The following is a 144179-nucleotide window of genomic DNA, read 5'->3' on the forward strand; positions in this document are numbered from 1 at the left end:
TAGATTTTCCAAGAGACTAACTTGCTTGTTAACTCCTTTTTTATTTTTATTTTTTCAACTTTTATTTTAGGTATGGGGCACATGTACAGGTTTGTTACATGGGTAAATTGCACGTCACTGGGGTTTCGTGTACAAATGGTTTAGTTACCCAGCTGGTGAGCACAGTACCTGATAGGTAGGTTTTCAACCCTTACCCTCCTCTTTCATTGGCCCCTCAAGTGAGTCCCTATGTCTACTGTTCTCATCTCTGTGTCTCTGCATACTCAGTATTTAGCTCCCATTTATAAGTGAGAACATGTGGTATTTGGTTTTCTGTTTCTATGTTAATTTGCTTAGGATGATGGCCTTCAGCTGCATCCATGTTGCTTCAAAGGACAAGATTTCCCTTTTCATGGCTGTGTAATATTCCATGGTGTGTATGTACCACATTTTCTTTATCCAGTCTACCATTGATGGGTGTCTGGGTTGATTCCATGTCTTTTCTATTGTGAATGGTGCTACAGTGAACATACATGTACATGTGTCTTTTTGGTAGAATGATTTATATTCCTCTGGTTACTCTGCTTTTAATGGCAGAATATGAATGTGTAACTGTGTATGAATGTATGTGTATATGTGTATGCAAATTTCCTTGTTGCTTGTTCTCTCATTACTAAACAACAGCTGAGAATCTGAGAATCCTGTGGAGTAAGCTCAGTGAGTTTTTCTGGCTTTTCCTAGATTGTTCTTCCACAACACTGTTATGCATCTCCACATTTTCCTTTTCATTTGACGATGATTTGCCATAAAGATAGTTTTTATTTATTTATTTATTTATTAGCCATTTGTGAGGATTCTTACAGAAAAAAAAGTGGGCACACAAAAATGAAGCCTCCACCTTGAGATGAGCAAAGAGTTTATTGGTGTATATGGGTTTCAATTTGGTGCCTCAGGTACAAAACATAAGATGTTCACATTGTGATTTGATCACTAAGAGTCGAAACTGAGAATACATTTAGTCTATGGATGATAAATGTGTAAATACCAATCATGTGTTAATCGGTGTTTCTCAAATTCTAGCTCAAGGATTTCCTGCATCATAATTGATTGAGATCTTTTTAGTATTAATACAACTTCTTTGGTCCCACTTAAGACATCCTTCCTCAGAGCTTCTAAGGGCACAGTCCAGGAGCCTTCATTAAAAAAAAAAAAAAATCTTAAAACACTTTCTGCCTACACCTAAGTTTGAGACTGTAATAATGGATTTAGTAGAAAAAATGGAAAACTAAATACATAAGATCATTGAGTTCACTCGGCCTGATGTTCAATTGCTCATTAGGCAAGAAAGTTGGCTTTTAAAATGTAATGAAAGACAATGGGTTTCTGGTATGGAATGGCTGAACAGATAAATTAGGTCCCGGCATGTACTGAGCTCTGTGCTTTTGGGTTTTGACTTCCTTCTCCAGCAACAATAACTTTCCAACTACAGTGAGGCTGAGTAAAAAACACAATCACTGATTGATGGTCAGACTCCTATGGTGTTTTGAACCTTTAAAGAAACTAAGGCTGGTGGCTGATTTGTGGTTGAAAGGGGCTAAATGTTCTCTCCTGGAGTTCAGGGAACCAGCTGGGCTTCCTGCGCTGGCAAAGGAGAGAAAACCTTGAGGCAGAGCAGCTTCAATTTGCATGAGATGTACTAAGCAATCCTCCAATTAGCTGGCTCTTGCCTCTCTTGATGGCTACCTTGGGGAGGAGATGGGGGTTGTGAACTTTGAAGTGGATTATTAATTATTCATGCCTCCTTTGCCTTGATGGAGGTAACCTGCATCTCAGGAGCCAGGTCCAGCATTCATTATCTTCCTGTCTGTGTTTGCAATAAAATAACACTGAATATTAATCCTTTCACCTTTATTCTTAACTCCCTCTTCCCCCTTCTCCAGTCTCTGGACAGATTATGCAGAATCATGCCTCTCCTTTAATTCTTCTCATTCCTGGTCCTCCTACATCATTCATTGTTTATTCAATTATTTGGAGGCCTGTTAAACTGAGAATTAAGTTCAAGGGCTAGTTGCTTTCCTGAAAGCTCCCCAGAATGCAATGTTTTCCTACTCAAGTTTTCAGTTTATTTATTTTTTAGCTTGTTTGTGATCATCATGTCATGATTAGTGACTTGTCACCTGCTTTTTATTTCTGTATTCTAAAATTTTAGGAGTTTCATGCTTTTTCTTTTTCTTAGAGTACTCTAGAGACTTTACTGTCAGGTTTAATCAGGGTTTTCTAGTAAAAAGCTGAAGACTTGTTTTCTTGTCAAGTGTGGGTGTTTGTGTGTGTGAGTGCAAACCTATGTCTGACTGTGCATTACTTTTCTTTCAGGGAGCCAATACATAAATCAGTACTTCTGAAAATTTAAGTTAATTCAATGAGAGGTCACTAAGTTAAGTGTTTATAACAAAGAATAATCTCATGATATATCAAGAAAGGGATTAATTCTGAGGTGGGTTAAAATTAGCTTGCAGAAGACTTGGTATAAAGATTTGTTTTTAACTGAAAAGGTAAAACATAAAGAATATTATCATGACATGATAATAGTTAATTGACCAAATGTAGTGATAGTCACTGAGTTAATGCAAGAAATGTATATGGGTAGTCTTGGGGATTCTCATCATTACCTTCTTGACTTGGTTCCAGCTTTTGTTTTTCTTTCTTCTTCATATTCTCTCTCTTTATCTTACTTTCTCTTTCTTTTTTTTTTTTTTTTCTTTTTTATTAACTGAAACACATAGTTTACACTTGGGTTCACACTTTTAATCATACAGTCTATAGGTTTGACATATGTATAATGTTATGTACTCACCACTATAGTATCATACAAGATGATTTCAATGCCCTGAAAATTCTGTGTGCTCTGTTTATTCATCCCTTCCTATCTCTGCCCTAGAACTTCTGGAAATCACTAATCTTTTTACAATCTCTAAAGTTTTGCTTTTTCTAGAATATCAAATAGTTGGAAACATACACTATGTAGACTTTTTAGACTGGCTTATATCACTTAGCAATATGTACTTGAGATTCCTCTGTATTTTGTTATGGCTGAGCTCATTTCTTTTTGTCACTGATTTATATACAGTTGTACGTAAGTGCTGCAGTTTATTTATCCATTACCTATTGAAGGACATCTTGGTTGCTTTCAGATTTTCACAATTTTGAAGAAAGCTTCTAGAAACATCCATTTGTAACTTTTTGTGCAGGCATAAATTTTAAGCTTAATACCAAGGAGTGTGATTACTGAGCTTACATAAGACTATGTTTAATTTTGTAAAAAGTTGTCACACTCTCTTGTAAAGTGGCTACACCATTTTGCACTCCCAGCAACAATGAATAAGAGTTTCTGTTGTTTCATATACTCTCTAGTATTTGGTGTTGTCATTTTTGAATTTTAGACATTCTAATAAGTGTGTAGTGGTACCTCATTGTGTTAATTTGCAATTTCCTAGTGGTATGATGTTGTGAATCTTGTCATGTGATTATTTGCCATCTGTTTATTTTCTTTGATAAAGTCTCTAATCAGATAGTCTGCTCAACATTAATTATGATATTTTCATACTGCCGAGTTTTAAGGGCTCTCTGTATATTTTGGATACGTGTCTTTATCAGATGTGTTTTTAGCAAATATTTTCTCCCAGTCTCTGGCTTTCATTTTCATTCTTTTAACATTGGGTTTTACAAAGGGTTTTGCTTTTAATGAAGTCCTATTTATGATTTTTAAAAAATGAATCATGTGTTGTACCTTTTTTTTTATATATCTTTCTTTCTCCTTTTTTCCTCTCTTCTTCAGAACTCAGAATGAAGTCCTGTGTGAATCATGACTTTGCAACTTTCTATTCACATGATTTTGGACAAATTTTATTTTTTTTACTCTAAATTTTAGGTTCCAAGTTCCTTGTTTATTTAAGGGGAAATGATAATGTTGCTTACTCCCTGAGTTTGCTGAAAATGTTATGTAAGATTATTGTTATGGACTGAATGTTTGTGTCTCCCCCAAATTTGTTTGTTAAAACCGTAACCCCCATTGTAATGAATATATATGTGTGTGTGTGTGCGCGCGTGTGCGCGTGTGTGTGTGTTACTGGATCCTAAATCAAATGTAGGTTTAACAGTGATTTAAACTGACTGTTTGCACCTAATTCAAATTGGGAGGGTGAATTTTTTTTTTTTTCATTTTGATGAATGAACTTTGGTGCATTAGTCTACTGAACTTGGATAGGTACTCAAAAAATGAGTCCAAGGTCATGTTTTAACCCTAGAATTGATTTGGCCAAGAGAACAATTTCATGTTAGAGAGCCTTGTTGAGGCAGTGGTTTTCAAACTGTGTTCTGTGGAGCCTGAGGGATTTCAAAACCCTCTAGCTATGAGAAGAGAGCAGTGCTGCTGAGACTTTGAAGACCCCTCCCACCTCCCACTGATTTCACCAGAACAGCTTTGCTTGTGTTAATAAGTTCTCATGTAATATTATGCATGAAGGAATGGTTTTGCTGCTAAGAAAATGTTTGGTTTTCATCAAAATTATAAACTGGAGTTCAAGATTCTAAATGAGTTTACTGGTACTCTGTATTAGAAAATGGCTCATATATTTCAAGTCATTTTTTCCTGGGAAGAATTACATTAAATGCATTAGTGGTTCTTGTATGTTTAGAAGGCCACTGGATCTGTTTTACTAAGTATGGTGGTTGATCAGTGAACTGTTTTTATTTTAATATCTTCTGTTCTTAAAACTGCCTATGACAGAGCCACTATGTCTTGTCATGGATTCAACTCAAGTTGAAATACACTGAGGTTCACAGTCTAATATGTTTTCTCTCCCGCTTGATTTATAAACTTAGCCTTTATATTTTGAGAGCCAGAGATGTTGATACAGACTTGAGACATAAATGATGAGGTTGTTTATTATTCTCTTTCTTCTCCAAAGAGACAGATCAAGCAAGGGTTAGAAGAACTGTATGAATACAAATATAAAAGAAAAAACCTCAGTGGAAATGAACTCACATCTTCAAATTTTCAATTCACTAATTTCGACTTATTCATCCTTTGGAATATCTTGTGCATCTGGTCTTTTCTATTCCCAAAGCTTCATTCTTGTTTCAAATATTTTTCAACTCATTCCATTTTTCCTGCCTTCACTTCCTCTCACTTTTAATTTATTCTACATGTGACCTTTAAAACTAACTTTCTAAAATGCCAATTACATACTATTGTTCCCATGATAAAACATCTCAAATGACTACTTATGACATCAAGACTAAATCCTTGCTCAACAGCATGGTATTCAAGTTATCAGTAATTTTTATTTAGTATTTAAAAGGATCCAAATTTTACCTTTTGGTATATAGCAATCTAATCTTTTTCCCATCCAGATTAGTTTATTCTCTCTCATCTAGTTACGCAATACCCATTCCTTGTTCCAAAAGTTTGCCTATGTTTTCTCCCTTACCATCTCTTCTGGTTGTCCAAATAAGTATATAATTCCCCTTTCAAAATTCAGTTTGATTCTTCACTCCCTCTGTAACCATTTTTGGATCATGATATATTTTTTCTATTTGAGTTTTCTAAACATATTGTCTGAGACATTTATTTCTATTAGTTAATGTTTTCTTTTTACTGATTATATTATATTTCAAAGTAGGTTGTCCTCTATCGAAAAACAAAAAAGTAACCAGGTCTCATCACACTAACACAACCACTGACAACAGTAATAACAACTATGATTTTTATGAGTATATATTCTGAGTCAGGCAATGTGATAAGCGCTTTGTTTCTATCATTTCTTTTAATCTTCAAAATCACTGCAAGCTAGCCTTTATTATTCTATTTGACACATGAGAATATAAAGGCTTTTAGATGTTGGATAGCTTTTTCTAGGATGCTACAGTAATATTTGGCATAGCCAGGATTAAAACATAATTCTGTTTGACAAAAGAAAAGAAAAAAGAAAAGAATAAAACGCCTCTTCAATTCATAAATTGTACAATATTGCTTTGGTATTCACTTCAGCACCCAAGACAGCTCCACCAAAAAGGGAAATCCCCAAACTGAGTTTTTGAAACCCTGCCTTAAAGAGAGAAATATGGGTCACAATAAGGCATCAGAGTAAAATATCTCCAGGATTCTTTAAAACTGAATTCCAGTTAGACAGGAAACTGACATCGCAGTCAAGTAAAAATCCTTCCTAGCGTCAGTTATGCTGTTACAGAATTGTCCTGCATCAGTGTTAAAAAGCATTGTGAGTAGGGATAGATGAGGGTAGGTGCTTGGAGAAGCCTGTGTAGAGGATAGGATTTAGATTTTTCCTATCTCAGTCAGAAGAAGGATGCTAAATATTATCTAATGCTTCTCCTAGCTTAAGTACTAAGGAGGCCAGAAGTAACAATATTTTTGTGGAATAAATAGCAGAATGATTTTGGGGTCCCTCCTTCATTCCTCTGTGAATAAACACTTGCAGAGATAACACACCACTCACTACACAGTCACTGTAAACTTTTCCAAGGGAAGAGTAAGCCCTTTGTAAGCTCCTTGATCTGCAAAGATGTTTTCCTTTGATGTTTGGAACACCGAAGAACTATTTGATGGTGATTTATTTGCTGATTTTTTATTTTGATTATTTTCTCTAGTCTCTCCTTTTTTGATTATTATCAGCTTCTTTTTTGTTTTTTTACCTACAGTGCTTTTGGCCATTATAAATACATATCACAAATATCCAATAATTACAGAAAAAACATAAGAGTTTCACTAGTGATCATAAATATGAGCAAAGGCATTTTGAAAGCTCTAGGTTTGTCTTCCTACTTATAGCTCCTTCCCTTTTCTCTAAGCCCTTAATTTAAATCAATGAGTAAGTGCAGCTGCGCTTTGTACTGGAGTTCCTTAATATTCTGCTAGACAGTTGTGCTATCTCTCTGAGTCAGACATTTTCTGGTTATAATCTACTTGTATCAGATTGTTGACTAAGAAAATAAGAGCTTAGAGAGATATTGAACAATTCAAAACAAAGAAACAAGGAAGCCTAGAAAAACTTGAGTTGATTCTTAAAAAAAAAAAAAAAAAAAAGAAAAGGAATAAAATAAATGATTTCCTTCAAGAATGTGATTCATTTAATATTTAGAACAGATCATTAATTGAGAGGTGTAATATCCATTGAATATTTTTTAACTAAAATTTAAAAGAAATCTGTTTCTAAAATTTACTGTAAATTAAACTGTGTGTGTGACCTATAACTTCCACAGCTTTCCTTTTACATAGGCCAAATGAGAAGTTTAGGCTACCAATTGAGAAGGTAAATAAATTAGTTGTAAAAATTTAGAGATAAGAAAGTTATCTGGGTAGTCTTGGGCAACAAATCTGAAACAGAATTTCGTGGGAATTAGAATTATTCAAATAATATGCCTTTTACATTTTTATACTGTTTAATTAATTGCTGCAAAATTCTTATGGAGAAGAAACAAATCATTTTGAATTTAATTAGGCTTCAAATCATAGAAATGACATTGACAGCCTTGGAGGACACAGCAGGATTTTTCCATGCTTATTAATTAGATAATTTTAGCGAAGCATGCTAAAGATGAACAGTGTTATATAAACAGTAGCCTTATTATCCGGGGGCATTAAACATGACTTCATGTACACATATAGAAGGGATAAATCTTTTTAATGAGCTGAATTTCCCCACTTTATATGTACCTTGTTTTTGAAAACCTTGTTGAATTTTGAGTTGTAATTGTTTAAAGAACTCTACAAATATGAATGCTATTAGATTATTATACTCTAGAACAGTGGCCCCCAACATTTTTGGCACCAGGGACTGGTTTTGTGGAAGACAGTTTTTCCATAGATTGTGAGGGTGGGCTGTGGGGTGGGGGCAGGGAATGGTTTCAGGATGAAAATATTTCATCTCAGATCATCAGGCATTAGATTCTCATAAGTAGCACACAACCTGATCCCTCGCATGTGCAGTTCACAATAGGGTTCACCAAACTGGTACAGTCTGTGGCCCAGGGATTGAAGACTTCTGGTAGAAGATGTATGCATTATTTGAAATAAAATATATGGCAATATTTTGATAATTTTTATTTATAATTTTAGAATTATCTTCACTTTTTATTTTATCACACATTTTAATGATCTCTACTCTACCTCAATATATTTCCCTTATTTTGAAAACTAAAGTAGTACAAAGGAGAGTAATAGCAACTTAATTATCTACTTTGGTAAGAAACAGTCAGATACCTAACTGTGGTGAGATAATTTTATATTACTTTGAATGAAGGGGTTTAAACTTTTCTCTGTGTGAGCAACATACAAAATGGGAAGTATGTTTGCTATGTAAGTGTATATAACTAGAAGCTTGGAAGTATTTGCATATTAGAAATGTAAAATTTCTTACTTCTTTCATTTTAAACATTTTTAATTTAAAAATTTTATAGTAATTGTTAGGGAAATTTTCTGTTGACATAAAATAAACCTTCAGTTTGATAATGAGCTTTACTTTTAATGAGATATACTCTATATTATTTATTATAATTGTTTTATGATGCATTAACTTACTGAAAGACACCTGTATTAATAACATTTAATTCTAATAATACATTTCTCTCTAATTAACCAAATAATTTACTTCATTGAAAAAAATAAAATCCATACATGTAGAAAGTTGAAAAGAGAAACATTTATTAAATAGTGTATGTAGTCCATTCTTATAATTGTCTATTTATTCATTCAGCATTTATTGATTACCTGTTTCTTACTAATTTGAAGAAGGGGGTTTATTATAAAAGTTTGAATCTTAATTGGTGACATTTATTTCTGTCCCTAAATTCACTTTCTTAATTGGGTTAGGTAATTATTTAGCAGAATAATTCTGCCCAATCTTTTTTATAAAAATTACTCTAATAAACTGAATTTTATCTTTATTCTACTTATTCTTGCTTCGTACCCAATCATTTGTTTGAATAATCACACATAAAAAGAGATCAAAACCAAAACCGTATTTTTCTCAAATGATGAGGTCTCTCATGGTCAGTTTTATTGTTATTGTGACAAGATTATAGTACTTAGTTATTCAATCAAACACTACTCTAAGCATCGTTTTGACAATATTTTGTAGATATAATTAGCATCTAGAATAAGTTGACTTGATGTAAAGGAGATCATTCTGAATAAAACCGATGCAAACAGTTGAAAGATCTTAAGAAGGAATCTAAGGTTTTTCTGAGGAAGAAGACATTCTGACTGGGGACTGCTGGTGCGTTTCCGGCTGGTCTTCCTGATGGTCTGCTCCACAGAATCCTACACACAATCATAGGATGATTTTGGACTTGCCTAGCTAGTCTCTACGACTACAATCACAATTCCATATAACAAATCAATCCATTGCCCTTCTTCATCTATATAGAGATTGATCTATTTTTATCTGTTTATCTATCTTCCATCTATTTATCTATCATCAATCAATCAATCATCTGTCTATCATCTATCTATCTATCACCAATCTATCATCTATCTATTTATTATCTATCTATCTATCACCAATCTATCATGTATCTATCATCAATTTGTCAATCTATCAATCAATCAATCTATCTATCTATCTATGGAGTGTTATTTCCTACATTTTTTGTTGTTTCTCTGATGTTATACTACTCCATTTTAAGTATCACCAAAATATTCATAAATGATACATAAAGCCTCATAACTTTCTTGTGAAGGAGTGTGTATTATCTATACATTTATGATGCTTTCACATGGTGAGGTCTTGCTATCCATGGAAAGACTGCCCCTCCCAGGGCTAGGCAATTCCTAGAGATATGAAAGGGCTCACATGCAAGAGTGTCTTTTATTTAATCCAGAGAGTATACCCCAACCCCTACCTCTGTCAGGCTCTCACACTCAGAGCCACTATTTCCCTGTCCAAGTCACCCAAGGTCTAGTATCATAGTCTATCTGTGCTGCTACAACAAAACCTGAGACTGGGAAATGTACAAATTATTTTATTTCCTTTTACAAAACATTTAAAAATAGAGATGGGGTCCCAAGCGATTTTCCTGCCTCAGACTCCCAAAGTTCTGGGATTACAGATGTGAGCCACTATGCCTGGCTGAGACTGGGTAATTTATAAAGGACAGAAATTTATTTCTCAAAATTCTGGAGGCTGGGAAGTCCAAGATCAAAGTGCCAGCAGGTTCAGTTGCCTGGGGAGTTTCTAGTCTCGACTTTCATGATGCTTCAAGATTGATTATTTCTCCAGAAGAGACAAATTTTGTGTTCTCACATGGTGAAAGCTTGAAGAGCAAAAGAGACGAACTCCAGCCCTCATGCACTTGTATAAGCACACCTGTATTCACAAAGGTTTCACCCTAATGACCTAGTCACCTCGTAAAGGCTCTACCTCTTAGTACTATCACCTTGGCAACATCTGAGTTTTTAGAGGGAATACATTCAAGCCATAGCAGCCAGGTATCATATAACTGGGGACAGCCCCTGTGCCACAGAGTCTGCTAAAATTATTCAAACCAGTCAAACCAGCCAATCCTAAACCTGCTTACCCTGCCTCACACTATTTTTCCTCAAAGACCGCAATAAAGGCTCTTGCCCACTTTTTTTTCCCTCAGCTTTCTCTATCTCCTGACACTGATGCTTCTCTATGTGAACCCCCATGGTATGGTGTGCCCCCTCTACTTGGGACTTGTGAATTTTTGAATATAACCAACTATCCAACTATTTTATTTTATTTTTTTTTTGAGACGGAGTCTAGCTCTGTTGCCCAGGCTGAAGTGCAGTGGCGCGATCTCGGCTCACTGCAAGCTCCGCCTCCCGGGTTCCCGCCATTCTCCTGCCTCAGCCTCCCCGGTCGCTGGGACTACAGGCGCCCGCCACCTCGTGGCTTTTTTTTTTTTTTTTTTTTTTTTTTTTTTTTTTTTGAGGCAAGGTGTTACTCTGTCACCCAGGCTGGAGCAGTGGTGTAATCATGGCTTACTGCAACCTCCGCCTCCTGGGCTCAAGCAATCCTCTCACCTCAGCCTCCCGAGTATTTGGGACAACAGCCACGCACCACCGTGCCTGGCTAATTTTTGTATTTTTTATAGATATGTGCTTTCACCATGTCACCCAGGCTGGTCTGGACTCCTGAGCTCAAGCAATCCTCCCGCTCTGGCCTCCCGAAGTGTTGCAGTTACAGGCATGGGCCACTGCACCTGGTCCCAACTATCTTTTCAACAGCAATTATTCCTATCTAAATAATAATGTCACTCACATGTTAAAACAGAGGAAAACATTCTGTTTAATTTAAAGATACACTACAGAAAGGTTTTGTAATATTTTAGTGCTATAGATTGTGAATTTATTTTGCTTTAAGAATGTTTAAATGGTTTGTCATACATTTATATACCCAAGTTCAGTATTCTTTTATTTGTTTTAAATCCAATGCATGCCTTTCTAGTTATTTTTTAAACTCCCAGTGTTAACCTTATAGTAATAAAAAAAGACTGTGAAATATATTTCTTAGTTCTTAATTACCGCTTAGCTGACTTTATATTTGGGGTCTATTTCTAGATTGTCAAATAGAACAACGTGTGAAAAATTCTCTAGAACTTTTTTCTTTTTGATAGTATTTAAGCAATCTTCACTGGAACAGAGTCCTCTCATCTTCACAAACAATGTATATTTTTCTCAAAATGCACATCCACATACATTAGGCATAACTGAATTTATGTTGCTGCATTGGATGCTAGACAAAGATATGAAATCCTGTTTTACTTACCTGGTAGGTATTTATATATAGCCTAAACTGCAAAAAAGGACTTTATCTATGTATATACTACCAACCTGAGCGTCTGAAAATTGGGATCAGTAATTATTCTTATTTTTAATGTTGTTTGCATGTTTGTTTGTATATGCTAATTCTAGCTTGACTGCTGTCTTAGTCCACTCATTGTTGCTGTAACAGAATACCTGAGACTGGGTCATTTATAATGAACAGAAATTTATTAGCTAACAGTTTAGGAGGCTGGAAAGTCCAAGATTGAGAGGCCAGCAACTTGCAAGTGCCTTCTTGCAGTATCAGCTAATGGTAGAGGGCAGAAGGGCAAGAGAGGGTGAGAGAGAGAGAGACAAAAGGGGGCTAAACTCATTCATTTATAAGGTACTCATTCCCGTGATATAGACCCACTCCCATGTAACAACATTCATTCACTCATAGGGACAGAACCCTCATGGTCTAATCTCCTCTCAGTAAGCTCCACCTCCCAAGGCTGTTGCATTGGAGATACACGTTTCTAATAATTCTAGAGGACACACTCAAACCACAGCATTCATCTCCTGGCTCTCCAAATTTATATTCTTCTCCCATTCAAACTACATTCATTCCATTCCAATATCCCCAAAGTCTTAACTTGTCTATATATCATGTGGCTGGGACTCAAGGTATGCTTCATCCTATGGCAAATTACTCTCTAGCCATGAGCCTTTGAAATCAAACAAGTCATTAACTTTCGAAATAGGAGAATAGGACAGACACAGCATAGATATTTCCATTCCAAAAGGAAGAAATGGGCACAAAAAAGAGGGGTAGCTGCTCCCACGTAAGTCCAAAACCCAACAGAGCAAACAAAATCAAATCTTAAAGCTGGAGAATAATCTTTTTTGACCCCTTCTTTTGCCTTCTGAGTACACCAGAGGTGGGGGTTGGACCCTCAAAGCCACAGGCAGCCTGACCCCTATGTTTGTGTGTTCATGGGCTGTTGAGCCCTCATGTGCTGGCAGCACTCCTAAGCTGGGGCTCCATGCTGGCAGCTCTGAGGTCTTGGGGATGGCCCCACTCCTGTGGCTCCACTAAGAATTGAACTCTGGTGGCTCCACCTCTGTAGCAGGTTTCTACCTGGGTCCCTGGGATGTTCACAACATCCTTTGAAATTGAGGTGGAGGCCACGATGGCCTCACAGCTTGTGCACTCTGTGAGTCTGTGGAGTCAGCACCATTGCTTTGTGTGACAGTGTTTGTTCAATTATCTTTTTAATGTTGTAATATCTTTCCTTTTGAAATTAGCAGAAAATTGAAAGTGCTACAAAGATGGAAATATTAAGCATATTAAAAGTGAAACTTTTAATCCATTTGAATATTCATTATATTTAATTCAATTGTAAATGAAAATAAAAAGCTAAACTATATAATCCTAAAAAAACTATAATTGAATATAGCATTTGAAAAGTGAAGCACAGTGATGAATTTATAGAAGTTATTAAACTGTGGTTTGAGTAATAATTAATAATGTTATTGCTAAAAATTTTGAATGCTTCTTTGCCCAAGCATAGAGCTAAGGGTTATAAATAGATTATATAATTTGATTCGCACAACAACCACATGAAATGATTTGAGATTTTACTCTACTTGGTAACTAACAGGTTATCGTGATACAGAGTCAGGGTTACAAGCAGAAGTTATAAGACTCTTGGGTCAGAGACAAAGAACTACATATTCTAGAAAGAGCAGAAGCCAGGGCATCAGCATTTGAGCCAGTTGCCAAAGCCTAAATTCCCCCAGGGCAATGCAGTGAGGGCCAGGCAACTCCTGGGCTGAGGAAGGAGAAGAATGCTAAGTTTAGGTAGTCCAGTGTTTTAAAGGACAATGTATAAAAGGAAACCTGTCAAATTTTTGCTCTGGAGGGAGACATTAATACTATTATTCTGGACAGCAAAAGGCAATGTTTCTACTCTACACTGTCTCTGTTTTGCGTAGCAAACAATCTTGAAAGGATGGTCTAAAATAATACATTGTCAGGACTCTTACTCATGTTATAATATGTGCAGAAATACAAAGGACCCATGAGAAATTTTCTTCCAATGATATATGTTCTACTATTTCCAGTTAAAACATTGGGACACTGAAACTTTGAGAGCTTAGATTACTTAATTATGGTCACAGATATTTGTATCAAAACTTTATTGTAGGAATCTAAAAGCAAAGGAAAGTTCATGGTTTCACATAGGATTATGTGACTATGGACTAGTCAGAAAAATGAATCAGCCTCACAATTCCAGACTCAATCCATGCTTAATCCAAGGCTTTGCTATGTTTTCAGTCATAGTGCCTTCTTGCCAGTATTGTAACATATTTCTTCCTTGCACTCAAGGTCATGGTAGTTAAGCTAAGATGCTAACTTTCTAAAATACTTAAAATTTATTTGTGTGGTCTGTAGCAAATAGAAATCCATGTTGTTAACCTTTTAAATAATTCTAAAGGTTGGATAACATAAAGAAAAATAGTAGCAACAACATCAACCAGCCTGCATAGTTTCAATAGTTTTCTGAAAACGAAATCTTCACTTGATACATACAAGCTTCTCGTTTCTGCTTTTGGAAATTCAGCTATCAAGTATTGATACAGTTTGGCTTTGTGTTCCCACCCAAATCTCATCTTGAATTCTAATCCCCACATGTCAGAGGAGGGACCTGATGACAGGTGACTGGATCGTAAGAAGGCTTCTCCCATGCTGTTCTCCTGATAGTGAGTTCTCAGGAGAGTTAGTTAATGGTTTTAAATGGGTTTGGCAGTTCTCCGTTGGCTATCTCTCTCCTGCTGCCTAGTGAAGAAGGTGCCTGCTTCCCCTTCACCTTCTACCATGATTGTAAGTTTCCTGAGGACTCCTCAGCCATAAAAAACTGTGAGTTAAACGTCTTTTATTTATACATTACCCAGTCTCACATAGTATTTTTATAGCAGTGTGTGAAAACAGATGAATATAAGTTATTGTTTCAAAAATGCCCTGTGTATTAACTAACAGACTTTCTCTATGTAAGCATCAGTGTGGGGCTATTCAGGAAGATCATCAATACCTCACTTCCTATTAGTTGGGAAAACTACAGTGGGAATGTACCTTTGTGCTTGACTTGTGGTGGCAGAAGAGAAGGGGTTATCCTTAGGAATAGAACACAGAGTCCACAGTCCCTGAGTGGGACCGTGTGAGTAAAGTAGAGTAAGTGGATGTGTAAACAGAGCAAAGGAAGAAAACTTCCTTTCTTTACTGCTTTATCTATGCTGCTTACATAAATCATGCTTGGGATTTAATTTTTGCTCTAAAATACATGTTAAGGATACTTACTGTAATATTTTAAGAATACTGAAGAAACGTAGCCCTTTCAAGTGAAAAATAGCCATTAATTCTACGTAAATGTTACTTTGAATAATCTCAAGTTGGGTTCAAGGGCTATATACTGTTTTGTAGAATTGGTTTGTGGGTTTAGTTTCTGTTCAGTGGCACATTTTCCCCCTTTCAAGATTCTATCCTGATTCTCTGGTGAGACAACAGGTTATGTAACCTATTCTTGTGAAATGGTACTGGATTACAGAGTAACTTCCAAGATGTGTATGTGATCTGGGGGAAATTTTTCACCTGCACTAATTATCTAGGTATGTTCATCTATTTGATTCCTGTAAATAATTTATAACTGGTATAATGTACTATAACTGCAATAAACATGTACATACATGAAGAGAAAGTGCCTTATTGTTTTCACTCAAACACAAATAGAACCATCTACCAACAAGAACTCTCCATCAGTTCCCCACGAACCTAAACAGCACACTGCTCCCTTCTATATTGGGTATATGTAAACTGGATTTAATTCTGCATTAAGTTATATACTGTTTTGGGTATTTACTGAACACAATTAAGCAGTTGTGTCTTTGGAATTGTAAATGATATTTCTATGGCACAGAATAAAATATCAGCAAACAATTCAGTCATCTGATCAGCTGCCCATCAATCGTGAAAGCTCTGTACCAAATCAGACTTATTCTTAAATCCTATTCATTTCTTACCTGTATCAAGATCCTGAATAAAATTTTCTCCAATTTCTATAATGTAGTTCAGAGAAGTGCTTCTATTTTCAGATAATGTAAAATTCAGCAACTGAGTTACAGTACACTGTACCTCAGTTGTACACTCTTTATAAGAATAAAATAGATGAGCATACACTAGATACAACCCTAACTCATAAGTCTATAACTATATAAATCACATACAATTTTGGTAACTTCATGGAAGTATAGGAGAACTAATACTATGAGGCCCAGGTCCTTTTTACTTCATAAAATATCTCTATATGTAGTATTTAAAAGAAGGAAGATATAAAATGTTTGGATATTTCATACTGAGAATCAGTGATGATTGTTATCCACTTTCAATTTCCAAGGGAGAAGGACATTATCTTGAGAGCATTGGCAGACTTCAGCTGTGAAGAAACAGCCTCCTGAGGCTTGGAAATGATACTGGGGAAGGTACAGGACCAAATCATACAGGAGACTTTGAGGGAAAGAACCAGTAAAAAAATGTTACATAATTAGAGTTGGTGAATGAAGCAGAGTTGGAGTTTGACATAGACAGAATATGAGGAGAAAATAGCAGCCTTTAAAATCATAGACATAGATGGTAATACTCACGCTGACACGTGGCAGAGGACGGCTAAGCAAATCCTGGCGCTCATTCTGAAAAACATGTATGCATATGTTAAATGGCAATGAAAGGAGCCCCCTCTGTTGTTCACCCCAGCTGCAGTGGTTTGTCGTTTTCAATAAAAACTTAATGCCTCTCCCTGAGAATGAATGCGTGTCCTGGTTTTAAAGGGATAATGTACTGGGCTTATTTCCAGTGTCTGACAGATCAGCAAATACACGTAGGCACAACTGCCTATTTGCTATTTACTACTACGGTAAATGGCAAGCCATAAAATGCGATCTGTTTAAATTGCATTTTGCAAACAATCCTTTCTTCATGCCATACACTCTGTGAAACATTATTATTATTATTTATGAGGCACAGTTCAGGGTGTCTGGTGCTAGGAGAATTGTGGATTTCTTTTACATTTAATTTTGCAGAAGAAAGGGACCCAGAGATTATCTTGTTGGAGGCTTTCATTTTGTGGTAGAACAAAACTGAAAGGTAGTAACTTAACCATGATCATACAGATAATTAGAGATAAATGCCAACAACAAAAAAGTTCTGGCATATTTTATTTTAAATTGGACAAAATATCCATATTCCTTTATTAGGTTGGTGCAAAAATAATTGCAGTTTTTGCCATTGCTCTTAACAGCAAAAACCGTAATTACTTTTGCACCATCCCAAAACTTAAAGCAATTGTTGGTAAAAGAAAGTAAAATCCCCAGAAAGAGTGATTGATACTCTGAATGAGCATTTTGAATGTGTCATTCAGAGAAGGAAACACACATACATATGTAATATTCATTTCTATATTTGGATAACCTGCATAAAAAGCTTGAGTGAAAAGCCGAATTTATGTGTTATATATATATTGTTTATATATTAGGCATTATATGCATGTGTATAGGTGCATGTGTTTCTCTCACTGGTTATCACTGTTTTGGTATTTCAAATTGGAGAACCTTATCAATTATAAACAGGTTTTCAGGTTCATCGAGTGAAATGACTATAGAGATATAAAGAAATAGGAGACATAATCTCACATCTCTTATTAGTGGGGGAGAATGAGGACTCTCCAAGGACCATGAACGTAAGTGAGATGTATCTTTGCTCTGGGAGTTAAATGGTAAAATACAAATATAATGGACCAAGCGAAGATTTGTGAAATTTCTTCCAAGAGGCAATGTATTTCTTAGCCTTATAATAAGCCAGAATATAATCCTATTTTAATATATTTCAGGTCAGTTGATGGCTTTGTATCTTCACTTGGGTGTTTGCCAGGCATTTCAAACTAAAATTAAATTATTGGTTTGTTCGTCCAAACCAGAACCTCCTTCTCTCATTCTCCCACCTTTCTGTAAAGAGCTCTGCTGGCATCCAGGCTAAGAAACCAAATTCTAGGTGTTATTTTAAATTTATTCCTGTCCATATCCTCTATCTCAAAGCCATCAGTCCATACCCTTTCTCCAAAACCTGTCCCAAACCATCTGCTTCTCTCCATTTCTACTATTGCTACTCTAGCCCCTTCTGGCCTTGATAAATGCAAAAACCTCCTGACTGCATTCTACTTGAATCTGTCTGCTTGTAATTTTTTTTTTTTTTTTTTTTTTTTTTTTTTTTTTTTTTGAGAGAGAGAGTCTTGCTCTGCCGCTCAGTGGCATGATCTCAGCTCACTGCAACCTCCACCTCCCAGGTTCAAGTGATTCTCCTGGCTCAGCCTCCTGAGTAGCTGGGACCACAGGCACACATCACCAGGCCTGGCTAATTTTTGTATAGTTAGTACAGACAGGGTTTCACCATATTTGTCAGGCTGGTCTCTAACTCCTGACCTCAGGTGATCTACCTGCCTTGGTCTCCTAGATTTCTGGGATTACAGGTGTGAGTCACTGCACCTGGCCCCTCCTTGTAAGTTAAACCTTTCCATAATTAATTGTCTATGCACCAACAAAAGTGATCCTTCAAAATACAAATATGATCACATTATTCCCTTGATGAAAAATAACACATAGCTTCTCATTGAATTTCGCATAAAACACACAAATGATTATTTTTTTCTGCCTTGTGAAACCCTGCAAGATCTGGTTCTACCTATTTCTTTGAACTCAATAGCAACTTTCTCCTCACCCTCTAAGCACTCATTTAATGATATCCTTTTTGTTCCTAAAACAAATCAACCCCTTTCCCCACTGTAGGGCCTTTCTGTGAGCTATTCCCATCCTGGACTTTCTCAGTCTTTGTATGGATGGCTTCTAATGGTCATTTAGCTTAAATATCACTCTTCAGTCAAGTCTTCCCTGACCCCACATTCTGAAGTAGCCACGCAGTCCTTTCACTCCTGGGGTCTGTTTCTTTCCCCACGACATCACAGGGGAAGAGCAAAGTTTCGCACTAGAGCCTACTAATTTCTTGTTTCATTTTTTTCTCTTTCCCTCAGCGGAGGAGGAAACAAGAAAAAATATTAGTTAGTGAAAAGTGCTCTGGGTAAAATTAAAACAAGAGGAACAAGACATGATCAAATAATTACAAAAGCAAACCCAGGACATGTACAATACAAATGCCAGTAAGTATTATGACAGGAAACCATAGAATGAGGTGGTGTATGCACATTCTCACCAGTGCTCCTACCTGTCACCAATGGAACTACCTATACCTTTCGTTGATATTGACCCAAGTGGGTTAGGGGACTGTAGATAGCCAGGAAAGCCCAATACCGGTTTTTCACATAAATGTATAAGGTGTATTTGTATTTTTATTAGGTTAGTGCTTTGAGAAAGCAAGGGACAGGAAACTCATTACCGATTCACTTGAGTTGTGAATTACAGCAAGCCTAAATGGCTGGGATTTAGAGCCTGGATGCTATTGGCACACAATGTACTAGATTGCCCCAATGTCTCGACTTGAGACTACTCCCTGGTTTCATTAGTTTTTAAATAATTACTTTAGGAAATTGTAATAAGTCTGTTCAAAAATCCCTTGGTAAGTAATATGATTCATGGGACGAGAAGTAGGTTGGGCATCAGAAAGAAAGGAAGAAAACCTGAGACATGGATTGAGCATATGCCATGGGCTAGATTGTTAGGTACTATTACTTGTTTTAGGATCCCAAACTACACTGTGGATTTCCTTTTATACTTATTGCCATTAATTTATGTAGTTATTTGATTAATGTTTGATTCACCAATTAGATAATCAGTAAAATGAAAGTCGAATTTTTCTTTCTTTAACTTACTACAAGGCACTAGGTCTGACATATAGAAAATGCTTGAATGAAACTGTTGAATGCAAAATATGAACATATATCATTTCATGGAATCATCTCAATAATTTCTTCAGGAGGCAGTATTTCACAGATAATATCACCACTCAGAAGTAAAAAAATAACATTTTGTTGCATAACACTTAGAAAAGTCTCTTGGACAACAAAACCTACAAAACTTTAGCTACATAGATCTATTCAATACCTGAATAGTAGTCTATTACATAAAAATATTACCATTAGCCAATAATGTTTTTCTACCAAAAATGTAGTTTCCATGTTGCCACCATTGTAAATAATTCTCTGATAAATACACGTGTATTTTTTGTGTGATTTAAAAGTCTTCTCACCTTTTAGACCATTTGTGATTTCTAATTTGTTGTGTTTTTCTCCTTTCTTCTTGAGTAGGCAGCTAGTGGTTTGTCTATGTTTTTGTTTGACTGTTTTCAAGAAACCAATTTCGGGGTAAATATATTGGCTATACTGTTTGTTGTTTTCTAATTCATTTATTTCTATGCAAGTTTTTAAAAATTATTCTCTTCTCTTTTGGCTAGATTCCTGATTTTGTATTATTTTTATGATCTCTTACATTAAATGTTTGATTTATTATTTCTTCCTTAAATATAAAAGTATTTATAGCTATAAATTTGCCTGTAAATATAGCCAAGGTCACATTTTAAATTTTCCTAAGTCATGTTCTAAATTTTGGGTTTTGGTTTATACTTTGATTCTTTTATATTTTGATAAAGTTTTACTTGAGTTAAAACATATTCAGAAATATTATGACCGTACAGCTAGACGAATTTTTCCAAACTGAAAACATCTAATGCCTTTTCTCCTAGATGCTGTTTTCAAAGTTTGTTGCTGTATAGTCATAGAGTACAGTTTATATGTTTTCTACTGGGAGAAGGAGAGGAAAACATGCTTTTTGTAGTCAGCGTCAGCTCACTCTCAGGAACAAAAGAGAAAATCTGAGTTAAGCATGCCCTTTCCATTTTTCAAAAACTCATTGACCAAATATGTCACTAGGTTTGCCCTGGGAAGGAGTGGCCCAATAGAGAAAGCCAAGGAGGGTTATGCCAATTAAGTGCTCACTATGAAAAAGGAAGGACCATGAATGGGAAAGGTGGCCCATCAGGAATGTTTCTTTATTCTTGTTTACTTGTATTCATCATCTTTAATGTAGGACTAAATAACTAAATAATTTATCTTTATGTTACTACTTTATTAATTCAGCAGCTCTGGGAAGAAACAAGGGAACCTGGACAATAAAATTGTTTTATAACAAATTTCATGTCTAGTTTCTTCTCCATGTTTGTGGAAGCCACTGACTCAAGGGTATGTTTTCTGCTTTACTCAGCCTCTGATGAAGAGAACTGGCATGACCAGGTTTGAGTTCTTTCCTGTGTTATTATCTGCCATATCAGGAAGCCCTTGTCATACATTGGTCCTATAGGTACGGCTACTATGTTTGGCCAAAGACATCCAAATTTATGACATAAAGATCATACTTGCTCCTAAGTTCCAACATTTTACATTATTTTTATATTGATTTGTTTATTTTAATTGGGCTCTGATGGAGTGGGGACACAGAGATATTTGCATTCAAATACTGTTTGACCTGGATATTCTCTTTTTTTCTTTAAAAACGTTCTGAACCCTTGTTCATTTATATAGTCTGAAATTATGAAATTATAAGCATAAATGCATTTGCAATGACCTGAGTTCTCTGATTAAAACATAGCAATAATGATTTTTTCTAAATTATTTGGAGACCCATATCTGACTAGAGTACTTGGCTTTGTCTCCATGTTCTAATTTTTATATATAGCTTTATTATAATTTATTATAAATTTTCTACTTATAATTTTTCTCCTAACATATTCTAGGTCATCTGTGTTTTTATTGGACTTTTATACTTCAAAGTAAAAGGTAACAATCATTATCATTTAGATGTCTCACTTTTTTACTAAATCTTAAAAATCATTCAACTGGCCCATGAAATTTATAGGTATGGAAGCTCATCAGAAACAATACTGAGGAGCCAGTATTTTCCTGGATAACATTTATTTCCTTCCCTCTCTAAGCCATTCAACTCTGTCATGTTTAAATGTTTCTTTCCTTAGAAAAAATAAAAATAAGTTAAAGAAAATACATGTTTAACTATTGTCAGGCTTTGCTTTCTCCTAGATGTATATTAAAATGGAGGAAATGTTTTTTTTAAAAACAATTTTTTAGTTTTTAAGCATGAAGCATTGATGGAGAAAAGTGGTCAGTTACATAGAGTTGAGGACATTCTATAGTTTCATTTTGTGGCTGGGTGACGCATACGTCTAATTCTCTGAACTTTAAAATGTGTCTCCATGTGTAGGTTTGTAATTTTACTGATCTTTATGAATGATTTTGAGGGCAGTTATGGCTTTTAGAGTTAACTGCATCAATACTATGTAGTCTCGAATTTGGAAGTCCCAAACCTAATTATTTAAAGATATACACTACAGCTGATAAAACTATTTTTACCAACCAAAGTCTATTCTGTTTAATAATGTGGCACTAACTCATGCATTCTTCAAAGGTGTCACATTCTGCCTTTATCTTTGACACTTATCTCTCAACATGTTTATATTTAAAATTAAGATAATGGAAATAAATGTTATAGTTCGTATTTGTCTTTTCTCACAACTCAAAACAGTGAATCGGTTTCTGTAGGGAGAAATGGAAAACCTTTGGAGCTTCTGTTATGATCTAACCCAAACAACCTACTCTTCGCATTTGTAGTGAGATATGATTGAAATGTGATTCATATGATTTCATCGAATGCCTACTATTTGCAATTATCAAAGTCAAAAACCATAGATCCCTTTTTAAAGGTGCCGAGTCTACTGTTGAGGTTTCATGTTATATTTTGTACTGTAGTTATCTGTCTAAAAACCATACAATTATTTTGAGAAATTGGTATGCTATTCTAGGACATGGAATGATTACTACCAACTTGGGAATAAAAAATATTTTCACAGAGGAGGTGGCCTTTGTTTGCAGGCTGGAAATCTCCACTTGGGGAATTCATGAGAAATATAAAGTTTAAAACATAAAATGGTGGTGAAAAACCTGCAGACTTATAGAAAGGATTCAACAGAGGAAAGAAAAATTCAGATGCAAGCCAATAGAATTTTGGAAGAGAAAGGGTTGGAATAAGAAAGAAGTTAAAGTTTTAGACACGAAGAAAGGAAAAATATATGCTGTTTATCTCTATTGGGAGAAGGAAAATTATATAGATACACATGGAGTGCCATTTTAAGGTAGAGATGACTGAAGACAGTAGATGCATATTTGCTACAACACTGTAATGTGATTGATAAAAAGCTAATATAAATATGAAGTCTGTAAATTCTTGTTTAATGGCAAAGAATATAGCTATGCACAGTTAATGTGTGGAATGAAGAGTGTAAGACCATTTTACCATTTTTGACAATCTTTTTTACACTCTCATAGATTCCCAAAACTCTCAAATCTCAGTATACATGCCTGCTTGTCTGCCCATTAGTGATTATCAGATAAACGTTCCGAGTGGTTCAGTGAGCCAATTTATCAGGAACATCCACCAGTAGGTTCAAGTTGTAGGCTTGCCTGGGGTTTGTTCCTGCAGCAGAAGAAAGGGAACAACACTTATTAACACCTTAACACCCTCACAAGTGCAAGACATTGGCTTATGTATGTCATTTATATCACTTCATTGCATATTACACATATACATATTATGGCCTCCATTCTATGATTAAGGAAATGCAGGCACACATTTTAAGAACGTCTTCTTGGTACAATATAGTAAGTTATGTTTTGCCGAGCTGCGGGACCAAAGACCTAAGTGAGGATGGATAGAGGTAGAATCAGTAAGACTGGCTGTAAAATTGTCCCCACTAATACTTGGCTGCCTTAGATGTGAATGAAAAATGTGAACAATGTAGACTACCTGAGCTTTGTATATCATGAAGCAATATGAATAAGCAATATGGACATTCCATGAGTACGATGACTCTGAGTCCAGTAACTGACCAAAATCACGTAAAAAGGCAAGTGAATTTTGAAAGGAGTCACATGTTGTAGAGATAAAGAGAGGCTGCAGGACTAGAGTTAACAAAGAGGGAGAAGAATATGTACAACCCAATGAATTAGTAGAAAAGTGAAAAGATAAAAAGCATGGCCTAAGTAGTGAAACTTATATTTTATATCTTGGAAGTAGAGATCTTAAGATATGGCCAGTGAAGTGTAATGAACTTATGGTTGCTGGAGTTCAGAAAGTTAAGGATCTGTAAGGTTGGCACTTTAATGATCACTGATATGAAGTTGCCATCACTGATCATAGAGAAACTGGTGGGATGGAAGCTTATGCATACATGGGTAAATTACCGGAGTCTAGAAGACCAAGGAGAGGGGGATTTAAAAGCCAGTGAAAACTAGCCACGTATTGTCTTGGTATGATTCCAAATCTTAAAACCGCCTATGGGCTAATGATCAGATTTTGGGTAGTGGTGCTTTAGCTGGATTTTGGCTCCTACAGATGAGCACCTTTGTACATGGCACAAATTGCACAATCAAACCCAGTGCGCCTATACTAATTGGTGGTATGAAATTTAAATGAGAAAACACATTGAGAAATGATAAAACATCAATGGTCAGCCAAGACTTGGCAAATATACTACCGCACCCCACAAATTCTCACAATAATGATATCAGATCATGGATATCCACAATCTGGAATATATATCCTCTCACCCTTAGAGATATTATAATCATCCTAAGGCCATAACCACCAGAACAGTGATGTGAATTAAATAGACTGATACATTCTGCTTACTGAGGGTGTCTGAATGCAAGTAATAGCTTTTTATCGCACTGGGTTCTATTGCACCCTGTATTCCAAATGTGAAAGCCAGTTTGCACTTATGAACAGAGGGAGGTTAGAGCCGTGTTTGAAAGAGAGGCAAAAGCATGGATCCTGACAGTCACAATGAAAGCACTAGCCAAAGGAAAGACTTGAGTAGGGCAAAGAAGGATGGACTGGGGTTTCTAGGAATGAGATTTCAGTAACAAATCATAGTGATGTAGTGATATGAGCTAAAAGGGTTTCTTTTCATGAACTCACTGAATGAAGCAGGAGGATGATGAGTAAGACTATCTACCCATTAGTGGTGGGTTTCAGAAGGCAGAAGGTAGAAAATGGTAGTTTACTGGAACAACTGGCTCTACAAATTCAAATAGAATACAATTATTTCCCTTTCCCGGGGACTTCATGTGCTGCTGCTGATGCGGTTGGATACATTGAACAGAAAGAGCTAGTGGTGGCATAGTCTGGTGCGTCTCTGGCCCCAGAAGTTGGTCACGGCATTGAAATAATGGACTGTGGGGTGAGAAGGTTAGAAAATATATATTTGCATGGTCTTTAAAGTATCCAGACTCAGTTTCTTTTACAGTGTTTAGAAGCTAATGATACATGCTTTTTATTTTGTTTATACAAGGAAGGTCATGAAAAAGAACTGGCAACTTTGTTAGTACATTTCTGTAAAACCCATGGAAATACCTGCTACTGCATCCCAAGTTTCCTGGGAGAACTAAACCTTACCAGTCTCTGCATTCCCAGCATGTAGCACAGTGCCTGGCACATAATACATTTTAAAATACATTTTGTTGAAAGAATGAATAAATTGGGTCGGAACTCAGTCTTATGGAGTTGAAGCTATCCTTTATTTTCAAATTCTTTTATATCAGAAGTTCCTACTGAATTTTAGGGGTAGAACATAAATGCCACTTTGTACACAGGTCAGCCACAGACACTAACATCTTCTTACTCTGTTATTTTAACTGAATTCTGAGGCAATGGACATGGTCCACTTGATTAACTGATTGACAAGTAATCTGCAAATGGTTGACTGGATTGGTTTGACCACATGGGAGCTGCTCTGAGTCATTCTACCTCATCCTTTCTGCAGACTCTCAAGATAATGAGCCTCTCAGAGTTGCATTCATTCTAAAATAGATGGCTAGAAAAGGGAAATTAAAATTATTTATAAGAAAGCCGGGGAGGACAAAAAAACATACTACAATTCTTGACTGCAATGATAGGGGACTCATTTAGAAAATCAAGTGCACTAATCAATTTATAGTTTCCCTGGTAGAAAAGAACCAAGCTATCTTATGCATGGGCTAAGCATTTTTCTGTAATTTAAAAAAATTGTGAGCAGATGAGAAATGAGTGCATGAGTAACACATTATGAGGACTGAGCATGCATGTTTATGTTTCATTGTTTTAACCTAATCTAATACAACACACACTAAAGTCCCTCATACACACATTTAATGGCATGCATAATCATGATTGTGCTGCATAACAATTAGGCATTAGTGATAAGCAGTTCCCATAAATTACTGTAATTAGTATTACTCTTATACCACCACAGCAATTTTTTTAGGTTTTCTCTTCTAATTTTGTTAATTCTTTAGTATCAATCATCAACACAAATGTCAGCAGTTTCCCTAATGCCATGTGTGACTTAATTATCATTATTCTTTGCCCAGAGTAAGGTCTCAATCAATGTTTGTTGGACTGAATTGAATAAAATCATCACATAGCAGCTAACATTTGCTATGCTGCAAGGCAGACAAGTTGGATTTGCTCTTCAGAGTTTGGGGCTTCTATCTACATTTCCCAGGGCTAATGCAATTTTTCCTATCTCATATACCTTTACTCTCCTTACTTCTCCCTTGACAGAACCATGAGTTTCAGGTCTTGATGAAACATGGGTCAGGAAATGCTTGGCTGGAGCAGAAAGTAGTGACTATTGATCATTTCCCAGCTGTGTAGCTCACAAATTGGGGAGCTAGATCAGAGACTGAGCAATACAAAAAGGAAAGAGAACAATGAAAATGTATCCTTGGTACCAAGCATCTTGCTATGTTCGGCTGAGAAATAAGCTAAGAGATTACTTTAGTTCACCAGACTATTGGTTCAAGGTTAACAGAGAGCTGAGAAAAAAGTTTGCAATTTCGATACCCTGCAACACCATCAGAAACAGCTATCAGAGACTCCTAATTCAGGGTAAGGACAATTTATCTGCTGGAGTAGCCTTGGCTTTGAATAACTGGAGTGAAGAGAACGCTCTTGATTTTTAAAATATTTCCTCTTGTTCCATCCGGAGGAGGCAGAGCTTTATTTATTTATTTTTCCATCTTAAAAACAGGTTTTATTGCATTTGTTCCACAGTCAGTATTTCACATTATTTCATGGTGCAGAGCCCCTAGGTGGGGGACCCTGTGCAGTACTTGGCGGGGTGTGTGACCGGGGGAGATGGAGCAGTACAGCTGGTCAGACCCGGAAGGTGAGAAGGAGGGCTGGGGCTCCTTAAAACCTCCTGAGGGGCCGGATGGGGTGGCTCACCCCTGTAATCCCAGCACTTTAAGAGGCTGAGGCAGGTGGATCACCTGAGGCCAGGAGTTGGAGACCAGCCTGGCCAACATGGCGAAACCCCATCTCTACTAAAAATACAAAAATAAGCCGGATATGGTGGCATGCTACTTGGGAGGCTGAGGCAGAAGAATCACTTGAGCCTGTGAGGTGGAGGTGCAGTGAGCTGAGATTGCGCCGCTGCACTCCAGACTGGGTGACAGAATGAGAACCTTCTCCCCACCCCTCCACCCCCACTGTGGCCCTTAGTAGGTTTTTTTTTTTTTTTTTTTTTTTTTTTTTTTTTTTTTTTTTTGCTTTTTAAAAATTTAATTTGAGAAAAATAACTTAAAAATTCAAATAACTAACAGAAAACATTCGTGTAAATAAGTTTCAACCAACTCTTGAAAATGAGATCAAGTACTTTCTTGGATGGTTTAGGAGAATGGACTAAAAGGAAATGTGCAAAGTTATCAGAAGTGCAGGCTGGGCAAAAGTTAATGTTCCCTCTACCCTACGTGGCCTGGCATCTGGGTTCCCTGGTCTCTTTAGAGTAGCCACATATACTGATAGTACTCGACTATGTTTCTTGGTGGAACAAAAGAAACACAAGCCAGTGAAGCACTGGGTGGCTGCATTAGTTTTCTATTGATGCTGTAACACATTACTGGCTTAAAACAATACAAATGTATTATTTTACAGTTCAGTAGATTAGAAGTCAAGAGTGTGCTCATATAGCAAAGAAAACCAAGGTATTGGCAGGGCTTCATTCTTTCCTGTAGGCTGTAGAGGTAAATCTGTTTCCAGCTTCTAGAGGTTGCCCACATTTCTGGCTTGTGGCTTGTTTCCTCCATCTTCGAAGCCAGCATGAAAGCATCTTCAAATCTCTCTTCATCTCTCTTTAACTTATAAGGACCTTTGTGATTACCTTTGGACTATCCAGATAATTCAAGATAATTTCCCCATCTAAAAGTCTTTAATCACATCTGCAAAGTTCCTTTAGCCATTTAAGGTAACATATTTTTTGGATCCGAGGATTAGGATTTGGACATTTTGAAGGGGCCGGGTATTATTCTGGTGACCACAGTAATGGATAGTGCACCTGACCAATGAATACTAAACTCCTTAATAAGATTCCATGATTTAAAAACCTGTGGCAAAGCATTCTTTCCTCTTCTCTGGAGCTACCTCCTGCTTCCCTAGCCTCTTTATGATTCACATTAGGGTTCATGTTCTCATGGGAATTCTTTCCCTGCATTTTGTCTAATACAGAAAGAGATTCATGGTCATTGAGTTCCTTGGAGCCACCATCTTTGCCAGGTTCACACTCCATAGATTAGACATCCTGACCAATTCTTTTGGTGAGTCTCCCTGGCAATTTAGGCTTAGGAAACATAAAAATAATAACAAAAGTAAACATTTCTCTAGAGATTAGTATGTATTCAAAACTGTTTAAAATGCTTTATACAGACTAAGTCACTTAATCTTCACACACTCCTATGAGAAAAGTGCTATTATCACCATTTTGCAGATGTAAAAACTGAGGCCCAGAAAGCTTGTATAAATTACCATGTCCATACCTAGTAAATGACAGAGGCAGTATTCAAACCCAGGCTGTCTGACTCTGGAGTCAGTGCTTTAAATCACTACACTATACATGCCTCTCACAGCACAAAACTAAAGCTTACTTTAAAAACACGAACAATGCTATACTAAACCAAAATTAATTCTGGAGAGATGGAAAGTGGGAGGGGGAATGAGAGGAAGGTTTGCATAAAGAGTGAGCATGCATGCACACACACAGTAAGGAAAGAGAGAGGGGGAGGGGGCCAGGAGAGGGAGGGAGGGAGGGAAAGAGAGAGAGAGAAAGAGAGAGAGAGAGAGAAATGCATTATTTATACTCCCAGTGTTTGAAAGCTTATAAGATTGGGAGACAGTCTTATGGCCATCTCTGCCTGTTAGACCCCCAGATTATTTCCAAATGGAGGTTTGCTCATGTGAAGACCACCTCGCCATGGCCCCCACCTCCAGTGTCTCTCATAACTCAGTATTTCTCTCAGATTTATTTCTCCCTAAAGACTTTATGACAAAGAATAAGTCCTAAATAATCCAGCTTCTCTCTTGTTAAGATAATTAATACGTAATTAAAATGCATGCCATGAGCCCATAAAAGGTAAGACTTGGGACTTACTCCAGTCAGAAGACTCAGTAGGATAAAAAAAAAAAAAAAGGTTGTTTGTTTCTTGGTCCTACACAATTGTGTTCTCAAATCTTACTTCATAATTTGCAAAGATTTTATAAAGCTCTCCGATTTTACTTTTGTGTAAAAGTAATATTAATTTAAAAAAGACATGTAAAAAATTTATAACTGTGATAAAAGTCTCCATATATTTCTTACTAATACCGTGTATATATTGAAATGTTAATTTATTGATGTTATTTACGGTATGATTTAACACCCTTTGGGATAAATACTGACCTTGAACTTCTTCTCATTTTCTCTTTTCCTCTAAGCATAGTAATTTATAACATATGCTTGTTAAATTGCACTAAACTATTTAGGGTTCAACTGTACAGTGGATAAAGCTATTGCTTAAAAAAATTTTAATGTTAAAAATATTTTAACATTTCTTTGTGATGTTTACCCTTAATGGCCTTTCTTATATGTCTTTCATATTATGAAGTGACAATTTAGGTTGACAACTAAACAGGCACCAAGATTGATAATCATTATAATGTTTATGACTTGATTTTATCAGTTTCCTTATGGAAGAAAAGGTCTGAATAATTTGACAATATGGCTAACATTCCCTGCATGTTCTAATAGGTACAGAAGGGAATGGGAAGGGAAGAGAGAAAAGCTACTTTTGAGGTTCGCTAACAGAAATGGCAAACACTTGTTTTTGTTCTTACGAAGTGTCAGGATTAATGCTAAATGCTTTGTATGTATTTATTATTTAATTTCATCCTTGCAACAGTCCAATGAGATCAGTATTCTTACTTTGTCTAGTTTGCAAATAAACAAATTGATGATTTTTCTGAAAGTCAAAAGATATCAATCAGATCAGATGATTAAATCTAACGTACATCTTAAAAATAAGTTTCTAGCTTTGCAATAATTTTAGACTGACAGAGAAGTGCAAAGATTCTAGAGGAACTGCCTTTTTTTCCTTGCACAAATGTGCCATCTAGGCTAGCAGCAACTCTGTTCACAAGCTGGTGAGTGTATGAAAGCAATTTTCTTGACTAGAGAAATGGATTTATTTAATATATATTATAAGATTCAAGAAATATGTTTTCTAGCATTAGGACTATTGGCTTCCCATCAGAAATCCTACAGAGATATTTAAGGTATGAGAACACCGAGATGATTGTTGGAAGATCTGGTGCCTATATGGTACCAGCACTTTCACTCATGGGCCATTGGACTCCCAACTTATATGAATTACTCCTTCTTCTGTAATTAAGAGCTTAAAGATCAAGGTGCCAATCATCTTTCTAGGCCAAAAATTTTGTGATTTTTGTTTCTTCTTGTTGAGACATAAATAGATCTCTAATGGAGAGGTGCTATCTTCCTTTGAGGCTACTTTGAAATGCTGTGGTATCTGTAAGTGTTATTTATGACCCTGCTCAGGCTGTTAGAGTTATCAACTTTTTAAGTAAAAGATATTCCATAGAAATAACATTAATCATTGGTTTATAGTGACTAGATAGCAGAAATTCAATAATCAATGAATTTTAATCCTGAAATATTAATTCTTATCACTCACTCAGTAGTTAAAATATTTAACAGCCTCAAATTAGTTGTGCATTAAAGCTGCTCTTTAACACAATGGCTATTTCTGAAAATACTTGGATGTGGGAAGTAATTGTGTTTCTATTGAAGCTATTAGAATGAATCACAATTGGATTTCACATAAAAAATTTTAATGCACAGATATTTCACATATGTTTATAGTTAAGCGTTCTTCAAATAAAGCTGCTTCGTCCTTAAGGGATTTTAGTCAGGCTTACCTCCAGTTAGATCAGATATTCTTGCTTTTTCTTTTTGTTTTCTTTTTAAATGTCTTACTTAAATTGTTTGTAGGCAATGTGATAACACCTATAGTTCTTATTATGTTCAGGCTGAAAAAGAAGGATAGACTTCCTCATCCAAAATTTGGTCTGGATGTCAAGACTGATACCATATGCACAGCAAAAGAATATGAAAGATTTATTACTCACATACAGAGGCTTTCTGGGGAGAGCAGGGCAGGCCCCCAAGTTGTCCAAAATGTCTTGGGAAATAAGGAAAAGGGAATGGTTTGGGGTTTTTATGGTGATTACATAGGTTGGACCAGGTGATGGCTCCTGCAGGTGGTTTCTTCCTAACAGAGTCAAAGGAAGCACCTGGGTTTTGTTATCAGCATGACTGTATATGGCCCAGAAGGGGAAGGGAAAAGGGAAGGGTTAAAAGCTATCAGCTGTCAAGCATTTTACAAAATAGAGTCAGAGTCTTTATTACAATCATTCACATTAGAATATAACTTTACAATACACTTTTCTAACTGTCATGCAAATAAGGAGCAAATTTCACCTGCTTTTTGTGTATGTGTGTGTGTGTGTGTGTGTGTGTGTGTGTGTACCCACCCCTACCATATTATAAAGATATGGTGACAAAAGCAAGACTTGGAATAAAATTTAAAGTCTGTTGATTACTTGCTGTATCAGTCAATATTCAGTATTTAGGGCAGGAAATAGAATCCACTGTAGGTATTTAAAGCAGACGGTAGGGTAATACAGTGGATTAGATACTTACCTGATTATAAGAAGGGCTGAAAAAACAGCTTCTAGTGACTCCAAGAGTGAGACATAGAACAACTCTCCTAGGGAAGAGTTACTTCTGAGGTTTCCCCATAGATATGCTGGAAGCAAGCATCTCTTCCAGCACCACTGCTGTAACTGCCTCCCAACATCCAAGAGATTGGGCAATGACCTGGAATTGCTACTATAGAAAACCCTCAGATTTTCAAGGTGCTTGCTTGCCAGCAACAAAAGCCATGAGCCACAAGAAGGCAGCCTTGGCCTCATTTCCACTGTCCCAATCTTGCATTGGTATATGTAATGGGTAGAAGTGAATTCACATTTAGAGCTCTAGCTTGAAGGAGGTCTGAGAAATGTTAGTTTAAACATGACAAAGTCAAATGAGGATTGACTGAAACAATCTAGAGTCTTGTGTACATTTTCCTTGTGATCTGGGACAAGTATTTTAACCTTAATTTTCTCTTCTGCAAAAGAGATCTAATACTTAGATCGAAGGGCCATTCAAGCACTAGAGGTCATGTAATTCAGAAGGAAACAAACAAACAAAAATGTTTTCCTTTACCTTCTTCAGTTCAGTGGTTGGGGCTCTACAAATTAGACTGTCAAAAGACAGATTACATAGGAGAAAAGATTTATTAGTATATATGTATATAGAGGTCTTTGTAGAAAAGTATAGATCCCCCCAAAATTGATAGGCCTGAGGCCTTATATACCTTTGTGAAAAAAACTAAGAATGATAAATTATGAAGATATGATAAGACAAGGAAAAAGGGGTTTGGGTTTGGGGTGACAAATTGTAGGAAAGTAACAAGAAAATACACTGGAACTTATATATATAATGAAAATTATGTCGTAAAAGATAAAGGTTAATTTTAGGAAGATTTGTTTGCATACCCATCTAGGGGTTGACTCTCCATATCTTCATGGCCATAAAACTACCCTAGGAGAGGAGTTTTATGGCAGTCCTCATTTCTCAGAAGTTTCTGCTCTTAGTTGGATAAGGGAACCTCTGACAAGTCTTTCTCTATCTGTTGATTCTCATTTACGTGCAGCTCAAAATAAATCTTGTCAAAGTGGCATATTTTGAGGTGGCATATTCTGATCCCCTTAAAATTAAAGAATCTGGTGCATGGTAGTTGCCTAATAACCATATCTATTATTATGGCTTTTTGGTGCTATTTTGGAATTTCAAAAATCATTACACTGAATGTCTTAATGAACAGTTGCTTTATTGTAAAGTATGTAATCAAGGAATTTTCACTTCAAGTTAGTGTGGGAAATTATATAGTTCAAAACTGATTTCAGAAACAAATAATCATAACTGACATTGAAATTTATAAATATTGGGACACAAACTCATACCTATCTCCATTTTTGTATTTATGGATTCATTAATTCAACTAATGCAGATTATTTTTACAACCTTTTGTGCTGGGCACTATACTGATTGCTGGATACATAGAAGAAAAATAAACAGATTAATCCTTCCCACCAGCTTTAGAGTGGAGTGGATAAAAATGCGTTCAATAAATAATCAAAATTAAAATGACACTGCCATAAAGGAAAACTACAGGTCGCTGAGAAAAAATATAATAAGAAAAACTAGAGTTGCCAGATTTAGCAAATAAAAACACACGATGCCCGTATAAACTTGAATTTAAGATAAATACAAAATAATCTTTGTTGTTTTTGATAATCCCTTTTCACATGTATAATTTGCAAATATTTTCTTCCATTTTTTTTAGGTTGTCTCTTTAATTTCTTGATTGTTTGCTATGCAGGAACGTTTTGGCTTCATGTAATTCCATTTGTCAATGCACGTTTGGTTTTCTGTGCTTTTGAGGTCTTATTCAAAAAACGTTTTTCCTGATCAAAGTCCTGAAAAATGTTCCCAATGTTTGTTCTAGTAGTTTCATAGTTTTGGGTCTCACATTTTAGCCTTTAACCAATTTTGTTTTGATTTTTCTTACATGATGAGAAATAGGGGTCTAGTTTCATTCTTTATATGAGTATCTATGTTTTTTCAGCACTATTATTTGATGAGACTGTCCTTTCCCCAGTGTATGTTCTTGGTCCCTTTGTTAAAAAGAAGTTGGCTGTAAATACATGTCTTTATTTCTGAGTTATTTGTTCCATTGGTCTATGTGTCTGTTTTTACACCAGTATCATGGTATTTTGGCTACTAGAGCTTTGAGGTATAAACTGAAGTCAGGTAATGTGATACCTCCAGCTTTGTTATTTTTGCTCAGTATTGTTATGAGGAACTCAGAAAGTTCAATGGCAAAAACCCAAATAGTTCAATTTAAAAGTGGGCAAAAAATCTGAATAAACATTTCTCAAAAGAAGACATACAAATGGCCAAAAAGTATACGAAAAAAATGCTCAACACTACTAATCAGAGGAATGCAAATCAAAACCACAATGATGTATCATTTAACCCTAGTTAAAATGACTACTATCAAAAAGATAGAAAATAAATTCTGGTGAGGATGCAGAGAATGGAGAATGCTCATACACTGTTGATGTGAATATAAATTGACACAGTCGCTATAGAAAATAGTATTAAGATTCCTCAAAAATCAAAAAACACAAATACTGTATGATTCAGCAATCCCACTCTGGGTACATATTCAAGAGAAGCAAATCAGTTTATTGAAGAGCTATTGGCACTCTCATGCTTATTGCAGCACTATTTGTAAGAGCTAAGATATGGAATCAACCAGGTGTCTACAAATAAACAGATAAAGAAAATGTGTTAAGTATACACGATGGGAAATTATTCCAAAATAAAAAGTAAGATCTTGTCTTTCATAGCAACATGGATGGAACTGAAGTACATTACATTAAGTAAAATAAGCCAGGCACAGAAAGACAAATATTTCATATTCTCACTCATATATGGAAGGTAAAAAACAAAACAAAACAAAACAACAACAACAACAAAAAGCGATTTCTTGAAGGTAGTGAATAGACTGGTGACTATCGGAGGCTAAGGGGGTTGGTGAAAGTGGTGAGAGGATAAAGAGGGGTAGATTAATGGGTAAAAATTACTGTCAGATAGAATGAATACGATCTAGTGTACAGTAGCACAAAATGACATCTATAGTTAACAATAATTTGTTGTATGTTTTAAAATAGTTAGAAGATTTGGAATGTTCCCAACACAAAGAAATGATAAATGTTTGAGGTGATGTATATTGCAATTACCTAGATTTGATCATTACACATTGTATGTTTGTATTATAAAAAATCACATGTGCCCCATAAATATGTATGACTATGACATATCCATAAAAATAATAATAAATTTTTTAAAAGTATTTGTAGTTTGTCTAAAGTTCAAATTTAATTAGGTGCTCTGTTTTTTACCCAAGAATTCTAAGGGAAAACCTTAGATGGTGGTGTGGTACAAGAAAGGCCTCTTTAAGGGGATAAATAAGCAGAGAACCAAAGAATAAGGACTTAGTAATTATTGGTCAGTTGAAGAGTGGTGGGAAAAGGTTTGCAAAAGAAGAAATAGCCTGTGTAAAACTCCTTAAGGTAAGAAAGAGCTTGCCACATTTAAGACATGGAAAGAATGTGAGTGGCTAAATTGAGTAAGGAATATTATAGCCTGGAATGGGATCAGAGAGGTATAGATAGGGTCAGAACAAGAAGAGAGTATGCTCTCTTAAAGCAGTGGTTTAATTTTTTTTTTTTTTTTTTTGGTATAAAGTCTTTTAAAAATCATTTTAAGCAGAAGCTCATAGCATATAACATATACAATTGAAGCAACTCAGCTTAAAGAGTGAAGTTGAGGGGTATTTTCAGGGTTCATGCTTCTCTACTTGTGTTATAGTTTTACTCCATGCAGTAGCAGCCCCTCCTGGTACTAAATCACGTAAGGTATCAAACCATGGTGTCCTTTGCAATTGCTATCCAGAGAGCAGAAAAAAATTATCCAAGTTTTAATGTTCATTTTATAAGCATCAGTTCTAAAAATTCGATAGTTAGAAATGGGAAGCTTCTGAATTCACCTTTACAATTAATGTAACTTGAACTACTGAAAATCACCCCAGTACTTTGCTTTCAGATATTAACATAATTGGAGTGTATAGAAGTCAGTTTAACATTTTAAAATTAGCATCTCCCAGTCATCTCTGATAGGAAATTGTTGATCACTAAAATATTTCTAGTACCTGAATTTCAAAGAAAGTCTACTTGACCTTCCCCAGCTCAGGGCACGTCGTCTCCTTGGAGAAACAAAGCTAGCATTTAATGAACTGTATTATGTCCAGGCACTGTGCTGCATGCTTTACACAGACAATATTCAATTTTTCTTTACAGAAATGAGGAAAACAGTAGGCTCAGAGAGGCATGGTAATTTGTTTAAGGTTACCAGCTAATAGGGCCCAGGAACAGAATTGGAGTCTATAACTGTTTGACTACAAAGCATAAGTTACAGTTGAGGGAGTACTGGTCTGAAGTATACCAGTACCATTTAGGAAGATGAGTCTCCAGAATGATTTTTGACTTTGTTACACACACACACACACACACACACACTTCAGTTTTCTTACTCTATTGCCAGACTTGCAACAGAATCAACATTTAGGTTTTAAGACAGATGGTCAATTTAGTCTGTAATATTTTTAATTTTCTATACTCCTCTGGGGTGTCAGTCATCTGTCTTCTCATAGGAGAACTTTGTCTTTCACTTCAGAATCTACTGGATTTCCTATGGTGATGTTATAAACAATATCAGTAATTCACAACTGCAAAGCACTTCAGAACACATCGTTACTTTTGGTTAGACTTAGAACATCTGAAAGCGCATGCAGAGAATTTTAAATGCTACATATCATTTTTAAACAATGAATATTTATTATTACTATTTTGTTTAGGAAGAGAAAAAAAAACAGAGAAAGTGTCACAGAGTGGAAAAGGAAAAAATTATGTATGTCAAAGGGAAAATAGAGCATGCCCTCCTACTTCTTCTGACTTCTGGCTATTAAAATCTTAATAAATTGAGAAAGGAACTCACTGAATAAAGTAGCAGATAGTGTTATATTTCTAATAAACGCATGGCATGGTTAAAAACACAGTTTCCCTGTGGATGATTTTCATGAGATGGAAATACACTGCCAACAGCATTTACCCAAGGAAATTTATCACCACATTTCAAATGCAGAGTGCTATAATTTGAGTGTGTTTCTCAAATTTCATATGTTGAAAACTTAATTCCCAAATTCATATGTTGATGGCATTTGGAGGTGGGGCTTCTAGGAAGTAATTAAGATGACCTAATCCCAGCTACTCAAGAGGCTGAGGTGGCAGAATTGCTTGAGCCTAGGAGTTCAAGGCCAGCCTTGGCAACGTATTAAGACTCCATCTTTAAAAAAAAAAAAAAGATTAGATAACATCATCAGCATAGGGCCCCTGTGATGGGACTGATGGTTTTATAAGAAGAGGAGGAGAGATCTGAGCTGGAACACTCTTCTCTCTCACCATGTGATGTCCTCCCCTATGTTATCATGCAGCATGAAGGTCCTCATAAGATGCCAGCACCATGTTCTTGTACTTGCCAGCCTCCAGAATTATGAGCTAAATAAATTCCTTTTCTTTATAAATTGCCCAGTCTGTGATACTCCGTTATAGCAACAGAAGATGGACTAAGACATAGAGGAAAGTCAAGAAGGGTGAGTCTACCCAAGAATGGTAAAGGGGTTTCCCCCCAGGTGTCAGTTTTGACAAATTGGTGATTGTGAAGTATCCCATTTGGAATGACTTTGAAGCCAAATCTCAGCTAAATAGATTGCATCAATGACCTACAAGCAATGTCTATCACGGCTAAATGACGGGTTATTTCTTGTGAAATGTAAATGCCAACTAGAAACTGAGTACTCTAAGAGACTGGATAGATTTATGCCAACTTAAAGGCACACACACATACATACACACATATACAGATATAAATGTTGAACACACACAATGTTTAACAAATTATTTTTAATTTTTTTCTTTTTACAAAGTAGCCAGTGAGTTTGGTGATTTACTTTTCTCTTTAATATAGAAGTAGAAACAAATTCTGTTCACTTTAGGACTCTAAATAATTGATTTAGCTCATGAAAATATTATAATATTTGATAAATAAAATATATAAACTAACAAATATGAATAAATGGATAAGTAGACAGTGTCCTCATTCAACACAGTGTTGGGGCAAGGCAAACTGGAAACTTGATTATGCAGTTGGGACAAAGCTGGAAACACATGAATTAGCTGGAGAAAATAAAGGACTGAAAAAGGCTGGAATGATAAAGGGGAACTCACAATAGAAAGTGATTTTGTAAACTGTGAGGAGAAAAGAAGCATGTGCTAATATTTGGAGCTATTTGGAACTATGGCAAGAAAAATTGGCTTAGCTAGAAACAGCCAATCATTTAACCCTCAGAATGGTGTTACGTCTGAAAAGTTAAATCATGGTAGCTAATGTTTATTACATACTCATATGCCAAGTGCTTTACAAGTATTATCTCTTTTATCTCAGATATAAAAACAACAGAGTCCCTAGGAGGTAGTTACTGTATTAACATGATAAAATCAGGGCTTAGAATGACCAAATGGATGTTTCAGACTCCCATTGTATCCAAGCAATCTAGATTAAGCTCACATACTTTCTTAATCACTGCTTATATTATTTTTCCAAAATCATGAATAAGATATATGCTATTTTTTCTCATTAAAAATAAGAATCTCTGAATATAAATCCAATGTAAAAAATTTTTAAAATTAAATAAATGAGTGTGGTAGGCTGAACAATGCCCCTCCTCTCTTCTCCCTCCACAAAGATATTTATATCCCAATTCCTGCAGCCTGTGATTATTACTTTACATGGCTAATAATGGCTTTGCAGATGTGATTAAATTTGTGATTTTGAGATAAGGAGATTATCGTGGATTATCCCAGATGGGTCCTAAATGCAATTACAAGTATCCTTATGAGAGGCGGATGGAGGAAGACTTGACACAGACAAAAGAGAAGAAGAGGAAGATTAAAGTGACGTAACCACAAGCTAAGGAATGCTGGCAGCCATCAGATTCTGGCTGAAGCAAGGAATGAATTGTCCATTAGAGCCTCTGGAGGGAGTGAAGTCCTGACAACACCTTGATTCAGGTCCTACCAAAGTGATTTTGGACTTCTGGTCTGCAGAATTGTGAAATGATAAATTTCTCTTATTTTAAACTAGTAAATTTATGGTAAGTTGTTGTAACAGTCACAGCAAACAAATACAATGAGTTTAGAAACAAAGTTGAATTTTTTTTTATTCTGGAAACTCTCCCTAGAACTTACCTTCCCTTACCACATACATGCCAGAACCTCAGATTTCACTTTTTTGTGACATTCACCATATTAGCTTTTAGCTATCTTATTTATCTCTGTATCCCAAGATGTCCAGTAAAACAACTGGCATATAGTAGGAGCTCAATAAATACTTCTTAAATGATCAAATAGAGTTCAAGGCACATGGTCAACAATGTGGTTGGATTGTGACTTTTGTAACTCCTGGTAGGGTAAAGTCCTCCAGAGAAGCTCATAGGTTGAAAACAGGGCATAGCAGTTATCACTGAGTACCCCACATGTGAGGATTAGTGGAAACAAAATGAATTGCTTAGTCATTTTGGAAGACAAATTGCCTGTAAAATTACACAGATGTATGACTTTTGACTGAGCAGATCCCTTTTTTGGGAATGACCAACATATAAGATTATACAGGCAGAGGTATTTATTACAGTGTTGATCATGGTATAATATCCTGAAAAAAGTGAGTATCTAACATTAAGGAAACTATCAAAGCAATCATGGTATGTCCACATCATGAAATATTATGCAACCACTAAAAAATTAGGTAGAGCTATAACAATTGACTTGGAGGAATGTCTATGAGATACTAACTAAGAAGAGAGAGATTAAAGTATTGTAAGATTTACTTTTTTAAGCAAACATTATCTGTCTATATGATGTATTACAACATGTATAGTATCACATATGCAAAATATTACATATGACTACGTAAGCTTATCTACACACATGACTATGAATATTGATAATGATAGTTTTTATATTGATACACACATAATACTAGATGAATTGTTAATAAAGGCATGTTATAGGTATGGTGATATGGTTGGGAGGGGGAAGTGAAAGTAAAAAAAAAGCAAAACAAAATGAAAGATCACCCAAGATAAGGCAAATATGCTATAAACCATTAATGCATTTATGTAAATTTGTATTTACATGTAGATATACTTGCAGATACTTTAAAATGATAAATGCAAAAAATACTGTATAGAAGCAAAACATTGTCTAAGGAATGGCTTCCAAGCAGGAAAGTGTAACTTAATGGATTGACAGTGAAAGGGGAATTTGTTGGAAAAAATTAATATGTGTTATGTTTCCAATATGTCTGTAGTAATGTTGAAGTTTTGAAATACATTAGTTATAGAACAGGAAGAAAGGGTCAGCTGTGTGGTGAATCTAGACCTTAGCCAAATCAGTAAGAGTGCTGGGTTGCTTGGGTGTGGGGGTGGGTGCCAGGTAGAATATTTGAGGAGAAACAGTAAATGCGCACACTGCTCCCAACCATGTGACCCAGGACTACAGCCACTAGCTCTTAATTCATCCCCCACCAAGTATGAGGAAACTAAGCCTCTATCCACACCAACCCATAGAATCAAATCTCCGAAACTAGGCTTGAACACAACTGTCTAACAAATGACCTAGATTGGTTTCCCCTAATGTATATTTGGTAGTACTCTGATCTTTACTTTCATAAGATTTGTCATATTTCACATTTATTTATGGAGTAGTAATTGATGTCTGTACTCCCTCCCTCCAAGCCCACCTTTCTAAGGGAAGACATTTAGACTCTTGTTGTATCCCCAGGACAGCACTGTGTCTGGCACTTAGTGAAACTTCAGAAATATTTGTTGAAAGTTTATAAACATGTCTTCTCTACTGGAAAATATGTAATGTAATGATTCTTACTTTTTCTGTTGTTGTTTTTGGGCCCATTCAGAATTTTGACAAAAGCTATGAAATGTCTTCCCAGAATTTTGTCACATTTTCTGGAGATTTAATTATTCCCTAAAGCCCATTTATGTAGGGTTAACCATTTCCAAAAGATGTTAATTCCCCATTTAAACAACAGATGTTAACTTTTATTGAATACTTATTATTTGTCAGACTTTCCATGGTTTTACATGTAAAATTTCAATTAATACTTAGAGCTCTAGGAGGTAAGTCCTAATTTTATTTTTTAAACAGATGAAGAACAATTTTGAGAGAGATTAAGTTTCTTACCCAAGCTTTCAGTCCTAATTGGCAGCAAAGTTGGGTCTCAGACAGAGGTCTTTTATTAGTCCAGCATGAGTTTGCACCCCAACCACTAAAAACCATCTGTCTGTTCTATGTCCCCACCTCATCATGAGCAATAAAGTTATCCAGTGAAGATGCTTAATCTCCCCTAGTAAGAGTCTGAAATGATGATGTTAACTTGAGCTCCTGACTTGATGTTAGCAAAGTTTCCTTGATCAAACAGGACAGGCTGTTTCCCCAGCAACACTCTAGATGCTTAGAGAGCCTACATTCCTGCTGCACTTGTTTAGCAACTGGCAGAGCTGTGACTCCAAATTATCTCATGCATGTTTCAAACCACTTAAATTGTCATTGTAGGATTTTGCTTATTAGCAAAATACCATCCTCTGAATACTGATTATGTAAAATAGTACAATTGTCTGGCGATAGGAAAGCAATAACTTCTTGAATATAGTCCAGCAGAATGACTGCTCCTTTTTAGTGAAATGTAAGGAAGATGCTTGTGTAATATTCTTTATGTAATTGGATGCAGGGTCCATTCATATTTTACCACATGTTGATAGAAAATAAATTGGCATCATTGCATATCTAACTGTCTGTTGTCACAGTTCAGACTAAAGAGAGTGAAACATGACTTGGACATATTTTGCATTCTCTTCCCTTTCTTCTTTGGTGGTGACAACATTTCCATCAGAGATTGAGTTAACCCAAGAACACTAAATGCAGTCATAGCATGGAATTTAGCTCTTAGCTTGCTAGCCCTGAGGGAAAGCGTTCCTGGTGAAATGGGGGGCCATTAGCACGCTGGTGATTGATTAGCTAAGTTATCCACTTTTAAGCTTCATCATTTTCACATTTAAGGTAATTTTGGTCAGTAAGAGTAAATTATACTCATTATATTCAAATGCAACTACATGTTTAGAAAGCATGTGTTTAGAAAACAAATAGGACACAAACTCAATGCTAATGCCTCTTTAGGGGCGTGTGCACACCTCTAGGGACTATTTCTATTTCCTTACTCTTAATAATTATCATAATGTCATGCCTCCCTCTATGAAATCAGTAGATGCTTATTTGTGTCACTCTCCCCATGGGCATGTGACAAAACGTATCCGCTGAGGTGAAACTCCTGCCACCCTGTTTTGCTTTTATTTTCCTTGTTTTCTGCAGCAGAAACTGCATTAATCAGATTAACTTGGTCTGAAAACATACAGAAATCCTACGTGATGCTCCTGGAAAAGACTGTTTAATCCCCAAGAGATGACAAAACTAGGAAATAACTTCATTTACCATACCTTCAGAATGATCACTGACAATGATCATGAATTAGGGATCTGTAAAAACTTGGCCAAAGAGAACTTGCTCATGGTAAATTGAAAATGGTTGCAAATGCTTTATTGTTCTGCGCATTGCGAGATGGAGTCTAATTGGGTTTTCCTAGCTACCTACTTGACCAGTTCAGAGGAAGTGGCATTCTGAGGCTTCCCAGGCAAGGTCATAAGAAGTCTTGCAGCTGCTCTTCAAGTCTCGTTATGCACCCTTTCTGGAATCCTTGAGATGCCATGTAAAATGTCTGACTACTCTGGCATGATGTGTAGGGACTCCATGATATTCTAGAGAGCCCAGCCTTATAGATATTGCTTCCAATTCCCTGTGAGAGTGTATTTGGATTGGTTGGTTTGCAAATGAAAGGTTCTCTCACAGGGAATAGCTTATTATGTCTTGGAATTAGATCAGTGGCAGGGAAGTGTCTCCTAAGGACCCAGATGCCAGAGCATGAAGACTACAGAGAGTAAGATAATATAGTTAATACCACCTGAAATGTAAGTGAAGCCCTCTTAGGCCCTCAAAACCAGCCCATCTGCCAACGGAACACTATTGTGGAGACTCTATCAATGCCATGCAGAACTGAAGAACTGAAACTGAATCCTGCTCAAATTCCTGACCCACAGATTTGTATGTTATAATAAATGAGTCAGTGTCAGCCACTGAGTTTGGCATAAATTGTTATGCGATAATCATTCATTTAGACATTGCACTCCACCTTTGAGTCCTTTTACTTTCTGTTCCACATGTCAAAAATCCATTGACATGAGTATTTATTTTTGACCAATGCAAAAACTCAGCCAAAATTTAATTAAAGGTGATTTCTTGGGATCTTTTGGCAGAATTATACTTGGATAATACAATTAATCAGTTTACTTTAACAATTCTGATACATAGGAAAATCATATATAAACTATAAAATAATACAAGTGAGTAAATGGAATGACTCCTGGGTTTCACTACTATAAAATTACATTTTCAAACTTGAAGAAGCAGTGGAACTCACAAATTCTTTCCAAACTTACTCTGCCAAAGGATAGTTGGTGGGGCTTTCAGTTGATATAAACATACATGGACCACGAGGAAAATGGTAATGTTGGAAATGCTACACAGACAGAGGAGGAAGAAAACTAATGCTATCTCTCTTTCTATAAAATTTGGTTTCAGAGGGTCCCAGGTTTTTCCCAAACAGTCATTCCACTACTGCCTTAATTAGTGTCTGTTTTTCTCTGTCCTGTGGTTGCCTCCATCTGGAGTTTAGTATGTATTCATCTCTTTTCTATTCCAGGAGGGATACATAATGAAAAGCTCCATATTAGTCATCAGCTGTCAACACTGATGAATTTCAATTACCATCCTCCGGTAGCAGTTCACACTAGAGAAGGAAATCAGGATGGCACACTGGGATAACACACTCATGACAGATCTATTTTAATTGCCTTCCTTATCCACATTTAACCTCTATCATTTTGACGAGAGAAAGAAACTCACAGAGGAGGTAACTTTTCCTGCTAGTGATCAAGGGGAGGAGGGTGGGCAAATAGCCTGCTTGGAAGAGACTGTGCAACATCTATCAATATATGGACTGGCATTGATTGCTGGGGTCACTTTCCTTCTCCTATGAGGCCTGCCATAGTAACTTTCTGCTATCAAAATACTTGGCATTTAATCAACCGCCTGGATGGATGTTCCTGCTGATCACCCATAAATTATTTATCAATTAAAGAGAGTTGGTACAATTCCTTTGTTGTTTGCTTCATTTTCTGAGAGATGAATTTTCAAGGACCCCAAGCAGAAGTTTCCCTTACTGGATTCTCCTTCCTTCTAGCAACACTGCTCATTTAGCCTTTGCAGCACAACCTGATGGTTGCATCAGAGGATATCTGCAGTGATCAGTCACATAGAGTTGTACTATTTTGCTTTTGCTTCTTTCTTTTTCTTTTTTTTTCTAGTTTCTTTTTTTTTTAATTTTTTTTTTATTATACTTTAAGTTCTAGGGTACATGTGCATAACGTGCAGGTTTGTTACATATGTATACTTGTGCCATGTTGGTGTGCTGCACCCATCATCTCGTCAGCACCCATCAATTCATCATTTATATCAGGTATAACTCCCAATGCAATCCCTCCCCCCTCCCCCCTCCCCATGATAGGCCCCGGTGTGTGATGTTCCCCTTCCCGAGTCCAAGTGATCTCATTGTTCAATTCCCACCTATGAGTGAGAACATGCAGTGTTTGGTTTTCTGTATCCCGAGAGATCAAAGTGTTTTTCTTGAAATAAAGAGATTCTTTTTGATGTTGTTAATAAGACATATTAGAAAAGCACTTGGGACCTTTGGTTTTTCATTTACTCATTTCTCAGTGCATTTACACTGTGGGTTCTGTTTCTTGAGTATTCTGATTTCTGTTATAATCCATTCAAAATTAGCTCTAGGTATCTTTCTATGACAATAATTAGCTAATATTTATTGGCCCTGACTGTGTTTCAAATGGCAATATTGACCATATAACATGTTATTTATTTTAATCTTCAAAGAACCCCTGTGAGGGAGATAATATTATTATTTATATTTTACAGATGACATAGAAGCTTGGGGGTTTTAAGTAACTTGCTCAGGGTTATACAACTAGAAAGTAGTGCCCAGAATTCATGCTCAGGGAGTCTGACTCCAGAATCTCCATTTGCAACTTCTGTGCTGCACTATTCATTGGCAGTCCACATCTGTGTTGTTTCATTTACCATTTTAGTCATTTTTTTTTTACAGCCCCACTGTAGAATAACATCCTCCTGGGGACCTACACATTCATTAATGCTTCAAAAACTAGAAAAAGAGGACAATGTGGTTTCATCCTTCTTGGGAAGAGACAAAAAGGGGTAACTAATTTTCCCTAAGAATTAAGAGCCAGGAACAAGGACAGTAGTCAGATTTGAGAAAATTACTCAAAGAGTTGACTAATGCATTGCTAACTTTATGAAAGAGTAAAGTTGTAATGGAGCCAGATGGACCAAATGGGACAGAATCACTGGACATCTGTGACTCCTCTGTAGTCTTCTCCAGGTGTGGAACCATAGCAGAACCTGGATACTTTCTCTTTTATATCCTCTTTTCTCCTCATTTAGTTCATATTTAATCTGAATCTAGAGGACTATAAGAGCTGATTCACATAAATGTGTAATAAGAGAACACATATCACCCCTTAATTCTAATTTTTAAAATAATGGAGAAAAACCTGTCAGTCAACAATATTGACTGATTACCTACAATGTATGTAATTTTAAAAAGTGCAAAATAATGTGAAAAATACTGTAGCCCTTCTGAAATATCAGGATATCAAATAGACGGTCCTTTTACTAGGTGGAAGGACTGAGAAACAGAATAAAGTGTTAGCAAATTTCCAGTTTTGAGGAGGCAGTTAAGGCAGAAGAAAGAACTTATAATGCTGTGAATACCAGGCCAAGAATGGCCCAGGAGGAGGCAAATTACAATCAGTTATTAATCATAGCGGAATTGAGAGGGGTTAAGGAGGTAATTAAAACCTTCCTCTACCTAGAAATTACAACCTTTAAGTTGAAAGAATAGCCTTGGTGGAATTTAATAAAACTCTTCCTAATTATTTAAAGGATAAACTCTGGTGTTTGATAGAGTGTTCCTTTTTAAATAAAACCAAATCAAAACTACCCAGGGGTATGTAAATTAACTGTGCTCATTTATAAACTATAAAGTGCTATATATCTAAGACACTGCATAAGACAAGCTGAAGACAAATCTATGAATGTATTCAGACTTGGAGTGCCAGGATTCCTTGTACTTGTTTAGAAAGTATCCCAAATGAGATGTAATACAGTTCAGGAAATCTCAAGTCTCCTTTAGTTTTGTTTGGTATAACGGAGGAGCCTGTGTAACGCAGGAATTGCTGTAGAATGATTAATACAGAAGCACAGATTTTAGTTATAAATATAATAATTATCTCTGCTCCTGGGAGTATGACACATTTATCATGTAGCTATTCGGTAACTGAGAGTTAGGGCTTGGGGAGGGGACTCACATTTATTGAATACGTGTTATCTATTAGGGAATGTCTGGGCTGTGCATATTACTTTATTGAACTCTCAAAGAGATTCTGCTAATAGGCACCATTAGTACTGTTATGCATATAGGGAAACTTCAGCTTAGTAAGTGAAAGTAAAATGGCCAAATATCATAAGGCTGTAACTCCAGAAGCTGAGTTTATAGCTAAGGTCACAGGTCTTTAAACTATACTTTCCGCTACTATATCATGCTATCTTCTAGAGTATTATGGGTTCTTCCTGTATATTATAGAAATTTAATAAATGTTTGCTGTGTGAACTCTGAAAAAATCAATCCATCTACCTGTACTTAGTGGACTTGAACTTGAGTAGAAGTTCAATTTGGACTTGAGAAGAAGTAAAAGTAAAATAAAATGCAGTTAAAGACTATACTTGACTATTATGAAAATGATAGACATAAATACATATAGGCAGTAACATTTATAGAAACTGAATGAAGAATGCTACTATTGAAACCGAGTATTTATTAAAGGACAGTTAAAGGAGAAGAGAACAGTTTGCATTATAAAATATGCAATTTTGAATTAAAATGTTTACTCCAAAACTTTTTGGTAATCCCTTCAGAATAACATATCACCATTTTTCAATATTATATACGGGAAGGTGCCTAAAAGCCTATTTATCCTACAATAATTTTACTGCAGCCTTGGAGCACATTTTTCTTTCAGTAATGAGGCAAACGAACCAAATTTTCAGGTGAGTTTTTTTTCATAGACTGCACAGGCCACCACAAGCTTTTCCCAGTAAAAATGTCCTCTGGGGAAATGTTTCATCTAGGTCCTCAAGAAAAGTTTAGAACTGGTACCATGTCCTCGGGAATAAATATCTCATTGAAGCAAGGTATGCTTGACCTTGAGAAGCAGCTGTAGAGTCTGCACACTGAGCCATGTGACTTCCCATAGGCCACAATCAATCTATTGCTGACTGTGGTGTTGACTCTGTATCATTTTGAGTCTGGAGAAAAAAAAAAAGACAGAAATAGCTTTTGACTTACTTGATTTGGTTAGAAGGGCCCCTGAAGACCAGTTTGGATGACAGAGGAGTCAACCTGCAGCCTCTCTGTTTGAGATGATTTAATTAAGGTGCTTCAGTTGACATCTATATAACGTAATGTGAATTATGTCAAATTGCAGGGAAGCATGGTACATTCAAATTTTGCCCCTTATTCCTTATTACCACATGAAAAAGTTTTATTTATCTCATTTTAGATTCCTCCCAGATCATTTTCCACGTTATTTTTCTTTCTTACTTGTCCCTTCAAGGTTTTTCTTTTCTTTTCTTTTTTTTCTGGTGTATTTTCTGATTGCAGATATTGAAGCAGCTAAAATAAATCAAAATTATAGCATAGAAATTATACAATATTTGGTTAATTAATATGTGTAAGATGCTTACAAAGACTTTATATGTATATTATTTCATTTAATCTTGTAAAAATCTTATGAGTTAGTTACTCTACCATTCACATTATACAGATGAGGACATTGAGTTTTAGAAGCTTGTGAACATTTTTTCAAGGTTATGGACATGATATAAAGGTGGATTCAAGCTTCAGACTGAGACTGGTATTGTTTCAAAATCCGTACGTATCCTAAGACTCTGTGCTATCACCCTTCAGCTTAATTTGAGAAAGCTGTAATCTCAGATGCATTGTCTCTTTTATCATGTTTCATCCACACGAGTTCACTCGCTTAACACTCATTTATCACTAGGATGCTATGTGCCTGTTACCAGAGAGAGACTAATACAAGACATACCGTCTCTCTCCCCAAATTTATTTTCAAAAGCTAAAATTTCTTGTGAAATATCAATTCTGATCATCATTAGTATCGATTTATTCAACTTTGTATTATTTCATTTACTGATTTCAGCCAAGTCAATATTCCTCACCTTCTGGTAATACTTAATCCAAAGCATAAAGATTTTTGCTTGTGTCCTCTTAGGTCAGAATTTCACAACAGACTACTCAGTTTCCTTACATCCTTTTTGCCTTCATCTTGATCTCTTCTGTGATGCCTCTCACTTTACTTTTTTGCCTTGATTTTTTTTTTTTTTTTGGACTGATGCTCAGAAAATACATCTACCCTCAGAAGGTAACACTGTAATTAAATGATTTTTTTTTCTCTTGTTTGTCCTTCATACAGAGATGCCCAACAAGAATAACAAACCAATTAATGGTTCATAAGCTGGTCTTTAAGTTCAAATGAAACATTTCCATATATAGAGGAATTTTTAGATTCATTCTCTTTTTGATTCAACATCAAAAACTCAGCTTTTTTTTGAATACCACATCTCTTCTCTATTAGAGTAGTTACACTGATGTGCAAAATAGCTAGATTTGTATATTTCTATTATGTCACAGTGTTATAAGTTCTTTATGGGCAGAAACACTGTCTAATTAATCACAGTCCTCACATCATCTATGTCTAGCACAGGGCCAGTGAGAAGACATTCAATAAAGATGGTTGGTCCAAATTCTTCTCTTAATAATATGTATATTCACCTATGCATTGAAAACGTATTGGCAAGCTGAATCAGACAAGGTCCCTGCCCTCATGGGGTTTATAGTCTTCAAATTGTTTCAGACAGGGTAGAGAGAAGGAAATGGAAAAGTAATAAAGGAGAAATTCATATTGTAAGAGTAACTATAGTATGTGAAATGTTTGCTATTTCATTTAATCTTTTATCTATATCCCATAACAAAGGAAGTAAATTAAACTTTCCTTAACATTTGTGTTACTTGATAATATGAAAATAAGCATGAGTCATTAGCCTTTCTGCAGCATGATAATTTGCTGCTTGGTACTTCTGGAAATTCCTTTCATTTAGCAAAGATAGGAGTTAGATTTGCTTTTGCTATTGCATTTGAGCTCACCATTGCCTGTAATAAGCATATTATTTTCTTTCTTAATATTCTTCCCATTCTTTGGGCATTCATTGGTGATAACTCATTACTCTGTTACATGTAATTTTAAAAGTATATATTAATAACCAAATATTTATGAAATGTGTTTTTCCCCTCCAAATTTTAATATGGGGTCACCTGGGAGAAATAAGTAGGCCTTATATAGCTACTAAGATGAGAGTTTGTTTATTTCTTAGGCCACTTTTTTGATTTGGAAGATTATTTCTATTATTTTCCTTCTCTCTAACTTGTATATCATAGAAGTACCAGTTGACAGAGACTGATTTAGGAAGAAAACTGCCCCTTGAAAGCTACATATTCAGTTGCTCTAAAGGATGAAATAGCTTTTTACCTCTTGCCTGAAGTCAAGATCTTCATCTCCAGGTTTCAAGCATAATTGTACATTATGGCTCTAAGAAGTGCTCTCCCTTGTAAATGAGACAGAACTTATTTTGAAGAAGGGAATGAAATACGTCACGTTAACCCAATAGGTAGCAATGAGATTAAATTTGGAAGTTGAAGAGCATCAGACCAGGTCTGGTGGAAAGTAGAGTGCCAACTTGTAGTAAAGATCTCTCAGGACTACAGAGACAAGATGACTAGGGTCTGTTTATAGATCAAAGAGATCAACATGGAGGCACAGCACTTTGATCACAGAATCTTAACAAGCCAGATATTGATGTGGTTTATAAGCAATCACAAGAGTCTAAACTGTGTTTAAGTAGAGTAGAAGGGAAGAAATAAATAAGCTACCTGTTTCATTTAAGAGGGAAGATAAAAGACTGTTTACTTAAGTAGGTGCATTAAAATATAAATCATCAAGCATTATTGCAAGAGTTAAGGATGGAAAAAGAAGAATAGTTTTGAAGCCAGCCCTGTCTTCTCCTTGGTGATTATTAGCATTAGATATTAAATAAATGGCTTAATGTAATCAAATACAAGTCCCTATCTGTAAGTTCTGATACCCTTTGGGTCTCTAGTAAGATTAAAATGGCAAAATGTGCACTGAAAGTTTAACAATGTAAAGGTTTGAAAGATTTTTGTGTATGATTTAATTTTTTAAAGTAATTTTGCCATCAAATTTGAATGATTTTTTCCAATGTAACCAAATAATCACTTTCAAGGGTCTCCAAAGAGTCACAAAGCTTTTGCAAATAATTTTTAGTTTTCCTTAATGATGACAAATGTTTTCTAAATGCCAACTTGCTAAATGCAAGATGTTAAACTTTTAAATGCCAAAGATAGCAGGTTGAATGTGATGTAAAGCAGAATAAGAAAGAACTTAAAACTCACAGGAAGCAAAAAAGAAACAAACATCAACAGTAGAAATAATACGATTTCACATGACTTTATATTGCCAATAAGTGTAGATATTCCAGATTTGACATTTCAGATCCCTAGAATATCAAAATGATGTCCAACAGCACTTAGGCATTTGGTGCATTCTATAATGGTCTTTCTTAAGCACCTTTCTGACTTTGGGACAGTTAGTGCTATTTTTTCACAACTTGAATAGAATTTAAAGAGGGAGTAGTTTTTAAGTTTTTTTTGCTCACAGATCCATTTAAACAGCTGATGAAACTTATGGATATTCTTACTATTAAAAGGACATATATGTACCTGCACACACAATTTTACATACAGATTATGGGTTATTATATTTGTCAATCTGGACTCTCCAGCAACAGATGCTGAAATTGAAGAGACTGATTAGGGGTGAGGTCTATGAGCAGCAATAGGGAAGGAATGGGAGAAGGAGATGACATGATGCAGGTCTGCCCCCAGTGAAGGACAAAAGGAAGAAAAGAATGTCAGATGGAGCCATCTTGGACTGTGGTACAATTCTATGAGGACTCACCAAGGGTGTGAGGGTCCTCAAGCTATAGTTACATATAAGAAAAATCCTCATCTTCTAGGGCCAGGTTCCTTACTATCCCTGCCGTGATCAATACTGGTTGGGAGAAACCTGTGGGGTGTGTTGGGTCCATGAGAACATCTTAAGAAATGCTGGCTGCATAGTATTCCATGGTGTATATGTACCACATTTCCTTTATCCAATTTATCATTGATGGGCATTTGGATTGATTTCATGTGTTTTCTATTGTGAATGGCACACGTTTACCTATTTAACAAACCTGCATGTCCTGCACATGTATCTTGGAACTTAAAATTAAATTTAAAAAAATGTTGGAAGGCAGCAACTGAGTTCGTAAGTCAGTTACACTCGCTGAAGCCGGAGATTTGAGAGGCACATCCTCATGACTCCCATGATGAAAACCTTGGCTTTAAGGAAATGTAACAATTATATGAGTAAAGAGATGATTCTTTTTTTTTTTTTTAACAAAATAGTTATCAAATCTAAGTATATGACTTAATCTTCATGTAATGACTTAAAATGAGTCAGAATCTGTGTATCACCCTAGACATTAATTCAAGTCCAAATGTACTGTGTACTCGTCCAGTGATTGATGTTATTTATTTGTTAGTACCTACTCTGGGATAAATATGGTACTGAGCAATTTATGTTAATTAATTCAATGTGAGGTATTATGATATTTAATTTCACAGTTTAGGAACTTGAGTAACTCACCCATATATCTAGAAACCCAAATCACTTCTAATGCTTTTATATCTACTTAGCATATGTATTTCTGCATATACATCTGTACAATATCAACAGCTGCAAAAAAAACTTTGGGATCATGGTGCCTGCAGAGAAGGAAAAATGGACTTTGTGCAGGAAGTTCAGCCTCCTCTTTATGACAAAGTCATCTTTCCTACTCTATGAGAGGTCATCTCTAGTCCATTCCATCTTGTTGTCCAGCAGTGTACATGAGGAACAAGAGGGAAAGCATAGAACTGAGATGAGAAATAAAACCTGTCATAATGTTCAAAGAGACTGAGGAAACATAACTGAAGATTTAAAAGTTACCTTCAACATAAAGTGGAATAATATGAGAAATCCATGTATATAATGATGGGACAATAAGCAAGGCTTCCTTTGCAGCAGGAAGATTTAGGTTAAGTGGAAGGAAGAGCTCTTTTTCAAGGTTACTAAACAAGTGAATTATGTATTTAAAAAATGGGAATAGATAAAAACAGAAAAAAAGATAAAAACAGGATTTGTAATTTGGGTACTTTTGAAAAGAACATCCATGTATTCCAAGTGATTTCAAGCATTATTTTTAACTTAACACATAATAAATACACTTTACACCACAATACAATACACATGTACACACACACAAACATGAATTTATATTTCATAGTGACCACAGCTTGCTATCTGCAACACATTCTATTTTGTTTATTTTGTTCTATTCTATTCATTTCTATAATTTTCTATTCTATCCTATCTTACCCTAGTCTAATGCATTAAAGAATGCTCATCATCGTCAACTTAATTGATTTTACTACCTTCTAATGACTCAAAATTTAAACAGTTTATTGAGTCTATAAGTCTCCAACAGACTACTGATTTGACGACAAGAATAATGGCATCATTGAGGAAGGAGAAAGGAGATGGGAATAGTTTTGGCACATCCTTCATATTGTGTAGTTATGGAGTAACTATATAATAGGGTGGAGTAACTATTATAGGTGAGAAGAGTAATGCTCCAATTCATTCTCTATTGTATAGTTACTCCATATTGAGTTCTCCAAATAGAGTTCTCTATTGCATGTTATATATGCAGTATCAAATGTTGTGTAGAGAACAGTTTTCAGTGGCCACTTAGTCACTGCTCTTCTATTGTCTCTATTCTAGGTATCACTACACAATACGGAGAAATACATGACCTTCTATGTAAGAACTGTTGGATACTTCAACATTTAAGTAGGAAAGTTACCTTCAAGAGAAAGTGGATTAACTCAGGGATCAACTTAGAGCTAAGTTGCAGGATGACATGAGGCTAAGGCTCAAGATCTCATAAGCGGTTCTCATTTTTTGAAAGCTATATCTATCCAGAGGTTAAACACATTGTCATTGGTCACAGTGGTGCAGTGGCAGAACAAAATTGGTACTGAAATAATAGTATTTATCCTAGTAACCTCAACTGGTTATTGAGCTCAGTTTGTTTAATAAATAGGTGTAGAGCAAATGCTGTACACTAGACTCTGCTCATGCTGAGCATCCAAAGATGAAAGGTTGACCCTAGGCTCTGCATCATCTTGCCTTCTGACTTCTAGTAGGGTTTGGTCAAACGGAGACACCAGCAGGGAATTGGAAAGTGGGAAGAGAGAGGTTAAGGCTTTTCTTTCCTTGTCCCTCCTGTTTTTTCTGATGTGTTTTCTGATAATGGTTGTTCCCTCCATAACTCCAGTTCTTGTAGTACAGCCCTTTCTTCATTACTTCAGCTCTCAATGCTGAAGTAACACCTTTTGCTCCCCTTGCCTTTGGGTGCCAGGGATGACTTAATGTTACTAATATCTATGTCTTTAACTTCCCTTGCTGGTTTTACTAATCCTTCCCAGACCTTTGTAAGCATATTTTTAAATTTCTTGAGCTATTTAAGTACTACTCTGTGCCTGCTGAGACTTTGACTGTTATAGGAGAATCCATATGTAATATGAGAACAAAAGGAGAAGTATTGCAAAAAAGAAATTCCACTCTGACCTTTTTTAGAAAGATCTCTTTTGTACACGCAGCGATGCTGGGGTGGATGTGGCAAGGCTGTTGAGAAAGGTTACTTGAGATAGGATGTTAATAATTTAACACAGGAATAAGAAAGTATCAGATGATGCTATAACAGAATTTATCCTGAGATATTCATTCAAATTTTTACCATTGTATCTTTTCCTTTTTGCATTTTGGCTGAACTATCTTTTAGTTCAACAAAATGTTACCACTGGAAATATCCGTGAGCTCATCTCACATTTATTTACTAGTGAAGAGTAATGAGGTGCTTAAGGGTATAATGTGCTTATAGGCTGAATGCTGGAGTTATGCCTTTGGGGAGTATTTTCTTTTAATATATGCTCGCTTTCTCAGAGCATAATATCCTCACTTAACTCCCATCCTAATTTCATTAAAAACTGAAAAATGGGGACTCGTGCTAATGTCTGTAGTTGATAGACTTTTCTGTAGGTTATTCTACCTATTTTGTATTTCTTTGGCTGCTGTGGCCTTTTTACCTTGATCCATTTGACAGGTTAGCTAATTTAGCGTGAAATAGCAAGCAAGAGAAAGCTATCTTCTTGCACATCCAAGAAAGACATGGACGTGCTAGAAGTAGCTAGACAAACCTAAATTTTTGACCTTTTTAAAAAATGTGTGCTCCAGCCCAGTGAGCTTATTACAGGAAAGTCTGTTAGCATCCTGCACATGTTGGCAGATGACTGGTACTGAACACATGCTGACCTCCTAACAGGGGATCAGATAAACCCATTTGGTGCATAACCCATCTTTGCTACATAGCAAATTATTGTCATTACTTTCATTACACAAAACTGCTTGATATACATTAAAGAGAACCTTCTGAACTCCACATTCATTTCTTTTCTCTTTTCCCATTTTTCTGACTTCTATAGTGAGACTGCCATATAGTTTTATCATATGTGATCATACTTTGGGCAATTAATGAATACAAATGTTGTTTGTGCTAACTCTTGAAGGTATAAAAGGCTAGACAGGGAAGCAGTGCCAGCTTTTATCTTAAGAAAAGTTTCAGGAAATAATGTAGCTTCGAGTCTGTCAGATTCAGAGGGGACATCGGAGTGGAGAGAAACGAGTCCTGTGTGTAACTTTTTCCTCCTGTTCCCCTGAAAGGAAAAAAAAAATGAAAGTTAAGATAGGATTCCTCTTTCTCTTTCTGCAGATTCAACAGTATGGTAAAAATTACCAGAAAAATGTTTGCAGGCTAAAACAACTGTCCTCATGGTGTATCTAGTGGGTTTGGATTCTTAGTCAAACAATGGTTCTTTTTTGTTACACCTTCCTAATGAGTGGTGTTATTTTAGTGTGCAAACAGTAACACACACTTTACAATAAACTCCAATACATATTCCATGATAATTGTATAGAGTCTGAAATTATAGGAGTTTATGGCTTTTCAATTAAGGGCTCAAAGCGACAACAATTGAAAAGAGCCCTGGGTTACAATCCTGACTCAACTGGTAATTTACTTGTTGACTTTGGACCATTCTCTTCACCATACTTTAAGAGATGGGGTTAGCCTATGTAATTTTGCAGTTTTAACACTTTGATTTTGATGTTAAGATTAGCTGTCTAAAGGTGGGACTAACCTTAATTACTAGCAAAGGAACATAGTTAACGGCAAAGTTTACTCATAAATCTCATAGTACTTTTCAAGTCAAATTTCAGCCACTTTGTAGAGAAATGTTTAAAATCAATCTGTTGTATGTCATTGGGCTGGAAGGAGGCCAATCTGAATTTGTAAAAGATCCGAGATATGCAGATTTTAAAAGAAAGAGAATCGTTACTACTACAGTCTTTCTCAAAGTAACTAGGTATAAAAATGTAACAAGAGTATTTTACCAAATAGATTGCTACTGGCCTGTTTTTCAATATATACAGCTAGTATGTAATGCATATCTTTGTATTTGTGAAAATGAGTAAAACTCAAATATTTGCAATTTTACAAATTTTGGCAAGTTTTCTATACTTCAGTCCTCAGAATAATTGTAGATAACTATTTTAACAGTGATATTTTCTTTTCTTTTCTTTTCTTTCTTTCTTTCTTTCTTTCTTTCTTTTTTTTTTTTTTGAGACGGAGTCTCGCTGTCTCCCAGGCCGTAGTGCAGTGGCGGCACTACCTCAGCTCACTGCAAGCTCCGCCTCCCGGGTTCACGCCATTCTCCTGCCTCAGCCTCCCGAGTAGCTGGGACTACAGGCGCCCGCCACCTCGCCCGGCTAGTTTTTTTGTATTTTAGTAGAGACGGGGTTTCACCGTGTTAGCCAGGATGGTCTCAATCTCCTGACTTCGTGATCCGCCCGCCTCGGCCTCCCAACGTGCTGGGATTACAGAGTGAGCCACCGCGCCCGGCCAAGAGTGATATTTTCTATGAATGACATCATGCAGATGCCTTTGCCTAATGCTTTGTAATGAGGAACTGTTCTACCCTTTTTTTGAGATAAAGATGTTAATAATTTAACACAGGAATAAGAAAGTATCAGATGATGCTATAAGAGAATTTACCCTGAGATATTCATTCAAATTTTTACCATTGTGTCTTTTCCTTTTTGCATCTTGGCTGAACTATCTTTTAGTTTAACAAAATGTTATCACTTTGGAAATATCCATGAGCTCATCTCACATTTATTTGCTAGTGAAGAATAATGAGGTGCTTAAAGGTATACTGTGCTTATAGGCTGAATGCTGGAGTTATGCCTTTGCAGAGTATTTTCTTTTAATATATAATGCTCATAATTGATGGGCCAAGTGTAGTATACCATCTAGTGGGTCACTATGGAGAAGAAAGGTGTTGCACACTTTGTTGTATAAGATAGAATGGGAATTGGGTTATGGTTGTCACCTTTACATTGATTCTCTGTATGTCAAGGAATCATATGTGAGGATGAGTGTATGGTCGACAGTTCATTGAACTGGGTTGCATAATTATCCAGTCATTGGTGCCTTATTTAGGGCCATTTAAACTTCAAATTTAGTGGATCAGTAAATACTATTATGTAATATGAAATGTGATATTACCACATTGAGTTAAGTAAAGCTAATTGCCAAATATGAGGTGCTAATTTAGCTATCTCATGTGACTGTGAGAAGGTGAGACTGGGAAGTGTCCAGATTAGAAACTGAAGCATGTCAACATAATTTGAGAAATATGCAGAGGTCTTTTATATGAGAGAATACAGTGAATTAATTCCTGAGAGGTGACATTAAACTAGACAAAACATCCAAATATAAAAATTAAGGGAAGCACAAATACAATTACTCAAAATAGATTAGGTGTTAGGTATTCATCAAAATGCATATGCCCATTTGAGTGAGTTCTAGATGATGTCATGTGACATGAAATGATATACATACTAGCAGACCTGTTTTTTATATCCCAAGTGCACTACTCCTTGCTTATTCTCACGATGGCTTACTGGAATAGAGTAACTTATAGGGAATCTTTGGAAGGCATGTTGAAGATGGCAAGCTTTCACTATCCCATATCTTTGGATAACAGCACGAAGGAAGACTACCCTAACCACCTATTAACTTGTCCCATATGGTTACATAAGCAGTAGATCTATTGGTTGACACTATTTGTTAAAACAGTTAGCTTTATCCTAATAAATACAAGCTCTAAATAATATACAAATATATTGCAGTCACTCATAACCTTTTTGTGGGGTCATAAATCTTACTGATAATCTTTTGACATTTCTGGAAATTTCTTCCCTAAAAATGCTTATATTCAGCATATACCATATTTTGCAAATGATTTCCTGAACTTTATGGAGTGCGTGTATGGATATTAAAGATGTACAGTTAAAGAATACTAAAATTCAGGAATAGTGCAAGCAATTACTGGGAGTCATATAGCAAGACTAATTGGCATAATATATTTCAAAATAGGTATTGAAGATTTTTAACATTTTTGAAAGATGCAGGTCTTTAGCACTCAAATTTCAAAAAAATAATGTAGTCTATTAGGCAGATCACCTAGCAACTGTTAGTAGAATTGGGAGAGCCATAGGCTTAGTGCTCAGCTTCTGGAGTTCTACAAAAAAAGGTCTGTAATCTTGTACCTACTCAGCGCAATAGCTTACCAACAGATTTTATGTGAATTAAGTTTTTTTTTTTGAAACAGAGTCTCACTCTGTCACACAGGTTGGAATGCAGTGGTGCAATCATAATTTAATGCAGCCTCAACCTCCCAGGCTCAGGCAATATTCTCTTGCCTCAGCCTCCTGAGTAGCTGGGACTATAGGTGTGTGCCACCATGCCAAGCTAATGTTTTAAATTTTATTTTTTGTACAGACAGTTTCTCCCTGTGTTGCCCAGGTTAGTCTTGAGCTCCTGGCCTCAAGCAGTCCTCCCACCTTGGCCTCCCAAAATGCTGGGATTAAAGGCAAGGGCCCAACAGTGAATTAGGGCTTTTAGCTTCAAGAAAGAGAGGCTTATGAAAGGAAACTAAAATCCTAAGAGTTGATAGTAAGGCTACAGATGACAATACAGAGACTAGAATTTCAGAGAAACAACAGCAAGGCTTGTAATGTCATGTACAGTTCACCCTCAGACAACGTAGATTTGAACTGTGAGGGTCTATTAAACACAGATTGTCTTCCACCTCTACAATCCTAATCCAGAGAGATGAACCTATCCTAAGCAGGAAAGATGAACCTCTCTTCTTCTTTTTCATCTCACTCAATGTGAAGACAATGAGGATGAAGACTTGTATGATAATCCACTTTCACTGAATACTTAGTAAATCTGTTTCTCTTCCTTATTATTTTCATAATAATGATTTTTTTTCTGGCTTACTTTATTGTAAGAATACTGTATATAATACATATAATGCACAAAATATGTGATAATAGACTGTTTATATATTAAGTCTTCTAGTCCACAGCAGGCTATTAGTGAGATTTTTGGGGAGTCAAAGTCATACTTGAATTTTCAACTGCACGGAGAGTCAGCATCCCTAACTCCTGCATTATTCAAGGATCAACTGTATTACTCGTTGGTTCTGAATGTAAAGCAGCTGAGAGTCCGGTTATAGTGTCTCATTAACCATCATTAGCCATCATTAAGCCACTCCTTTATTTTGCATTTGGTTTGGTTCAAATCTAATTTTTTTCTTCTACTAACCTAATGCTTCTGCCCATTATGAAGCAAAAGATAATTTGGTTGACTTAGTTATTTACAATCACAAACTCTGGATATTTTGTCATACTGGAGAACCACATAGATTGAACTTGTCCTCCAGGGCTTAAAGTATAACCTTCAGAGACTTCTCTCAGTTAAAATTATGAATGGGCAGCTTCCCAAAGTATGAAAGATAATGTGGCTATGGCTGGCATTACTAGTCATCTAGTGCAACCATTAATAGCTAGCAAATCTACTTCCCGGAAAAAAAGAAAAGGTTCTGATTTGTAGTGTTTGCCAATTTCCAGGCTGTAAATATTCTCATCCTGACCAATTTCTGCTACCTATGGTTTTAAAAATCACTTAAAATTTTCTAAATATTTGACAATTGAATCTTATGGTCCAGAAGTTTTGGACATTGGTACATCACTTATACAAGAAACTATGTTCAATCAGTAAATTAATTGAACAAAAATACACATCACTCATGCCAAGATTAGAATTAGTCAAATTGACTAGAAGAAGTTTAAGACTTCCAGAAAATATATATATATGTATATATATATAACACAATACACACACACATCCTCTCACACATACACACAATTACAAACTTGCTTAGGAAATAAATATTGCCATTTTATATAACACCGATAACAACCTCAGCTCTTTGCCCTTGGGAATTGCAACGTCTGCAACAAGAACCCTGCTACCTTTTCAGCAATACAAAGTGTTCTCCAATGAAAGGATGTTTGAGAAAGCTGTAATTAGACTTGACAGGAGTTTAATATATTGAAAACCTAACATTGATTTAATTTTATATTTGCATTCATGATATATGCTTATACTCGATTTCCCTAACTGGATCTGACACCTTTATTGGAATACTTGCAGCATAGACAAGAATGGCTTACATAAAATATGACAGCATGGTTTGGACCAGATGGAAGTTTTCTGACCTGATGTGATATGGCATCTGAGGAACTGGTAACTGCTAGACTCAGTGTGCTCATTAACTGAATAGGAAACCATTACAGTCTTGAGATGAGCCGATCTGACCCTGATCCCATGCACACCCTTCTCTCTTTATTCATGACAGAGTTGGAGCCATGTGGTTTAGAGAAACTGCTTATTATCTCAAGCTCTATGTTAATATAAAGCAGGTAAAATGGACAAGGGAATCACTGCTGACACATGGGAGTAGTGACACAGAGATTATGTTGACTAAAAGAAGAAGTGATAGAGACTGGTATAAACATTATATCCCATATCTTTATGAACTTATTATAAACATAAAGCACAATTAAGTTTTCCTCAATAGTGCCCCCCTTTCTCTGTTTGGCCCTAGAAAGTATAAAGTCAAGAAAATCAGATCAATATCCTTTTCTTTTACTTCTTACCTATTGTTTTGGTTTACTTGGCACATTTTCTGTCTTTATTGTTTTTGCTGACTCTGGATTTCTGTAACTTTAAGACATCCTAACTGACATAGAAATCAACCACTATCCAATATCTAAAGGAGGCTTATTATAGGACATAGTTCTTGAGATGGGCTTAAATAATTACAATAGATGAACGTATTGAACTGTTGGAGAGGTTTTCTGAGGTTCGAAGACCTGCACAGTTTACCATTATCAGTTGAGGGGAATGTGTTTCCTAGTCCCATTTCTATTACTGTAACAGGACATCTCAGACTGAGTAATTTATGAAGAAAAAAAATTTCTTTTTACAGTTCTGGAGTCTGGGAAGTCCAAGAACATGGTTCCAGTATCTGGTGATGGCATGTTTGTTATGTGGTGGAGGGCATCACATGGTGAGAAATCAAGAATGTGTGTGTCACCTTAGGCCTCTCTTTCCCCTCTTATAAGGCCACCAGTTCCATCATGGGGGTCCTGATGAACTTATCTAATCTTAATTACTTCTCAAAGACCCCCAACTATAATCAGCATATGGGAGATTAAATTTCTAACACACAAAATTTGGGGGACATATTCAAATCACACCCATATGTAAGCAAATCAGGGTAGATTTTTCCCAGAGAGGCCTTGCTTAGAGATAAATTCAAAGTTCATAGTAGTTGTGGTAGTAATACACAGCCTAGATGTTATTAAGCTGTCCTTCTGAGATTTATTCCTAGAAGTCTGTATCTCCTGACAGATCCCATCCATAGACCATATTGTTTGGCAAGTTGCTGACTGATGGCCAGCAATTATACCATCTCTAAAAACACCCCCAGAAAGTCAAACCTCTATAAAAACCTGAACCCTTCTCCAAATTATAGTCTGGTGCCAAGAATTATCAGATTATATACATCTAAATAATCAGGAATATTTGTTAAAATATAGTGATATTGTTTGGCTCTGGATCTTCACCCAAATCTCATGCTGAATTGCAATCTCCAATGTTGGGGGAGGGTCCTGGTGGGAGCTGATTGGATCACAGGGGCAGATTTCCCCCTTGCCGTTCTTGTAATAGTGTGCGAGTTCTCACAAGATCTGGTTGTTTGAAAGTGTGTAGCACTTCCCCTTTGTCTCTCTCTCTCCCCCCTCCCCCACTGGCCATGTGAAGACATGCTTTCTTCCCCTTCACCTTCTGCCATTATTATAAGTTTCCTGAGGCCTCCCCAGCCATGCCTCCTGTACAGCCTGTGGAACTATGAGTCAATTAAACCTCTTTTCTTCATGAATTTCTCAGTTGTAGATAGCTGTTTATAGTAGTGTTAGAATGGATTAATACAGAAAGTTGGTACCAGAGATGTGGGGCCATTGCCATAAAAATGCCTGAAAATGCAGAAGCCACTTTAAAAGTGGGTAACAGGCAGAGGCTGGAACAGTTTGGAGGGCTCAGAAGAAGAGATGATGAGGAAAAGTTTGGAACTTCCTAGAGACATGTTAAATTGTTGTAACCAAAATGCTGATAGTGACGTGGACAGTGAAGTCCAGGCTGAGGAGTTTTCAGATGGAGATGAGGAACTTCTTAAGAAGTGGAGTAAAGGTCACTGTTGCTATGCTGTAGCAAAGAGACTGGTGGGATTGTGCCCCTGCTCTAGGGATCTATTGAACTTTGAACTTGAGAGAGGTGATTGAGGGTATCTGTCGGAAGAATTTCTAAGAAGTGAAGCATTCAAGATGTGACCTGGCTGCTTCTAAAAGCCTAAACTCATCTGTATTAACAAAGAAATGACCTGAAACTAGAACTGATATATATAAAACGGAAGCAAAGCATAAAAGTTTGTAAATTTTTCAGCACAGTCATGTGATAGAAAAGAAAACTCATTTTCTGGGAAGAAATTTAATCCCATTGCAGAAATTTGCATAAGTAAGAGAAGCTGAATGTTAATAGCCAAGACAGTGAGGAAAATTCCTCCAAGCATTTCAGGCATCTTCAGGGCAGCCCCTCCCATCACAAGCCTGGAAGCCTAGGGGAGAAAAATGTTTTTGTGGGCTAGGCCCAGGGCCCCACTGCTCTGTGCAGCATCAGAGCATGGTGTCCTATATTGCAGCTTCTTCAGCTCCAGCCATGACTAAAGGGCCCCAGATATGTCTTGGGCCACTGTTCCAGAGGGTGGACTACCACAGCCTTGGAAGGCACCAAGACCTCCACATGGTGTTAAGTCTGCGAGTGTGCAGAGGGCAAAAGTTGAGGCTTGAGAACTTCTGCCTAGATTTCAGAGTGTATTATTCCATTGTTATATTGCTATAAAGAACTGCCTGAGACTTGGTAATTTATAAAGAAAGGAAGATTAATTGACTCACAGTTCTGCAAGACTGGGAAGACCTCAGGAAACTTACAATCATGGCAAAGGGCAAAGAGAAAGCAAGGTACCTTCTTCACAAGGTGGCAGAAAGGAGAAGAGCAAGCAGGGGGAATGCTAGATGTTTATAAAACCATCGGATCTCATGATACTCACTATCATGAGAAGAGCATGGGGGAACCTTCCCCATAATCAGATTACCTCCACCTGGTTCCACCCTTGACATGTGGAGATTATGAATATTATAATCTGAAATGAGATTTGGGTGGGGACGCAGCCAAACCATATCATTCTGCCTCTGGCCCCTTCCAAATCTCACGTACTCACATTTCAAAACACAATTATGCCTTTCCAACAGTCCCCCAAAATCTTAGCTCATTCCAGCATTAACCCAAAATCCAAGCCCAAAGTCTCATCTGAGACAAGGCAAATCCCTTTCACATATGAGCCTGTAAAATTGAAAGCAAGTTAGTTATTTCCTAGATACAATGAGGATAAAGGCATTGGGTAAATATAGCCATTCCAAATGGGAGAAATTGGCCAAAATGAAGGGGCTATGGGCCCCATGCAAGTCCAAAATCCAACAGGGCAGACATTAAATCTTAAAGCTCCAAAATGATCTTCTTTGACCCCATGTCTCACATCTGGGGCATACTGATGCAAAGGGTGGGATCCCATGGCTTTGGGTAGCTCTGCCCCTGAGGCTTTGCAGGGTCCAGCTCAACTCCAAGCTGCTTTCACAGGCTGGCGTTGAGGGTATGTGGCTTTTCCAGGTGCACAGTGTAAGCATCAGTGGTTCTACCATTCCGGAGTCTGGAGGACTATGGCCTGACAAGAGGGTACATCCATCAGCAGCTTGCACAGTGTATCTGTAAAAGTTGTAGGCACTCAGTGCCAGCCTGTGAAAGCAGCCATGGTGACTGTACCTTGTAGAGCCACAGGGGTAGAGCTCCCCAAGGCCTCAGGAGTCCACCTCTTGTATCAGTGTGGCCTGGATGTTAGACATGGAGTCAAAGGAAAATATTTTGGAGCTTTAAGATTTTTTTTTTTTTTTTTTTGAGATGGAGTGTTGCTGTTATCACCCAGGCTGGAGTGCAATGGTGTGATCTCAGCTCACTGCAACCTCTGCCTCCTGGGTTCAAGTGATTATCCTGCCTCAGCCTCCTGAGTAGCTGGGATTACAGGTGTCCACCACCACGCCCAGCTAATTTTTGAATTTTTAGTAGAGACAGGGTTTCGCCATGTTGGCCAGGCTGGTCTCGAACTCTTGACCTCAGGTGATCCACCTACCTCAGCCTCCCAAACTGCTGGGATTACAGGTGTGAGCCACTGTGATTGGCCAAAGCTTTAAGATTTAATTACTGCCCTGCTGGGTTTCAGACTTTCATGGGGCCTATAGCCCCTTTGTTTTGGCCAATTTCTCCCATTTGGAATGGGAACATTTACCCAATGCCTGTATTCCCATTGTACCTTGGAAGTAACTAACTTGTTTTTAACTTTACAGGCCCACTGTAAAAGGTTAAAGGGACTTGCCTTGTCTCAGATGAGACTTTGGACTTGGACTTTTGAGTTAATGATGGAATGAGTTAAGACTTTGAGGGACTCTTGGGAAGGCATCCTTATGTTTTGAAATATGAGAAGGATATGAGGTTTGGAGGGGCAGAATGATATGATTTGACTCTGTGTCCCCACCTAAATTTCATGTTGAATTGTAATCCCCAATGTTGGGTAAAAGACCTGGAAGGAGGTGATTGGCTCATGGGGGAAGATTTCCCCTTTGCTGTTCTTATGGTAGTGAGTTATCATGAGATCTTATCATTTGAAAGTGTGTAGCAATTCCATGTTCTTTCTCTCTTTCTCCTGCCCCATGTGAAGATGTGCTTGCTTCCTCTTCACTTTCCGCCATGATGTAAGTTTTCTGAGCCCTCCCCAAACATGCCTCCTGTACAGCCTACAGAAATCTAAGTCAATTAGACCTTTTTTTCCTTCATGAATTTCCCAGTCTCAGGTAGTTCTTTATAGCAGTGTGAAAATGGACTAATACATATAGGTTCCTCTAGGAATCCAACTATGGATGAAGGCAGAGAACTACTTATATTTTAACAAGCAATCTGGATAGTTCCTAAACATCCAGATATATTTTTCACCACATTTTAGTCATTACTTCTTAGACTTGATACATCCTTACTCATACAATTTTCCTTTTACATCTCACTCCAATTTGATTATTTTCATCACTGTTAGATCTATACATGGACATTTTTTTCTAGCCATAACCAGAAGCTATTCACTGAGAAGGAAGTAAATAGTATATATAATTTTTATGTGTATATATATATTTTATGTATATATATTCATATATAATACATAAAAATATATTCATAAAATATATATTTATGTGTATATATTCGTATATACACATATGTATGTATATGTCTGTTATGATACTGTTTAATATAAATGGGTCTGATCTTGTAAACAGAAATACTTGATAGTTCTATTCTTCTATATTTCTAGATATTAACTATACAATGATATTTATAGATGAGGGTTTGAATGTTCATTTGAAATCCAGGAGAGTAACTGAGAGCAAGACTTGTTTGCTAGAGAATGCAGTAACATTATTTAGGGTGTAGATGCCTAAATTTGAAAACTCTGTGTTAATAATTTTTTAAAATGTTAAAGAAGAGTTTCATGCATTTTATTCATGCATTTTAATATTGATTTTTTAAGAAGGGTGTTTAAAAACATTTCTAAAGAATGATCTCTGAGCTTCCCACAGGGTTCACTCTCATGTTTTAGATGCTCTCATGCTGTGGATTTTAATTTTTGGCTTTATGACATTTTTATTTAAATGCCTCAAAAGATCTTATAGGGACATGCATGAGCATGGATATTTATAGATAAAAGGGCATTTTATTTTCTCATTTTATGGAATTTAATTACATATACTAACTTACTGGGGCTGCCATAACACTTACTTGCAGAGGAAAGAAGCATCCTCTGAAGCAGGGCTCAATTCCTTTGCATTTTTCCTTGATCCTCAGATGAGGTGACAGGTTTTTCTTAACCAAATGGAATGCAGAGAACACGTGTGTATTTGTTTTATATTTATAAGTTGCAAAGCTCTTCCTGAGACTGGAGCCTGGGTAACTGGTGCTACGCAAGAGAAATAGGACAGTTATTATTGCTCCAGCAGCATGAAACATCCTGGTTTGGATTGAGTGTTTATTATCAAGAAGATAAAGGGTGTTAGCAAAGAAACTACTAAAGGAAGTGTAAGCGATTTATTAAAGAGAATTTCAAGACTATCTCATATATTCATGTAGATTTTTCATACTATTGCAGTTCATTTGTAAAAGATAACATCCACAGTAGGAATAATAATTTAGGGCCAGGCACAACTGAGTTAAAATTCTTACTCCTCTTTACATGAGAGGTGACATTTGGTCATTAGAACCTCTCTTAAACTCAGAGTCCTTGTCGATAAAATAGGAATGAGCACAATTATATAGAAGATTAAAAACTAAATGAGTTGACATCTGTCTCAAGGGAGAAAGTCATTCATAGGAGAATGACTTTTGAACTTTTGATATAATGAATTGCATTGACTGACTTTCAAATTTGAAATAAACTTGCATTCCTGGGATAAACTCTTTATCTTGATGCATGTTCTTTTTTATATATTGCTAGATTTGATTTGCTAACATTCTGTTAAATATTTTTGCATCTATGTATATAAAGAATATCATTCTGTAGCTTTCATATGTCTTTGTCTGGCTTGATTATCAGTGTAGTATTGACCTCATAACGTGAATTAAGAAATATTTCTTCCTTATTTTTATTAAAGTTTGGTCAGGATCAGCATAAGTTCTTTAAATGTTTTTTTTTTTTTTTTTTTTTCAATAATTCACCAGTGAAGCCACCTGGACCCACTTTTTTCGGGAAAGTCTTACAAATAATTTAGTTTCTAAAATTGATATGGTAGTATTCAAATTTTTTATTTCTCTTGAATTAATATTGGAGTTTCTCAAGGAGTTTTTTATATTCACATAAGGCAACTTTTTTGACATTAAAAATTTATAATATTCTCTTATTATCTTTGTAATATCTGTGGGCTCTGTACTGATGTCCTCTTATTAATTTCCAATATTAATGGTGTGTATTTTATTAATTTCTTCTTTTATAGCTAAAGATTCAACTATATAAATTTTTCTTCCAGCTAGAGATTTCTCATTTTTAGTGATCTCAAAGATTCAGCTTTTTTTCTAGGGGTATTTACCCATTATGTGTCCATTTTCTAGTTTATTTATTTCTCACTGATCTTTATTTTTTCTTTATCCTTAGTTTTGAGATTTTAAATTTTTCTCTCAGCATCCCACTTTCACTAGTTTGATTATGATGTGTCTAGGTGTGATCTTCTTTGAGATTATCCTACTTGGCATTTGTGAAGCTTCTTGATTAAATAAGTTACACAATCCTAAGCCGAAAGAACAAAGCTGGAGGCATCATGCTACCTGACCTCAAACTATACGACAAGGCTACAGTAACCAAAACAGCATGGCACTGGTACCAAAACAGAGATATAGACCAATGGAACAGAACAGAGCCCTCGGAAATAATACCAGACATCTACAGCCATCTGATCTTTGACAAACCTGAGAAAAACAAGAAATGGGGAAAAGATTCCCTATTTAATAAATGGTGCTGGGAAAATTGGCTAGCCATAAGTAGAAAGCTGAAACTGGATCCTTTCCTTACTCCTTATACGAAAATTAATTCAAGATGGATTAGAGACTTAAATTTTAGACCTAAAACCATAAAAACCCTAGGGGGAAACCTAGGTAATACCATTCAGGACGTAGGCATGGGCAAGGACTTCATGTCTAAAACACCAAAAGCAATGGCAACAAAAGCCAAAATTGACAAATGGGATCTAATTAAACTAAAGAGCTTCTGCACAGCAAAAGAAACTACCATCAGAGTGAACAGGCAACCTACAGAATGAGAGAAAATTTTTGCAATCTACTCATCTGACAAAGGGCTAATATCCAGAACCTATAAAGAGCTCAATCAAATTTACAAGAAAAAAACAAACAACCCCATCAAAAAGTGGGCAAAGGATATGAACAGACACTTCTCAAAAGAAGACATGCATACAGCCAACAGACACATGAAAAAATGCTCATCATCACTGGCCATCAGAGAAATGCAAATCAAAACCACAATGAGATACCATCTCACACCAGTTAGAATGGCAATCATTAAAAAATCAGGAAACAACAGGTGCTGGAGAGGATGTGAAGAAATAGGAACACTTTTACACTGTTGGTGGGACTGTAAACTAGTTCAACCATTATGGAAAACAGTGTGGTGATTCCTCAAGGATCTAGAACTAGAAATACCATTTGACCCAGCCATCCCATTACTGGGGATATACCCAAAGGATTATAAGTCATGCTGCTATAAAGACACATGCACACGTATGTTTATTGCGGCACTATTCACAATAGCAAAGACTCGGAATCAACCCAAATGTCCATCAGTGACAGACTGGATTAAGAAAATGTGGCACATATACACCATGGAATACTATACAGCCATAAAAAAGAATGAGTTCGTGTCCTTTGTAGGGACATGGATGCAGCTGGAAACCATCATTCTCAGCAAACTATCGCAAGAACAGAAAACCAAGTACCACATGTTCTCACTCATAGGTGGGAACTGAACAATGAGATCACTTGGACACAGGAAGGGGAACATCACGCATTGGGTCCTATTGTGGAGAGGGGGGAGGGGGAAAGGATAGCATTAGGAGATATACCTAATGTAAATGATGAGTTGATGGGTGCAGCACACCAACATGGCACATGTATACATATGTAACAAACCTGCACATTGTGCACATGTACCCTAGAACTTAAAGTATAATAAAAATAATAAAAAAAATGTTACAAGTTTTTGCTAAATCTGGGATAGTTTTGGACATTGTGCCTGCAAATATTTTTTTTTGTCTTTTACTGTCATCTCCTTCTGGAAATCCAATTAAACATGTATCACAATTTCTGATATTGCCCTCATTTTCACTGGGCTTTCTGTTTGTCCTGCACGTGTGCATAGTTTAGAAGTCATCCAGGGATTCATGTATAGCTTATCTCCACCTTTCTATGACTATCTTGCTCTCTGAGGCTCTGTTGTTTTTCTTCAATTCTTTGCTCTCTGTACTTCAATTGAATCATTTTCTTTAGTATATCTTCAGTTCACAAAATATTTTTTCAGTCATTTCAATGCTGCTATTGAGCTTGTATACTAAATTTTTGCTTTTAGTTATGGTATTTTTCAGGGCTAGAATTCCTACTTGGTTCTTTTGTATCATTTCAATTTCTCTCCTGAGATCATTATTGGTTCACTTATTATTAGCACATTTCTCTTTATCCTTGTGAACATGTTTTCTTTTAACTTTTAAAACATATTTATAGTAGTGCCTTGAGATCTTTTTCTCCTTTATCCAACATCTAGTCTTCTTTACGTGTATGTGTGATTATGATTTACAATCACTGGTTTGTTTGCATGTCTAGTAGTTTTTGATAAAAAAAGCCATCAGCTAATGTATTATAGTAATTCTTAAATCTGTTTTGCTTTTCTAAGAGTTGCTGTTTTGTGTTATTTTTTTCATTTTAGTAGGTGATTCACTTTTCTGGTCTCAAAATGTGAAATCTGTTACGTCTGTGACTTGTATCCACTGATGGCTCTGCTTACATTTTTTTTAACCTTGGTCTCTGCAGATCAACTTTGTACCTGTGTAGTTTTAGCAGGCAGGCAATGATTTAGACATAGGCTATACTTAGACACCACAGGTAAGTAAATCTTTTATGCTCTGCACCCTGAAATGTGATTGAGGAATGCATCAAAAAAATTCAGGAAATATCCAACTTTTTCTAAGGCTTCAATTTTCACTGGGCCTTTTGTGTGTCCTGCATGTGTACACAGTTTGGTAGTCATTCAGGGGTTCATGTAGCGCTTATCTCTCCCCTTCTGTGACTATCTTACTTTTAAACACTGCCTTTGTAATTTCTAGTTTCTGTTTTGTTGACCTTGAACCAAACTATTACTTCTGGCCAGAGAAGCTGTGGCTTTCACTCCTTGTACTGGGGAGGATGGGAACAATTCAGCATGGAAATACCACAAATTCACTGTTCTTAACCAATGCAGCAACAGTTTTTCATAAAAAGACAATTCTCAAGTTATTTCATGCATAAAAAAATTCTCATACTTGTGGTGTCTGAGCATAGCCTATGTCTAAATCATTGTACTGACTGCTAAAACTACACAGGCACATAGTAGACCTCTAGAGACCAAGGTTAAAATAAAAAGGTATCAGAGTCATCAGTGGATACAAGTTGAAGGGGTGACAGATTTTACATTTTGAGACAAGAAAAGAGAATCACCTACTAAAATGAAAACAACACAAAACAGCAACTCTTAGAAAAACAAAGCAGATTTAAGAATCATTATAATACATTAGCTAGTGCCTGGTTTTCTATAAAAACATAACTAGACATGCAAAGAAATGAGTAAAAACTCGCTTACATAAAAAGAGCACATACACAAAGAAACCCCGCGTATTGGATAAAGGAGACAAAGACTTCAAAGCAACTACTGTACATATGTTGCCTACCTTTGGTCATTTTCAGTTCCTGTCATGATCATTCTGAATGATTTCAATGCATTTTCTGTTTGCTTTCTGCTTAGCAAAATCATCTCACTCCTTCATGATGCTATTGACAAAAGTAGAGTTCTGTTTTTCAGAGTTTAAATGTGTACCAGCTTTGTTTGCTTGTTTGTTTTCTTATTTATTTATTTTATTATACTTTAAGTTCTGGGATACATGTGCAGAACGCACAGGTTTGTTACATTGGTATACATGTGACATGGTGGTTTGCTGCACCCATTAACCCATAATCTACATTAGGTATTTCTCCTAATGCTATCCCTCCTCTATTTCCCCAACCCCTGTCAAGTCCCAGTGTGTGATGTTCCCCTCACTGTGTCCGTGTGTCCTCATTGTCCAACTCCCACTTATGAATGAGAACATGTGGTGTCTGGTTTTCTGTTCTGGTGTTAGTTTGCTGAGAATGATGGTTTCCAGCTTCATCCATGTCCCTGCAAAGGACATGAACTCATCCTTTTTAATGGCTGCATAGTATTCTATGGTGTATATGTGCCACGTTTTCCAGTTGCTAGAGGTTCTAAACTAGGCCCCTTAAAAGCTGGTAAAAATGTGTACCAGCTTTTAAAGAGCCTAGTTTAGAACCTCTAGCAACTGTCTTAGTGTCAGATAAATAGCACACATTCAATAAACAAACTCCCTTAATCCTTATATAAAGTATTGAATTTGAATATGGTTAGTTAAAAAATAGGACAGCCTTCTAATAAGTAATAAAAGTATAACAATATCCACTTTGGATATAAGCAATGGCAAGATGTTATCTGAAAACTTGGATTTTTGAATAAATAGACTAAAAGGAATTGATTCAGTAGGTTAAAATGATTGCCACACCTGCATATTGACCAAAGTTATGTACAGAGATATCAGTGGCAAAATACTACTGAGATTTATTTAAAAAATCATTTTTTTATATTATGTGAAGTTTCACATAATCTATGAAGCAGAGCTTAATTATCTCCTTTTGGACATTATAGCTTATTCCTCGAAGTGAAGTCGCACTAAATTTCAATGCATCCTCACTTATCTGAGCAATCTTTAGTAAGACTTTGTTTCAGAAGGTGCCAAGTGTCTGAAATATTTTCTACTTAGTATTATAAAATACTAATTATTCAATATGACACCAAGCAAATTACTGTTGAGGAATCCTTATGAATAAATCAGCTATAGAGTAAAGATACTTAATACAGACATCCCAATCAAAACAATATAACTTGGAGGTATGAATTAAAAGTCATTAAGAATTTTAAAAATGATGAAGAAAGCTCACATGATTGCCAGGGATGGCTGCTGAGAGAAATCCTACTTAAAAAATTTGGAGATTTGCACAGTTTTAAAAAATCTTCCTTTAGAATTATCTGTTCTTTAGAGATTTTTATTGGAAGAGAGAAAAATTAATATACAAGATGACCTATATAATGGTCAAATTTAGAATGATGTAAGTACTGGCTGAATGTCACATTGGGTAGTCAAACCTTACAGTGCGGCCATCTGTTTCCCAGGTGGACACTATTTGTATCACTCTTCATATAGGGCTGTTAACCATTAAAGACTATTTTTCAATATTTGGTTATGTGAAAGACTTATTCAATTTATTTTAAGATTCTACTTTTGCAGTTAAAAAAATCATTTTAATGCCATTTATGAGAGCAAAAGTCAGTAACAATCTAAATGTCCTACATTAGTGGATTGTATAAATTATGGTATATATATTTAGGGACAACCATGTTGCTATTAAAATTATGTTGGAGAAAAACATTTAATAACAAGGAAAGATATTTATAATATATAAAGTATTAAAGCACACCACCAAATAATTTTGTAGAGAAGATTAAAAAAATCACTTAAAAATATATTTATGAATACATGATACAATACAATAATTATATGTTAACACATTATATATTAATAAGTGTTATCCTTAGGTGGTACAATTTTATGTAATTTAATTTTTTATTTTCTAATAGATATTTTGTAAATATACCACAATGACCATAGATTTTCTTTTTGAGGGACTGGTGAGGTTCTTTATTGAGATTATACAATCAAACAAGGTAATTATGACTTTCATACTACCTATTCTATTACAGTCATGTTGCATTCAGATGGATCTAGGAAAATGTATAAAAATATAATTTTGAATAGTAATAGTGCATAATATATGACAGACAGCTCAAATGCTTACCATGTTGTAATAACACATTTAATCTCCCAAGCAATCCTAGGAGTAAGGTATTATAGTTATTTCCATTTAATGGATAGAAAAATAGAGGTGCCAAGATGATTATAAGTAGATTTTGAAATGAAGCATAAAGTGGAGAGCGAGAAAGTGAGAGAATGATGAATGGAGAGAGAGGAAGAAAGTGATGAGTATAAGTAAAAGACAGTAGTTTTTTAAAAACATCTTGCATCTTGCAAAAGTTGTAAGGTAACAAAAAGACATTTTCTAAGTACGAAAAAAAATCTATTCTTAAGAAAAGTCTGTTAAAAATGTCGTAACTCCCGAAATGTGGTATTTATTCTTTTGCGACATTTTATTTTTGTATTAAATGGAAAAGGTTAAATGAAGTGTATGCTAAGAAATATCTGTAGAGATGACCATTTACCTTATTTAACTGATAATTCTAATTAAAGAAATTTCTATAATGTTCTATAGTTATTAGTTCATTTCTGAACTTACTTTTTCCATGATATCCCTACCATATCTTTTCTAAGCATCATTGTGTACATTTGCTGTTCTGTCCTGATAATAATCTCTTATATTTCCTGGGTGGCAATGTTATTAATGAAATATTTTATAATTCTATACAATTTGAGGTATTTTGGTTTAGCGTGTCATATTTTCTTGTTTTCTCAGTGCCAAAGCAAGTGGTTTTTTTTTTTTTTTTTTTTTTTTTTTTTTTTTTTTTTTTTTTTTTAAGTTTAACATTGTAAATATGTTGATTCAACTGTTGGAACCAAGGCTGAAAATTTGAGAAAGACAATCAGCATGCACTAATTAATCACAATAAGATCAATTGGCTAAACTTTTTGTTTCTTTCACTCAAGAAACTGTTAATCCTGAGAGCAAAATAAATGTGTATTCTGTTATTTAGCATTTTTTTAATTTTGAAGAAAATTATGAAAGTACTTTTAGGAAAACCATTCTGTGTCCAACCTGACATTAAACATGAAAATCTATTTTGAATGTGGATGCATTTTTCTTAGAAGTAGTATATGATCTAGTCCAAGTAACAAAGGCAGAGATTTAAGAAAATAGACCTGAGAAGCTTTTCTTTTCTGCTCATTTCCTCTGGTAAAGCTAGAGTTTTAGAAACGTGAAAATAAGACAGAATGTTTCTTGTGACTGTTTCAAATGTTTTGTGAACATGCCTCTGTTTTAATCTCTTATATTGAATGATTCATTGTTCCCATTTGAATCTGACACTTGATAGTTATATAATTAGGAAAAGTGCATCTTGAGGTGTAAGGCAATGAGGAAAAATAAGCAAATGAGATTAAAATGTGCTTTAGAAACCAAATCACTCTAGGAGTGCCTACTCAAATCTTAAAAGGGTGTAATTTTCCTCCTATATAAACATTAAGGAACATCTTTAAATATCACATAATATCTTTGTCAAAAATCTGCCTTTGATGAAGAAAAGATGCTTCAGTTATGTATGTTATTACTTACGTATTTTCTGTGTTTCTTCCTTCACCATTTCCTAAGTGGAATTGAAATCACATTGGTTAGTGTTGGAATTTGAAGTACATATAGCTTTAAAACATTGCAGAATGCACCACAAGACTTTTAAAATGTTTGGGTACCCACCTGGTAATTAACATATAAATCACTATCTTAATTAGACTACCGTCGAATGAAACATTTTTCAAAGTATATTCCTAAGTGTTTGGCGGGGGGTGGGGGGGAGGGTAATTAGAATTATCAATTAAATTTTTTTCCAGTTTCCTGTTGCCTGGGAAAGACCTTATAAAAGCTGCCCTCCCTACTCTTTTTAATCCTTTAAAAGCTAAAGAGAGAAACAGAATTACGAGATAAGATCTAATGTTCTCTGTGTTTAACCTATAAAAACTAACAAGAACTATTGATGACTTTATCTGTGGTATTGAAAACTGGATTGAATTGAACAGTCTTTACTGCTTGACAGGGAGAATAATGACCAAACACAAAAAGGAGATTTGTTTTTTTATAAATTACGTAGTTTAGAACCTAGCTGTCAATTCCCACTTTGAAACTGCTTTTAATTCCTAGTTTGGATGCAAAGTCAGCCCCTGGGAATTTTTTTCTACAACTTTGTTCCCTAGTCTTTTTAACTTGATAACTTTTTACCAGCAATATTTACCAGAAATACAGCTTTTATGGGCTGGTGTTTTGGTACATTCAGTGTGCCATACTCATCCAGGGATAAGAGGTCCTCAAACAATAGAAATATCTTAATTTCTTTCTTATATCTAATAATAATAATGATTGGGCATGTAACTTGTGTAGGACATTGAGCTAAGGATTGTATAAACTTTACTTCATTTAATCTTTATCAGTAATGCACGAAGCAACTATCCTTGTTACAGATGGGGAAAATGAGCCCTGGGATACCTGCTAGAATGTCAAATGTCAGTGGCAGAGTCAAGATGGGTCTGAATCTCAAAAAAAAAATGCTATTAACCACCACTCCCGATGGCCTGCAACATTGCCATAGAATCAGGAAATAAATTCCTCCATTTTATATGAAAATGAAAACAATTAATATAGTCTACTCATGACTTTTCAGAATGTCTTATTCTGGTTACAATCTCTTTAGCCATCCGGACACGTCTCATTCACTTTATCACCACAGAGCTCTATCTGCTATTTGGTGAATCATCTACTTCCTTACGACTTCCTTCACTTCAAAGTTCCAACTTTTGGTTCAGAAACTCTCTACAAAATAGTTTACTCCAGGTTTTCTCACCTGCAGATCATCCATTTTCTCAAGGCTGCTTACTCTGACACTGCCTTTCCTTGCTTCTTATCCTCAGGCTATTTTATACCTAGAGACTAAAGATCAAAGTTGTAGACTGTTCCTTGATCTTCCTCTGTAGGATTTCTGTTTCAGCCTGTGTAAGATTATTGGAGAAAGAAAAATGGACTGTTACTTAAAGACACTTAAGGCAACTGACGAAAGGAAAGGGTAAGAGAGCCTTGAAATATACTAGTACTAAACTTCATGGATAATTATCCATCATAGCATTTTAATACTGAAGAGGTCACAAAAAATCATGTAATCTTAGCACTCTTCTTTATAGATGATGAATCTGGAGGCCAGAGATGGTGACTAACTTGTCTAAGATTTCTGGGTTAGTTAGTGGGAAATTTAAGATAAACCTCTGGATGCAAATGTCCTTTCTATTATAGCACACAACTTACTTGTATTTTCACTGATTTTACACCATTTGTTTATTCATGTATCCATCCATCCTTCCAGAGTGTAACTATAATTGAGGACATGTTCATCAAAGTCATGCTATGTGCATGTTATACACACTTGGAGCTTATGAGAGACGCTAGGAGCTTATGAGATATGAGTATAACATGGTTGTCATTTTAAACAATATGGCAACTATACATGATCCAAGAAATAACTATGGAGAATTAACTGTATAGAAATAACTATATTGCAAATGTTAAGGTGTTAATTCACTGTGTTGCTTAATAAGCAACTTCATTAATGTGAGAGAAAAATAAAGCACTAAGTTTTCATAGCACAACTTTTGTGACTTTCTACTTTATGAAGTCTACAGGAGGGTAAAACTAGAGGAAGACTAGCAGGTTCTTTGGCAGGAGGTACACAGTAGAAGCCCTTGAAGGAGATGTCTCTTGTCTAAGAGCTCACTTGCAGAAGAGTCTCATTATAGGCTAATCATCATGGATTTGAGTCAAGATTGAATCCAGGGCCGGGTGCTGTTGTTCATGCCTGTAATCCCAGCACTTTAAGAAGCTGAGGCAGATAGATCACTTGAGGTCAGGAGTTTGAGACCAGCCTGGCCAACATGACAAAACCCTGTGTCTACTAAAAATACAAAGCTAGCCAAGCATAGTGGTGCACACTTGTAGTGTCAGCTACTCAGGAGGCTGAGGCAGGAGAATCGCTTGAATCCAAGAGGCAGAGGTTGTAGTGAGCCCAGATCACACCACGGGACTCCAGCCTGGGTGACTGAGTGAGACTCCATCTCAAAGAAACCAAAGCCAAAACCAAATAAAAGCAAAAGTAACTGAATCCGGAAGAGTATGGCAGTGATGGGCAGAACTGAGGCCACAACCAGGGTATGAACTCAGGCAAAAGTGAGTATACTTGAACGAGTTGACCAGGAGACAGAAGGAGGCAGAAGTTTTTATTTCATAAATAATGCCCATAGAGATTAAATATGTGCATATAAAAATGAAATTGCCTCAGAGAGCCTGATACACTTTTTTCCTTGGAATATTCAGTGAAAAGGAGTGATATCAATATCATGGCAGTTCAAGAGTTCCAGTACCACTGCCCTTTAGTGTGTTGGGGCAGAATTATTATTTACAAATCTTTCTGGAACTTGGGATAAAGGCTGTGAGCAATAACTCATTGGATGATGTGAATCAACAACCTATCAGTAAGAACATACTTATTTAAAAAGTTGAAGTGAACTGTCAGGGAACTAGCTATAGGTGTAAGAACTCACAAGGATGTGGGTGGTTCTGAATCTTAACAATTATATATTAACATAATAACTACTTCATCAAGATGGTGTGAACTATCCAAACATTGGTCCAGTGATACAACTCTTTGACAATGTAGCATGATCCCTTGTTATAGAACAAGTGATTTAAATTTTTTAAAATACTCTGTATTTTTTCTCTCATCAATTAAAATGAGGTTAGAAAAACCATGAAGTTGAAAACTTTAATAGGCAATCATTCAGATTTCATGTCTATGTTAAACCATATTTGGGATGTGAGAAAATACACACAGAGGTCGATAGTCACAGCTGACAACAGATTTCGGTTTCAAAGCCTTAGAAATGTCACTTGATCCTGGCTTAAAAACATCTGATACAGCTTTTCAAAGAGCGCCCTCACCTAAGACAAATATAAGACAAATAGTGATGCCTGTACTGAGGGAAATAGAGAAACAAATATGTTGGCTTGATTTGTGTTGCTATGTAGGAGAAAAGCTCAAAATGACAGGTAATAAGGAATCAGAGCCGATTTAATTAAAAGCTGATTCAACCATATACATTTAATAATTGTTTCTCATATACATGTTTTTATTAATAAAATAATATATTCCCATGCTGAAGAAATAAATTGTAAACCTCAGGGGCCTAACAGGACAGATTTTACTTCACATTCATGCTACACAATATAAGGAGACTTTACACAGAGGTCTAAGCAGATGGTGGCTCCACTGTCTTGTAGCTACAACATCATCTGGATGCAGATCTTCCTGGGGCACCACAGTAAGGAAACAGAAACTAGAGAATTTCATGTATGTGTTTCACTGTCTTAGCCAATAAGAAACAAATGTGGCTTTCACTTACATTTTGCTGGCTATAAATATTCCCATGAGCAACCACAGTAACAAGGAGTAGGAGAAGTGGAATCCTCTGGTGTGCCCCAGAGAGGACAACTAGGTATGAGGATGTGTTAGAAGTCCCTGGTTGTGTTGTGAGAAGCAAAAAGCAGCATTTTTCCAAGGTATCTACACATAGATGAGATAAGATGAGTAAGATGAGAACACCTAAAAAGGTACTACCAATATAACAAAGTTTAGGTTTATAAAACAGAATTTTAGGAAGAATATGTTATTATGAGAAATTGCAGAAGGAAGCTAGTTGAAAATTGTTCAGGCAAATTGAACTATGCTAGGGTAGTTGGAAGTTTTGGTTGAGGAATAGAGTTGATACTAATTGACCCCTACATATCAACTCATAGGAGGCTCCTTTCTTGGGCCATCTTTGAAATCGGTGACATTCAAATTCAAGATTTTCCTGCTGTTGTACCTAGGAGTCTGGCTTTGGGGGAGTCAAAAATTGCAATGCTCAAGATGGCAGGCTTTTTCTGTTTTTATCTTTCCTGGTATTGTTAATTTATTAAGTCTGTGTTCTGACATAATATACCATGCCTGAAAGAAGTATCACAGCGTCAAGATTCAATGATGTGCTTTGAATTTGTAATTTTTGCTGTTTTAAATGATTCAGCACCAGACTGTTTGATGAATGTAATGAATGACAAATAAGTGCCAAGAAAGAATAATACCTACCAGTTAAGGAGTAATCTACTATATTTATTCTACATCCCTCATTCTGACAGGAAGAACACTCTCCACAGACCACACACATTCATGTACTCTTGCAGGGATCAATAGGTAGAATTAGAATAGGTCCCACTTACATAGGCATTAAATGTCCAGCAGTTCAGCTTTCTTGAGCATATATATGAAGTGTGCAGAAATGAGCTCCAATTCATGAGAGAAATAGGCATCACAAGACTTATATACCATTTCATGGGCACATTATATACAGAGTAACTGACAGACAAAATTTCTTCTATAATCCCAGAAATTTTGTATAAAATCAACTTTAATTTTCAAGTTTGGCTAGGCATTGTTTAAAAAAAAATAGACAATTTGCAGCAATGAGCCAGAGTTAGGGCTGAATAAAATTCAAGTAGAAAGTGTTGTCTAACAGAGTGATAAGTATGACAGATGGAGAAGTGTCAGTTAATTGTGAGAAAGATCTATCAGTGAGATTGCAAGGAAACATAAAAAATCCAACTCAAACCAGATAAAACAATTTATCAAATCATACAACTAAAAAGACCAGTGGTAGGGCGGCCCTTGGCGTGGTTTGATTAGGGTGTTGGTTCTATAATTCTCAGCTCTGCAACACTGCATTTGGCTTCATCTGGGGTCTGTCTTTTCATAGTCCAGAGATATCATGCTAATGGTGTGCATCTTGTCATATTTGGTGCAGATTGAGATCTTGTTTCTGATTTTGCCTTATTTGAACCAATCAATTTCTTTGGTTAGGATAATGTCAAGCCTTGAAAATGTCATGCCCGAAGCAGTGACTATGGCAAAAGGAATGAAGTTACCTTGATGGGACATGCCCTAGAATTGAGAAAAAGGTCAATGTCATTCAAACCACATGGTTGCCTTACAAAAGAGATGTTAGAAAAATGTTAGGGAAAAAACCTTTAATTTCAACAATGAAAGAACAGCAAACAAGTGTAAAAAGCAAGCCTAAAAAGTGGTGAAACATGGTGATTGGAGCCTTTTAGCCTAGAGAAAATTGTTTTATTTCAATAGCTTCTTATTTAATACCACAGTATATAATAATTCACACAATAATGGCATGAGAGCAATAAAATGTGAAATTATAATATGTATTTCCTTTTAGGAGGCAGCATTTCCTCATGTCCTAGTGCTAAGAGTAAGTTTGATAAGACAGGAATGATTAACTGATTTTTTTTTTCTTTTTCAACTACATACTTGACTTCATATTATATGAAAGGGAAAACTGGAAGGGATAGAGGAAAAACTGACACAGTAGAAACTCTGTAATGCTGACTTCTATGTTCGTGCTTAGCAAAGGCTATGAATTTGAGAGGCACGTCTCAAAACTGGGCAATCACTATATATATAATCTATAATAATGGTATGGTAAGAAAGGGTAGTGGTATGCACTGTATCAAGGTTTAATGCTTCTTTAAATGAACAGGAAAATGAGCTGAGTTTAATGTCTATGTGATCCCCCAACAGATCATATAGGCAGTGAGAGAACTCGTTATGATTAAACTGGCAGTCGTAATGTGAGGCTAGATTCAGAGAGTTCAGCTGATGGAGAGAGTACCTATATGCTATCAGCATCTCTCTAGGGCTCCTGGCACAATTGCAGCCTCTTTGATCGGGGTGTTTAAAATAATTGTTTCTAAATAGAAAAAGAAATTGGTATGAGATGAGTAGAAGACTAACGGTCTGTTCCAGATATTTCCAGTGAATAGAGGTTTGTTCTATACTCTCTGGGACACCGTGAAAAATTCTGAAACAAGGCTGTAACACATACTACCATCCCAGGGGGATCAGAACCTCTCTGAGGCCACATTAAGACATCCAGAAAATACATAATAAAGAAGTATATTTTTGTCAAGTTCAGGAACCATGAAAAATATAACTATTTAAGTTACATAGAAATAAATAAAAATGGCCTTTGAACAATATGAGAAGATGCTCAACTTCACTCATAATAAGTGAAATATAAATGAAAACTATGATGAGATAACTATTTCTCATATAACTGGCAAAAATTCAAAAGTTTGAAAACATACTCTACTGGTGAGGCTTTGAGGAACTGGGACTCTTATGCTGCTAATAGAAATGCAAATTATTATAACATCTATGGAAAATAATTTGGTCACATTTACCAGAATTTTAAATGAGTTTATCCGGTGATGCCCAATCCCCCATCTCAGAATTTACCTTGAAGATGCTTTTCCGCAAATATGCAGGTGATTGTTAAGTTTGTCATTATTTCCCATAGCAATATACTTATAACAACCTACATATCCAACCATAGGAGGTTTTTTGAATAATCTATAATACATTCATACAATGGAGAACTTTGCTGTAGAAAAATACTACAAAGTCTGTATAAATTGATGTGGAGTTGTATTGACTTTTCAAATGCATTGTTAACTTAAAATATCAAACTCCAAAAGAGTCTATGCTACCTTTTGCATGTGAAAGTGAAATACTAATATTATTTATTTAGAAAAAATAAAACACAAGAAGAATAAAAAAGTGTTGAAGCTGGTACCTATGGGGAGTGAGTGTAATGAGGATAAAGGGGCAATAGTAAGATATCCTCTATTACACGGTTTTAAATAGTTTTGACCCTTAAACTTTGTAAATATTTTATATATTTACAAATTAAAGAGAATAAAAAAGAACCCTCTAAAACTGAATTTAAACAAAAACAAATAAGCCTAACTTTGCCAAACTGATAATATAATGACCCAGCAAAAAGAATTAATTCAAGTAACTTTTTATCAACAGTATATTTTTACTCATTATAATTAGTGGATTTATCACATAAGGACATATGAAATTACTAAGAACATTTATGCCTTCTTTTTTAGGCTGGGTTTTGGTAATGGATTTAATTGTGAATGGATAATTCATGGTAATGGTACAGGTAATTCATGGTAATGGATGTTTAATTATGAAACAATTTTGTGTATATTATGGAAGAACAAATAAGGATATATATTGATGTTCTTTGGAATTAGTTTCCTCCTTGGGTAAAGGAATATACAAACGAAATTGCCTGTGAAAGATATGACAGTGAGAGAGGTCAAGCATGGCAACTCCATCTTGCCCCTAGCCTCACAGGCCAGCTGTCCTTGCTCATTCCTGGACACAGACCAAGCTAGCCATGGGAGGAATTTAGTTTACAGTTTAATTTTGAAGCAAGGAGGATAACAGTCACTCCCTAAAACAAGAATCCTCTTTGTTCAGGGATCAAAACCACCTTTGTAAGACTAGTGGAAATCCATAAGATTAGGATTATAAAAGGAGCTTAAATTCTGCTAAGATGTAGGTGTAGCTAAATGATAACCAGCCATTTTCTTCTGGCTTGCCTTTCTATAATCCCTTGCTGCTCAGGAATCATGTGGCCAGATGTCACAAAATTTGTGACTTTCCCAATTGCTACTATAGACAACATTACTATTATAGAATGTAACACTGGCCTTTTGAGATGTTTTTCAGGCTTTTGCATTTTGGCAACTGACTGACTCAACCCACACTTGGGAATCATGGCTTAACCAGTCTGGTAACTCCCACCCTGAGGTGAATTTAGCACCTGAGGGCCATTTTTCACATTCTTATGATTTTATTCCCAACCAATCACCAGCACCCCATTTCCCAGGCCTCTGGAAAATTATCTGTGGAAACCCTAGCCTCTGAGTCCTCAGGGAAACCAATTTGAGTAATAACTCCAGTCCTATTGCTTGACTAGCTCTGTATTACTTATAGAACTCTTTCTCTTCTGCAATACCTGGTCTCAGTAAATTGTTTTTTTCTGTGTAATGGGCAGAAAGAACTCATTAGATGATTACACATGTGAAGACTCATCCAGGATCTGCCCTTGCAGGCACCTGCCTGTTGGGTGCTTGGGTGGTTCATCAGCCCCCAACCAGTACAACGGATCTGGAGGTTCGTTGTAGCAGTTGCTTGTTTCTCTTGAACTGAGGGCCATCCCAGGCACTGTCCATGCTGATGAAGTGCTTTCAGCCCATAGTGTTTGAGCCTAATCACAGTGGAGAAATTGTTCCTGGACGGCATCTTTCAACTTAGTGTGGTGAGTAAGTATTCTAAGTGCAACCAACATCCCCTTCCTTCTCCTAACGATGGTTTGGCTTATTTTGCAGATTCTGTTTGGCCCTTTTTGCAGGTTCTGGTTGGCCCCTTAGCTCTTTTGTGTGTTCTATTCACCTCTCCTAGATTACAGGAAGAGGCTTGGTTTGGTGAGATTTCTCCATGTCATCAAAAGCCACTATGCACTTCTGGAAGCTGCAGAGTAAGAGAACCCAGAAACCTGACATGCCAGAAAAAGAGTAAGAATTTCTTACTAGCCAGGCTTCTAACTTTTCTCTCTCTGCCCAAACTGGTTGAGCAAATGGTAAAAATCAGTGTTTGTGGTTGGGCGCGGTGGCTCACACTTGTAGTCCCAGCACTTTGGGAGGCTGAGGCAGGCAGATCATGAGGTCAGGAGTTCAAGACCAGTCTGACCAACACAGGGAAACCCCATCTCTACCAAAAATACAAAAATTAGCTGGGCGTGGTGGCAGGTGCCTGTAATTCCAGCTACTTGGGAGGCTGAGGCAGGAGAATTGCTTGAGCCCAGGAGGTGGAGGTTGCAGTGAGCTGAGATTGTGCCACTGCACTCCAGCCTGGGTGACATAGCTAGACTCCATCTCAAAAAAAAAAAAAAAAAATTGGTGTTTTCCTCCTCTGAAAGATTTTTATTAATGGGAAAAAAGAAATTTGTGACTAGTCAAAGATTGTAGCACATCTGGTGTGCATCTTGTACTTTGTACTGTAAATATTCATATTGTTTGACTCCTTTTTCCTCTTAGAAGTAACTTTTAGTCTTGCCGTCTTCCTTTGTTTTTATCTTCCTGTGTTGTTCTGTTATGGAGAGGGGTACCATATGATAGAACACAGTCCTAGATCCCCTCTAAGCCCATGTTTGAGCCAGCCCTGCAGGCTATTATAAATGCTGCAGGTTCCTGAAACAAAAACCAGATAAAGTTTTCCACTTGTCTTGTCTAATGTTCTTGAGAATTTGACTTTGTGACCATGTAGGGGTACTGACTCTTGGTTTCTGCCATCTGAAGGGTGGGAATTTGAGGGTTTGTGTCAGGTGGCTGGTCTGAAAGGACTGAGAGTCTGAGACAGCAGTACCCTCCTCCTTCCAAATGTGTCAAGCCCTTAGGTGAATTCTATCTTAAAACGTCCCAGCCCTATGGGTCTTTTGCTATCTTAAGCCCATTTCTGAGAGATAATTCTTGGGGGTTATAGAGATGCCTTCTTTATACTTTCTCTAGACATACCTCTTGCTTATATGATAAAAACCTGAAAAGAAATGCCATCTGAGTTTTAAAAGGCTTTTGGATTGAGTCACTATTGGAATTATATGCAATTAAAAGTAAAAAGGATTTTAAAAATCCCTTATTCTGAACAAGTAATAAAAAGGTTAAATTAAAAAAAATTAACAGTGTTATGGCTAGCCTTAAAATTTCTCTCTAGCAGTTAAAACTACTTTCAAGTTCAGAAATGCCTGATCTAGACCTGTTCTGTGAAGAGCAATGGCAACTGCCTCATACTGTAGCTCAGTAGCTAAGACTTTGCATGGGTTTGATTTCCAGCTTAGGAAATGAGCCATTTCTGGTTTGATGTTTGTATAAAGTTTGCCATTTATTGATTCTCTTCCCCTCTATGGGCAGCTTCTGATTTCTTTTTTTTTTTTTTCTTTGAGCCGCCTTTGGGGTTATTTCAGATCTTGTAAAAACTGCTAGCTATCTCTTTTGAAAACAACTCAAGTGTCCATGTTTAAGTTATAACCTTAGTTAAGGCTTGTTGATTTCACTTAGAATACCTATCATTAAAAAGGCTTAAGAGACAGAGGTATCATCTGTTTGACCTGGCTAAAATCTGGTAATAAGATATTTGAAAAAAAAAATTCACTTCAAGAGTTCTGTAGTTAAAAGTAGACTTAGTTATGGCTGATATTTTGGTTATATGTGTGCATATATTATTTTAAAACCTCTGCTCTCCCTTTGTAAAAACTTCTTGGCCAACTGAATTCTGTTTGTTTAAATATGAACTTTGATATGTAAAACTAGGTAAGAGATATACTTCTAAAAATGGCTAAATGGCAGTTGCTTATAGTGAGTGGTTATTATTCCAGGGCAATACTCCTTTATTTGTGCATTCAGACAAGGAAAACAGGTTTTTGGGTAAAGTATGGTAATGGTGGACTGGCTGGTTACAGAGTGGGCTGATTTACATTGGGTTGCCCAGCAATCTTGGGAAAACATCCTTACAATGTATTACACTGTGGAAGTTTTGCATTAACTCACCTCGTAGTGTTCTCCTTTTCTTGGAGACCTGGGACACAGTGTAAAAATGAAATATTTTATTTGGGGAAATCTTTTCTGCTTTCCAGCTGAGCCTGCTTATTAGGCCCTAGAAACTATGTGCTTTATTGACCCTGTTCCTTAAAAGACTTCACACTAAAGCCAGTAACCCAATTTTGAAACTTCCATCTTTAAATACATTTCCTGTGTAAGGCTATCTCCTTTTCTTGGCCATCTTAACTAAACTTTTGCTCACACCATTTTTCCTTGGTTTGAGAAAAATACTAATTCTTTATTTCATTTCACTTGAAATTATCCTTTTAGAAATGGAAATTTGGAGCTGCCTCACTGACAATTGTTTAGGGCAGGAAACAGGTAATTAAGAGACTGATTGTCTAAAACGGAGAAGAGAAACTTTAAAAACTGGCACATAAAGAATCTCACAAATCAGGCCACGCATGATGGCACATGCCTGTAATTCCAGCACTTTTGGAGGCCAAGGTCGGTGGATCACCTGAGGTTGGGAGTTCGAAACCACCTGACCAACATGGAGAAACCCCGTCTCTACTAAAAACACAAAATTAGCCGGGTGTGGTGGTGCATGCCTGTAATCCCAGCTACTCAGGAGGCTGAGGCAGGAGAATTGTGTGAACCCAGGAGGTAGAGATTGTGGTGAGCTAACATGGCGCCATTGCACTCCAGCCTAGGCAACAAGAGCAAAACTCCATCTCAAAAAAAAGAAATCTCATAAATCTGTAAAATCTGTTTCTCTCTCTGTGTTTGTATGTTCGTGTTTGTGTGTGTCATGTGTATGTGATATTTTCACTACCAAACTATATAAAAGAGCTTTTATTAATTGGCTTAAAAACAAGCACTCAAATAAAATATTGTATCAGAAAAACAAAAACTTTAACTAAAATGCCTTTTAGTTCACTTTAGTAAGGAAATAAAGACAGTTTTAAAAATTATTAGTAAAATAAAATAAAAAAACATTTTCAGAATTTAGATACTTGGCCTGAGTTGGGCAGGTTAGATATTGTCTTTGCTGGATGTCTCAAGGTCACAAACTGCTTTTATGATATTTTTTGATGATTGACTTGTCTGTTTTATAGCCATTAGATTCTAGGTAAGGCCTGGGGTCATGTGGAGTTAGCTGTGCCCCCTGGCTGTGCTGAGAAGAGTCAGACATTGTAGTTCTGTACTTGTCCTGGGCTCTGCAATTTAATTCATAGTTAAAATTGCTTACTTACCAGATTTTCACTGAAAGGAAAAGTTGCTAAGAGTTAGCACTGTAACATATGTAACTGAGACTACAAGAGAAACAGTTTACATGCAAGACATATAAGAAAAGTAGATTGCATTTGTGGTAAAAGGTTATAAGAGCACATGGAAATATGGTTTTCATGAAAGGGAAAGCACTTTGTCTAGTTTAAAGGTTTTTAAAAATTGCCTTAATTAAAAAATAGGAAAAAACTAAAGGTTTAAGCAAATTATAGAAGATCTGTGAAACATTTATCTTGTAAAGAAAGGTCTGTGTGAGAGAAATTGGCCAAAATTTGAAGGGGATTATTTTGTTTTTCTATAAGTTAGACATTAAGATAAAAAGCACACTGACGCAGGGCAAGTATCTGGACCCCTGTGTCAGAATAACAGGGTTTTCTTGGATCACTGATCTGGTTTTTAATAGAAAATTGTAAAGGATTATAAAAGGTTTATGGAAATCTTACCTTATGGTCAAACTGATTAAAAGGATATATATTTGTTTATAAGATTTTATTAAAAATTGAGTTTACTGCTAATAGTACACCAATGAAAAGGTAAATTGTGGTTTTCTTTTTGGAACAAGATTTTTGTGTAATATTGAGAGATAATAAAAGATTTTTGTTTGCCTTTGGAATAAACTGCAGAACAAAAGAGGGGAGAGAGAAGAGAAAGATTCAGTTGGCCTCATGCTGCCTTTATTGATTCTTGTTGTTTAGAAAGCTGAGTTTCTTCTCTATCAAAGAGTAAATGTTTTTGCCTTTTTAAAATCTGTGAAGTCACCACTTTAGCTGACTGAATAATCTGTAATCCAATTTTGTATATCAAGTGTTTTAAACCTTTGGTATTTGATACACTTTCTGAAATCAGATTTGAAATTCATTCCTTTGACATCATTAACTTTTTTAGATATTAGGTCCCCTGAAGTCCAAAAGAGACATATTCAGTTTATTTAGCATGCTAAAATCATACAGGAAACATTGTCAAGTACGAAATGGAATTCAGCTTTTTTTCTGTTGCAGTTGTATGTTATTGGTACATATTCAAGAATTGTGTGAGACTCCTATAATTTTGATAGGACTTAGTGTGTATCAATAATAATTATGATTATTATGTTCAACTGTTGTATGCCACAAAAAATAACAAAATTTTCTTTTCAATTACATCTTTAGCCAGGGCTGCTCTGATACTTTTGTAATTCATATTATTGCTTTACTTTGACTCTTTTTCATAAATTGATTTTATTATCAGCTATAGGCCTCTGACATGTACTCTTGAATGCAGTTTTCTAGTAATTTTTGAGATTGTGCCATTGGAATAGGGAGAAAATCTCCAGCACTTTCATGGACAGCTTAGGTGTTCATGAATATCAAGCAGAACAGGAGTTAATTGCATGGACTGAATTAATAGAAGACTGATTTTTTTATGACTTTTGGCTTGAAACATTGCTGATTCTTTTTGTTTTGTTTTTCAGGATCAATACAATTTATTTTCTTCGAGTTATTTTTAGCTTTTTACAATTGAGTAGTGTACTTCTATGAGCAAAATTTGAATCATTTCTTTTTCTCTACTTGATTTCTCCAGAATTTGAGAACTATTTTTGAGTATTCTTAATTTATGGCAATATAGTTATTTGTATAAGTTCAGTAAGAATCTGTTTTCTTTTGTAACAGTACACAATTTTAGACACTGATTATTTTACCAAGGCTTTGACTCGAATGACATTTTTTCAGACTGCATTGAATAATTGAGGTTGACCTGTAGAGCTGATAAAAGCCCTTTGGAAAAACTGGTCTCATATTTTATGCAGTTCTTTTGTAGAGTTCCTGACCTGTGGTAAGTAAAGAATATCACCTTCTAATAGACCCAGGGATTTAAAATTTTTTTTTGGACCTTGAGACTATGAGAGTTCACCCAATGTATACAGGTATCTGCAGGTACAGATAAATCCTTGGTTGGACTCAAGATAATTTTGAAAAGTTTAATCTGAGATTCCTTATGAAAAAGTTCCAGCAAAGTCAATTTAGAAAAAAAGCCTCTATGGCAAATAATTATTTGTTCTTGCATTTTATGCAAATTATCAAGCCAAACATAAGGGACTAGAATTTATTTTGTAAATAAATTGGTCCTACTATGATTTCTCTTTGGTAAAATTGGAGAACTGGAGAGAGAAAAATTGTTTCAGAAAAAAAAAAAAACCTGTAGTACACCTATTATTAGATTTTAGCCTTGTCCATTATTTTTGAATATATACTGATGACCCCCATATCTGGTTAGTTCTTGGGTTCATTCACCTGGATCCCTCAAGACTTCATGTAAGTTCTGCAGAGATTCCTAAAGCTAGGACTTTCACTCCTTATGTTAGGGTTCAGTATTTATTCACTTAAGTGCTGTACTAAAGCTGTGAATAAGAGTACTAATGTTTTTGTTAATGCAGACCACGAGACACCAGCAGGGCACCCATGAATACATGCAGACAACTGCAAAACAGTTTCATTCCTCTTACCCTGGGGGACAACTCCTACTCCAACTATGCCCCATCTCCATAGCTCACAGTTAAGGACTGATGTGTGCTGACACCCAAGTGGGGCACTGAAACCACCTTTGCAAAGATTATAAGTTAAGTCTAGCATGGCTTGTTCCATCTTGGAGAAATCAAGTAGGGAGAAAAAAAATCTGATCAAAATTTTGCACACAGAAGTATAATTCACTCAATTGTAAAAAGTTATATAACTCAAAGAAGTTTTTTTTTGACACTGAAAAACACAACAGAAAGAATCAGCATTGTTTCAAGCAAAAAGGTCATAAAAATTATTAATACATATTTCCAACTAAAGCTCTCTGTTAAATGTTCAGTGAACAATCTTATTATATCTTAAGCAATTCTTGAGTATGATCAAGGGCATTGGGTAATGGTCAAATTGATTTTCAAGTTGTTAACCAGTTAGTCTCTGGTATTTTAGAGTCCTATCCTTTCCTCAGGGTCCTGTAGGTTCATGCTCCTTTTAATTATTTCCCATATTAGTCTTTTCTTTGTTTTTTCTTCCCCTTTCTGACTACTTATTCTCTTAAAATGTAAGAACAATTTTATCCTCATGAAATTACAATTATTTTATTTATTTTTCTTTTCCTTCTCTAAGATATTTCAAAAGTGGCCTTGTGTTTTTCACTTTATAGCCTTTGGGGAAAAGTTTGGAAGAATGATCTCCATTGCTGCTAGAGTTCATTGGCAGATGTGAGCCTAAGTGGCTGTTAAAGATATTATCCCACTAATTAACACATATCCCAGATCAGGATGTGCATCTTTCTATTCTCCTTCCTCAGGATAAATCCCTACTAATCTCTGAGAGTTTGTGCTTATCCTTTTTCTTCTTCATTAGAAAAAAAAGGTAGTTTCTTGTTCTGATGGTGGGAGTGAGGATTGGTGGCAAATAGGCATAAGTAAGCTCTTTGGAGTTATGGAAATATTGTAACACTAGATTGTAGTGATTGTTACACAACTGTACATTTACTAAAATCATTTGAATGTACACATGGAGTTGGAAATTATGTAGCATGAAAATTATACCTCAATAAGTATGTTAAAAAATTAAATCCCAGTAATTTGGGGGTCATCAGAACCTACATTGAAAACGTTAGTTATTCTTTGTGTCTACTAATTAGGATTCCTAGCTGTCTGCTCAAATATTTTAGAATTTTCAAGATGGGAATGTAGCTTTGCTCTCCATAGTGTCCTTATGGAATGGACACACTCAGTGAAACCAAGCAGGACTGGATTAAGGCTTTGGAAGCCCATGTACTGCTGAAAAACTGTGGTGCTGTACTATATCTAATAAAAAAATTCTAAACTTTAAAGTACATCTAAAGTTATCCTATACACAATGAATGTGATGTTTTTAAACTATGGAATATTAACTTTTTCATTTGTGGTATATCTGATTTGTTGGTGTCCTTAGCACATGCTTGATGTGCTCATTGGATTATCCAGTACTTCTTTCAAGTACTTCTGAGTAGCGTTGACTTCCAGCTTGTCTGTCAGCCAACCAAATATTGTAGCAGTTTTCAGGAAGAAGACGTCATAAGCTCAATTTGCTAACATTTCATTTAGGGATTTTCTTTCAGTATTTAGATTGTCAAGGGCTTATAAATATCCTTTTCGTGCTCGCTTTGGCAGCACCTATACTAAATATCCTTTTCATCCTTGTCTGCCTTTAGGATCAGGCTTACAAAAGCCTCAATACGTAAGTTGGAAAATGTTCACCGTATTTCAGTTGTCAGCAGTTTGCCTGTAGTATCTGATCCTGATGTATTCTGTGAGGGGAGATGTTTAACTACAGATTCAATTCTTTGAATGTGCTAAATATACTCAGGATTTTTTTAGAGTTATTTTTGGTCAATTTTCCCAGGAGTCTATCTATTTTGTCCATATTTTAAGATATATCAGCACAAAGTCAATTGTCATATTGCCTTATCTTTAACACAGTTGGTAATTATAGCTACATACCTCATTTTTTGCACTTCTTAATGTTGTTTCTTTGGTCATTCCCTATTTTTCCTTTAAAAATGCCAGAAACTTTATTAAAAAATAGAAGGAACAACTTGGCTTTTATTGTGTCTCCCTTTTTTATATTTGTTTTGGTGGTCTTCGATTTTTACTTATTAGTTTCTCCTTCTACTATCTTTGGATTTCTCTTATGTTATTTATCTAATTTAAATAATTTTGATACTTATATTATTAACTTTTCTAATGAAAGAATTGCTTTAATACTGTTTTCAGTTTATGTCCCAAACTTTGGCGTCAATATAGGCATTGCTGCTTCTTTCTGAATATTTAAAATTTTCCTATATGATTTGTTCTTTGAGTTGTTAGGAGGCTGATTTTTAAAACCCACACTTATGTTTGTACCTTCTTTTAAGTTTATAATTGGGTTATTGGTTATTTAACCTAACTACACCTGGGGTAAGTGCTATAGAGTGCATGTTTTTTTCTATGAAGTAGATTCACTGTGTGCTAGTTACTAACTTGTCTGAATCCAGTGAGACTAAACACCCGGGCACATCACTTACATGGAATAAGTTGATTACTTAGAGAAAGGCAGCAAGGGACAGAAGAAGTCCAGGATTCAGAGCAAGCCAGTTTCTCAAGGGTCAGGAAGGCTTGCACAGGGCAGGTAGAGTCTTTTCTGCACATGGTTCATTTGCACTGCAGTTAAGCAACCCTGACTGTTCTGCCCAGCTCCCCTTCATTTCAAGATATTGTTTTCCCAGTGTATTCTACAGTTATTTTCGATAACTATAAGGAAGACAGAGGGGAGAACTGGGTCAGTGCAATGCCCCCTGAAGATCTGTCTTTCCAATGGAACGGCATTAGGAAGTGGAATATTTGGGTGGTAATGAGGTTATGAGGGTGCAGACCTCATGAATAGGATTAGTGTGATTATAATCAGCCTTCCCCGATTTTGGCCTGTAAGAACACAGCAAAAAGATGGTAGTCTATAAACCAGGAAGTGAGCCTTCACCAGACACTGGATCTGCTAGTGCCTTCATCTTGAATTTCCTAGGCTCCAAAACTATGAGAAATACATTTCTGTACTTTATAAGCCACGCAATCTTTGGTATTCTCTTGTAGCAGTCTGAATTAACTAGGAAAGGAATAGAACATAGTTTATCTGACACAGATTTTTTGAAATTGGTTTAGACTTGCTTTATGGTATAGTAAATGTTTTTATGTTTATGATATAATAAATGTTTTTATGATCATGTTTTACAAATATCACACATGCATTTTGAAGAGAAAATGTATTTTCTAATTATTGGATGAATTGTTCTATATATATTAACTTATATCAAGCTTTTAAATTGTGTAGTTTAAAATTGTCTTCATAAAGTTACTGCCTAATTGACCTATAAAATTTGAGATTCATTTAAAAATTTTTCATGATAATGGTAGGTTTGTTCATTTTTACCCATAAAGCTAAATATTTGTGTGTTTCTATATTTGAGTCCTCTTAATTAGATGCATACAAGTTTAACATGTACAAGTTTTTGATAAGTTGAATTCTTTATCATCACATAATGGCCTTTATATTTTTTTGCCTTAAATGTCTTTTGTTTCAAAAGTAATATAACTACCACAGCAATATTTTGTTAGTATTTATCTAGTATACCTTTTTCTATTACTTTGCTTTCCAACATTTCATTTTTATTTTCTTATGTTTTGATGAGTTTTCTCTCTCTCTCTCTCTCGACACCCTCCCTTGCACCACATTCTGAAAATCTTTGTTTTCTACCTTCTATGTCACAAGTTTAGATCATTAATACTGAATGTGATTTCTGTCATTTTGGTGCTTCCTAAACTATTTTAATTTGCAATTTCTATGTATTTCATTCCATTTCTATTTGTTTCATTTTATCTATGCTTTTTTATTTTTTCTTTTCATATTAATGACTAAATGTTTGCAATCCATTGATTTAGTCATTTTGTTTGTTTTCTTGAATTTTTTTCAATTTACTAAGTTGGTTGTATTCTTTTTTTTTTTTTTTTTTTTTTTTTTGAGACGGAGTCTCGCACTGCTACCCAGGCTGGAGTGCAGTGGCCGGATCTCAGCTCACTGCAAGCTCTGCCTCCCGGGTTCACGCCATTCTCCTGCCTCAGCCTCCCGAGTAGCTGGGACTACAGGCGCCCGCCACCTTGCCCGGCTAATTTTTTTGTACTTTTTAGTAGAGACGGGGTTTCACCGTGTTAGCCAGATGGTCTCGATCTCCTGACCTCGTGATCCGTCCGTCTCGGCCTCCCAAAGTGCTGGGATTACAGGCTTGAGCCACCGTGCCCGGCCAATTGGTTGTATTCTTTTAGTGACTGCTCTTGAAATTTAATCATATAGACTTTGAAAGTTCTACAATTAATCAATATTTAAGTCCCCTCTCAAGAATAATGCATGATTTTAGAACTGTAATTGTTATCACTTCCTCTCTTCACCAGACAGTCTTTTTATAGTACTTTGTTTCTGTCATTTTTTAAGTGAACAAATTAAGGACTAATATTACTTTCCAAGATAAGTTTGTTTAGATTTATCCCATGTCTACTAATTTCTTTGCTTACCAATACTTCCTGCATTGCACACTTTACTTCAGAGGTCATCTTTCTTCTAAGGTTCCTAGAGTAAAAATCTGTAGGTGGCAAACTCATTCAGTCGTGATTTTTGTTGTTTTGTTCTCTGGTTTTAATCTGAAAGTGACACTACTCCATCCCCATTCTCTTTTTTTTCTTTTCTTTTTTTTTTTTTTTTTGAGATGGAGTCTTGCTCTGTCGCCCAGGCTGGAGTGCAGTGGCCGGATCTCAGCTCACTGCAAGCTCTGCCTCCCGGGTTTACGCCATTCTCCTGCCTCAGCCTCCCGAGTAGCTGGGACTACAGGCACCCGCCACTTCGCCCGGCTAGTTTTTTTATATTTTTTAGTAGAGACGGGGTTTCACCGTGTTAGCCAGGATGGTCTCAATCTCTTGACCTCGTGATCCGCCCGTCTCGGCCTCCCAAAGTGCTGGGATTACAGGCTTGAGCCACCGCTCCCGGCCCCCGTTCTTGAAAATAATTTTACTAGATACAAATTTCTAAATAGTTTTATCTTGTTACTTTTATTATATTATTGCACTATTTGCTAACTGTTATCATTGCTGTTGAACAGTGGCTGTTCTTTCAATAATTTGTGTTTTGAGCTATTTTTAAGAATATATTCTTCGTTTAATGTTTTCAAGTTTTATTTCAAAGTATTTAACTATGAATTTTTTCTTATTTATTCTTCTCAGTATCATAGCATTGTTTCTATTTGTGGATTCCAGTCTTTTTGTTAACTCTAGGCAATTGTCAGCCTATGTCTATTTAAACATGGCCTAAACTTTATTCTCTCTTTTAGGACTCTCATTAGGCATATTTTATATTTCTTTCTATTCTCAACATTTGTTAAGTTCTCATATTTGTCATCTTCTTGTCTCTCTCTGTAAAATGGGTAGATCTTTCCTCCAGTTCACCGTTACTTTACATATGTCTATTCTTCTCTACATATTGAGTTTTAATTTCAAATAAATTTTTCATGTCTAAAACATTAGGATTTTATAATTAGTATATGCCTGGTCTCTTAATTTTATTAAATATCTTATAAATACTCCAGCATAGATAGACTATCTCTGATTATTTCAGTGTCTGAGTCCCTTAGGGATCTGAATATGGTTTTTGTGTGTGTTGTTTTTGTCAACTTTTTTTTGTTGTTGTTGCAGTTAGCTGTTTACTTATGAATTCAAAAATGTTTGATAGTGGGTTCACATTTGGCTGAGTTTAAACTGTGGAAATTCTGAGTGTATAGACTGAGGGAGCAGGTCCTTCATGGAGGATTTGCATTTGCTTTTGCTGGGAGCCAGGAGATGTGACAGACTTGTTACCACTGTAGTCCTATCAATGCTCTTAGCTCACCTTTCAATTCTCAATTTTCCTCCTCTAATTGTGTCTAGTTCAAGGTCTAAGGCTATTTTTTTCTCTCTTCTTAAAAATACTTAATTACTTTAGATCAGTTTTAGGTTCACAGCAAAATTAAGAGGAAGGTAGAGAGATTTCCCAGATATACCTGGCCCCACACATGCCTAGCCTTCCCCAGGATCAACATTCCCAACCAGAATGACAAATTTTTTAAAATTGATGAGCCTATATTGGCATGATATTCACCCCAAGTTCAAAGTTTACATTAGGGTTCACTTTTGGTGTTATAAATTCTGTGAATTAAAAAAAGTATAGTAACATATGTCCATCATTATAGTATCATACAGAATATCTTCATTGCCCTAAAAATTCGTCTTTGCTCCTTCTGTTCATCCCTCCCCAAACCCTGGCAATCACTGATGTTTTTCGTGTCCCATAGCTTTGTCTTTTCTAGAATGTCGTACAGCTAGAATCTTACAGTATGTAGCCTTTTCAGGTTTTCTGTCACTTAGTAATATTCGTTTAGAGTTTCTCCATGTCTTTTCATAACTTGATCATTTATTTCCTCTTAGTGCCAAATGATACTCCATTTTCTGATATACCACAGTTTATCCATTTATCTACTGAAGGACATGTTAGTTGCTTCCAAGCTTTGGTGAGTATGAATAAAGCTGCTATAAATACCCATGTGAAGGTTTTTGTGTACTCATACGTTTATTTTTTTTTTTGTTTTGTTTTTTATAATTGACACATAATTATTATATATTTTTATGTGGTACAGTGTGATGTTTCAATATGTGTTGTACATTATATTATGATCAAATCAAGGTAGTGTATTAATCATTTTGAACCTATATCATGTCTTTGTGATTATAACTTTTAATGTCCTGTTCTCCAGTTATCTTGAAATGCATTGATATTAGCTGTAATCAACCCACTATGTAATAGAACACAAGAATGTGTATTCTGCAGCTGTTGTATGGAATGTTCTGTAAATATCTGTTAGGTCCATTTGGTCTATGGTGCAGTTTAAGTCTGATGTTTCTTTGCCAATTTTCTGTTTGGATGATCTGTCCATTGATGAAAGTGGTCTAAAAATATGTTTAGTTCAACAAGAAAACCTTGTATTTTGATACTCAATAGTGATATCAATATTTTCTTGTTGGAAATCTTGGTTTTGAGTTAGCTTTTCTGATCCAATCTGAGTTCACAATTTTTAGTCACTCTTTTTTAGCTTTTTTTTGCACTAGCTATTTCTCTTTCTACTAGGTGAAAAATGATTTAAGTATGCATTTTACTCAGGAGTTAGGCCTTTCAGAGTATCTACTTTGCTATCATGTTATAAGAAGCAGTGATGCTACATTTTAAAAAGCAAAATCACTCCAAGATTTAGATTCTGGGGGAGGTGTGTGTGTATATTTTTCACACGCATATGTATATATACACTTATGTATATACACACACACATATATAGGTGTGTATATATATATTTCTTAAGAGTTAAAAATGTATATGGTATATGTATGTGTGTTTATATATCTATAAAAGTATATGTGTATATATATATTTCTTAAAAGTTATAAAATCTAACTAAATTAATTATACAAGGGAGGGTAAATCAGCTTTAGGATGCAGAATGACATATACCTGACATTATGAATCACATGAGTGTTCCCTATAGGTTTATGATATAATCAGTGCTATTACATGTGTGTGTGTGTGTGTGTGTGTGTATGTATATATTCCTTAAGAGTTAAAAAATCTAACCAAATTATGCAAGGGAGGGTAAATCAGCTTTAGGATGCAGAATGACATATGCCTAACATTATATATCCCATGAGTGTTCCCTGTATATTTATGATATAATGAGTGCTACTTGCACACAATCTAATTAATAACAGCCCATCCTCCCCTTTTGATGTCTAGGTTTTTTGTATACCTATAAACCCTCTTCAACTGCATGTAATTAACACAATATTTTTCTTTTGAATGTTTGAATGTTTACTTATGATTTCCATGTGGCTTTATTAAAATGCAAATATTCTTTGTGGCTTGATCAGGGAGGCTGTATTGTATAATTTGTTACTCTAATGAGCATGATAGAATAAACAACTATTTCTAATAAAGGATGGCCGAAGTCAGAATCTTGGACATTTTCTGTTGAATAATTTCTAGGGTATGGCACTTCCTGAAAAGATAAACAATGAAAAGTTAAATTTTTTTTTCAGAAGTCAATAACATGATTGAACATACTGTTTGGAGTTCTACTTTGTGTTTTTTAGAAAGTTGAAGTATTTTCAAGGACATTGTTCCTGTAATACATAAAATGAACTCTTGTTTTTGGATAAATTACCAGGAGATTGATAAAGATATGAATATATTACTTAACTCTATGCTATTAATTTATTTGTTGTCATGAGCACTTATTATCCTAGGAAAATAAAGGTAAGACTTAAGGAAATTTGAAAATTGGATGATACATTCAATTTCTTTTAAACTGGGCTACTTATGCCTAACCCACCTTAACCACTCTGAATACCATGAAGTCTGGAATTCAGGTAACCCAACCATATTGTGGTTGCATTAGAAATCCTGAGGACAAGTCATATATCCATCACCAGAAGTGGAGTTCTTTGGAACTATAGTGGTAGAGTGGTAGCAACTACAGAAGTAATAGATGATCACCTTGGGGGAATACCAACACTGGAAAAGCTAGGAAGGTTGAGATAAACTTTGCTGTCTTGTGGTGCTGTTCTCATCACTTTAGTAGCCTGTTGTCATGTTTCAAACAAAATTTTAATATACAAAATATTCTGTTGCTATGAGTTTTATCATTCAGTGTTTGGATCTCTATGTCTTTCAGAACATCAGTAAAGAAGAAAATGAACTATGATCACAAAAAAGAAAAGTGCACTGTTACTAATACATATTATTGTTTTAATCCTGTATTGGGCATTATTGAAATGACTGACAACTAGGAACATCTTAGAGCCTAAATGGGTCAAACTTGTGAAATATGATGATTACTTCTGACTCCTTACTAGAATCATCGGAACACTTTAATGAGTTTTAGTGTAAAATAGAGTTTAAATGAATATACCATGTGGTTATGGTTATTGTTTTCCCAACAGAAGTACATATGGAGCAACCACTGGGAATTTTCTTTGTATTTAACTAAACATTTATATTTAAAGGTCTTGCAATGGGTTAATCAATTTATTTTTATATTAACTCAACATAATGCTCTTAGTTATTGTAGCAATGTGTAAACAAAAATCAGGCATTTCTGAACAGGGTTTGTCTTAAATAAAAATGAAGATAACAAATACAGAGTCAGGAATTAGTTTCCAGAGGTTGCTGTCTGCATACTTAGTTACTGAAGTCTAAAGTGGCACTGAGATCTCAGAAAGGATGTTATTTTGAAGCTAGTTTCTTAATAGACAAGGTGGACTGGAACAGAGGCTCTCACTTGTTTATCCACTGGAACACTATTGACTGATTGATTGCATTCACAAGAATGCAGAGCTGGACTGAGTAATGTGAGTACCTGCAGAAGACCAACGATTGGTGATGCTTCAAAAGAACATTCTTAAATCTGTGTTCAGCACTGATTTAGAGGAAAGACTGTGATATGTGGGGAAATCATAGGAAAAAAGGACTTTTGGTGACATGGCCTCAGCTCATCCACTCATTTAACGGGAACTCTGCTATTAACCACGTCTACTCTCCTTAGAAAAGAGCTAATGATCTTCCCTTGCTATTTCATCATGTTGCTTACCAGTCTCACCTTTCTCCCTCAGTGACTATCAAAATATTTCTTGTAATCACATGTTCTGGCATACAACATTTTCTCTATCCATAATCCTTCCAGTGGGGTTTTGAAACCACTGTGATATTAGTGGATTATAATATTACTTCGAGATCCCTTGGAGATGTCAGGTTGGTATGGTGTTCAGTCAGTACCCACATCAAGGTCAAATTTTCATATGCCTATGTGTTTGATTGTTGTCAACTCAGCATCCTCACTGCTGCTTAGTCTAAGATCTTCTAAGTCAGAATTCCTCTCCCTGTATTGTTCTCAGTTAAATTCTGTACAGGAGAGGCTCCTAGAAGATAGCAAAAGAGAGGAACCATTATTTTCTTGTTTATTTTTTCTTCAACTTTTATTTTAAGTTCTGAGGTATGTGTGCAGGATGTGCAGATTTGTTACATAGGTAAACATGTGCCATGGTGGTTTGCTGCTCAGATCAAACCATCATCTAGGTGTGAAGTCCAGCGTCCATTAGCAATTCTTCCCTATTAGCAGCTCTTCCTCCGCCTGTCCTCCTGACAGGCCCCAGTGTGTATTGTTTCCCTGGACGTGTTCGTGTGTTCTTATCATTCAGCTCCCACTTATAAGTGAGAACGTGCAGTGATTGTTTTTCTGTTCCTGTGTTAGTTTGCTGAGGATAATGGCTTCCAGCTCCTTCCATGTCCCTGCAAAGGACATGATCTAGGAACCACTATTTTCAAGAGGATGGGGTAGGTAGCAGTGTGGTTGGGCTATTTTTTCTGGACTAACTTCATTTTTACTTAAATGTAATTGAAAACAAGGACCCGAAGCCCAGCTGGCATGAGAAAAGGCTCATGATATTGGCTACATGGCCTTTTTTTTTTTTTTTTTTTTTTTTTTGAGATGGAGTCTTGCTCATCACCCAGGCTGGAGTGCAGTGGCGCGATCTCGGCTCACTGCAAGCTCCGCCTCCCGGGTTCACGGCATTCTCCTGTCTCAGCCTCAGGCGCCTGCCAACGCGCCCGGCTAATTTTTTTGTATTTTTAGCAGAAACGGGGTTTCACCATGTTAGCCAAGATGGTCTCGATCTCCTGACCTTGTGATCCGCCCGCCTCGGCCTCCCAAAGTGCTGGGATTACAGGCGTGAGCCACCGCGCCCGGCCCATGGCTTTTAATTCTAAAAGCTTATAAAGCGAAACAGTCATGTAAGGGGAAACACAAGCAAAGCGGAAGGAAGAAAGCAAAGTGAGAAAACAGTATAAAGATCTACATAACAGAATATTAAAATTGGGAGAGACATATACTTTAATGATCTTTTTCTTTTCCTCATCTGTAAAATTAAATTTGGGACTTGGTAATACCGACAATGACCTCAACTGAGTCTACACTGGTCATTAACTGTGGATATTTCACAACAGAGATTTGGTATATTAAGGCAAATTGAAATTATACTAATCAGTTAACTGTGTTATACATCACCTCTCTACAAAGTGTTAAACTGCAATGGGAATGTATAAATTTAAAGAAAATCTATTTACTGAAGAGTAGGTTTTAATTAAAATAAAGAAAAGAAATATGAATAGTCATGACCTGTGATTTCTAGATTTTGTTTGCTTTGGGGTTTTTGTAGCTTCCAGAAGGAAAATCTAGCCAATCTCCTTCTCTTTGTACTAGTATAAGAACACTTTGATCAATTTATCTTTGCTAAAATCCTTTTAGAAAAATAAGACCAATGTCGGTTTGTGAGGCTCTGCTCACAATGATGAGGGCCTGCCTAACCATCCATCAGCGTCTGACTAACAGAACAAAGTCTTCTCAAGATAAATGGAAATTCCCTCCTTCCTAAACTTTACTAACAGTTTTTTGTTTTTTTGTTTTTTTGTTTTTTTAAGAGAATGTTGGTTTCAGTGAAATCTCTAGGCATGCCAAATCTAGAACTGTGTGTATCTTTGGGGAATCATATATCTGAAAAATCTGCATAAATTTTTAAGGATAGACAGAAGATAATTTTTTCTCCAAAAACTCAGTTTGCCTGCTTATGAAATTATGCTTGTGCAACAGGTTGAAATTGACTCCTGTCACCTTAGAATGCATTCAGTACTATACTCTGGTTGACACAGTTCCTCCCCGTCACACCCTGTAATTTTGGAGAAAAGACTCAAAGTAGTCTGATGTCACAAAGAAGAAGAAAATTGCTTATTGCCTAAGTTCCCATTTTTCAGATGATTCTTTTGATTTCATTTATTGATAGTCAGGTGCATCATCCATTCAGTTTTCCAGCTTCTCTTGAAGAGTTCCTTTGAAGAGCTATGGTCAGACAGCAAATTGAGGGGGGTGATAGAAGATCTTTATTTGAATTGTTTTGAAATCAGTTACAATCGCTACTTCCATCCACAATTTCTATATCCGGAAAGAAAAGTCCATCTTGCTGCATTTCATTCATTAAGAATTCAGAGACTTAGAAGAAAGATTGGTTTTTACAATTGCATTCCCTCACTTAGCTTATACTTGACTGTTGACACCAGAATATGCTCTCTAGTCAATAATCTCAGGTTCTCCCTCTGTCTGCTGAAACCAAGTGGTACCATAGCCCCTGATCTCTAAGCTTTCTCCTGCTTTATGCATTATTATATCTTTTAATTCTGTTCTTTCCTTATTTGTCTTAATTACCTATGTCCCTGATATTATGTCCTATAAGACCTGGAACATATGCAGGGACAGCTCATTACTAGACTTTCATCATCAAAAATTCTTACTAAAAACTGTTGTGAACACAACAGAAATGTTCTTATTGCTTGTCTTCCCTTCCAAGTACTGTCAATTCTTGAGTGTGCTTTTAGAAGCTTAGTTTTTCTTTGATCCTCCTCTCTCCTCATTTCTTCTTTTTCCTCTGCCCTCTCTGTGGGGTCTATGCTTTATTAATATCTTTTTGGTATCCACATGATTGAGTGTGGAAAATAACCATTACTATTTATATTTTAGGATGTCTACAGTGGCATCCTGTAGAATTCTATATAGGAATACATTACGTCTTTTAGATTTCTCAAAGTGGGGAAGCTACACATTTGGCAGATATTTAAAACTGGATTATTCTGTTCTGCGCTGATTTTTTGAGACTTCCAGAGATTATTATTCTTGTTTTCATTTCTGGGGATCTTTCAAATGTATTTCCCTTGATGTGGATAAATGTATCGCTTCTGTCTGATGATTTGTTATTTCTCCTTCGAAACCAAGACATTCCTTTGGCTGAGGACTCCGCTCCTCTCCAGGCATGATTCTTGGACAGAATTTAAGTCAACCTTTCTCCAGTACTCTCTTGACTATACCCTGAAAATTCTGGGAGTAGACATTGTCCCCAAATTTGTAACTTGTTTTTCTCTTCTAGCAGAGTAGCTAGGCAGCCGTTGCCACTCTCCCTTTAGGCTTCCCAGCATGTGATCAGTCTGCTATGTTTTCCAAGTTCTATAGAAAACAGATAAAGCTCTCCAAGGCATCCCATTGAAGCCTCCTTCCCTGGTTTTGGAAAGAACTTAAATCCCTCTTAGCCTCCTTCCTTGGCATATGGGTAGAGAACTCAGAGAACCTTGACTGCTCTCTTCAAGAATTCTTTTTTAAGTCCATCTCCTCTGGCCTCTCAAGCCTCTCCAATGGATAGATATGACTTTTCTGTTGAGGGTTTAAAAACTACCATGTTATTGTTCCTTTTGCTTGCAAGTCTTGATTTTAGAATGTTAGTAGTTGACATCTGTGATCTTATTAATATTTCAGTTAAAACTGATTCTAAACTAAGTCCATCCTGTAGGACCTAAAAAAATAACACATGAGCTATTTAGACAAGGACACACTATAGTTGGTCCTCTTAGACAAATCTAGTTGAAAATTTTAATCAATTTCTTCATGATAGGAATTGGAAACAAATGCATGTATTTTTTATTATTTTTACTATTTATATTTATATTTTATAGTTTTATTTTATTATTTTATTTTTCTTGTATAGCAATGCCTAAAAGTATTGTAAGCTACAACCATTCTCATTTAATCTTTTTATTTTTTTCCTTTCTTAAGAAAGCCCTAGATAAAGTATCTGGATTGGATTAAAATAAAGTCACTAGAATGTAAGCTCCTCAAAAGCAGGAATTGGACTGGACATCTCTTGTGTCCCACTTGCTGTCTTTTTGGCCATTGTTTTCACCCCAGTCATTGCTATGGTATAGTTTTACGCAAGTATAATCTGATAGCACTTTGTGTTACCTCTACCACAAATTTCTTGCTTTTGGCATCTTACTCTGTCACTTCTGAGATGCCTATAAGGTCATGCTCAGTCTTTCTGCTACATGCAGAGGAGAGCCTTTCTGATACACAGAGCTAATGTTCTATGGTATAACCCTTTGCCATTAAGAATAAAAATTTCTCTTTTTTGTTTCGGGTGGACAATACTGACTTTTGTGTACACATCTTCTCAGAAGATCTCCAATGGAATTGTGCTCTAGTTGTCTACTGAGCTGTAATCAATCAGCTCAGAGATGCAACCTGAAGTTAACTTTCCCTCCTTCCCTGTCTTGCCCTTCTAGTATTCTACTCCAGTTACTTGTGTTCACTTCTCAAAATTAAAATTCATGAATCTAAACTGTTTTCTCAGGCTCCTTTTAGGGGGAACCTAGGCTAAGACTGTAACTGTTATTTCTTTTTTCCCTGAAGAATTCCAAGCACTTAGAATGGTGTCTAGAATATAGTGAACACTCTTTAAAAAATTGTTGAATTTATCACTGAACTGCAACAGTATGGTGTCCAGAGGATGGACAAGATAAGCATCCTTTCTTGGAGAATGCAGCCTAGAGAAATTCTGCTCCTCTGTGGGTTGCGCTACATCGTAAATTGATTATGAATAGTAGGTGCAGTCCACATCTCTCTGATGTACTGTCAGAAACATGCCCTGCAGAAAGGGACTTGCCTCTTCACACTGGCATCAGGCTCTCCAGGAAAATGATGTTTTACTAGGAGAATTATAGCAGTCCAGCATGATGTATTGTTCTTTGCTCATAAATAATGCAAAGATGATACCAGGCAAAGATAAAGGCCTGTGATTTATTCCACATAACCTTTATGTAAACCTAATAAATTCTGCACAGTGGTGTCTGTGAATGTGACAGTGGCTGTGGCACCGGATCGTGTTGACAATGGCAAGCATTTCAAGCACTGAGAACAAGAGCTGAAGAGAACAATCCTTCTCATGTCTCTTGGGCTCTCTCACCAAGAAAAGACACTAATATTTTCAGAATGAAGAAGAAGACTAAAGAATTAGCAACAATAACATTTATGTAAAGAGAAATCAGTGCTACAAGATCACATTGTGTAAGGTCTCATCATGAATGAATTCATTTGCATAAGGTTTTTATTATTAGTGGGTAAAGTTATAAAAATTACATGTATAAATACATATATACTGACTTTGTTTCTCAGTTGCAAAGTTATAGAAATTGCACTTGTGTGCACATACACATATATACACACATTTATATATTTGTGCAGTAACCCAGCAACATGGGAAGCTTACCCAATTGAGCCAAAATATAAAAGGGTTAGTTTTGAAATTTCCTAGAGTAAGAATTTAGGATCTTTAGTATTTATTTTTTATTGTCTTTATTGATTAAAAAAAACCCACATTGGTGAGGAATTTTAGATCAGAATTAATATTGCACTAAATCGTTCTTCACTCTGGTACAGATTCACGTGGGAAGTCACAGTGCATAGTGGAAATGAGGCTCAGAGAAATATGTGTTTTTTTATGTTAGGAGCGGGTGGACCTTAAAAATAATGAATTATTTAATAATTCAATGAGAAAAATATTGATGAGAATTAGGGTGGCTCAAGCCTGTAATCCCAGCACTTTGGGAGGCCGAGACGGGTGGATCACGAGGTCAGGAGATCGAGACCATCCTGGCTAACACGGTGAAATCCCGTCTCTACTAAAAAAAAATAAAAAAAATTAGCCGGGCAAAGTGGCAGGTGCCTGTAGTCCCAGCTACTCGGGAGGCTGAGGCAGGAGAATGGCGTAAACCCGAGAGGCGGAGCTTGCAGTGAGCTGAGATCCGGCCACTGCACTCCAGCCTGGGCGACAGAGCGAGACTCCGTTTCAAAAAAAAAAAAAAAAAAAAATACTAATTCTAAAATGCGGACAGTCAGGGGAAATAATAACAACCACACACTTGCCCCTGCATCAGTTCAATATAGTGGAATTTATTGCATTCTAAAAGTACCGAGGTATCATAACATATAAAGCAATATATTCCAGTGACATTTACAAGACTTATTCTACCAGAGTTATTCAACCTTTCACCTCAATTGTGCTATGCAACTTCTCTCTATGAAAATTCCTTTTTTCTTTTTCTGAGGTTCCAAAATCCTTGAAGAACTCAAAGGAGATGACAGAGATGCAGCATAAGCTTAATTAGCTAAATTGACTTAGATAATATTGTTAATTATTTCTATAGTCATTTGGCAAAGGTTAACTTTTAAACTTAAATAAGAGATGCTGTCATTTGCTTCTAAATAAAAGTGCTGAGTTTAGTAAAGAAAACAACAGCAAAACACTGCGGTTTCATCTATGGCATTGACCTTCATAGAGATTGTTCTCACAGTAAGCACTGAATGCTTTGTTTCTCCTTTTGACTGGTACTTGGAATCAGGTTTTTGCTTTAGGCATTTTCCTATAACAAACACGATTTTTTTGAATTAATTAAAAAAGCACAACTGCAACATTAAGAATAGGAAACATCAATATTAGAAATTCAATTTCTAGCAATGTTCCTGTGCAATTATGAAGCAGCTACACAGTTTAGCTACCCTTGATATAAAACATAAATTATAAAAAAGACAATGCAGCTTCCAAGTTCCTGAAAGAAATGAGAACGTTGCAACATGCTTGAACTTTGATCCTCCTATACGTTGGTTTTTTGGAACTGTGTGCCACAACAGCTTAGATATTGCTCTTCATAAACATAAATTAACTTACATATAAAGGGAATTCCCAGAAAGCAAGTAGCATTAAAGAGAAGTTTTCTTTTCTGGGGCATGAAATATATAATGAATAGATATGAGTAAATTCAGACCTTCCTGTGCCACACTCCTGCAGCCAGTCATTAAAAGTACTACCCACTGTTATTAGGACACCCAGATTCAAATTAATAAATTATTATGTCACACATTGTATTTATTGTATGCCAGCTGCACACTTAACCATGTGATAGGCACATAGAGAATAGTTAGCTATTCTGGATTCAAAGAGAGCCAAAAACTCTACTTAGCAAGATGAAATAAATCTAAATCATGTAACAAATTAATATGTTAATATTACCTTTCATCTGAATTAGTAAAATGTCATTTTCTCTAGTCTACTTTTTAACTAATTATCAAACTTCAGTGATACTATGCTTATGCTTTTAAAAAGTGACTTTCCTTCTCATATATTTTTTACGACTCCCCATTGCTGATAGGTAAAGATAAACTCAATTGTATGTGTTAAGTAATTACAGGGCATGGGTCAAAGCCTTGTGTTGGAAGACAGTTCTCCATGAGTCTCCTTTTCCTACTCATTTTTGAGGAGACTGTCTTTGTTCCAGACTACTTTTCCAAGAACATTTGCATAGTGAGCTTTGGAAGATGGAGATCGTGTTTTCCTTCAGAACCAATGGCAGGTTTATTTACTGTATAATAAGATAAAGATAATGAATTCATTCAGGTCAAAAGTCAGGTATATTTACTGTGTAGTATAAAAGATTCAGTTGGCACAAGCTTAGGGTACCTTCTTTGTGATGCAATCCACTTTTAGAGTAGGTACTACCAGGCCCACTTTGCATTTTACTGTTGGAATTTGCGACTGGAAAACCAGCAAAGTTTCTGGTCTTTTTGTTACTGCTATTGCTGTGAATAACAAAGTACTTGTTCTCTGTCCCAGAGGTCTCATCTCTTCCGCCAGCATCTATGAGACTGTGCCAGACCAACTCATTAGCTCAGACCCCTTACAACTCCTTACTTTTGCCACCTCCCTTGCCTGTTTTTTAAAAGCTCTATTTGATCATCTACCAATCTGAGCAGTGAAAAGACAAAAATTTCTGGGTGAATTACTGGGAGAAAGAGAATCAGCATAGTAGAAAAATTACCTTTTTCAAGTGGAAGTCTGTAATAGGGAGTAAAGCGATTAAGGAACCAGTGGAGTGCAGAGGAGACACATTATTTAAAAGTAGAAAACTTAGATTTGTACATTTGGAATTTTTCACAACCTGGTCCATCTTTCTGGATATGGATAAAGTTTCATTCTCATTTATTTATTCTAGCTATGTTCATTATACACACACACACACACACACACACACACACATTCCATTCTCATTTTTTATATATGTGAATTTGCAATTATTTTAAAACTAATTTGTGTGTCAGAGTTCTATATTATTTCATTCATTACCAAATATAACTGCTTTGTTATTCTATAACTCTTCTTCTCTTCCTTGTATTTACCTCCAGTATTTACCTCTTTGTAAATACCTCCTTGTATTTACCTCTTCCTCCAGTCTCCATACCATCCCTAGTTCTAACAATATTTTGTTGAGTCTTTAAGATTTCCTGCAGATAGGATCATGTCACCAGCAAATGGAGATCATTTTACTTCTTCCTTTCCAATTTATATGCCTTCTTTTTCTTGTCTAATTGTTCTGGCTAGGCCTACCAGTACTACATTGAGTAGAAGTGGTGAGAGGGGCATCCTTGTCTTGTTCCATATCTTACAGAAATGTTTTCAGTTTATCACAGCTGAGTGTAATGTTAGCTGTGGGCTTCTCATATATGGCCTTTATTATGTTCAGATAGATTCTCTCTATACCTGTTTTGTTGAGAATTTTACCATGAATGAATGTTGAATTTTGTCAAGTGCTATTTCTGAATCTATTGAGGTGAATGTGGCTTTTATCTTTTATCCTGTTTACATGGTGCATTACCCTTATTGATTTGTATACATTGAACCATCCTTACATTCTAGTGATAAATCCTACTTGATCATAGTGTATAATCCACCTAATGTGATGTTAAATTTGGTTGGATAGTATTTTGAGAATTTTTGCACCTAATTTCGTCAGGCACATTGACCTATAGTTTTCTTTTAGTGTGGTGTCTTTGTCTAGCTTTGATATCAGGGTGATTCTGGTTCATAAAATGAGTTTGGACTTACTCCATTTCTATTTTTGGAAGATTTAAGAAGAATTGGTATTAATTATTCTTTCAAATATTTGATAGAATTCACCCAGGAAGATATTTTATCTTGGACTTCCTTGTTGGGAAATTTTTGATTACTATTTAATCTCTTTATTTTTTATTATTCTGTTCAAGTTTTTTATTTCTTCTTGATTCAGTTTTGGTAGATTATATATCTTTAGAAATGTATTTCTTAGATTGTCTAATTTATTATCTGATTATTTATAATAGTCCCTTATTATTTTTTTTTAAGTTCTCAGGTAGCCATTGTAACATCTTCTCTTTCATTTATAATTTTATTTATTTGGGTCTTTTTTTTCTTTTTTTTTAGTTAGACTAGCTAAGAATTTGCCAGTTTTGTTTATTTTTTTCAAAATTCAATTCTCAGATTTGTTGATTTTTTCTATTGTTCTCTATTCTTTATTTAATTTATTTATAATGTTCATTTTTTTCCTTCAGTTAACATAGGGCTTAGTTTGGCCTTCTTTTTCTAATTTCTTGAAGTGTAAAGTTAGGTTGTTAATTTGAAACCTTTCTTCTTTTTTAATGTAGTCATCTACTGCTATAAATTTTCCTCTTAGTATTGATTTTGCTGTCTCCCATAGGTTTTGGTATGTTTTGTTTTCATTTTCATTTATCTCAAGATATGTTTACAATTCCCTTTGATTATCTATTTGACCCAATGGTTGTTCATGAGAGTTGTTAGTTTCCACAACTTTGAGAATTTTTCCATTTTCTTATGTTATTGATTGGTAGTTTCATTCCAATTTGTTCAGAAAAGATACTTGGAATGATTTTGATCTTAAATTTGTTAATACTTGTTTTGTGACCTAACATGTGATCTATCCTGGAAAATTATCTATGTGCTCTTAAGAAGAATGTGTATTCCTCTGCTGTTGGGTGGAGAATGCTGTATGAATGTACGTTCATTTGGTCTGTAGTGTTATTGCTGCCATTTACTTATTGATTTTCTGTCTGGGTGATGTATTCATTATAGAGAATAGGGTATTGAATTCTTCTACTCTTATTGTATTGCAATCTATTTATCCCTTCAGATTTGTTAATGTTTGCTTTATAATTTAGATGCTTTGATATTGGGTACATGTATATTTATAATTGTTATATCTTCTTGTTAAATCAACTTTATATCATTATATAATTACTGTCTTTGTCTCGTGACAATTTTTGACATAGAGTCTACTTGGTCACATATAAATACAGCAACTGCTGTTCTCTTTTGGTTACTATTAATATTTGTGTGGAATATGGGCAAAGACTACATGACAAAAACACCAAAAGCAATTACAACAAAAGCAAAAATTGACAAATCATATCTAATTAAACTAAAGAGCTTCTGCACAGCAAAAGAAACTATCATCAGAGTGAACAGGCAACCTACAGAATGGGAGAATGGCTTTTCAATCTGCCCGTCTGACAAACGTCTAATATCCAGAATTTACAAGGAACTTAATCACATTTACAAGAAAAAAACAAACAACCACATCGAAAAGTGGGCAAAAGATATGAACAGACCCTCCTTAAAAGAAGACCTTTATGCAGACAACAAACATATGAAAAAAAGCTCAACATCACTGATCAGAGAAATTCAAATCAAAACCACAATGAGATACCATCTCACACCAGTTAGAACAGTGATTATTAAAAAGTCAGGAAACAATAGATGCTGGTGAGGCTGTGGAGAAATAGGAACGCTTTTACACTGTTGGTGAGAATGTAAATGAGTTCAACCATTGTGGAAGACAGTATGGCTATTCCTCAAGGATCTAGAACCAAAAATACCATTTGACCCAGCAGTCCCATTATTGAATATATACCTAAAGGCACATAAATCATTCTACTACAAAGACACATGTACATGTATGTTTATTGCAGCACTATTTTTGATAACAGAGACATGGAACCAACCCAAATGCCCATCAATGATAGAGTGGATAAAGAAAATGTGGTACATATACACCATGGGATACTATGCAGCCATAAAAAGGAATGAGATCATGTCCTTCGTGGGGACATGGATAAAGCTAGAAGCCGTCATCCTCAGCAAAGTAACACAGGAACAGAAAACCAAACACCACATGTTCTCACTTACAAGTAGGAGTTGAACAACGAGAACACATGGACACAGAGAGGGGAGCAACACACACCAGGGCCTGTTGGTGGTTGGACGGTGAGGAAAGGGAACTTGAAGGATGGGTCAATAGGTGCCCCAAACCACCATGGCACACGTATACCTATGTAACAAACCTGCATGTTCTGCACATGTATCTTGTTATTTTTTTTAGAAGAAATAAACAAAAATATTTGTGTGGAATATCTTTCTTTATCCTTTCACTGAATTTCAGCCTATGCATGTTCTGAAATCTACAGTGAGTCTCTTGTGGACAGCCTATGGTTTGATTTTGCTTTTGTATCTATTCAGCCACTCTGTCTTTTGACTGGGAGTTTATTTCAATTACATGTAAAGTAATTATTAATAGAAATGAACTTAATCTTTCCACTTTGTTAGTTGTTTGTTGTCTGTTTTATATTTACTTTGTCCTTTTCTGTTTTTGTTGTCTGTTTGTGGTTTGATTATATTTTTTATGGTGGTGTGCTTTAATTCTTTTCTCTTGTCTTTTGTGTCTCTACGATACAAATTTTCATTGTGGTTACCCTGGGTTCATATATTTTAGAGTTATAAGCAGTCTACTTTAATGCTGATAACAACTTAACTTCAATTGCATGTACTCTATACTTTACTTCCCTCTCCCTCATACTTTATGTAATTGGTGTCAGGTTTTATGTCTTTTAAATTGTTTTTCCATTAACAGATTTCTGGGGTTACAGTTATTTTTACTACTTTTATCTCAGACTTTATGTATCAGTGTTAAAAGTGGTTTATATGTCACTATTGCAGGATTATAGTATTCTGTGTTTGTGTTTACCTTTAACAGTGAAACTTACACATTTATGTGTTTTATGTTGTTGTTTAGCACCTTTTCATTTCAACTGAAGAACTCCTTTTATCATATACTGTATAGCATGTCCTAGTGGTAACAATTTTCCTCAGTTTTTGTTTGTCTGAGAAAGTCTGTATCTCTCCTTCATTCTTAAAGGAGAATTTTGCTGGGTATTCTAGATTGGTAGTTTTTGCTTTGTTTTCAGTACTTTAGACATATTATCCACTCTCTACTGGCTTGTAATGTTTCTGCTTAGAAATCTGCTGATAGTGTTTATTGTGGTGCTCACTTGTGTGCGATCAGTTGCTTTTCTCTTGCTGATTTCACAATTTTCTCTTTGTCTTTGATTTTTTTTTTTTTTTTTTTTTTGAGATGGTCTTCCTCTGTAGCCCAGACTTGAGTGCAGTGTTGTGATCTTGGTTTTGGCTCACTGCAAACTCTGCCTCCCGATTCAAGCAATTCTCCTGCCTCAGCCTCCCAAATAGCTGGGACTACAGGCACATGCCATCATGCCCTGCTATTTTTTGTGTTTTTAGTAGAGACGTGTATTTAGTATATATTTTGCATAGTTAGTAGAGATGGGGTTTTGTCATATTGGCCAGGCTGGTCTCGAACTCCTGACCTCAGGTGATCTGCCTGCCTCAGCCTCCCAAAGTACTGGAATTACAGGCAGGAGCCATTGTGCCCGGCCTTCTTTGACTTTTGACTATAATCCATCTCAGTATACCTCTTTAGGTTTAATATATTTGGGGACTTTTGGGCTTCATGAATAAAGATGTACATTTGCCTCTGTAGATTTGGGATGTTTTCAAGCATTGCTTTTAAACATAAGATCTCTATTTCTTTCTATTTCTCTCACCTTCTGGTATCCCTAGAATTCATATATTGGTTCACTTGACAGGTATCTCATAAGTCCTGTATGCTTTCTTCAATCTTTGTTATTATTTTTTTCCCTCTAACTGGCTAATTTTATTCCTGTATCTTCACGTTCACTGATTATTTCTTCTGCACAATTGAGTCTGCTGTTGAAGTTCTCTATTGATTTTTTCAGTTCCATTATTTTATTCTTCAGCTGTAAAGTTTGTTTGCTTGCTTTTTATGGCTGCCATTTATTATATTTAATAATCTTCTGGTTTTGTTCATGTATTTTTTTTCCTAGTTTTATTTAGTTGTCTGTGTTTTCCTTTAGGTTACTGAGCTTCTTTAAGATGATTATTTTGAATTCTTTGCCAACTAGTTTTGAATTTCTGTTTCTTTTTTTTTTTTTTTTTTTTTTGAGACAGAGTCTCACTGTGTCACCTAAGCTGTGGTGCAGTGGCACAGTCTTGGCTCACTGCAACCTCTGCTGCTGGGTTCAAGCGATTCTCCTGCCTCTGCCTCCTGAGTAGCTGGGATTACAGGTGCCTGCCACCACGCCCAGCTAATTTTGTTGTATTCTTAGTAGAGACGGAATTTCACCATCTTGGACAGGCTGGTCTTGAACACCTGACCTCGTGATTCACCTGCCTCCACCTCCCAAAGTGCTGGGATTACAGGCATGAGCCACTGGGCCCGGCCCTGAATTTCTATTTCTTTAAGATTGGTTACTGGAGCTTGATTAGTTTCATTTGGTGGTGTCATATTTGACTAATTCCTCATGATCCCTGTAGCTTTGCTTTGGCGTCTGTGCATTTGAAGAAGCAAGTATCTATTCCAGTTTTTACAGCTTGATTTGGTAAATAAAAACCTTCTTTCTACTGGTCCCTGGAAAGATATAAAACCACCTTTGGGATAGCAGTTGAGTGGGATGAAGCTGGGTCACAGGGTTATTTCTGAGTCTCTAATTAAGTTTGCACATGGGTGGAGGGCCTATTACCAAAGACATCAATGGGTATGATGGCTCCTGATCAGTGAGCAAATTTCTGAACTGCCTCTGGACTGCAGAGGAAGACAGAAGCTATGTCATCGGGCTACTTTAGGGGCTACAGTTCAGCCTGAGGTTAGTGTTTTTGTTACTGAGCGGGATGTCCTGTTAGCAACCTGGGCAGATCAGACTGCCCCCAGATCATGGCAGAGGGAGCTAGAACTGAGTCACAGGCCTATTTCAGTCTCCACAGCCAAGACCAAATTTGATCATCTTTTAACTGGGAGCATGAATGGGTGTATTTTCCACTGGGTCCCGAGGTGGAGAGGACTTTCCCCTACTTGTGGTACCGTGGAGCTGGAGCTGGATCATAGGGCTGCTTCAGAGTCCACAGTGGGAACTGGTTTTGGTGGGTCTGCCACACAGTCCCAAATGGGCATATCTCTTTTTGAGTCTCTGGGTGGGGACTAATGCCCCTGGACTACAGTAGAACAAGGTCGGCACTGGGTCATAGAGCTATTTCAGGATCCTGGTTGAGCCCAAGTTTACTAGCTCATTTACTGTGGGCATGGATGGGTATAAATCCTTCTGGGCCACTTGGCAGATGGGGCTGGTATCAGGACCATGGCCAAGCAGGGTTGCAGCTAAGTCCACAGGGGCATGTGGCTGCTTCCAATACACAGTGCAGACCATAGTTGGCTAAGTTATTAATACCACTGGGGCATGTGCCTGCCTTCTCAAAGCAGCCCTCCTCAGTCTTAGGCTCCACCAGGGTTTTGCAACCCCCTATGGGTCCCCAAACTCCCACAAAGCTGTTGTCTATAGATGGATGCCACATTGTTTCTATGAGCTAGGAACCTCTTATTCGGTCACTTTGCTGACATCACTTCTATTTGCTGTTTAACGGCTAAATCTGTTTTTTTGTTCAAAATGATTAGGTATGGTTGGACAATGCTCCTGTAACTAACAAAGCTACCTTTTGTTGTATAAATAATGACAACAGTAGTTTTACTTGTGCTAAACAACCATAATGATAACTTGAAAGAGTATAGCACATTAGAACAGAAAACATCCTTTGAAAATATAGTTCAATCCCTTATTTAAATAGATTCTGGAAGCTCAGGCCCAGAACAGTTAATTCCCTGAGCTCATACAACTGGTAAACAGCAGAGCAGGAACTTGAGTCCTTTGACTCTCCGAACCTACACTCTGCCCCTCTATGGGAAAACTGCCTTTCCAACTGAGATGAAATATAAAATAAAATGAGAGTGTTCAGCATTTTGAAACACATAATGCTCTAAACACAATACAACAACGCTGCTGTCCTCAGGAAATTAGAAAGCAATTTAGAGAAATGAAATGGGTCAAACGAGCTGTCACTGAAACAAAGGCTGTGGATCAACCAGTAAATCAGGAACTGCTTCTTGTGCTTGAGATTTTCAACCCCTCAGGGTGGGAGGTAAACCACCAAATAAATTTAAAAGGATTTCCACAGAGTGTTTCTTGTGAAATTCTGAAGACATTTGTATTGCACTCTCTACACCCTAATTTCCTGTGCAAAAATAGAATAGCATTCAGTGGTCTTACATTTTTAAGAGGGTTATTTTCTATAATATTTTAGAAAATACGATACAGTACTTCAGCCAGGGGGTGGTGTGGTGGAGGCTAATTCTCAGTAGAATTCAGAGACTTGCCTATTTCTCTAATCAACATTCAAATTTCCTTGTTCTGCCTCATCTTATTGATAACTGACTACTGTCTCTTTCCTTTCTGTCAGAACTCCAGGGGAAAAAATTGGCCAGCAAGATATAGTTAGCTTCATTGTAACTTGTGCATGATATGAAATTTTAATGACAGTTTTACATACATTACTAAACCCCCAGTACACTCGGAGGTCAAATCAATATTTTAACAGACATTCTAAAGGGAATTGAGTGTCCAGTCATTTATTCATGATCAGTTTGATAGAACAGCAACTCTTCAAATCATCTCAGGTTAGCAGGAGCCTGGGAAATCAACAGCAACCACTGATTTATTCACCCACTTGATTTTGGCAATTGGACATCAATTGAATGAAAACTCAGAAAAAAAAGGACTTGCGTGGTATTTTAGTAAGTCTCATCTACAATGATCAATGTGAATTACCTATTGTTCTATGAATATTATTTTGACTTTGGCTGGTTACATCTCCAAATAGATTGTGGGTTCAAAAAAAAAAAGGTTGTTTCAAATCTTCACTGAACCTAGTTAAGTGCTATGAACCTCAAATTCAAAAGTAGTAAACCTTGAATTACAAATAGCTAATAGATGGTGCCAGTTGAGATTGCTTTTGATTCTGTGCTTTCTGATTTCCAGAGTTATTTTGTGTAACACCTACATAAATGAGCATTTTACTGTTACCTACCATTATTCTGAGCTGATGCTATTTCATGATGGTGAAAGAGTGTAACAGAGCATCACTTACCAGAGGTATGTGTCAGAATTACAGCCCCCCAAAAGATGTCAACATCCTATTCTCCTGAACCGGCAAATACACTCTATTACATGGCAAAAGGAAATTAAGGTTGCAGGTGAAACTAAGGTGGTTAATCAGCTGACCTTAAAAGAGATATAATCTGATTATCTAAGTGAGAGCCATGGAACCACATAGGTCCTTTAAACAAGAGGGAGGAGGAAGAGTTAGTGTGAGAGCAATGTGATGTGAGAAGGATTTGACCAGCCAGTGCTGGTTTCAAAGAAGGAAGAAGGAGCTGTGAGCTGAGGAATGTGTGCAGCCTAGAAACTGGAAAAGGCAGGGTAAACAAATTATCTCCTAGGGCCTCCAGAAGGAATGCAGTTCTTCTAACACCTTTATTTTAGCACAGTGAGACCCTTTTCAGATTTCTGACTTTCAAAACTGTAAGATAACACCTTTCTGATGTTTTAAGTCATTAGGTTTGTGATAATTTGTTATAGCAACAAAATAAAACAAGTACAGAGTAGATGAACTCCACTTACCTGGATTGACTTGATTAGAGGTTTTTTTTGTTTGTTTGTTTGTTTGTTTTGGTATTTGCTGTGATGTGACTTTTCACTTCCACATTTCAACTGTGAATAATATTTTTGAATGTACCCTGGTATATTTACCTCCCCTTTTGTCTTCCAAGGTCTGATATTACAAACATGTTGCAATAAACTCCTGTACATGCTTCTTTTGGTTTTTACCTGAGTATTTCTTGGATATAGAATTACTGAGATGTATAAAATGCCATTTTCAACTGAAATAGATATTGCAAATTGCTATCCAAAGTGGCTGGACCAATTTATAGTCTCATGAACGCTGTAAAAGTTAGAATGTCTTCAAATTTATAACAAAACTAGTTATTACAGACTTCTTAATTGAGCTGATTGTATGGGTTTTATATTGTAAGTTATTATATGCGGCATTATATAAAAACATTCAACTAACTTCTGATATGTAGCAATGTTTTTGAAGGTTTCACTTGGAACTCTGCAGTGGCTTGTTATTGCTTCCAGAATGAGATGTAAGAGACTCAGCGTAGTATATACACCTGGCCTGTTTTACCAGCCTCAACTCTCCCACATTCTGCCTTCTCCTTTGTAGTTCAGTTATACTAAGCGACTTGTACCTCTGTGTACATGCAATGCTGATGCTTGATTTTAAGATTGTCTTTATCCCTGTCTTCTATCTGGAGATCTGTCATTTCCACCACTCCTGGCTAATCTCTTCTCCTTGTCTAAAAAGTCGCTTTACAACTTTCTTTTGACGTTCTTTTGGTTCTCATCACAATGTATCATCATGTTAAAACAGTTTTAAACGTATAGGATACATGCACATGATTGAAATATCCAATTTATTACAAAGTATAAAGTGAAAATCCCCTCTCACCATTGCTTCTCCACTGCTCAATGTCCTTCCTTTTGAAAGTAAGAATTATTAAGTTCTTACCTTAATATATACATACATATATGTGTTTGTGCACACACACAGGTTGTTTTCATCTCTCTTGCCTATTTCTTTCTAAACATTGTCTAAGTCTCTTTTTGTGAACAAGATCTTTGAGAAAAGTTCTAGAGAATATGAGGTGGCTGGTTATGGGAATGTGGGAACGTACTGGAGAAAGCAAAATGAAACATTAAATGCAGAGGCTTCCAGGCAAGAGCATATCTGACATGTTCCAGAACAGCAAGGAGGTCAGTAGTAGAGTAAATGAAAACAATAAAAGGTAAGGCCCAAGCATTGATAGATTTCACTTTTATTAATAGAAATATTAACTGTGGGTATATTGCAAAGCATTGAACTTTTTCTATAATCTAAGTCTTTTCTATTTTAATAAAATCATGTTGCACATTTTCTTATCAGTTATGCCAAAAGATTTTTTATATTGCTACCTTTGTGTGTGTATGTTTAAAATTTTATTTTTTAAATTTTTTTGAGACAGGGTCTCACTCCATCATGCAGGCTGGAGTGCACTGGCATGATCATGGCTTACTGTAACCTTGACCTCCAGGGCTCAAGCAATCCTCTCAGTTCAGTCTCCTGAGCTGCTGGGACTACAGGCATGCACCATCATGCTCAGCTAATTTTTGTATTTTTTGTAGAGATGGGGTTTCTCCATGTTGCCCAGGCTGGCCTTGAACTCCTGAACTCAAGTGATCCTCTCACCTCAGCCTCCCAAAGTGCTGGTATTATAGGCATGAGCCACTGCACAAGGCTTTATGTGTGTTTTGTTATGTGTTTTATATTTTTGATTTTCCTGTGTGTTTATGTGTAGTTCTCATATTTAGGAAAGGTTGCCTCCATTTTAAAAAGTTGTTTAGTAAATGTATCCTTTTTTTAAAGAAGAATCACTCTTCTATAAGAGATGATACAGTTAGCATATTCCCATTTCCTTTCCCTTCTACTCCTCAATTTCGGTCAATTTAAGTCTTGTTTAAAATTATCCTTGTAGAGTTAAATGCTGTTATTCTTATTGATATGGGTCGGCTGTGTCCCCACCCAAATCTCATCCTTAATTGTAGCTTTCATAATCCCCACATGTTGTGGGAGGGACCTGGAGGGAGATAATTGAATCGTGGGAGTGGCTTCCCCCATACTGTTCTTGTGGTAGTGAATAAATAAGTCTCACGAGATCTGATGGTTTTATAAGGGGTTTCTCCTTTCACTTGCCTCTTGTCTGCTGCCATGTAAGTCATGCCTTTTACCTTCTGCCATGATTGTGAGGCCTCCCCAGCCACCTGGAACTGTGAGTTCGTTAAACCTCTTTTTCTTTATAAATTACTTAGTCTCGGGTATGTTTTTTGCAGCAGCATAAAATGAAATAATAAGCTTGTATTATTTGATATATCAGCTTTAAATGATATCCTTTGACTCCCAGTTGTTTACCATTCAATGTTCTCTCCCTGTACTGTCACTGTGGTTTCCTCATACTCATTGTTGGAGGCTGAACTTGTCCTCTATTAATTTTCCAGAAAAACCCACAGGAATAATTTCACTCAATTTTCATATATTTAATACCATTTGTGTATAGTCTTTATAGCTGAAGAATCATTTGATTTGATATAATTTCCTTGGTATATATTTTCTTTAAGTTAATTTTAAATGTTTGTCAACAATCACAGATTTGAATGTTCTTGTGGATTTTCTCACCATTCATATTTTATGTTTCTAGCTGTTAAAGAAATTCTGTACTTTTAAGTCCATACATCTTGGTATCCACTCTAGATATCTAGCATGGACTTTAACACATGTAGCTTCAAGTCTACTTTTATTTCAGAAAAAAATGTGACTCATTTTTACCCAGAAAGATTGCTTCGTTCTTTGAAGTCACTGCGTAGGTATATGCTGGATTTCCCTTTGATGGTCTTCTGTATCACTTTTCACTCTCATTCATTTTTATACTTTCTTCCATTTCTTTTTAAAATTTTGCTTTTTTTCCTATTCAGAGTTTTGTTTTTTCACTCTTGCATGCCTTCCAGTTGCATCTTTACTGCTGCATTGATTTTACATTTTGTCTACCTCTTTCTTGAAATCAGCTTTTATTTCATCTCCTTCACTTTCTTACCATTTATTTTCTTAGAACTTTGAATTCTACCTTTTAATGTTATTGCAAAGAGGCAGTAGTTTTAGCTTTTCAAATTCATGGTAAAATGTTTGCTCATAATTTTCACTGAGTGCAAGGATTTTTCATCAATACATTTACTGATCTTTGGATTTTGCATAATTTTAGGTCTAAACTTCTAAATGTTTTTGACATTCTACTGTTTTATTTAAGATTGACACATATCATCTTTGTATTTTGTCTATGTAGTTGATTTTTAAATTAATATGACTAATTTTCTTTTTAGATTAATTTTTTGGCTGTAGTCTGCTAATATCTTGCCTTATCAATATAATGCCAGTCTCCTATTTGATAAGCATATCTTCTATATCTATGTTGAGGGTGTTTGTGAATATATTATCTAGAATAAGACTGAAGGCAGAGTTTTGTGGCTCTTCGCTTGATCTTTCTGTCTTAAGCTGATGTTGACAACTCCATGTCCACTAAGGTTTAATTGTCCTTTTATCCACCTCAGTCTCATCAACTCTTCCAGTAGTACTCCATCCTGTTGATAGTTCAGTTAGCTCTTTCATTAGAAAAGTCTGTCTTTTAACTACAGTTGACTGCAGTTAACTTTGACTCTGAAATCGTTGGTGAATATTAGAGGGCAAAAGTGTAAATCCTGGACTGATTCTTGCCAAATACTGAAGTCATCATCATTATCATCTTATTATTCTTCCTTTTAATAAATTTCATTTTTTGACTATTTACCATCTGTCTTGCAACGGTGCAAACGATTTTATATGACATACTTTATTTATAGAGACTATGACCCTCCACTCACACTTAGGAAAACTGGCATGCAGAAAGCGTTTTACTCAACGTTACACAGCCAGTCATTAGTGGGGCCAGAGTTCACACTAAGGCAATTTGACACTAGCTTAGTCTTTTTAAACCACTGTCTGTACTGGCTTTGTTTATTAATTCTCTAATGTTGGTGCTACCCCCTAATTTTTCTGGAACTTCATTCCTATTCTCCAAAATTATGAAGGTGAAACAGATGATTTCAAGGATTTTTATCATCTATAGTGTTTTATGATTCTGGGAAAGATTTCTTTATTTTTTACTGTATTTCATATAAAACATGTTTGATTTTTTTTTTCCTGTGGGGCAGTCATGAATTCACTTCCAACTTTACTCCTGGAATGACGCAGCCTTTCCCACTTCTCAAGGTGCTATATATGAGTTGTGTTGACAGGCTGCCAGGTGAGTATGCAATTTGTGACAATTAGGCTTTCCTTTAAAACAGAAGCTCCCATCTTAAGTGCCTTAATATGGCAAACATATTCCTTGGAACATGTGCCCTTGAGACCTCTTTGTTTAAGAGGAAATCTATCTCAGTGGAGAATATGCTAACCTTCTCTCAGTTTTACTTAAATCCTTTATCCTCCTGTGTGCTAAATTTAGGAGGCAAGTCCAGGCAGCTAGTTATACCTAAAAACAGGTTCAAGGCTATTGTATAATCCCAGCCAGTCCTCCTTGTACAACTGGTCCAAGAGTCACAAGTGACAGGCAGTCCTAAATTAATCCTATTTGGGCTGATTCTCTGTTGTTATAGATTTCTAAGCCTCTAGCTTGCTGCTTAGCCACCCCAGCTCTTGCTACCGTTGCAGATGCCTCCTTGGTGTGTCATTGTCAGATCCACTTCAAATCAAACATGCAAAGTATTTGGTCTCATTTAACCCTGCTCTTTTCCCCAAAGAGCTATGCAGAAAGTGATTTCTGTGAAGTAAAAGACTTTGACTCATGTTCTGTGCCTTATAGTTCTGTACTTCTTGGAAATTTACAAGTGGGTGAGATGATGATTAAAATCAAATTCAGACTGGGTTTTTAAAAGTATTTTACATTCTGGATGGTGTCCTCTTCACTATACTTTCTGCCTCTTTTTTTTTTTTCCAGTCTTTAAATTAGCCAGTTTCTTTAGAAAAATGGTACACTAACAGTTCTAGATTAGGCACTGGGTTCTGGAAGACGTGGCAACTATCTGTATGTCTGACCCAGAAGAAACTCCTCTATAGCTACTCCAATGCTGTATTACCTTCTCCTTCTTTTATTACCACATTTCTTAATTTAAATCTTCCAAGAAAATCTAGGAACATATTTTTTATTCGCAGTTCTATAGTTGATACATCATTACAGAGAAAAGCGCACTTCGCTGGATTGAGTTCTGAGTTCCAGCCCAAATTCACCTCTATGGTCTTGAACAACTCACTCAACCATTTGAATTTTTTTTAATATACCTCCCATGTCAATGATTTGGGATTTTAAAAATCTCTGCCAACTTTAAATTGCTGTGATTTTACTCATTATAAAGAAATGACATCTTAATCTTAGTGGTACAATAATCTGAATAATGAAAACCTTAGTTTTTAAGTAACTGCCTAACATTCAGAATTCTTTCCCAAATGTAGTAATTCTGGATAGACAGCTAATTTCCCAGTATTGATTTAAAGAGCTCCTTTATGTGGGAAATAGAAAGAATAGAATACAATATTATGTTTTAAATCTTTATTTTAAAACTATAAATGATTTTATTGTCTTTTGTAGATAGATTTTTGGGCAGAGAGTCTTAGGTGGGCTGTATTATTTGCAAGAATAGTCCAAGGCTTTTGCACATAAAGGTGTTGATTCCTTACCTAAGTAAAAACTGTCTAAGCTTTTCTATTAAAAAGACTCAAGGACTGCATCACTTTTCTGCTAGTTGACCAGAAATGCACAAAAAGCTAATTTTGTATAATGAAACAGTACACATACATAGACTCTGGGAAAAAAGAAAGAGAGGAAAATAAAAAAAAAAAGGAAAGAAAAAAAAGACTAAAAAAGTTTCAAATGTGAAGTTTCCCTGTGCCACTGTCACATCACATGTGTAACTCCTTGACTGGTATTTTATCTGTGGGTATAACTCATTCTGCTTTGTAACCTAGTCCTCCTGATTCTGTGCTCAGGGTGCAGTCTTCCCTTTTGTTACAAAATGTTCACCTTAAGTATCTTGTCTTTAGATGTGAGCAAGAAGGGCTCGTTTTCCAGATGCTGGGCTTTAGAGGGTCCTGTTCTAGTCTCCATCTAGCTGAAACCAGAAGAGCATAAGACCAAGGGAATGTACTCATTTGGTGACAGCACCTTGCCTTCCAGACCACACTTAGTACCTGGTCCTTGTCTACATGACCCCGAATCATTTTCCAGGGCTTATCCAAGCCTGCTTCTTGAGTTCTTCCACCTGAAGGCACTAGCCTCCACTTCGCTCACCCTCATGCCAAAAGGGCTATTGAGGGTCTCCTTTTGAAGAGAGTGCAACGAAGCAGGAGTCTTACCATGAAGCCATAGCTGGGGTAGACAAGGGCCTGGAGACAGCTCTCCCTGTACTACCATATTCTAGCCGGAAAGTCTACAGTGTGCAATAACAGTAAATTCAAGCGTAACTTGCCCAGTTATGTAAATGTATACTTGTATGTCAGAGGATAGAGCTTATTTTAATTAATAGTTGTATAGCTTCATTTATAACTTTTAAATATTTAGACATAAAGTGCATGGGCTTCCAGTTGTACTCTTGACTAGAGTCTTACAAACGTTTTTGCCTTGCAGCACCAAAGTTGGAAAAAGGCAGAAGCCTAGCTGGATCTATTTCTACACCACTCAAAGTCTATCAGGGTTAATGCCCCTTGAGAGAAGGGCTTACAATTGTTCTTTCATTCTGCTTTGAATCAGAGCCTTAAGGTTCAATTCAGTGCTTACTTTGACAACCTCCAGGGCTATATCTATTCGCTGACTGTTTTTGTTGAGTAAACTGTAGTTTTGTTTTTATATGTAAAGAGGAATACAGTTGATAGTTATTCAAGATTAACAAACTAGGTACTATTCTAAGCACTTTATATATTAAGCTTCCTTCTTCCCCTTCCCTCCCCACTCATTGTCTCTATTACACAGAGGAAGTAACTGAAGCTTAAGAGAAATTAAAAAGAAATTAGCTAAATAACCCAAGGCTCTTTGACTTTCAACACTGTTTGTCATTACACTAATGTTGTAATTGCCACAAAAGAGCCTTTTTAAACTGAAACCTTGTCACTAATTCTTCTACTTTTCAGAGACAGCACCATAAATCTTCCTTACAACTTCAACTTGATTGAAGTCTCAAACCAGTCATGCCTTGGTTTAGTCCCCTGAATGGTGGCTGATGACTGGCGATGATGACTATGGGAACTTCCAGATGGCTGATGTAGATTGTATACATAGTAGAAAGAGTTTAAGCTTTGGTATGAAAATAGGAGCAGGTGTCAGCAAGTGAAATTTTCAGACAGTGTCATTATTCAGTGTGTTAGACCATTCTTGCATTTCTATAAATACCTGAGACTGCATAATTTATAAAGAAAAGAGGTTCAATTGTGTGAGGAATGGAGATGTTTTTCTTCAAAGTTTCTTAAAACTATAAAGAGTTTGTCATTTTTTTACTCTATGCATATCTGTATATGTTCCCATGTAGCTGCTCTGACTTGCCCTGGCATGCCTGGACAGGGATAAGTGAGCCCCAGACCATAGTGCATGCCATTCCTTATTTGGAAACCCTTCTGACCGTCTCATGAATACTGTCGTCTTTTCTTTGTCCTCTTTCCCCTTTGCCTATTTAGAAAAGTTTTAAGCTGTTAGCCAATTGGGTCAAGCTTAGAATGTGATGTCTTGTTCCGACCAGTGGAAATTGGACACAGCCATAGGACCACTGTATCAGGTTACAAAGATTATAAATGTCTCTGTCTCCTTTGTTTGGGTGTGCTCTCATGGCAAGATTGCTAGCGAGTGGCACCCTTTCTTCAGAAAGTGAACTAGCCTTTTTGAGAGATCCTTTGTCTCAGTGTTGATTTTGTGACACCGAGCACCCATTTCCAACAAATTGGCTCACAGAATCTCAGGTATTTAGGACTATATAGGAAGCATGGTAGCAACACCTGCTTGGCCTCTGGGGAGGCCTTCAGGAAGCATACAATCATGGTAAAAGGTGAAGGAGGAGTAGGCATGTCACATGGTGAAAGCAGGAGCAAGACAGAGAGAGAAAGGGAGAGAGAGAAGTGCCACACAGTTCTAAACAGACAGATCTCGTGAGAATTCACTCACTGTCACAAGGCCAGGACCGTGGGAATGCTACTAACCTCTTCATGAGAAATCGACCCTCATGATTCAATCACTTCCCACCATGCCCCACCTCCAACATTGAGGATTACAATTCAATATGCAATTTAGAAGGGACATGTATCCAAACTATATCACTCAAGTTCATGTTAGGCTTTGATTTTGGCAGAGGGGTATTGACAGGAAGCTGGGCCCAAAAGCAAGGCTGGCTCTGTTTACAGTGAGGTTATCAGACTCAGCCTGATGCCGTGCAGGGAGACTGAAGTGCTCGTGGAGGAAGGACTCATAAATGGCCTGCACAAAGAGACAGACAGCAAGAGAGACTGCATCTTGGAAGGCACCCTGGCACTCACAGGTAGTGCTAGAATCTCTCTTTCACGAGAGGGAAGCCCTTTATAGGAATCCTGTCTCAATCAGGACCTGATTGGGGTTGAGGTTTAAGGCAGTTTACTTGATGTTGAAAGGCACTAGAGACTTCAGGAATGGGCAAACTTACCTTTTCCTATGTGTAATCTATAAATGTCTTCAACGTAAGTTAATAAGATTTTATTGAGCATCTACCAATAAGGAACCATTTAAACACTGTGAAGGACAGTGTTAAAAAATATATAATGGGCTGGGTGAGGTGGCTCACACCTGTAATCCCAGCACTTTGGGAGGCTGAGGCGACCAGCTTGCTTGAGCTCAGGAGTTTGAGACCAGTCTGGGCAACATAGTGAAACCCTGTCTCTCCTAAAAATACAAAAATTAGCTGGGCACTGTGGCACACGCCTGTAACCGCAAGCATCTGCAGGTTCTTGAGTCCTTGAGTCCTGTATATACATAAAATGGCTGCTATTTTCCAGGCCATCACTACCATTATAGAGGAGAGACAAACCTACTCAGGCAACTCTAATGAATTGTACAGTGTGAAAAATGCTATGCTAAGGTACCTGCAATGAAAGAAAAGGGAGGAAGAGATTAACTTCTCTGGGGTGGGTGGTGGGAATTGCTACCAATTTGTTAAAGCTCACTTGGTTCGGATATTTATTTTGTCCTTAGGGACCACCTACTGATTTTTCTAGGAAGAAAACATTAATTCTGTCACATATCCTTTTCTTCAGATAGAGAAATGATCAATTAACTCGTAAATTTTTCTTGTATGAATCAAACTAGCATCCGCCCTCCCCCTCAAGAGCAGAGAGCTTATTCGTCGTTATGTTTATTTTTTTTTAGACAGGTAATTTTAATCACGAGTCAGTGGTTTTCTAGACTAAGGAAAGACTCATTTTCTTAACATTATAAACCCAATTATAAATCCAATAACCTTTTAAATTCTGTTTTCCAGTTCCAGGATGAGACAGACAGACTTCTAGACAATAGGATTCCTGGGTAATTATTGTATTTATATGATTTTGTGGTCAGAGGACAAATATTAAGGTGGAAGATATCAGAGATATGTAAAGTTATTCATGGAAAAGTGTGTACTTGTTTTTTTCCTGGAACATCAACTTCCTGAAGTTTTTTTCAGTAAGCTGGTTAGAAAGCAGCTTATTGAGAAATGATACGGTGACTGTCATTTGCAAGCTCTCTACATCTATCAGGTAAAGTGATTAAACCGGAATCCATCATTCAGCATAATTAATCAGCAAGACACAACGGCCCATGCTTGCATGTTGATTAATCTGTAGTTCAGGTACATACATCTCAGGCTTCAAGTTCATAGGAAAAGGATATCCATCAGTGTTGCCACATGCGTTGCAGTGCTCTATTGCAATTATAAAATGAGTAGGTATTTTTTTTTTTTTTTTAAGAAGGGTGGTAAAGGGCTTTTTCCTAATCAGCTGCAAGTGAGGTCAGAGTTCTTCAAAGTCTGCTAAATGGAAAACAAAAAATCAGTAAAATAGATGTCTTTGGTTTTTTTTTTTTTTTTTTTTAGGTTTTTTTCTTGAAGTGATGCCAAATATTTCCTCACTTCTTAAATAGATTCCTGAGCTTACAAGACTTAAAAATTTTTAATATACTTATTGGGCACTTAGCATGCCCTAAATTAGACGCAATGATTCCACAAGGTCCTTGCTCCCAGGAAGCCTGTGATTTGGGGTGAAAAGGCCAAGAGTGTTAAAAATGGCAATTGCTATCACCTTGGACTTCACCAGCATCGATCTGAGGTTCACTGTTTTGTAAGAAGATAGATGTCTTTATAAAATTAGTTAACACCAGTGTCTTAATAATGGGTTAGACACCTGAAATACATTTAAATTTCTCTGTAAACTCTTAAATTTTGTTTTGTAAAACTCAAATGCGTTTTGATAGCAGAAGAGACCACAGTGGTTACCTGGTTAAATTCAGTCATTTCACAAATGAGCAAAGCTCAGAGAGGATTAACTCACTCAAGCTCACCCAGTTGGTGGTTATCAACATCCAAATGCAAATTTATGGTTCACTTATCCAGTCTTCTGCTCCACTCTGCCATGCTACGTTTATTGAACCTTTTCAAAAAGTAGAGAGTAAAATGATTTGATATAGCTTCAGGATACATTTTTTTAAATAGAGTTTTTTACACATACTCTTTTTAGCATTTAATTTTTTTCTTATTATAATGATAGTTTTAACAATTCAGATGACATAGAAGTGTGATCCTTCCATAGTCTTCCTACATGCATAACATTTACAAATACACATATACATACACATGGATATGGTTTGCAAAATAAGCGATTGTGATAGACTGAGTAAGTTTGAGGATATAATGGACAGCATGGTGATTATAGTTATACTGTAATGTATTCTTGAAATTTAAGATAGTAGAACTTAAATGTTCTCACGGTGAAACAAAAGGCAACTATGTGAGGTGATGGAGGTGTTAACTAATTTGACTATGGTCACTCTTTCATAATATATACATATATCAAAGCATCAGAATATATCTTTGTATATATTCAAAGATACCTTGAATATATACAATTTTATTTGCCCATTATACCTCAATAGAGCAAGCAAAAAGTGACTATGCTTTATGTATTGTTTAGTTTATAAGCATTTCTGTAAAGATTCCACTTCTGATTCTTTTTGTTTAGTTTATAAGCATTTCTGTAAAGATTCCATTTCTGATTCTTTAGGTACCACTTTAATGACAATTTCCTACAGGATGGGTCTGAGTTTCCACTTTCCCAGTGACTACACTGATCTGTCAGTCTTATGTTAAGCAAAAAGAAATTTCTTTCTCTTGGCTACTGTAATAATCGCTGTGTAATAATTTTGAGTGATTTCTTCAGACTTACCCCTAATATTCTCAGAAATTGAGCTCTTGAAGAAGGTAGATACTAGAGGGAGAAAGATGGCAGAAGAGTGGGTATGCTGGTATTTCTGGTTAGTGCCGATACTTACGACAAATTTACAGTGTTTTCGTTAAACAACTTGGAATGTGCATATTTAGTATTCATCATTTTGAATACTTCTTAGGTAATAGGTATTGGTGGTGGAAAACCCTTAGGCATGAGACCTGGCATTAACCACATCCCAAAATGTGTAAGTGACTATGGCTGAATCCAGAAATGAGAAATGGCTTTGATTAGAACATGAAGTCAGAGGCTTCAAACACGTTGTCTCTTCAATCCAGAATTTTCAGTTCTGCATTCTATAACTAACAACCAGGTAAGGCTGAAAAGGAGTTGATATTGTGGACGAGAGTTAAAATGGATTATGTTGTTTGAGCTCTTCTCATTGTTGCTAAAATTAATGAATTTTAACTGTAGAAGTGTTTCAGGAAGTCCGACCACTTTAAATAAGAGCTTTTGCTGAGTGAAAGATGTTTGTGATGAAATGCGGTTTCCTCTTAAATTTTACCTTCCTAAGCCTGATGAAGTCATTCCCAAAAAGTTGTCTACTTTTTGATTAGTTTCGCTTTGATAAATTAGGCTACAATGTCTTATAGCGCTTGAAAAATTACAAAATCTATATAATGGATTTATAAAAAAAGGACAGAATGTAAAGAAACCCATATACAATAAAAATGCACTTAACGTTTTTTTCTTCTTGAAAAGTTATTTGTATTCTTACAGAAAGTTAACCTAGTATATCTTCTCCTCTTTTCTGCTAAGCATCTCAATCCAATAAACAAAATATCTCATGTTAGGATATCACCACATTTCTGGCCTCATATACTCGCACTGCACTGTCTGGATTAGTAAAATTATATTTTTCATTTACATATTTTTAAAATAGCTAAGTATCTTAATAAATAATTTTAGAAAAAATTGAGATATCAAGAATTATTGGCAGCATCATACCTTAATAGCCTGCTAAACCAACAGGAGGATACCTAAACAAATATTTTATTTGAGTAGCATGCGACTAATTTAGACACTTTTTTTACATTTTAATTCACTTGCATATATCACATTATTTATGGTCATTAAGAATAAAACAATAGGGTCCATTACCTACTGTGCCAAATGGCACACTGTATTTTGCTATAAAATTTAAAAATTATGATTGATAGTTCACAATTAAAGGGTTAACAGTTTTTTAAGGGAAATTATCAACCTCAATTCTGTGGTAACATAATCCAGAAAATCCGCCTGGTTACACAAATTGAAGAAATAACGTAGCATTAAATGCTTTTGCAACATGGCAGTAGAAGACATCATGAGATATTATTTTTCCTTTGGATCCTTGGATGTTGGTGAGAAAAAAAACTTGCTATCATAAAATGGCTTCTGTGAAGCAAGCAAAGTGTTATCTGAGGGAATAGTTAAAATTATAAGGTTCACCTGCCAAAATGAGCTCTAGTATAACTTCTTAATCTGTTCTGGAATTGGCAAAACTTTATTAAACTTTTCTGTAATTGGAGGTAACTATAGTTGATCATTGAATGGTATAGAGGCTAAGGGATGTGACCCTTTCCCACCACGCAGTTGAAAATCCACATGTAACTTTTGACTCCTTCAAAACCTAACTACTAATAGTCTATTGTTGACTGGAGTCCTTTTTAATTTTATTTTAATTTTTATTTTGTGAGTTAACAATAGATGTATATCTTTATGGGGTTCCTGAGATATTTTGATTCAGACAGGCAATGCATAGTAATCACATCGGGTTAAATGAGATATCCATCACTGCGAGCGTTTATCCTTGGTGTTACAAACAATACAACTATATTTTTACTTTTTAAAAACGTATAATTAAATTATTATTGATTATAGTCACCCTGTTGTACTGTCAAATACTAGATCTCTTTCATTCTTTCTGTTTTTTGTACTAATTAACAATTCCCACTTCCTTCCCACTCCCCCTACCTCCCTTCCTAGCCTCTGAAAATAATTATTCTACCCTCTATCGGCATTAGTTCAATTGTTTCAATTTTTAGCTTTCATAAATAAGTGACAACATTTGAAGTTTGTCTTTCTATACCTGGCTTATTTCACTTAATATAGTGATGTCCAGTTCCATCCATGCTGTTGGAAATCACAGGATCTAATTCTTTTTTATGGTTGAATAGTACTCCGTATATGTACCACATTTTCTTTATCCATTCATCTGTTGATGGACACTTAGATTGCTTCCAAATCTTAGCTAATGCGAATTGTACTGCAATAAACATGGGAGTGCAGCTATTTTCTTAATAAACGGATTTCCTTTCTTTGGGGTATACAGCTAAGAGTAGGAGTGCTGGATTGTATGGTAGCTCCATTTTTAACTTTTTGAGGACTCTCCAAGCTGTTGTTCGTAGTGCTTGTACTATTTACATTCCCACCAATGGTGTACAAGAGTTCCCTTTTCTCCCCGTCTTTACCAGCATTTATTATTGCCTGTATTTTGGATAAAAGCCATTTTAACTGGGGTAAGATATTATCTCATTGTAGTTTTGATTTGCAATTCTCTGGTGATTAATGCTGTTGAGCACCTTTTCATATACTTGTTCGCATTTGTATGTTTTCTTTTGAGAAATGTCTATTCAGATCTTTTGCCCTTTTACAAAAATCAAGTTATTAGATTTTTTTTTCTGTTAAGTTGTTTGAGCTCCTTTTATATTCTGGTTATGAATCCCTTTTTAGATGGATAGTTTACAAATATTTTCTCTCATTCTGTGGATTGTCTTTTCACTTTCTTGATTGTTTCCTTATTGTGCAGCAGCGTTTTAACTTGATATGATCCTGTTTGTCTATTTTTACTTTGCTTGCCTATACTTGTGGGGTATTACTCAACAATCTTTGACCAGATTAACGCCCTAGAGAGTTTCTTCAAAGTTTTCTTTTAGTAGTTTTATATATTTCAGGTCTTAGATTTAAGCTTTAAGACATTTTGATTTGACTTTTGTATATGGCAAGAGTTAAGGGTCTAATTTCACTCTTCTGCATATGAATGTCCAGTATTCCCAGCACTATTTATTGAAGAGACTGTCCTTTCCCCAATGTATGTTTGTGGCACCTTTGTCAAAAATGGGTTCACTGTAAATGTATGGATTTGTTTCTGGTTTCTCTATTCTTTTCCATTGGTCGATGTGTCTGATTTTATGCCAGTAACATGCTGTTTTGTTTGCCATACCTCTGTAGTATAATTTGAAATCAGGTAATGTGACTCCTCCAGTTTTATTCTTTTTGCTTGGGATAGCTTTGGCTATTCTGTGTGTGTGTGTGTGTCTATGTGTGTGTGGTTCCACATAAATTTTAGGATTTTTTTTTCTGTATCTATGAGGAATGTCATTGGTATTTTAATAGGGATCGCACTGAATCTGTAGATAGCTTTGTGTAGTATGGACATTTTAACTATATTGATTCTTCCAATCCATGAACATGTAATATATTTCATTTTTTGTGTGTCCTCTTAAATTTATTTCATAAATGTTTTATAGTTCTCATTGTAGAGATATTTCATGTCTTCAGTTAATTCCTATTTAGTTTTACCTGTGGCTATTATAGAAGAGCTTACTTTTTTGTTTTTCAAGTTGTTTACTGTTGACATATAGAGTTGTTATTGATTTTGTTATTGATTTTGTGTGTTAATTTTGTATCCTGCAACTTTACTGAATTTGTTTATAAGTTCCATAATTATTTGATGGAGACCATAGGTTTTTACAAATATAAAATTATATCATCTGCAAACAAGGATAATTTGACTTCTCTCCAATGTTCATGTCTTTTATATCTTTCTCTTGTCTGATTGCTGTAGACAGGACTTCCAGTACTGTACTGAATAATTATGGTGAAAGTGGGCATGCTTATCATGCTCCAGCTTTTAGAGGAGAGGCTTTAAGTGTTTACCCATTCAGTATGACAATAGTTGCAGGTCTGTCATATATGCCTTTTATTATGTTGAGGTATATACATTATATATTCAGTGTTTTGAGGGTTTTTATTATGAGGAAATGCTGAATTTTATCAAATGCTTTTTCAGTGTTAATTAAAATGTTCATATGTCTTTCCTTCTTCGTTCTGTTGATGTGACATATCACATTGATTAATTTGTGTATGTTGAACCATCTTTGCATCCCAGGGATAAATCCCACTTGGTCATGATGAATGATCTTTGTAATATATTGTTGAATTCTTTGTAATATATTGTTGAATTCAATGATCTTTCATTCAAGATTTTTGCATCAATGTTCATCAGGGATATTTGTCTATATTTTTTATGTATCTTTGTCTGATATCAGGGTATTACTGGCCTTACAGAATAAGTTTGTAAGTCTCCCGTTCTCCTCTATTTTTCATAAACCTTTGAGGATTAGCATTAGTTCTTTAAATGATTAGTAGAATTCAGCAGCGAAGCCATTGGATCCCAGTCTTTTCTTTTCTAGGAAAGTTTTTATCACAGCTTCTATCTTGTTACTTGTTACTGGTCTCTTCGGGTTTTTGATTTCTTCGTAGTTCAATTGTGTTAGGCTGAATTAATATGTGTCCACTAATTTATCCATTTCTTCTAGGTTTCCAGTTTATTGGCATATAGTTGCTCATAGTAGCCCCAAATAATCCTTTGAATTTCTGTGGTATCAGTTTTGATGTTTCCTTTTACATGTGTGATTTTATTTACTTAGGTCTTCTCTTTTTTTCTTAGTTTAGCTAAAAGTTTGTCAATTGTGTTTATCCTTTCAAAAAAACCAACTTTTCATTTCATTGATTTTTTTGATATTGTTTTATTCATTTCAGTTTCATTTATTTATGCTCTGATGTTTATTCTTTTCTTCTCCTAATGTGGGGTTTGGTTTGCTCATGCTTTTCTAGTCTTTTAAGATGCATTGTTAGGTTATTTGAAGTCTTTCTTAATTGATGTATGGTGCTTATGGCTATAAAATTCTTAGTTCTGCTTTTGCTGTATCCCATAGGTTTGGGTATTTTGTGTTTTCATTATCATTTGTTTCAAGAAATTTTTCAGTTTTCTTAATTTCCTTATTGACTTACTTGTCATTCAGGAGTGTATTGCTTAATTTCTATGTCTTTGTATAGTTTCCAAAATTTCTCTTGTTATAGATTTCTAGTTTTGTTCTATTGTGGTCCAATAAGATACCTAATATTATTTTTTAAATGTTTTAAAAGTTGTTTTGTGTCCTAACATATGATCTATTCTTGAGAATGATTTAGGAGCTGAGCAGAAAAATGTGTATTCTGCAGCCCTTGGATAAAATGTTCTGTAAATGTCTATTAAGTCAATTTCTTATATAGTGCAGATTAAGTCCAAGGTTTCTTTGTTGATTTTCTGTCTTGATAATCTGTCTAATTCTGCAAATGGGGAGTAGAATTCTCCAGCTCCTACTGTATTGTAGTCTCTTTCTTTAGCTCTAGTAATATTTGCTTTATATATGTGTGTGTTCCAGTTTATGGTGCACACATATTTACAATTGCTATAGCCTCTTGCTAAATTTACCCTTTAATCATTACATAATGATCTGATAAGATGCACAGGCAATTAACATATATTGTGTATGATTGATTATTATATACTGTATTCCTACAATAAAGTAAGCTAGAGAAAATATTATTAAGAAAATAAAGAGAAAATATATGTATTATTAATTAAGTGGAAATAAATCATCGTAAAGGTCTTCATTCTAGTCTTTTTCAAGTTGAGTGGGCTGAGGAGGAGAAAGGTGGGGTTGGTCTTGTTCTCCCAGGGGTGGCAGAGGCAAAAGAAAATCTTCATATAAGTGGAATCACCACACAGTTCAAACCTGTGTTGTTCAAGGCTCAACTGTATCCTGAAAAGTAATTTATGACTTTTGTTGTGTGAACACGTTTGTCTATTAATGTCTAATGTTACTTTGAAGAGTCTGTTTACCATATATAGACATATATACATCTGAAGTTCAATGAAACTTTGAGGAAGGAAGATAGATAAACCTGGATTCTAGTTTTATGGAACCTAGGGTTCTAGGTGAATTTTAAATAAGTGAATGCCATTTTAACAAATTTTAATAAGTGAATGCCATTTTAACAAATATGCCAAGTTATAGATAGGCTTATACAATTGTGACAAAGGTCAAGAGTAGAATAATTATTAAATGTATGCCTTTTTGTTGTTATTGTTTTATTGCACTGACTAGAGCCTCTAAGAGGATATTGAATAGAAAATGTGTTATTGTACATCCTTACATCTTCTTGATCATTCACAAAAACATTCAGTATTTCACAGTTAACTATGGTTATCAGCGGTAAGTTTTACATAAATGCCCTTTATCAGATTGGAGAAGTTTCCAGTTACTACTGGTTTGTTGAGAACCTTTATGTAAATCAGTGTTTAATGTTGTCAATTTTTTTCTGCATAGTGATACATTCATATGATAGTTTTTCTTTATTCTATCAACATGATGAATTGTACTGATTTTCAGATTGAGATGAAATTTTTTCTGGGTATACACACTACTTGGTTACGATGTTTTATTACTTGTATAGGTTGCTGCATTTTTATTTGCTAATATTCTGGGAAATAACTTTATTTATATTTTCATGAGGAATATTGCTCTGTACTTCTCTATTCTTGTATTGTCATTGTCAGGTCTTGACATCATAAAATGAGTTGGAAAGTATTTTATTCTCTATCTTCTGAAAAATGTTATGTAGGATTAGTATTACTCCTTTCTTAAATATTTGAGTTCACCAGTAAAGACATAGGGGTGTAAAGTTTTGTCTGTGGGCGGGGTTTAGTCACAAATTTAATTTCTTTGACTCCTTTAAGGCTATCAAAGTTTTCTATGTTTTCTTCAATACAATTTTGCAGTTTACGTCTACCAAGGAATTTTTGTATCTAAATTTTCTAATTTACTTTCATAAAGTTGTTTATAATGCTCTCTTATTTAGTTAATGTCTGGATAATCTCTGGTTATGTTCATTCCTGATACTGATAATTTTTATCCTCTCTGCGCGCGCGCACACACACACACACACACACACACACAGACACAGACACTTGTGTGTGTGGCCATGTCTTTTTTATTAGTCCAGCTAGAAGTGTATCAATATCATTGATTTTTTCAAAGAAGCAAGTTTTGGTTTCATTGACTTTCTCTGCTTTTATAAGTTGTTTATCAATAACGTTTGCTCTTATCTTAACTTCCTTTATTGTATTGTAATTTGCTCTAGCTTTTATAGGTTCTAAAGGGAGAAATTTTGATTATTGATTGAGATCATTCTTCTTTTCTAATATATACATTGAAAACCACAAATTTCCCTTGAATAATTACTTTAGCTGCATTCCACAAATTTTGACATGTTGGCTTTTGTAGACAATTGTATTTAAATGTAATTTTGACAATAATTTTTACAAAATTAAGATGTATAATTTATACATATACATACACCATTAACTCAATAAAGGTACTGGAAAAACCTGTCAACTCCAAGAGTTTCTTCATGACCATTCATCCCTTTTTAGTCCTTGTATTTTGCTTTTCTTCCCAATATCCATGCAAACTTCTTTCTTACACTGTAGATTACTTTCCATATTCTAGAGTTCTATATAAATTAAATCATATAGTATATAACCTTTTAAATTTAGCTACTTTCACTCAGCACATTTGTTCAGATATGCTTCCATATTGTAGCATATCTCAATTACTTATTCTGTTTTCTTTAATTACGAGTACTATTCCACTATATAGAACAAGGACTTACCCACCTTTTAATAAAAACTTCTTGTAGTTTTTTGTTATTACAAATTAAGCTTCTGTGGACATTTTTGTATATTATAACTTTATATGTATAGGAAAAAACATAGTATATATAGTGTACAGGACTATCCACAGTATCAGGCATCCACTGGAGGTGTTGGAATGTATCCCACATGGATAAAGGGGAGGAGAGATGTGAAAATAGGAACACATTTCTTTGAAATCTCCTACTCTAAATACAGACTCTGTACCAGAATACACCTGTTTCTTTTCACTCTTCTATTCCTCCAGGCAAGTATTTTCTGTGTTATGTTCAGAATTTATAGATGTACCTAAAGATAGCTCACTACAGTAGAATCGTATCAGTCACAACTGGACACAGAAGTCTTTTGTGCTTGCTTTTTATATTTTTTCTGACCTTTCTCTCAATTTTAAACTCAATTTTTAGTCATTGTTTCATTTAGTGTGCCTGCCTCTAACAACCTCACTGGCACCTCAGTGTGTTACTACAATCTGATATTAGCTTGGAGACCAAAACTTCTGATGTAGTAGAATTTGGTCTGAATTAAGAGTACTTGGCCTCTGAGATATTCTTATATCCATAAAGATTATGAACTTTAATTACATATTTTGACTGATTGCAAAATTTATTTAACCACTTCCAGGTTTTTGTTTTAGCTGTATTTTTAAAAGTACAAGTTCCCGGCCGGGCGCGGTGGCTCAAGCCTGTAATCCCAGCACTTTGGGAGGCCAAGACGGGCGGATCACGAGGTCAGGAGATCGAGACCATCCTGGCTAACACGGTGAAACCCCGTCTCTACTAAAAATACAAAAAACTAGCCGGGCGACCTGGCGGGCGCCTGTAGTCCCAGCTACTCGGGAGGCTGAGTCAGGAGAATGGCGTGAACCCGGGAGGCGGAGCTTGCAGTGAGCTGAGATCCGGCCACTGCACTCCAGCCTGGGCGACAGAGCGAGACTCCGTCTCAAAAAAAAAAAAAAAAAAAGTACAAGTTCCCATATGAAATTTGAAAAAGCAAGGTGTTTTGCTTGTATGTGTGCACAACCTCATTTACATCTTCAGGCACACTTTAAAAAATTTGAGCCCTATTACCCAGAATCATTAAAACCCCATCAAATTATTTGTATTAATTGTCAAAAGAACATAATGATTTATGCATATTGAGGAGGCTGAATATGTGGGATGAAAACTAAAATTAATTTTCAACCTTTGATAACCCAGGGTGGGTTTCTGAATAAAGACTTATTGCTAAACTTGCAATAATTTTTTTAATAAAATGCAGCATTTGCTATTTTTTATATATAAAAAAGCTGTTCATAGCAAGCTCTTATAAGTGAAAAAGCTAAATAAGTCTTATGGCTGTGAGTTATTTTCATTAATACTTGAGTATATAATATAACATATACTAGAAGTGCTGAGTCTATTTGTTGAATCAATATACACATGGTTTTAAAAGAGTTTGTTTAGTTTCTCAGTTTTTCTGTTCATATTTGATTTCAAAATGTTGTGTAGTTTTTTTCAACTGAACTAAATTTGAAATTTACAGATTTTACCAATACCTTATGTACTTTTGTACTTTGCCTTCTGATTCTAAAAAATGCATGTCCTTTTTGTTCCATTGGATAAGAATACGTTGTTTGATAAGTGTTTTGACTTCAATTTTATCTAAACAACCAATCCATATGTGCTGTGGTTTGGATATGGTTTGTGTGTCACGTCTAATGGTGAAATTTGAAATGCTTAGATTGTGGGGATGAATCCTTTTTAAATGGCTTGGCAACATTCTCTCAGAAGTCGGTGAGTTCCTATTAGTTTTCTGTGAGAACTGGTTGTGGAAAGAGCCTGGCACCTCTTTCTCTCTCTCTTGCTGTCTCTCTCCAGACATGTGATCTCCACATATGCTGGCTCCCATTTACCTTCCACCATGAGTGGAAACAGTCTAAAGCCCTCAACAGAAGCAGGTGCTGGCACCATGCTCTTGTTCAGCCTGCAGAACTGTGAGCTAAATGAGTCTTTTCTCTTTATAAATTGCCCAGAACCAAGTATTTCCTTATAGCAACACAAACAGACTAAGACAATGTAGATAGATGAAGTTAGCATCTCCATTCGACTACACGTATCTTTATATTTCTCAAGATAGTTGTTTTCTACTGTGTCATATCAGGCTAAAATCTAAAGATGGAGAAACAGAATCTTCACTTTTCCCTCTTTGGATTCCCAGTTGCTAGTGGGAAGTGATTCAAATAAGATTTTTTTTTTTTTTCTGATCTGAAAAATAACTGCCCTCTGAAGACCAAACTGAAGAAATATATTTGGAATATGAAAATAAATGCAGGCAATGTTGACTAAATTTGACGGAGCCTCTTTCACACGTTTGGACATAACATTGTTATTAAAGAAATAACTAGCAGATCTAGAAAAAATATATTTGGCTAAAGGGAGTGAAAAACCATCCTTTAATCCTTAAATGGATTAGAAATATTATAGTAGAAGAATTGTTGTAGGGTAAGTTAAAATTATTTAAGTAATAGAAATAAGTGATGCTGACTTGAGGAAAATGTATAGTATCAGGAAAATCTCCAAATGACAGGCTCCAGTGGAAAATAATTGGGAGTCTTGGGAAAATAATTTCAAGAAGCATAGTCTCATCCAAGTGCAAGACAAACTGCTCAAAGAGCTGAGATCTTGATTTCTTATTATTATTTTTTTTTTGCATTACAATAATTAGGATATGCTAAGTTATGACTGTGGATATTTACTCAGGGAACAGTGTGTTGACCCTCACATCAGGCTTTGGTTTATAGCCTCAACCTATGTGAATTCTGGCAAAGCTGTTTAATTATCATAAGCTATAGTCACTAGCAACAGGTGCCAAAAATCAGACTTGTGATTTACAAAGGAGCAATACTTGCAGGTCATATCAAGTCTTTTAAGCCATTCATTTACTTTATTTTATTTTAGGAGGGCTATTCTTGATAGATGCTAAACAACATGAAAGCATGCCTTAGATATTTAACATTACAATTGCTTAAGACACTCCTAGAAGAAGAAAGGCACTCAAAGGCGAGTGAAGAGAGAAATTTTGGAAAACAACTGAAACATAGGCATCAAAATGTGAAGATGCACTGACTTTCTGTTCAATCTAGAAAAATAATAGGAAAAGAGGGAAAATGATGACCAATACAAAAACAGAAATTTGCCTTCTTTCCATGGAATTAGCAAGGATTGAAAAAAATCAATCAAGCTGTAATTTCTGATGGCAAAACTCCTGGAATTGTGGAAGGTAGCAATCTTAGCTGACTGTAGCACACGCAGCCAAGAGCCTTGGCTGGTGGGGAAAAAAAAAAAAAAAAAAAATGCAGGAAGGTGATTCACTAAAGAGTTGTTTTAACTGCTTTCAGGATTCCTGATAGCCTCTGTGTGAGGGAAAGGAGGGAACCATATACACTGATGAAGACACATTCATTGTGGACCATCAATAAGGCTAAAATTCACGCATTTTCATGGGATTCTATGTTAGGAAACAGCACACGTATTCAGGTTCCTCTTGCAGGGAAGGATTCTATAGATATCCAGTGTACACATATAATGTCTTTTATATATATGTGTGTGTGTAGATTTAGGTTGCAGCTAAAATTGTTAATATTGCTGTATAAGATAGCTTCTCCCCACATTTTAAAAATTCTATGTTTCTAGAAAAAGGAGACATATATATACAAGTCATCCATAAAGAATTGTGAAAGAATACCTGGAAATCATACCTACAAGAATTCTTGAAAGAGTGTACAGATTATGACACTGCCTACATACATATTTTGTACCTGAAAGGCGAGTATAATATTCTGAGATTTGAGTGCCATTTAAGAAATGAAAACTTAGAAGAGAAAATAACAGAAGAAAGGAGTTTGGAATTGGCAGAAGATCAGGCTTAAATGCTGACCTTGCCACAGTCAGACATAATATTCAGAGGACAAGGCAGGTACCATGGTGATTTTAAATGGGTATCAGAATTCCAAGTTGTCTCCCTGACCACCTTGGAAGGTGGGCAGCACATAGACAAGGAAGCAGGTCCCACTGAATCATGAGCAGAGGTAATTACAGCAGGCAGTGAGGAGGGGATTTCTTTTCATGTGTGTTGGTTCCCGAGCTCTGGACCAGGCCACTAGCAAGTATGGCATCTCTAGAAACAAGCTCATGGTGACTAGAACTTTGATTTAGAGAAAAAATGAAAGTCTAGAGGTACCAGTATCTTCTGTTGGAGATTGTTTAATGCGAAGTTATTAACTAACACAATTTCACATCTCAGAGTGTCTGAAAACCAGAGCAAGGCCAAAAGGTCCAGTTACACAGAACTTGATACAGAAGTAAAAGTGGAGGCAGGGGAATTAGGTAGACCTTGGCAGAAAGAAGTCTGTGTTCACATTATATGGTAGGCAGATTACTTCTCTCTCTCTCTCTCTCTCTCTCTCTCTCTCTGTATATATATATATATACACACACACACACACACGTATACAGATTAAAGAGCTTATGTTCCTATATTCAAAATGTCATTGAACTCTGATGCAAATATAATCTATATATACCCGAATTACCTTTTTCTAATCATACTTCATCTACATAATTACCACTACTGTTTACTATTTTTTGTTTGTTTGTTTTTCTCCACTTACAGGTTTGTGTTTTTTTGTTGGTTCATTTATTGCTTTTTAGAAAAAGGTGTCAGTTGCTGTCTGTAGAGGCAGGGACAGAAGGTGTCCTTGGAGGAGGTCTTTTTTGTCCTAGAAAGGTCGCATAGCCCTTTTATAATAATTATTTCTGTGTGGAGTGACTATACCTCTATTGCCCTAGGAAATGGGTTATTAGGACCTTACATATTTCATTCTTAGCTTTAATTTTTTTCTGTGTTATTGATGCAATTATTAATGGCTTGTCACTGAAGCTCCTAAGGCTTTCATAATAGAATACTGAATATATCACAAGATGAAATTGTACCTGTGTGCTTGTGGCTTTTTGTCACTGAAAAAAAAAAACATAAAATTTAAAACATTACCATTTTAGATCTCTACATGCTAAGAAAATTCAACAGATGGAAGTTAATTCTCTTATTAAATACATTTTTTAATGTCTACATGGTAGACAGAATTCTAAGAATGACCCCCAAACATTCCTTCACCTGTATAATCTCTACCATTTTGAGTGTGGGTGGAACCTGTGAAAATGATGGGATATCACTCTCAGGATTATGTTACAGTACATGGCAAAAGGGTAATAGCTACACTTGTCTAATCTAATCATGTGAGCCTTATTAAGATGGAAGAGCTTTTGATGCTCAACCTGGTGGTAGAGACAGAAGGCAGAGAGAGTCAAAGCATGAGAAGGATTTGAGGTGCCATAGCTGGCTTCTGAATAGCAAGGGCCACATGACAGCTTCTAGAAGTTCAGAGTGGCCCCCTGCTGACAACCAGCAAGGAAATGATGACCTGTGTGGCCTACAAATACAAAGAACTGAATTATGACAACGAATTATGACAACAGTGTGAATTGGCTTGGAAGCAGATTCATCCTCAGACCCCAGAGCTCAGCCTGGCTGACACCTTGCTTTTGGCCTGTGATACCATAAGCAGAGAACCTAGTCAAATGCACCTGGACTTCTGACCCACGGAAAGTGTATGATAATAAATGGGTGTTGTTTAAGCTGCTAAATATGTGGCCATTTGTTATTTAGCGATAGAAAACCAATAGAATATACCATAAACTCTGTGTGAAGTGTTGAAACACGAGATGAATAGAACACTATCACTTCTTTTGAGATGTTTACAGCATAGTGAACAAGAAAAATGCATAAACACCAAATATAATTATAATGTATTAAATTCAGTGATAGGAGTTGTTTATAAAATGCTGTGGGTATCCATAGCATTTTATATGCGGTAGTGAATTCTGCCTAGCGAAATCAGAAGAGACCTTTCAGAGACTATGAGTGTTGAATCTTATAATGAAAAATAATATATAACAGAGACACATAATATTGCTGAGCAAAAGAGACACAAATTCTTAATGCATGAATATTCACAACTCTGCAAACTGACTGAAGGTACAAAGAAGGGCAACTTCAATTTTATAGGAAATTAACTGGTATAAGGGTGAATGTACCTTAGTGTTTGGAGAAATAGTTCTATCTCACAATATTTATTTTATTATGTGGCAGAGAGAGTTCCTCCAGCTTATTCTGACTGAGCAACACTGATCATCAATGAGTAACTTAATTGAATTTCTGCAATGTATTGAATAGCTTCACTAGCTCAGAAAAGTAAGTTAAAGCTTTGCAAATTGCTGTATCAGGTAGGATTAGATTCATCTGGTAGTGCCTGCAAACCCCAAATAACAGTGATTGTAATAAGATGGCATTTTCTTCTCTGTCTTGTAAAGGTCTTGAGATTTGCACCTGGATGGGAGTGATTATGGTGGCTGCACAGTGTCAGGGACATGGGCTTTTGTGTCTCTGAAGCATGTATAGTTTGTATTCCCATGGGGATCTCATGATCTAATGGTCTGTTAGAATTCAAGGATTTACATCTATATTCCATCCAGAAGTAAGGAGTAAGGATGCTTATGCTAACCATACCCTTACACCCCAGCAAGGTTACTACCCAGAAGTTGCCAATATCACTTTTATTTATATATCACCCATCAGACCTTAGTCACATGGTCACATCTATCTTCAAGAAGGCTGGAAAGTGTAGTAATATTTAAGATGGGCCATGTATTCTACTAGAAGTTATAGATTATATTACTGAACATTATGAACGTTATGTACCTTGGATAGGAATCAACTAGAAGTAAGTACTCATATATTTCCCTTAAGTTTTAAATTTGTTCACTTTGAGAAGAGCTGAGTTATATTTTAACATCAGTGGTATTTTAAAATACTGTTTAAAAATACCATTTCCCGAAGTTTTTAACTTCAGGTAGTAAAAGGTCACTTAACAATGAATTGGAAGGAAGTATAGATGTACTAAGAACTACATCTATATAAAAAGTAAATTATAGTTATTTATTTTCAAAAAAAGAGCATAAAATATACTATTTCCAAGGATACAGTATTATTCCCTCACCTTTAAGCCCTAGACATTCAAGAAAACTAGTTTAAAGTTTGAAAGTGCATTATTCACATTCTGATTAGAATGTATGTTATAGAAGTTGATGGACAAAAGTTTTAAAACAGTTCATACAGCTCACAAAAAATTTCTGAACTTAGTAAATCTAACTTGACAGTAGATGACAGAGACTCTTTCATGGGGACTTGAGTAAATACAATATATAAACAGATTTGTTTTTAGCTAAGTTTTTCTATTTAGAAATTGAAAGTAGATTTGGTTAGTTACTTGAATGAATGTTAGCAAAAGTTTCTCCAGAAAAGAACGGTGGAAGTGAAATATTCAATAATAGCCTTGAGAAATAACAGCTCAGAAACACAAGAAACATGAAAATTAGCAGCATAGTGATCACTGCAGGGAGAAGAACAGATTTGGAGCGCCTCAGAAAGCTCCCATCCCCAGAGAACGGTTGCTATTTGACATATTTGGCAGATTCCTGGACTTGTCTGTATTTGCAGAGTTTTGTGTTTATTTGACCCGATTCAGAGCTCACATAATGAGCAAACCCCTACTTCCAAGACATTTGGAAAAATCCATTAGTGGCAATTATTTAACACATCAGTTGCCTGAAGTGGCTATAACAATTGGGACAGACAAGAGGCTGACCAAAAATTTTAAAATGAAAACCTGGAAAATGAGATGTCCATAGGAGGCTTTGGAGAGCTCCAGTTATACCCCTAGGCCACACACACGTGCAGGGATGTGTGCATGCCTAGGGAAGATCTTAGAAGAACCTGATATGTCACTTTTGGTTAACCTTGAGGGATTTCAAAGCAACTCATGAAGTCTAAAGTAGAGTTATAAACTGCTAGAGAATTGAAGATATGCCCTAATGTTCAATACAGCAAATGGTAAAAGACTTATTAGTAACATTATTTAAAACAATCTCTCTTCAATCATTATGACTTATTAGTAACATTATTTAAAACAATCTCTCTTCAATTATTGTCTAACCACTGAGTTGACCAAACAAAAACTTCACTGATTACATACTACATGAAAGACTTTTCAAAATTAATACAAGAGAGTCACTAAACAAACAAAGAGTAGCAAACATCAACAGCAAGAAACACTGGGAGAAGATAGAACATGATGCCTAGAATTTTCACATTATATTATTCAACATTTTGAGTTTATTTATTTATTTATTTTTAGATGGAATTTCACTTTTGTTGCCCAGGCTGGAGTGCAATGGTGCAATCTCGGCTCACTGAAACCTCCGCCTCCCAGGTTCAAGCAATTCTCCTGCCTCAGCCTCCTGAGTAGCTGGGATTACAGGTGCCCACAACCCTGCCTGGCTAATTTTTGTATTTTTACTAGAGACAGGGTTTTACCATGTTGGCCAAGCTTATCTCGAACTCCTGACCTCAGGTGATCTACCTGCCTCAGTCTCACAAAATGCTGTGATTACAGGCATGAGCCACCACATCCGGCCAATATTTTCAGTTTTTTTTTTTTTTTTTTTTTTTTTTTTTTGAGACAGAGTCTCACTCTGTCACCCAGGCAGGAGTGCAGTGGCGCGATCTCAGCTCACTGCAAGCTCCACCTCCACGGTTCACACTATTCTCCTGCCTCAGCCTCCCGAGTAGCTGGGACTACAGGCACC

The sequence above is a fragment of the Rhinopithecus roxellana genome, chromosome 5 (assembly GCF_007565055.1).
Source record: "Rhinopithecus roxellana isolate Shanxi Qingling chromosome 5, ASM756505v1, whole genome shotgun sequence".
Taxonomy (NCBI): domain Eukaryota; kingdom Metazoa; phylum Chordata; class Mammalia; order Primates; family Cercopithecidae; genus Rhinopithecus; species Rhinopithecus roxellana.